A 137,254-nucleotide genomic window follows, 5' to 3' on the forward strand; every position below is an offset into this window, starting at 1 on the left:
GTGCTCTCTCCGAAGGCTCTCAGGGAGGACCCTTCCTTGCCTCTTCCAGCTTCTGGGGGTGGCCTGATGTCTGTGGTGTCCCCTGGCTTAGGGACGCACCACTCCAGCCTCTGCCTCTGTTTGTGCGTGGCTTTCTCCCTGAGTGTCTGTCTGTCTCTCACCTTTTCTTATGAGACACCAATCATATTGGATTTAGGGCCCACCCTACTCCAGTATGACCTCTTCCTAACTAAGCACATCTGTAAAGACCCTGTTTCCAAATAAGGTCCCATTCGGAGGCTCCGGGCCATGAACTTGGGTAACATCGTTCAGCCCAGGATAATGTTCGTTCCTTCCTTCCTTCCTTCCTTCCTTCCTTCCTTCCTTCCTTCCTTCCTTCCTTCCTTCCTTCCTTTCTTTCAAAAGATTTTATTTATGTATCTTTAGAGGGGAAGGGAAGGAGAGAGGGAGAGAAACATCACTGTAGGGTTGCCTCTCATATGTCCCCTGCTGGGAACCGGCATGCAACCAGGCATTTTACCCTGACTGGGAATTGAACCGGCGATGCTTTGGTTGGCAGGCTGGCACACAAGCCACGGAGCCCCACCAGCCAGGGCTACAGGGCTCCTTTCTGGTTTTCCTGTCACACCTGGCCACTCTCTCAGCCCCTCACATGGCTCCACACAGCTTTTTAAATGGGGGATCACAGCTCCGGGTCCCCAACCAGGCCCTTGCCGCTAGCCTTGGAGGGCCCGGGACTCTGAGCCTGCCTAGGGATGGCTGGCTTCACCAGGGAGTCACGTCAGGGGACAAGAGCCAGCCACAGGGCCCCCGGTACCTTGCCACCACCTCCCCCCTTTCTGACGGCGAGGCAGTCACAGGACCTGCTTCCTGCACACCTGGCCCCACGCCCGTCTGACCCTCCCCAAGCACAGAGTGTCCTCTCCCGGAGCAGCTCTATTAATATCCCTCATGTGGACGCTCTGGGACGGCCATTCATGATCTCATCCTCATTGTTTCCCCCTACTCCAAGCCATTCATGATTGTGACCCCCCAGGCTTGGCTGGCCGTCCTGCGCACTGGCTCTGCTCTCTGCTCCCTCCCACCCTCCCACCCCCTCTCCATTCCCCGTGTGTCTGCAGGATCCCAGCCAGTACCTGCTTGCTCTCCACAATGAACCCCACACGCGAGAGGCTGCCACATGTGTGCAGAGCCCTAGACAAGCCATGTCTGCATGGAGGTACACACTACCGGGGACTGCCACAGGAAAGATAGATAGCGCTACATATTAATAGATTTTCATAGCAGCATAATTTAAATTAACAAAACATCTAGGCGCTATCTATCAGGTGTGCACCCCTCAGGTGTGCGAGCAGCGGCGGGAAGCCGTTCTTCGCCCCGCAGGTAAGGAGTGTTGCTTCCTCACGGACAGCTGGCTCCAGCCTCCCGCCCCCCGTGACGAAGACCATGGAGAGTCTCCCGGTCACAGAGGCCTGTGAGCATGCTCATAGCCTGTAATTCAGTGCATTGCGCTCTCGGGCCTGTGTCTTGAGCAAACTTTCTAAAACAGAGGTTCTCCACCGAGGGCACTTTTATCCCTGCCAGAGCTCACTGGGCGCTGCCTGGGGTCCTTTCCGATCATCACAGTCTGGGTGAGGGGTCGACCAGGAATGCTGCCAGGTAGATGGGACAGCCCCGCCTCCCGCCCCCGGCAAAGATTTCTATGGTTTCTGATCTGAAAGGACAAACAGTCCTGGCTGGTGGAGCTCAGTGGACTGAGCACGGGCCCATGAACCAAAGGGCTGCTGGTTTGATGCCCAGTCAGGGCACATGCCTGGGTTGCAGGCCAGGTCCCCAGTAGGGGGCGTGTGAGAGGCAACTACACATTGATGTTTCTCTCCCTCTCTTTCTCCCTCCCTTCCCTTCTCTCTAAAAAGAAACAAAATAAAATGTTAAAAAAAAAAGAAAGGACAAAAACGCTACACATTAATAGATTTTCATAGCAGCATAATTTAAATTAACAAAACATGTAGGCGCTATCTATCAAATTCAAGGTAATTGTATTAGGAATATTGAATTCAGTATAAAAAGGCCATTTTGGGAGGAACATATGACAGCTTGTTAGCAATACGGAGAAGCATATTAAAGTGATACATAGGATTAACACACACACGTATATGAATTCCTCAAATGATTGAACATAGAGTTGCTATATGACCTACCAGTTCCACTCCCAGGTAAATACCCAGGAGGTGAAAATGTACATTCACACAAAACTTGTACGTAAGTGTTCATGGCGGCATTGCTCATCATCACCTGAAGGCAGAAACAACTCCAGTGCCCATCAATGGATGAACGGATAAACAAAATGCGGTTTGCCCACAGGATGGAATATTATTCGACGGTAAAAAGCAGCAAAATATTGATACGTAATGTTACAACCTTGACAACAGCATGCTGAGTGAAAGGAGCCAGGACACAAACGGTCACATCACACGTGATCCCGTTTATACGGAATATCTGAAACAGGCACAGTGAGAAACCACTAGGAATCTCGGCCAGGGGAAGGAGCAGCCGCCGTATGACCTTTCCTAAGCTGGGAGCATCCTGGGACGGAGGGGCTGGGGCAGAGACAGGTGCCACCGCCAAGTGACAGGGCAGGGCAGAGCTGGCAGAAAACTACCCAGACCTCCCTCTTTTCTCTTACTCCCCCTGAGCCTTGCCGCTCCCCTACCCCTGGCTGAGTCCCAGGGAAGCTGGAGAACACATTAGTCAGTCCATGTAGGCCATAAAATCAGCCTCTGGGGTCCTGAGCAGGGTGGAGAGGGTGAAGGGTGGACCTGGAGATTTCCAGCACAAAAGGCAACTATTAGGCCCTGGCCAGGTTGCTCAGTTAGATACAACGTCATCCCAGCATGCCAAGGTTGCAGGTTCGATCCCCAGTCAGGGTACATACAGGGTACATTCAACTGGTGAATGCATAAATAAGTGGAAAAATAAATTGATGTTTCTTTCTCTTTCTCTCTCTCTCTAAAATCAATCAAGAAAAAAATACTTCAAAAGGCAACTATCAATTATCAAGGAAATACGTCCATCAGATGGATTCACCGAGTTGATACTTCTAAACACACGAGGTCAACAAAGAATGCAAATGTCAAACCACGCGTGACTCGCACCTTCAACAGCGCTAAGAGCCAGAGCGCACAACAACCAATGCGTTACCCGTGGGCCTCAGACACCAGGTTCTGGCAGAACCACTTTGCCATTGACAGTCTGTGGGTGGGATCCACAGCCGGGGGAGGCTTAAAGGGTTCAGAGAGAAAAAACAAAAAGGAAGGAGGAGGAGGAAGGAGGAGGAAGAGAGGGAAGGCGGAGCAGGAGAAAAGAGAGCCCACCGGTGGGACCAGTCCCAGAAAGGCCAAGTCCCCCTAAGGGTCCAAACACTGAACACGGGTCCGGGACTTGGCAGCTCACAGCACCAGCTGCAGGGAAGGGGCTTCGAAAGGGGGCAGGCAGCCTCGACAAGGCGGTGCTTCTGGGAAGGATCCAGTCAACAGTTGTAATAGCCTATTACCAAGATGGTCGTGGGGGAGGGGGCCCCAGGCTGGCGGCACGTGCTGCCAGGTACAACCCTCTCGGTGGCCGAGGGCCACTCTGCTGCTCCCTGGGCTGCTGCAAGGGGGTCCAACGGGAGCCTCAGTGCCCTTGAAGGTGGGTGGCAGGACCTGTGCTGTATCAGCATCTACCTCATCTGGGGGAGGGGCTGTGACTGCGTCTGTTTTTTTTCTACACTGTGTGCTCCGCAAAGGCGGGATCCGTCTGGCCCAGCCTGGGCTCTCACCTCCAGAAGAAAGCTTCGTTTTCCCTGCAGGGTTCTATTTCTCCCTCACAGCAACCCTGTGAGGTGGGCATGGGGAAACTCGAGCCCTGGCTGGGTGGCTCAGATGGTTGGAGCGTTGTCCCAGTACACCGAAAGGTTGCAGGTTCGGTCCCCAGTCAGGGTGCATACAGGAGTCCGTAAATGGATGTTTCTCTCTGTCTCTCTCCCTTCCTCTCTCTAAAATCAATCAGTAAATATATACTCGGGTGAGGGTTTAAGAAACAAAGAAAGAAATTGGAGGAGAGAAGAAACAACTGCCAGAGCTCATGGCAGTAGTGACATTGGAGCCAGAGTCAGGTCTCCAGACTGTTGGGACCCCACGCCTTCAACTAATGAAGGGTCTTCTCCCTTCCTCTGCAGGCAGCACCCAGGCAGCACCCAGGGTTTGACACTGGCAAGAGCCAACGCTGTCACCACGGCCACCTTTGCTGCGAGCTATTATTCATCCTGCCACATGTATCCCTCATTTGCTCCTTGGGTGGTAACGCTGAGTCATAGATGGTCTGATCAGCTCCGTTTAACGGGTGGAAAGCTCATGGCATAGAGTAGGCACTCAGTAGGCACTTGTGGGGGTAACCTGGCGTGAGAGCTGATTGATGACGTATTGTTATTCCCTAGACAGAAGGCCCTGGAATGCTGCAGATTCAGTCTTTGTCTTCCCTCAAGCCCTCCCTCACACCTGCCCTCCCCCACACCTGCCCTCCCCCAACACCCTGGCAGGTGGTGGCTTTGTCACCGTGTTTAGCCCTTCATGGCTCCCCCCCACCCCTGCCCAGGGTGACTTCGTTTCTCCTTGGATACAAGGACAAACTCTCACATGCTTTCAAATTCTTTGGCTCTTTCCACACTGCCTTGGGCTTCTGCTGACATCCTTTCCTCCCTTGTGGTGCCTGCAAGAAGGGGACATCTGTCCAGTTTACGGAAGAGTGCGGTGTGGCTCAGGTTCAGTGTGGTCGCTCTTGACAGGTGCTGGCTGAAGAACCCCATCTTGCTCTTGACCCTCCGCCTTACGACACCCCACACACGGGACTCCCTGCAGCCTCGGCAGCAGCCCGCAGACTCAGCTCCGCACTTGGCTGGATTTTTTCTCTCTCGCTGCCATTTAACTGTTGCACATTCTTTCTGTGGTGTGTACAGAGCCCACACTGCCCCAGTGCCCAGAATTTCCCCGGGACTGGCCATCCTTGTGTGCCTCTACCCTCTCTCATCTCCGCCTGCAGAATGCAGACCTTTGCCTGAGTTCACAGACTTCCCCCCACACACACAGCCACTGAACCTACCCCGCCCTCGCAGCCCGGCTCCCTGTAACTTCAGAGAGGACGACACGCTCATCTGACTTTATTTTATTTTATTTTTCAGAGTAGAACACCTTTTGATCACCCTGGCAGTGATTAAGAGCTTCAGGTCCGAAGTCAGACTAGCTGGACTGGAATCCAGGCTTTACCGCTTGTCAACGGTGTGACCCAAAGAAAGTAAACCAATTCCTCTGAGCTCAGTCTCCTCATCTGAGAAATGAGGAACAGTAACAGTACTTTTTTGACTCCATAACTGGCAGGTGCTTTTTTTTTTAGGGCAAGATTTGCTTACAAGTCACCGCTTCTGCCCCTCAGCACCCCCTTTTCCATCTCTGTCGTCACCCGTCTCCCTCCCTGGGCAGTGCTGCTCCCTCGTCCTGCTGATGGCTAACACAAGCCGTCTGGACTGGGTGGCGGCACTGGCCACGCACACTGGCAGGGGATTCCGTCTGCTGGGTCTCTTCCCGGGGCCAGTTTCCTTGGAACCTCATTTCTAATCCCAGAGAACAGGTTCAGGTCGTCTGCTAGTGGGAACTAGATCAGAGATGACCAGATGAGGGGGACATTAGGGAGGACACTGCTCATACCTCTGGTATCCCCTCACCCCCCAAGAGATCCCATCTTGCAGTTGTCCCTGCTTTCCCCATAGGTGCTGGTCTGGTGAAGGAGAGGAAGTGTCGGCGCCTGGAGGGTTTGTGGCAGGAGGCATTTCGGGATGACTTCATCTCTAGGCCTCCCTCTCAAAATTCCAGCCAAATCAGCTCTGTCCTTTCGGGGTTGGAAGCAGGGTCCGCATTCCAGAAGTTCCTCGTCATATCCAGACGTTTAATCAGGTGACATTAGACAAGTCGCCTCTGAGGGAAGGGGCTCGTGGGAAGGTCAGGTGGAATCTTGTCTCCCACCCCACAGTGGCCTTTCTGGCTAGACCTGTGTTACTGGAGCAAGACCTCTTGCTTTGAATTTGCTCAGGGCGATCAGGACCACGGACAGCGTTCCAGGCCGAGGGGGGAGTCCCGAAGGCTGGCCAGCGAACTGGCACTGGGAGGGGAGGAGACAGACTGCATGGGTAGGGTGTTGGCTGGGGCTGTTCTCGGAGCCACTGGGTGCACCTTGCAGTTAAGCCATTGTCGCAGGGGCCTCTGGACCCTGGAGTCCCCCTTCCCTGTCCAGGAATGGCCCGGGGAGGGGAGGGGAGGGAAAAGCACATGTTAAGGCCCAGGATTTTTGCAGGAAAGGAGGAAGTGGGAGGCGAGGGACCTGTGGCTGTGACCCATGCGCACCCAGCCAAGCACCCTCCTATGCGAGGCCTGCTCTCCACAGCCCCCGCCTCCTGGCAAGTACTGGTGGCAGGCACTGAGGGCGGAAATGCAGACGATCGCTCAGAGATAACCCTGGAGAGCAGGCCAGGGCCAGGGATAAAAGGCCGTGGATGCCTCAGGACCCAGAGGAGCCCCTGTGGACCTGGAGGAGGTGAGAGCAGAACTGGAACACAGCAACTGAAGGGCAGCAACCTCGGCCCACCTCTCCGGCAACATGGACCCACAGACGGGGCTGTCCAGGGCACTCTGGCTGCTTCTGTTCCTTCACCTGTCACTGCTAAAAGGTTGTCCCACATTGGACCTGTCTCAAGATGACAACAGAAGTGAAAAGGTCTCTACCTACTGTTACAAGAGGTCCCTTTGAGAATCGGAGAGTGGTGAGATTGGGAGCCGGGACCCGGACCCACAGTGGTCGGTTCCCTCGGGTGCCACTGAGGAAGGTTGGGCTCAAGGGAGGGCCCCTGAGGCTCGGGTTATTCTCCCCCCCATTGCAGGAGCCACTGGCCTGTATTCCGGAGCCACGGAGGGCCCTGGAGCCCCTGCAGCACAGTTCTGAAGGACACAGTTCTGAAGAAGCCTGGAAGACCAAGGAGGCAGCTTCTGCTGGTGGCCTTGGGCCTGGTGACAACATCCTCCCCACCCCAAGGGAACCACAAAGCCCCAAGAAGATGCCCGACTCCAGCTGCTTCGGGGGGAGGAGGATGGATCGGATCGAGTTCAGTGGCTTGGGCTGCAAGAGTGAGCTTCCTACCTGTCAGCTGGCCACCCCACCCCCATTCCTGGGGGCTCCGCCCTGGAGTCACTTCTGGGTTTGTTGTCTCTGGGGACCACAGTCTGAGAATGGGACTCCTAGACACCACTCCCTGTCGCTGACAGTCCTCAGGGCCAAGGAATGCCTTTCTGGGAGTATTCGCTGTGGACACCATTCGATCCCAAGCCCACGAGACCCACCCATCTTGTTTGTACCCACCTGCTGCATCTGTGATCAAAAGGGCAGAATTGCTTTGGGGTGGGGTTCAGTGGAGTCTGGCAGCCCATCCTTGGGGTAGAAAGATCCCTAAACACTTTCCTCCTGGTTTCCCTCCAACTGTCCACAGCTGCAAAGACCGAGGCCCAGATCCCCAAGGCAGCTGCAGTCCTGCTTGCAGAGGAGGAAACTGGGCCACAGTGTGATGGAGGACACGCCAATGATCCAGACCAGCAGAGGACGAGCGTGGGGTGAGGCAGCGGCGGTAGCAGGGGTGGCACAGGGTGACGGGAAGCTCAGATCTTGCCTCAGTCCCCCCCCATGCCACCATCACCCTCTCTGTTCCCCACAAAGGACTGAGGAGCCAATTATAGGAAGTCCCAGCGATGGACCGATTTCCTGTCAACTGCCTGGTCCCCTTTGAAGCGCCTCCTATTTATTTACTATATTTTTAATTGGATTGCTCTATATAAGCCAGTTCTTACCTTTGAGCACAAGTTTGCCATGAGATAAAGTCAGCATTAAAGCTTGTTCTTTTGAAACTGATTTGTCTCATTGCATTCAAAATACTTCATCATTTCAAAAAAATTAAAAAGAAAACAGCAAACCACCTCCTCCCCCTGCAACTCTGTGTTTTCTTAGAGGTCCCAAAGGTGTCTTGATGGTGGGCTGTGGATATACACCTCCAGGGCTGGTCAGCTGTTGGGGGGCGGCTTTCTTTGAAGGGTTTTCAGGCTCTGAAATGTCCAGAAATACCTCGAGCAATTGAGATACTTCCTAGAAACTGCTTTTCAAAGCCTGGCAGGTGCTTCCTGGAAATAGGCCCTGAGGTTTCACTGCAACCTGCGGGAGGCTGTGTGTCCAAGCGCCTGCCATGCTGGCTGGTCTCTGCCCGCCTTTCTGTGCAAGGCACTGTCCCGGGAGTTTCTTGTTTCAGAAGGTGTGAGCGACACAGTCTCAGAGACGGGGCAGTGCGTACGTGTGCGTGTGTGTACATGCGGCTCATTTGCACTCATGAATAGGAGTGAGCCCTCTGTCCTGCCCCAAACCTCAGCCTTGGATTCCTGATGTCATCTGAAAGGAGCCTTCAAAGCCCTGAGGTTTAAAGTACTTCCATTTCCCAAACCCACAAGCTTGGAAGTGTGGGACAAGCGGTCCAGCATTTCAGGGCGCCCCTCGCCTGGGCTCTGCATCGTCACCTTCCGCCTGCCCCAGAGAGGGAAGCCCCTTATTTTCCGCCAGAAAAGGAGACAAGCACCAGCATTGCACCGTGTGGCCTCATCTGTGGGGAGAGTCCTGGTCGGGGCCACTGCTCTGTGTTCTGTGGGTCCCCTTCCCCTGTCACCTGCATTCCAGGCATCCAAGGCCACAGCACTGAACCTGACCCTGCTCTGCTGGTTTTGGGGGCCATTGTATGATCCAACTCAGTAAAGGAGACAGGACTGTTACCATGCCCATTTTATGGATGAGAAAAACGAGACCTAGACAAACAAAGCATCCTGCCTCTCAGCCGGCAGCTGCTCAAAGCCAGTGCTGGGATTTGAGCGCAGATCACGGTGGCCCGGAGCCTGCGCTCACTCCTGGAGCTGTGGGGCCTTGAACTGGGCCCACAGCCAGTCTGCTCGGCTCACTGGTGGTTCTTTGAGAGAGAGCGAACCCGAGGCTGTAGGTCTCTGTGTTGTTTCTCATTTGAACCCCTGTGTGTCAGAGATTATGGGCATCTAATGAGATCTCCTGAGATTCAAAAATGAGATTTTAGGCTCTGGCCAGGTGCCTCGGTCGGTTACTGAGCTAACGCCTCCCGATGCCATAAGGCGGCAGGTTCCATCCCCGGTCAGGGCACGTGCAAGAAGCAACCAGTGAGTGTACCAATAAGTGGGACACCAAATCAGTGTTTCTGTTTGTCTCTCTCTCAAGTCAGTCACTAAGTTAAATGCATTAAAAATAAAATTAGCCCTGGCTGGTGTAGCTCAGTGGATTGAGCACGGGCCTGCAAACCAAACAATCGCGGTTCGATTCCCAGTCAGGGCACATGCCTGGGTTGCAGACCAGTTCCTTGCAGACCAATTCCCAGCAGGGGACGCATGAAAGGCAACCATATATTGATGTTTCTCTCCCTCTCTCCTTCCCTTCCCCTCTAAAGATAAATAAATAAAATCTTTAAAATAAATAAATAAATAAATAAATAAATAAAATTAAAAACAGGGTTTTAGGAGCAACTTATTCACAATAAAACTGTGAGCCGTCTTTGCCTAGTGCTTCTGACAACAACTCTACAAAGTAAAAATTCTTATCAGCTCCCATTTTACAGGCGGGGAAACCGAGGCACAGACAGGCGATGTGATTTGCTCAGGGTCACGAAGTCGGTACGTGGCAGAGGCAGGATTCAAGCTCACCCAGCCCAGCCCTGGCACCGGGGCCCCTAACCACTGCACCACCTGGCCCCTCCCAAGTCAGGGAGTCAGGCTTGCTGGGGAGATGGCCGCTTCCCGTCCCGATCGCATCCCTCAGGTCAACCTTTGGTGCCATTGCAAACTTCCTCTCTGCTCAGGTGATGACGATAAACCCCTCCCAGAACACCCGCTCCCCAAACCCAGCCACCGGGCGAGTCTGCTCTCCCATAAGTAGGGCTCCGGCGGAGGAGTCTGCTTGCATCACACAGAAGCATCCTGTTATCGGGCCCTTCCAGGAAGGAGGACCCTAAAGCAACTGCGAAGGAGCCAAACGTGACTGCTGGAGGGGGACCGCAGGTGGCCTGAGGCACCTGCTGGAGCGACGTCTCCAGGAGCTCCCTTGGTGTCTGGTGTCCATGGGCAGCCTGGCGGCCCACACACCATCTGTGGTGTCCCTGAAAGCCAGCCTCGTACTCTGTGACCACGGCCCCTTCTAACACGTCCCTCCCCGGCTTCTGTTACTGACCTCGTCCTGCAGAGAGGCTGCCGGATGACACATGTCCAAGGGTGTCGGTCATTTGAGTCTTCCCAGAAAGACGGTGAACACAGGCCCTAGGAGGTCTAGCCTGTGCCTCCTTCGGTGCTGGAAGGAGGCTCGGTAGAGGGTAGACGGGCTTTGCTGTGTCCCAAACGTAAGGTTCAGAAGTGAGGACAAGCATGGGGCCCGAGCGCTGCATCTCGTCACTGAGTCTGCTCCTGCCACCTTCCCAAGCAATGCCAAGCCCTTCTCTGTCCCTCTGTGGCGCTTTGACCCTTCTGAGAATGATTGGAGGCAAGGGGGAAAAATGCATCTCTTTTCCTGCAGAACCAGGTCTAAATAAAATCTTGAACTTGGCCATGTGTCGGTTCCTGGTGTGGTCCTCAGCCTTTTGTCCCGGTGTCTGCAGGATTCCTCCTGTACTACCTGAGCTTTAATGGTCATGCTGGTTCCACGGAGTGACCCGTTTCTGCCATGGGGTCGGGAACCAGCCGCCTGGACGTCCTGGAGAATCTCTAAACCCACACTCCGTACCTCCCCTGGGACACCGGCTCCCAGTCTTGTTCCCAGAGCTCTCTCGTCGGCTACACACAGTCCCCGCCCTGCAGGCTGCAGGGCCCAGGCTGCCAGCCTGTAACTCCATCCGGCAGCACCGCACTGTCCTCTGGCAGCAGAGCCCACCGGGCTCCCCTGGGGCAGGCAGGAAGTGCTGGGGAGTTCACGGCCACGGTTCACAGGTGGGACGCATCTGACACTGGCTCCCAGAGTTCTTTGCGGGGAGGGAGGGGTAACCTCCGGCTGCCCCAGGTGGTCACTTCCCCACTCCGCTGATATTTCCTGGGATCCACTCCACAGTAAACTACTTTGGCCTGGATTCTTGTCTCAGGTTCAGGGGAGCCCAAACTAAGACACTCCTGAATGATTGAACCTCCACCTGGGGCCCCACACCTTTGATATTAGAGCCCCGGAATCTTCATTGGCTTCCTTCTCTGACTAAACTGCCCAGGTGGCACTGTGTCCGCCCCATGCTCTTCCTGTGTACTGTCCTTCACGCCCTGTCCTGGGTTAGATCCTCACCACTCATGGGACATTGGCACACCAGCTCCCTAACCAGCCTCTCCCCCTGGGTGCCCCATCTGACTCTTCCTGCCCCGGGGAGAGAGCAGAACCTTGCTGCTTCATCCAGAAGGAGACTCCCTGTCCCCGTGAGCCCCCTGGGGAGGGCAAGGTACAGACAGCATTGGGTGAGGGGGGTTGTAGACAGGCGCTGAAGGCAAACTCATCAATCCAGTCATTTAGGAAATATTTTCTGTGCTAGGCGCCTGGACATAGAGGGGCCTGCGGCTGATTCATACGCTGCCTCACACCTGCTCAGCCTCTGGCTTCCTGGCAAATGCAGCCCTGGCAATGGCTGACCTGCCATTCGACCTCCTGTCCACCCCCGGGTACCACTGCCTCGTCCTCCACGCAGGGAGAGACTGCCGAGCCAGTTCACGGATGGTCAGGAGGGGGGTCTGTTCCCCCCAGCCCCTCACCACGCCCCTGCCACTGCTGCCTGAGGGAATGGGGTATCACAGCCAGAAAGTGCAGGGGAGACAATGGCCTGGAGGGGGGTGGGGTGAGGGGGGGACCCCTTTGACCAGTGACAGACTGGAGAAGGAAAGAAGCCCACAGATAAAGCACCTGTGCGTGGGTGGAATTACATGTCCCCTCCCAAAAGACACATAGAGGCCCCAAAGCCCAAGAACCTCCAAACAGGGCCTCATGTAAAAAAGGGCCATCGCAGATGTGACTAGTTAGATGAGTCACACTGGAGTAGGGTGAGCCCCCAGTGCACTGTGCTGGGCGTCCTTACAAGTAGAGAGACACACAGACCGGAGACATGGCCCCATGGTGATGGAGGCAGGGACGGAGTGACACATATGTGAGTGAGGGGAGCTGGCAGCCGCCAGAGCTGGATGAGGCCAGGAAGGACCTGCCCTTGCAGGTTTCGGAGGGAGCGTGGCCCTGCCGACCCTTCATCTCAGACCTCTGGCGTGAGACAGGACTTTTCTGTTGCCAAGTGCCCCAGGCTGTGGCTCTTTCTCACAGCAGCAGCCAGGGGTCGGGTACGGGGCTCTCAGCCTTTGCTCCCCCACAGACGGCTCCAGGAAGCCCCCTGGAGATGCTCAGCCTGACCGACCAGCCACTAGGGTGGTTTTTCAAAACCGGCCAGGTGGTAACACATCGCCTTATATTTCCTCTTTGTGTGTCCTTCCCTGGGGCTGGCAGCCTCTGAAACAGGAGACTCGTGTCCTGGTGCCCATGCCCTCCATGTGGGCTGGACCTCGGGACCCACTTTTCAGGAAAAGCACCCATGACAAGCATGATGGGAGGCCACTCCTAAGATGAGGCTACAAAGAGGCGGTGGCTTGCTTTGTCGCTCTGTCTCTCTTTACCTGAAGAAAGTCAGGAGTGCCTCTGTGGCAAGGAACTCATACCTCCAGCCAACAGGCACAAGGACCAGAGGGCTGCAAGCAGATCCTGCAGCCAAGCCTTGAGATGACCAACATTTTTTACTTTTATTTTTATATTGATTGTAGAGAGCTAGAGACAGAGAGAAAGGTTGATTTGTTGTTCCACTTATTTATGTATGCATTGGTGGATTCTTGCATGTGCCCTGACTGGGGATCAAACTTGCAACCTTGGTGCATCAGGACGATGCCCTAACCGACTGGGCTCCCTGGCCAGGCTTTGGTCAGCCTCTTAATGGCAGCCTGTGAGAGCCTGAGCAAGAAGCACCCAGCTAAGCAGGGCTCCATCCCTGATCCTCAGAGACTGTCAGATGGTAGACAGGTGCTGTGTTGAGTTGCTGAGTTTTGGGGTAGTTTGTCACTTTGCAATAGTTAACTAATACACCCCCTCACTCCCACTGATCTGGAACCCCCATGCAGCTTTAGCAAATGAGTTTCTCCTTGGGCTTTGTGTTCTAGGGAACCTGCTCCTGTTTCCCATCCCTGGGGCCTTCATATTGTGCCAAAGAAGCAGAAGAGTGTTTTCAAAGTCAGGAGCAACCATCCCTAAACATGCAACAGTGTCCGACCCATTTCTCCCAACAGGGGCTTTTGCTTTAGCCCACCTGGGTCTGAAAGGCTCACACCATGCATGCGACGGGCTTCTCCTCCCAGTTAGGCACACGCTTGACATCGCTGGGCCTTGAGGCTCCCCAAAGCAGCCCACAGCATCCCCATAATCTCTCTGGAGGGTCGTGAAGCCAGACTCGGCCTGAGACTGGGGGTGCCCCCAGTCTGGGGCCTCCCACCACTTACGATGCCCATTCTGTGCATGACTAACAGGAATAAAGCCTTTTCCTTTTTCAGCCAGTGGGAGAGGAGGGGGCGGACCGGTCATCTGTGCCTTTCGCTTTTCTTCTGTCTCACTCGAACAGGCTGGCTCCTAACGCCCCCACCGAATGCTGCTTCTCCACACACGCAGCCCAGAGTTGAGCAGGAGGCTGGAAATGAAAAGAAACTTTACATCAAGCCAATTGTTTGTTTCAGGCTCAAGTCAAAGGCTCTACTGGGATTTGGGGTAGTGTGTGTATTTGGGAACTGTCTGCTTTCTCTGGGTCCAGTTAGCGCAGGAGGGGGTGTTAGTTCTATACCAAGTCCTCAGGGCAGCTAAAAGGAGTATTCTTTTTGTCGCCAACCCCTTCTGCAAACGAAAAGACAAAGCAAACCCTGGCGAACAAGAAACCCCACAGATGACGCCCATGTTCCACTCCAGTTTCGCTCTGGGAAAAGTAAAATGACTTCCATGAAACAAGCTGACGGGTTCTGGAATTCTCTTTCTAGAACCTTGGACAGGACTTCTGCTTCTCCTTGGGCTACCTGCAGACCCCAGACGCGGCTCAGGACCAGGCAGCAGCCGGCAGGCTTGGAGGCCACCTGCCATGATGCCCTTCCAGGGTCTTTGCCAGCATCAAAGGCTTGTCTTAAAGGGCATCTCCAGGAGACGGCCGTGTGACGCAGGCAGCTGGGAGCACCACTTCCTCCCAGCGTGGCTGCTCGCTGAATCCTCTTGGCTAATAATAACCCTGCCAACCAAGCAATTAAGCTCTGAGCACATGCCAGGGACTTGTCAGGATGCGATGGCCCTTTGCCGCCAGAGCTCCTACTCAGAACGGCAGCCGTTTCAATTTCAAGTTGAGTCTGCCTGACCCGAATCACTTCCTGAAGAGCCCTCCTTTTTCCTTCCGTCTTAGAATAAAACCACCCTGGACACCTCTCAGGAGATCTTGCCCCATCCGGCCCTGAAGTCCTGCCCTTGATATCCAATTAGCCAAAGAGTGAGCACTGCGGGGGGGAGGGGCCTGGCCGGCACGCACGGGCCATCAACACGCATTTCCTGAGCTCCTGTGTAGATTCGGTTGGGTGTGTCAACAGGTCGTGGAGGTTGGAGGTAGCACTTTTTTTGAGACAGTCACACACTCCGACTTGTCAAGCACACAGAGCTGCAGCCTCTGGGCGGGGGGGGGGGAGGCAGCCTGAGAGACAGGGACTAGGGGTATATTTCACCAGGGCCACTACCTAAGGGGCTTGTCAGGAACCGCCCTGCTAAGCAGCAGCATATCGGTGAAATGGGTTAAGGACCTGGGCGTTGGTGTCAGACCTGGGGTCCGTGTCCTAGTTCTGTGCTCATGACCTTGGGCAAGCGACATTTGTGCTTAGCCTCAGTTCTGCTCCTTCGTGAGTGGGAACACTACTCCCCACTTCCTGGGGACGTTACAAGCTTCCAACTCGAAGAATCTGAGCTCCTATGAGCGTGAGATGAAAACAGGCATTCTCTCAGGGCCCATCTCCCCTGACACCTCGGAGGGGCTGTGGGGCAGGAAGGGGGGGCAAGCTCTGCAGAGGAACCAACTGTGCTCCCCGCCCCCTAACTTTTCTTGGTGTTCGTGTTTGGGAGCTGAATTCTTGGGGCATTTTTCACATTCGGATCCAGCTGGCTTGGTACTCTCAAAAATAACTCGCTTTTCGCCTGATTACTGAGGGTGACAGCCAAGCTGGGGCAGCCCTGTCGGAGAGGTTCTGCCCTCGCAGCCGATGAGTCAGGTGTGAGGCCAGCTCGAGCATCTGGACTAATTTGTCCCCAGCATCCGGCTGCCTGCCATTTCCTCCTCTCCCACCCTTATTTGGGGGCCTGACAGCTGAGCCATAAACCAACTGGGTGACTGAGCCTTCACCCTCCTCCGCTTCCCGTCACCCTCCTCCGCTTCCCGGCATGGGTCCCGTTGCCCAGGAGAAAGAAGCCCGAGGCATCCCATCGAGATAACCAAGGACTCTTTTTTGCTCTTCTCACACCTTTGAAGTGGGGACCTCTTGAGGCAAATCAACAAGAATGTGGTTATTGCAGCCTAGGTTCCCGAGGCTTGCTGGGGCTGCTCAAGGTGGAGGGGCTGTGAAGGGCTCTGCTGGACTGATAACTTTAAAAGGGCATCTTCTGCTGGCTCCTCACTCGGCTGCTTTATCGCTGCAAGTGACAGAATGGGGAGGGTTCTGTCCCTCTTGCGCTCTTGGAGAGCCGGGGGGCTATAAAAAGAGGAGGCGCAGGGCAGCTGGGAGACGGAGACAGACAGAGACCAACCACAACTGTCGGCAGAGGGAAGCCGGAGAGGAGAGAAAAGGCGACAAGCGGCAGAGCACTCCTTGACCGACGCCAGCATGGGCTCCTTCTTCACCATCACGAGCCTCCTCCTCTTTCTGGCGTTTCAGCTCCCAGGGCTAAGCAGAGCCAGCCCTGTATACAGCTCCGTGTCCAATGCCGACCTGATGGATTTCAAGGTAGGGTCAGGAAGGGGGCATGGTCTGGGGCCAGGGGGCTCTGCGGCACCGCCCGTCGGTGAGACTTCTTTCTCTCCCCGTGTTTTCCTTCTGTAAAGAATTTGCTGGACCATTTGGAGGACAAGGTGCCTATAGAGGATGAGCTCATGCCCCCACAAGTGCTCAGTGAGCAGAATGAGGAAGCTGCGGCAGCTCTCGGCCCCCTCCCAGAGGTGCCTCCCTGGACTGGGGAGGTCAACCCAGTCCAGAGAGATGGGGGTGCCCTTGGGCGGGGCCCCTGGGACTCCTCCGAGAGATCTGCCCTCCTGAAAAACAAGCTGAGGGCACTGCTCGCCGCCCCTCGGAGCCTGCGGAGGTCCAGCTGCTTTGGGGGCAGGATGGACAGGATTGGAGCCCAGAGTGGACTGGGCTGCAACAGCTTCCGGGTAAGAGGAACTGGGGTTGGACATGGGGTGGGGAGGAAGGAAACTGTGGTTTTGTTGAGTCTCACAGCACATCACAGAACACCACCAGGGGATGCCTATGGCAGGAAAGGGCCCACGTAGAAGCTCACTCCCTTGCAAATTTCTGCCCTCACTTGGTGGGTGCCCCCAAAACATAGGGCTGATGGCATCGTCCTTAGCTTGCTGAGAAAATGCTGAGGAAAAAAAGTGACTCCCATGAGCATGGCCAGGACACCCTCATCCTGAGGATTGGCAGGTCACTCTCTTCCCCAGAACTGTCAGATCCCAAAGGTCAATGGAAATGGGCCAGCGCTGACCTTATAAGCTTCTTATGAGCAATTTGTTTATCAGTTCATGCAACTCAGAGGGTCGCCAGGCTCAGTGGGCCTGGTGGGACGTGAGCGCAATCCCATGAAGCTGTGAGGGGCATTTACTTCTTAGATGCCCGGTGCAGCCAGGACAGCAAGCCAAACGTGTCTGTGTTCCCTTTGTAGTACCGAAGATAACGGCCAGGCCCGGGCGGACTTCAGAGGCCTGCGTCCCCTGGGGTCTTCTGCTCCACCTTGTACCATCTCATTGCCGTCAAGTGGAATTGTGACGAGCACCCTGTCTGAGCTGCAGCTGCCTGTCCACATTTCTCACCTTTGATGCTAACTGTAGATGACGTGGCTTAGCTGTGGCTTCCCCGCCTCTCCCACCCCGTGCATTAACATTGTAGGGTAAACCCTCACCTGTGATTGAAAGAGGTTTGAAAACGAATAAACTTCAGCACCACGGACAGAAGCCAAGCCTGGGCGTGCTTTCTTTCAGTTTCCTTGGGGAAGAGAATTCAGTCCGCCGGTCCCCACCTCCTCACTTTTGTCCGAGAGAAGAACGCTCAGTACCTTTCTTCCTACCTTTAAAAGTGACCGAACAAACTCTGTTTTTAGAGCGATTCTGGGTGCAGAGCAAACGTGAGGGGGAAGTGCGGATTTCCCAGGCGCCCCTCCGCTCACACACTGAGCCTCCTCCCCTACCCGCATGCCCCTGGGGGGTTTGTGAGTTCATGTGCCAGCACAGACAGGACACGTCGTTCTCACCCCAGTGCCACAGTTCACACAGAGGTCGTTCTGGGTGGTGTGCGTTCTGTGGATTTGGACAAATCCTTCCTTCATTTATTTTTTTTGGGGGGTGGGCTGGGATTCAAACTGCCGTTTTCAACCTGCTCTCTCCCTCCGGCCTCATCACAGATCCTGAAGAAGCCCCCAGACACTGAAAGGACATTGTTTTTTTAGAGTTGCTCCTATTCGGGGCCCTTAATTATTAAAAAGAAAACTTTAAAACATCTAAGCTTTCTTCCCCCTGGTTACAACTAATGTAGCTGGTATGCAATAGACAATTTTTGCACACCTAGTACTTTTTGGTTATTTTTTTAAAGGAACATTTATATAATGAGGGTACTGAATTTTCTGATACATTTTGCTAGTTACCTGCTACAGTTGAGTGAATTGAACTTTTAGTTTTAAGAAGAGGCACCTGGCTAATGTAGCTCAGTGGATTGAGTGTAGGCCCGTGAACCAGATCATGGTTCGATTCCCAGTCAGGGCATATGCCTGGGTTGCAGGCCAGTTCCCAGCAGGGAACACATGAGAGGCAACCATACATTGATATTTCTCTCCCTCTCTCCTTCTCTTTCCCTCTAAAGATAAATAATTTTTTAAAAAAAGAAGTGGCAAAGAATTTGGGTTTAAAAGCTGAGCAAAGTGAAGGGAGAAATGTTTGCTATGCTGACACACTACACCACAAGTTTATGTGCCTTTTGGGTACTAACATATTTTTAAAAATTGGAATCGTCTTCTCCTAATTCAGGCCCAAAGTGCCTGGACTTGCAGATTTCACCGAGGTGGGAGCCCCTGGAGAAGACGGTGTCTTTGTATCGGTTTCTGAAAATGTATCCTCAGTAGAAACTGCCAGGCACTGGGGTCCACCTGCAACAGGGGGCGGCCCTCTGACCCGTTCCCCACCCCAACCTCCTGGGCCTCACTCTCTGTATCAGCTGCTGCGACCCTGCTCCTCCACCTAAGCCATCACTTCTCTGTGCCCTAGTTCATGCTGCCCCTTCCACCTGAAATATGCTTCATCTTGCACCCCCGAGAACAGCCCCTCGCTCTGCCTCAAGGCTCACTGTGAATGCCACCTACTCCCTGAAGCCTTTCCTGACACCACGTGCCCGGCACGAGCTCCACTCCCCACTGGCAGCGCTGATGGCGTAACTGTTGTAATGGGGCCAATGTCTTGGAAGGCACGTTCTTTGAGGGCCAATGCCCCTTTCAGCACCCTCCGTAAGTGTTGGTCAAACTGTCTTGGTCTCGTATGGAAATTGGGAAAAGAGGTAAGAAAGTGGCAACTTACTCCTTGTAGAAGGTGGGGAAGCCAGAACTGATGGTTAGGGAGGGGGAGGGAGGGGGGTGGGAAGAACTCTAACCTGATCACTTGCAGAAAGAATGTTCCTTATGTGGACTTCAAGCTCAGAAGGGTGGGAGACTGAGCAGCGGGGGACTCACAAGGACAAGGGTAAAGAAGTGGAAGAAGTGTCCAAACCTGGCTCTGGGGTCAGGCGCTGGAGGAATGAATGGCAGACGCTGGGAGGGAAGGGCGGAGAGCTGGGCGTCCCGTGACACAGTGGGTTGGCTGAAAGTGCCAAACACACAGAAAATGCCCCTGGAACTTGGGGACAGGCGGAGGGGACTGACCGACAGACCACTCCTACCACTGCTGCAATGGCAACTTGAAGCAAATCAGTCAGAGAGCAAGTCCCGCTTCTGGCAAAACCAGAAGCGAACGCCAGAAGCGAACATGGCGCTGACAGAAGCCGGCCACGAGGGCTGGCCACGTGCAGACTCAGCGTCGATGTCCTTGCTCCTGGCTGGCCCACGGGGATGGCGGTGGACCGGTTCCTCAACACAGTACTGCCGGGACCACGAATGGACTCTCCACCGGCTGCCGTGGGAAGCAGCTGCTGGAAGAACAGGCAGCGTTTGCAAAGGAGAAAAGGCCGGTGAATGCGACCTGACGGTGCCCACGTGAAGGGGAAACAGGGGCAGCTCCGCAGTGTCTGCCGGGATCCACAGGACTCAACTGCTTGTTAAGGGGGTGCGTGGACCCCGGGAATGGGGACGCCTGCTGGGAAAACTCTGCGGAGAGAGAGCTGAGACCACACAACTGCCTTCTAGCTGTGCAGCTCGTACACACCAGTGAGAGAGGGCGTAAGACCAAACCAAATGCTACTTTAAAGGAGCACCGCGGAGACCAAGGGCTAGAGACAGATGAAGACGTTTTACTCTGACGTGGTAAGGTTATAATGAGAACGTCCAAGTTCCAAACGTTCAAATAAAAATAGGATTTTACAAATTAAAAAAACGCCATTTACATACACAGTGGAATGAGCAAACATCACCATACAAACCAACGGTGCAAACAGAAACAAGGACGCCGCGGCCGTCACGACAGCCAAGCCCACGGGAGCCGAGGGGCAACGCTGCCGGCGCATCCCGTGGGCCAGGAAGGCTCGCCGGGTCTTCCTGGAGGCTTTCTGGTCACCAGGCCGTGTCAGTGTGCGATTTCACATCAGAAATGTCTATGGGCGGCTGGGTCAAGCAAGCATCCAGTCTGGCCAGCAGGCGCTAGTTAGACAAGGTCACGAGCCAATCACCTGGCATAATGCAAAGGACCCACAGCCATGTGGACGCTCCCCCCAACTTCCCCACCTACCTCAGCAGGGGAGCCACGAAGCACCAGGCTGGAGACAAAACACAACCACCTCCAGCCACCCCAGAGCCCTCTGTACAGCTTTACCTGTGGAGGGACCACATCCCCGGGAGGCCGTGGGGCTCGCGGGACCAGGTGCAAGCTGAAAATGCAGGCTCCTAACAGAAACCAAAGGCGCGAGGCTAACAGCTGCTTTGCTACAAGGCGGCAGCGGCTGTCTTTGGGCTTATCTGCAAAGGACAGCCTCCACGGAGGACAGGAAGTGTGTCCTTCCAGAGGGGCCTGGGTGTGGGTCCTCCCTGGCGGCTGTGCAGGGAGTTCGGGAGGAAGGTATTGCATTCTGCCGTCGATCTCTGGGCTGTGCTGACGGGAACAAGGTATCTTGGTGGCTTAAGAGCAATGCAGCGTGTGTGGGGGTAAATTCTGACATGCCCCTGGCGGCTCTGGGGAGCACCGGGTGGCCCAAGCCTGGAAGCCAGAGGCCCTCCCGCAGGACATCGGCCCGTCCAGTCTCCGTGAGGGCTGGGAAAGCGGGCTCTGCCCATGACCTGTGCGACCAGCTCCCTTCTTCATCAAAGGGATGGGTAAGGTGGCCAAGCTCTGAATGCTGCTTTAAAATAAAGTGGCAGCTAGTTCAACACTACCACATTTAGAAGGGCTTGCCTTTTTTGGTCCCTGTGATTTCCTGAACAATTTGTTGGGGGTTTCAGCCACATTTCACAAATCAATTGCATCCAGGGATGCTGAAAAACTTAGGCCTCAAAGTACTTTTGGTCAAAGTGATAAGAAAATAGCCCTGGCTGGTGTAGCTCAGTGGACTGAGCACAAGTCTGTGAACCAAAGGGTCGCCAATTCGATTCTCAGTCAGGACACATGCCTGGGTTGCGGGGCCAGGTACCCCATTAGGGGATGTGAGAGAGGCAACGCACACTAATGTTTCTCCCTCTCTGTAAAAAATAAATAAATAAAATCTTTTTAAAAAATAGCAAGGAGGCGGCCACAGTCAGAAAAGATCCTGAACCAACCCCTCACTGAAATGAAATTATGCATCAGAATGTGCTGAACACAAGACCTGAGCCCCTCACCCCACTCCCTCAGCTGAAGGCGTCTTGATGGAAGTCACCTTAAGGTGGAAGGCAAGACAGCGGTGTTGCCGGGGCCAGGCACCACAGTCTTTAAACTTCCACGATTAAAACTGAGCATTAGATGCCAATGGATGCCATCTTGAGTCCCAGAGCACATCTGCTATAGGGCTGCCTGACGGGCCCGCGATGCCGACAAACACTCGAAGGGAGCGGAAGGGAGAGGCCAGTGAGAGCCAACGCCTGGCACTCAGACGCCCAGCAGCCTAGGGAGAAACTGAGTCACCGAAAGCCTCGGGAGGCTTCCCATGCACGCTGCTGACCCCCTAGGGCACAGCCGGGCAGGAAGTGCCCGCCCCCCACTCCAGGCAGACCCCTCCTGGTGTTTCCATTTCTGAGCCCCTCGGGAGGCGGGGCTGTGGTGACAGCAGGGAGGTGACAGGTTCACGAAGGGCGGACAGCCTCGTCCTCAGATCCGGCCTCTGCTTTGTCAGCAACACCTGGGCTTCTCCAGCTGGAACACGCACCTTGCAGCGGCTATTGCCCCAGGGCTCACCGCTTTCTGCCTCAGAGGCCACTGCGCTGCTCTCCAGACCCAGGCAGTCCGTCTGGGGCCCTGCTGCGTTGGTGTGCTCGGGGCGGGGGGACACCGGGGTCCTCGGGGTGGGGCTGTGGCGGCTTTTCCAGGGAGATGCAGTCACAAACAAAGAGAGCTTTCTGGCCACCTGGCTTTCCACTCATAAACTGTTAGTGGGGAGCGCTTTATGCAGCTGGAGGCCACGGCTCCACGGAGACTGAGGCCACAGGGGCCAGACCAGAGCCCTGCAGCTCACACCCCAGAAGCAGAGCAGGTCCCCTCAGATTAACAGGTATTGAGCCGAGAGGCCCTGCGCAGGAAGGCCTCCGGACAAAAGGCTGTTTCCTCAATGCCCAGTTCCTGAATTTAGTAATTCACTTAATCTGCAACTGATTCCCCCCAGTATCTGCCTGGGCCACAGCCCCTCCCATCACAGTTTAAGGCAACAGCGGGGTTCCCCAGGAAAGCAGTAAGGGGCAGGAACAATGCTCTGGGGCCCCCCTCCAGCGAGGCTCGCCGCCCGCCTGCTCTGGCCCCGGCATTCGTGGGGTGGAAGGGCTGCAACCTGTGTGGACACTGGATGGGGGCCTCGGGGAGCGGGACCCGGGAAGGTACCGCTGAGCACAGCACACGAGGCCCACCCTGGGGGTTAACACCGTCCCTGGGATCTCCGACCACGACAGTGTTTGATGACTGCAGGCTTTCCGAGTGAGGGGGTGACTGGGGATGCGCTGAGCCCTGGAACGGCCCCCACCTGCTGCGGCGGGGGACAGAGCGGCTGTCTCCCCAGGGAGCCCCGGGAGCAGGAGGGCTGGCCCGAGGCGTGAGGCCGAGCCGGGCCCTCAGATGGTCTGGTAGTGCTGCCGCAGGCGGGCCTGCAGGAACTCGTACGTCAGGTTGTGTCGGGTGACGATGCCAACGATCTAGGACAAGGAGGGAGAGGCCGAGTCACCCAGGGCCACGAGCAAACAGGGCTCGCGCGGTCCGTCACGAGAGCCGGAGGAGGCAGAACTGGGCCCCGGGCGGTGCGGAACAGATACGGCCACAGAACGAGGACCCTCGCTTCAAAGGCCACCTGATTTCTAGACGGAACGGGACGCAGGTAACCAGGGCTCAGAAACCGGAGGCATAAACTTAGCTTCAAAACGCACTGTGGTTAGACCAGCTACAATCTGAACTCGCCCATCTTTTTAGGCAGGGCATGCACTATCTGGCTTTCTCAGCTACCCCAGCCTGCTTGCTCCCCGTACCGGTGCCGGAGGAAGGGCCTGGCCAAGGCTTCTGACAGGCCGTGACCCCACGGCTTGTAAATGCCATCTTCTGAGCCACCGTCATACTGACTCATAACAAGAAACACGAGTGCATATTTGTTCTTTGTCCAAGTTCCGGCAAAAAGCTCTTAAAAATTCTCAGAATTTCCTAAGTGGTAGGAGTTAATAAAGGCGTCTTTTATTTCTCTTAACAAGCCCTTCCAACCACACCTGATGATGTGACTTGTAGAAAGACCCTAAGGATGGAGGCTGGCTGCCTGGGGTGGGGGAGGCTGGGGTTGAATCCCTCCCCAACAGCCGATGATGTAATCATTTGCGAGTGCAACACAGCCTCCATGACAACCCCTGAACTGCAGGGTTCTGAGAACCTGCAGGCCGGTGAGCATGGCCGGTGCAGGGAGGCAGCGTGCCAGGAGGGCAGGAAGCCTGGCACACTTTCCACACGCGGCGCCCTGTGCGTCTCTTCTGTCAGGCTATGGCTGCGTCGTGTCCCTTAGTGATAAACCGGAACCTGTCAGCAGACTGCTTCCCTGAGTTCTGTGACCAGGGGCCACGGAAACCTTGTTTACAGCCAGGTCAGAAGCCCTGGGGACTACTGGGACTTCCGACCGCCGAGGGCAGTGGGGGGACTGAGCCCGCAGCCTGTGGCGCCTGGCAGCCTCGGCAGGCAGACAGTGCCAGCGGGCGTCCAGAGGGTCAGAGAAGTGCTCAGTGGGGGGAGCCCGCCCCTGGCAGCAGACGCACAGGAGAGTGTGGGGGGCAGAGGGGTGGGGTTTTTCCTGAAGGGCCACTGCTCACTGTCATCGCAGCGACACCCTGTCACTGAGGCAGGCGCCACACACTGTGAACTGGCAGCCCCGGTGGCAACAACTGCATCCGAAGGAGCTGTGCTGTGCACTTCGACCTCAGGGAGGAACCTGCCCCCTCTGGGGCGGGGGGTGACCTGGCAACACGTGTGGGGAGCCCCGAAAAGGGACCACTGCACTGACATCTAACCAACACTCCAGCACAGATGACGACTGAGTGGTGGCTGACAGCCACAGAGCAGGCGCTGCGCAGCCCCCGGACCTCACGTGTGAGCGGCTCCGAGGTGCAGTCATGCCCTGCAGGGTGCGCACCGGCACAACCCTGATGTCGTTCTCATTAAAACTCGGTACGTGAAGCCCCTTTCTAGGTGCAGAGAACAAAGATAAACTGAAAAATTAACACTGCCACCTCTGGAGAGATAGTGGTTGGTATTGCTTTTTGTTTTTTTGCTTATCTATGTCTTATTTTTCTACAATGAAACAATACTGTGTAACAGGAGAAATATGGAGTTCTAAGAAGAAAAAATGGTCAAATCTGTAGCAATACTTATTAAATACTGAGTGTTGTATCTTTTAAAACTGTCCAAGTGTCCTGCTTGAAATCCTCTCATTTAACGTCATCAATGCCCACAGCAGGCGGGGAACTGGCACCCCCCACCCCCACCCGCCTCCGAGCGCTGCCAGCCCAGGGGAAGAGAGCTGGCCCGAGAGTTTCTAGTCCACAGTGCCACTGGCGACATCTGCTGGCCATGCTGGAGACAGCATGTGAGAAATACAGAGGGCAAAGGGGAAAGTGGGTGAGGCCAGCTCAGGCCCCACCCACCCACTCCCTCATCACTTCCCGTGGGAGAGTTTCAGAGGCGGTTTTGGTCCGGAAGCCTCCCTGGCGGGTCCTCGCCTGTCGTCGGGGTTGAGAAGCCCTGACTCCCAAACAGCGCTGCGGTCAGAGAGTCCCTTCTAGAAGGCGGGTGGATGGACGGGGTTGGCCCAGTTGCACACTCACCTCTCCCACGGCATTCACCACCGGCAAGTGCCGCAGCCCCATCGTCCGGAACAGGTTGAAAACTTGGGAGACGCTGGTGTTAGGTGAAACAGTGAAGGGGGACGGGTTCATGTACGGGGTGACATCCTGCAGAGGCAAGACAACGCAAGTGAGTGGTGGCCAGTGCTGCCCTCACTGGGATGGGACGCCAACCAGCATGGACTGACCACGGGGGGGCCTGTCCCCGCCCCTCCCTGAGGGCCGCCCTCCTCACCACAATCATCCGGGGGTTCAGCAGGGTCAGGTCCAGGTCATGGATGTCAGGGTACCGGGGGTAGTCCTCGGCCATCTCGGCATAGGACAGGCGCGGCTGGCTGGCGCTCTGCAAACCCAACCAAGACACGTGCCTTGCACGGACTGCGGCACCAGGCAGGGCCACAGGTAGAGCCCCTCCCCCTCCTCGTCTGCATCTGCCCAGCCACAGCCCCCGAGAGCAAGGCGGCCAGAACAGGTGCTTTGGGGGAGACACTGATCCGAGGCCAGTTCTCAGCCTGTTCCCAGCTGTGCCACCTGGGCAAGCCTCCGAACTCCCCTGGACTCCCCTTTCTCCATCTGTAGAACGGACGCGTGCTACTCTGACGTTTAGAGGAGGACAGCACCAAGGCTGGCTGCGTGGGTTGGCTCGTGTGCTCCCAAAAGAGAAATCCGAGTCTTAACACCTGGAGCCTGGGAACGGGGCCTCACTGGAAGCCAGGCCTTTGCAGATGAGGTCCTCCTGGATTAGGGGGCCTTAAACCCAGTGACGGGTGCCCTCATAAAAAGAGGAGACGCATGGAGAAGACCGCGTGATGAGATGGCAGAGACGGGAGTGGCGCATCTACAGGGAGGGGACGCTGAGGAGGGCTGGCAGCCACCACTGACCCGGGAGGCGTGAGGAGCCTCCCCGGAGCCTTCGGCGCGTGAGGCGCTGCCAACCCAGAGGCTGCACTCTGGCCTCGGGAACTACGAGAGCGCCGACTGTGGAGAGAAGCCCCCGGTCAGCAGCAGCCGGGTACAGCAGCCACAGGAAACCCAGACACTGGCTCGGTTCCTGCCCCTCCACCCTGAGTGTCACTGTTGCTGTCACTGGGCCCCTGGGCTGCCACCACTGGCGACCACAGTGACCACCAGCACTGGCCGCTGCCCTGCTCGGTCCTCCTCCCTGAGTCCACGCTGCACGCGGCTCTCTCTGCCCTCCACGACTCCCAGCGCTGTGTCAGGCCAGCTCTGGCTGGGTGTGCAGGCAAGGCCTCTGCAATCCGGTCCACTTCACACCCCCAACTTCCTTGTCCCCTGTGTTCCACTCGTCCCCTCTCCCCCATTCTCAGCCAGGCTGGTCCTCCCCAGAGAACACCCCCTCAAGCCCCAATCTCTGCACCGGAGGCCCTCCCTGCCCTGCCCCGCCCCACCCTGGGTGTGCTGCTCTTCCATGAGCCAGCTGGACCGCACATGGCCTCAGCTGACGTGCAATGGACAAGACCTGAATCAGGAGAGTCCGTTGGAAAACAGGCCTCTAAGAAACTTTTTCAGGTCCTTTTCCGGCTCTCCCTGAAGGGATGCAGCTTGTGAGGGGGAGCGGGTCTCAGGTTGCTGGGGAACCACTGTGGACAATAACCCCCCCCGTGTAGCTCCACAAAATCCAATGAAAGAGAAAAAAGAAACTGCGGGGAAATTTACAGGAAGAACGATACTTCTTTGGTAACTTGAGCAAGTTCATGCATAGCAGAAACTAAAACACAGAAATGTGTTAAAAGCCTGCAGGCCGACAGGACACCTGAGGACAGGTGAGAGACTAAGTGCAGAGTGAGAGGGGCGGGGGGACTCACATGCCCTGCTCGGTGTCACCTGGAGCACAGCGACTGGCGCAGAGGGGCCGTGGGGCAGCACTTGCCCCTAGACAGCAGCCCCCGGTGCAGGACTCCCAGTGTCCCCTCCTCTCCGAGGCGGAGGCTGTGTTCCTGCCCTCGTGCCTTCCACCATCCCACTGGGGACGAGATAGACTTACCGACTGACTTTCGGAATAGCAAACTCCTCGGACGAGCAGGGTGACAAGCTGCGACCGGAGGATTAGGCCGTGGAAGGTCAGAGGGCGGAAGCGTTCCTCCATGGTCCAGTCTTCACTTGGGGACTGGTCAGGGTATAGGTTGGGGTAGGGAGTGTATCTGTTACGTAAAAACCAGACGCTGCCTAGTGCACCCTCACAGGATCGCATGTCTTCCACGACCGACGACCCCTCCCCAACGTCCCAGACAGCTCCGGAGCCAAGCGCTGACCCCTCCCGACCCCCGATAGGCCGATGGCCCTGCACTCGTGCGGTGGGAGGAGCTGCGCCCTCACCTGCGCTCCAGCATCTGCTGCAGCAGGTCCTCCTTCTCCGCTGGCTCCTCCGAGGTCACGTGCTCGTCACACATGTTCCGCAGCTCACTCGACGGGTAGGACTTCATGGACTGGCTGCGTCGGCGCTGCTCACCGGCTCGGGTGAGGATGCTGGATTTCTGGGGGTGGGGAGGGGTGACGATGGCAGAGGTTTCTGGCGGGGAGGCCGTGGATGGCCGCACGCAGGCGCACCAGCACAGCATCTGCTGTGACGCTACTAGCGTGACGCTTAGTGTGGGCCGCAGAGGGGGTCCAAAGCCCAGGCCGACAGGGATCACGAGGCATCCTTGCAGTGGCTCGGGGACTCACAGGAGCCTCTCGGGGCCCCAGGGCTTGTTGCAGACCCTCTGGTCTCAGCCGACATCCCTGCTCCTCTGATTTGGAAACCGCACCTCTGTTCTCCAGTGGGGAACAACCCTTCTCCCACGTCACGTCTTGGTGGCCTGCCAATCTCTGTGCCTCTCAGCCCCCAAAGCCAAGGGGTGGGCACATGACCCAGGTGTGGCGATGGGACTCTGCCTCTGCCTGGACTTCACACTGGGAGCCCCCACGGACGGCACAGCCAGCTCGGAGGCCTCCTGGCCCCCAAAGAGCCTCCACTGGCCGCCTGTACGCCCAGGGCACACACACCAGCCTGGCTCTCCTGCTTCCCTGTGGGTCCTGCGGCTGCCAGCTGCCTTTTCTTTCTGAAGCAGGCGCCGTCCGCTGCTGCAGCTGGCAGCTCTGAACCCTGACACGTCCTGCACACCGTGAGTAACGGAGCCCAGAGACTGCCGAGTAAACACCAATCTGTCCTCGTGCCGCCTGGGAGAATGGGCGCGTGTCTCGCTGGCCTGGACGAAGTTCACACTCGCTGTGCTCACTGTCGCACACAGTGAAGCGTGCTGACCCCTCGGAGGCGACCGGAGCCACCACATCGGCGGGGTGTGACCAGTGCTAGTCAGTGACAGTGCTACGGAACTACTTGTCATCTGTCACTCTCCTCTCCTCTCTGGCTGCTTCTCTCACCTTGAACTTGATGTTGTTGCTGATGAGCTGGTTGCCTTTCATGAACTCCTTCTCATTGCCCCGGTTCTCGGTGACCACAGGGAAGGCGTGGTGGACCGTGGTGCGCAGGATGCTGACCAGAGACTGGATGCGGGTGTGCGGGTACACGTAGGTCAGGTTGGGCTCCATGATGTCGCTGGCTCTCAGCCTGGGGAGGGAGGGAAGCCGTCCAGCCTCGGGTGAGGGCCCCTGGGAGCAGGCCGTGACGGGCTGTGCTGGGTCTCCTGCCACCCAGGCCGCCCGGGATGCCTCGCCCAAACCATGTCTGATGCACATGCCCGTCCCCATGCCCGGAACGCGCTCCCTGCTTCGTCAAACTGCCGGGCCTCTACCTGCCCCTCGGCTCAATATGCAAAGTCCCCTCGCGCAACCCCATCCGCTCGCCCAGGGGACTGACTGGCCGTCCCCTCTGAGTACTACATGGCACATTCCACATATCACCACAGACTTGCTAATTCTACTACTGAAAGTAAAGAAAAAACAAAAGGGTTTGGGTGCCCCTTCAACCAGGGATGGCAACCAGAGCCCACAGGTCAAGTTCCGGCCTGTGTCGTTCACACACTGTCCACGACTTCTTCCGCACTATAGGGCAGAGCTGGGTAACTGCGACAGAGACCACCTGGCCTGCGAAGCTGACACTTCACTCTCTGCCTCCGTACAGAACTCTGTGGGCCCCTCTGCTAGACTCCGAGGGCCTCGTGTGACAACCCAGACACAGGAGGCGCAGACATTTGTGCACCCAGGAAAATCACTGCTGACAGCACGAGACCCCGTCAGGTGCGCGAGGCAGGCCAGTTCTCAAACAGGGCTTGGCAGGCCCTTAAACGTTCGACCCTAACGCTGACTTCCTGCAGAGCGCTCACTTCCTGTTTAACCAGAATACCACAGGAACCAAACAAACCCATGACCGGCCAGCCCCTTTGCCCCTGCCCTGTCCCAGTGCCCAGTCACACCGAGCTGTCCCCAGTGTCCCCAAACATATTTGGGAACCAACGTGCCTGCTATTTTAACGACCTTCCTGTTCTTTAACGTTCCACTTAATTCCAACCCGAGTCTAAATAACCATTTCCTACCCTCAAACCAACCTTCCTCGGCCGCAGCGTGCCCAAGTTCTGAACACAGGACACACGGGGCATCGTGGCCTCACCTGTCCATCTCTGCCTCTGTCTCCCATTCCAGAAGCGGCACCCCTCGCAGGCCCACATGGATGTCATAGATGCCCTTATTGAAGAAGTCCCCTGTCCACTTGGCTACCTGCAACACACAGCAAAGACCTGAAAAGAGACTGCTGTGGGGTGAACTTGGCCCGGGACCTGAAAGGGGCCTAGCAGGGGAGTGCTCACCATCAGAGTGACCATGATGGGAAGCCCGTAAGTGATCTCGTTGGTAGATTCGATCAGGATGACCGTGAGACTGATGGTCATCCGGACGACCCCGCCCAAGAAAGCCGCGGCACCGATCAGGGCAAAGGTCCCCGAATAGATGTGGCCCAAGCCAATGTAGCTGGTGGAGGGGGAAAACGAGAACGTGGCTTAGAATCACACCTGGGGGAGGGGCAGGGGCCACAGTGCACACACGTGTGCATCTGTGCACACACGTGCGTGCTCAGGCACACACACACGGTACCTTTTGAGGACATTGGCAACCAAACGTCCAAAAGCAGCTCCACACAGCAGAGAAGGCACAAAGAGACCGCTTGGGACAGAAATGCCGTAAGTCCAACACGCAAGCAGGAAGTAGAGGACGAAGAACAGAGCCAGGGTGACGGGGCTGAAGGTGCCTGCAAGGCGAGGGCAGACCTGAGTCCTGCTGCCGGATGCCCCCCAAGGCCCACCAGGCCACCCTGGCTCCTGCCAGGCCCTTCCACACCCCGACCAGATCGCCACCACCACGGGGGACAGGAACACTGATCTGTCTGGGTTGGTGTGACAGCGGGAAAGCCCCGTCCTTGCCCAGAACTAAGGGCCAGCAGAGGGGCTGAGGAGTTACTGTTCTTCGTTCTCTGGAGAAAAAACCAGCCGCCCGGGACGCGTGGGCGCGCAGGGACGCACCGTCCTGGTGGAAGAGCTGCAGGATGGCAGACTCCTGGGGGTTGAAGAAGAGCGTGGCCATGTCATTGTAGGTCTCATTGGGACAAAAAAAGGTCTTGACGCTTGAATTCACATCTTCTGATGTGACCTAAGGAACACAAGTCAAGGTCAGTACACCCGACTGCAGTGCTCAATCTTCAAGTAGGAGGTCCCCAGCTAGGTCGAAAACTTCTGGCATTTAAGTTTTTCCCATAAATTAAGCAGGCATTAAAACACAGCTCTACACCCAAGAACAGACAACTGAGACTGTATTCCTTACATTTTGGGAATGATGAATCAGGATGGGGGCCCTTGTTCACCCACACTCATAAAAAAACATAACTATGATTAGGAGTCCCTGTGGATTTGGCCTTGCCTCTGCCCCCCGTGCTAGCTTTGTGAAGGACACTCCTGGAAGCCCACTTGAGACCCCGGCGACTAGGGGAAGATGAGGCAGGTGACAGACAAGTGGTGGGGGGTTGGCAGGTTTGCGAGGCTGTGTCCACGGTAGGGCTGACCTAATGCTCTAACGTGGGTTCCACCCTGAATTTGCTGCAGAAGCAAAGCCGCTCCCACACGAGGCCTGATGCACAGGAGGCGCGGCTGCTGCCCCTGCCAGGCTCCACCCGGCTGAACAAAACCCCGCCTGGGAAAACAGATTACTCCTTCGCATCTGAGACCTCTAGTTCTCGCCACCACTTTGTGCAGGAAGATGAAGTTCTGGCGCTGCCTAACTCCTCCAAGGGCAAGGGTGTCTGGACTACGGAAGTTCTCGCCTTCCGTCTGATGGTGTGTGACAACAAGGGGGTGCACTTCACCCCTGTCACTGGGCACCAGACAGAAAGGGTTCCTGCAAAACTCACTGAGCATGTGGACTTGTCCTGGGCTCAGTCCTGCTGATAACACTGTGGAGACAGCCTGTGTGGACACGCTAACAACACTAGGTGATGGGCTTGTCTAACCCTACGAGTTGAACCTGGCTGGGTTCAGCTGGAGGATCACTGCTGGGGGGGGCAGCGCCCCCTACTGGTGGAACGTGGCAGGGAAGAACTGGCAAGGGAGAAACATTGAGGACAGCAATGTGTGGAAGGACAAGCTGAGATGACAGTGCAACAGCCAACACACGCAGCGTTTCCCAAACCATGTCTGGAGGAACGCCAGTCCTGAAGGCTCCCTGGGAAGAGTTGCATGTGCTGAGAAGCACTTACCGGAAATCAGAGCATCCCCTAAAAGCACGGTGAGGGCTCACAGATCAGAGGGACTTGACCTTAGGAAAGGTAACGTATTTTGCCACGTATGATATGCACACTCTTTGCCCCAATTTTTGAGTGAAAAAGGAGGATGGCATTACATGTGGGCAGCACTAACTCCCACGTACAATGTGAATTATACACGGGAATTGTTGGGGACCGCTCTGCCTGGTTTCAGGAATTGTAACTCTACCCCCCTTGGCTAAGGATGAGCGAGTGACCTCCAGAATGTGAGCCACAGGAGACAAAGCTTGCCTCTGGTAGCAAATTCTGTCTCAGTTTCCTCTCCCTGTCCCCAAAGCTTGGTCTGTGTTATTGATGGGTAAGTCTCCTCACAGTGAGGGGAAACCTAAGCCAGACTCAATCACTTGGGAGAACATCATGGAAGGACTCAGAGGGCTGCAACAAAGAGCAAGCAACAGACCCCCCCATCCCCACTATGAGTCCACATGTCCTCCGAGAGAAGGACTTCCTGGCTCTAATCCACTTAAGCCTGAATACCTGATGGGGAGGGGTGCAGCTCCTCGCCTTGCTAGAGCGTGTCCTGGGGAAAAATCTGGCATCACAAAGACTTCCTGATAAACCTGTGAAATCTGCTCTGCTAAGAGTGCTTTCATTCATATGTTAAGGGTTCCAGCAAGAAACCCTGAAACTCTGTTCCTGACAGACTCTGACTCATACTAAGCCCTCAGATTTCTTTGAAATGTTATCTACTGTTTGATCCTTGCCACCCTGTATTCCTGTGTATTACAACCCAATAAAAGCTCCTGGCGGGGGGTGGGGGGGCTCAGGGCCCTTCCCTTTTGAGGGATCGGCCACCTCTCCTCCCCAAACAGATCACGTCTTATTTACTTTCATCCGTGGCGGACGGGGGGACCTGCAGGAAAGGTTGCCCCCATGGGGAATTAGCACTAAAACCATGTGCATTATACACAGCAAAATACGGTACTTCCTTTTGTGCTGCTTAAGTTTTCTCATCTATAAAATGGCTCGGCTCCTACCCCATGCTGCATATTGCTGAGTGATCTTGGTCAAGGCCTCGCTTGGCCCCTGTTTTCCCACCTGCAGAACAGGGATAACGACACGAGCCCAACACGGCCGTGGTGGGGATCATGTGAGACCATTCTGTAAAGCACCTTGTTGGAAATCGGGGACAGCGAACATTCCAAACGTTCATCACTCTTACTGGAACTTGAAAGGGCCTTATGAAGTCCAGCATTAAAGAAACTTATTTCATTCTGGTTAACCCATTTGAGCACAGAATCCATTTCCTTTTGCTTCTGAATCATGTAAATCAGTGTTCCTTGGAACACGTTTTAAGAGATACCAGTCTAGTAATGAGGCTGTGGCCTTGGGAATAACTGGTAGCGGGTCAGCAAAATTTGTCTGTAAAGAGCCAGACAGTACATATTTTAGCTTTTACAGACCATATACAGTTTGTCTCTTCTTTCTTAAATTTTATTTATTTTTAGAGAGGGGGGAAGGGAGAGAGAAAAACATTGATTTGCGAGAGAAACATCGATAGGGATTCCCGCCTCTTGCACGCCCCCAACTGGGGACCTGGCCTGTGTCCTGTGTCCTGATCAGGAATTGAACCAGTGACCCTTTGGTTTGCAGGCTGGCGTTCAACCCACTGAGGCACACCAGGCAGGGGTCACGTAGAACTTCTGTTACATAGTCTTCTTGGCCTCTTTCAGCTCTTTAGAAATGTGGAAGCCAGTCTTAGCTCGAGGGCTACACAGAAACAAGCAGTTGCCAAGGTCTGCGTCTGGCCCGTGGGCTGCAGTCTACCCACCCCCGCTCCACTGCCTGGGCCAGCCCGGGGACACTGAAGCAGCAGCCATCCAAGACAAAGGCCCCAGAGGGGCTCTGGGGCACTTGAGTGGCCACTTGGGACTACGAGACAGGTACTTAGCACTCCCCAGGCTCCAACCTACAGGCCAGAACCGCGCAGCTGACCAACCAAAGTCCAGCTCGCAGACTCACCTCCAGGCTGGCCCCGAAGCCACTGGTCAGAGTAAGCTCTGACTCCTGCCCCACGGACCCTGCCCTTTTGGGGAGAGATTCTGGAAACTACCACATGCTCCTAAGAACAGAAAAGGGGCGATGCAGACAGGACGGATGCCAGTAAGTGACCTCACCACCGTGAACAGCCCTGTCTCAGTGCGACCCACCATCACCAGTGGGGGAGGAGGTAAGGCTGGTGGCACATTTCAGGTGCGGACAGTCGGAAGACAGACGGGGGCCTGAAGAAGCAGCCGGCTGTCCACCTCCCCGGCTTCTGCTTCCAAATAGTGTTGTTCAAGAGAGAAAGAGAGAGGCCGGAGTTCACCTCTGGGATACCAGGGCCAGGACAGCGAGGGAGATGGAGGACACACGCTCATTTTCGTAAGAGGGCTGCTGCACGCCCCTCCCTCTCGGCAAACCGGGCAGGTGTGGAACACCGTGCCCACCACGCTCGGCAGCTCTAAACAGAGACACGTCCTGCATGTTTCTGGATCCTTCTTGTGGACGCGGCACAAAGGCTGCAGTTGCACGGGGGTTACCTGGAGCAGGGACGAGTCATTCCCGAGCTGACTGGAAGACGACATCTGCCGGCATTCCCCTAACACCATCGAGGCCACGAACACCACCGCGGTGGTCACCAGGGACACCAGGAGGCTCTCTAGGACTCTGGAAAGCACGGGAGGGCCGCGGTTACTCGATGACGGGACACTCCAGCCTTGGAAACTCAGCACACAACCCCACCGGCCCCCAGCTCCCGTCTCCCCAGAGACCATGCACACACAGTGGCCCCCAATCAGTCAGCACTTGGTCCAGCAACTTCTACGTAAAGAGTGGGCAGCCAGGGATGGGGCTGCTGCGTCCACACCAGCTCTCGCTGAGGAACAAGACGGCCTTTTGTATCAGGTCCTGGGGTGAGAGTCTCACTGGCCCTCCTGACTCATCAAGGGCCTAGTGGCAAGTCCGGAGAGACTGGGGGTCCACCCGCAACTCTGGTATCAGTTAAGCTCAGACTCGGCCTTCTGGCCTGACGGATACAGTAGGTGTATGACCCTGTCTACTGCCCCAGTCTCGGACGTGGAATCAGAGCTGGTGTGGAAGGCAGGGTCTGGTCCCGTGGTCACCCCCCTCAGGAGAGATGCCCCTGCCCACACAAAGCTTGGGGTGCCTCCACGGGTTGGGGAGGGGGCAGCTCAGGTACCTGACGAGCTTAGGTTTCGGGTGCACGTTCCGCATACGGTACTTTGCAAGCCTCTTGTTCAGACAGTTGAATGTGGCTCCCAGGAGGCCCCCAATGACCCCCATCACGATGAAGAAACCCAAATCCACAGCTGTCCAGAGGTGACATTTTTTATCAGAGTCAGAGCACTGAGAGAAGGGCAAGGGAGGGAGAGAGAAATACCACAGCGCCCCTGAGAACAGGCGGGGGCGGAAGCAGAGGCTGCCGGCTCTCCCGGGGAGCCATGTGGTGCTGCAGCCCGGCCCACCCCGGGCAGGAGGCAAGCCTGGGAGGCTGGTGGGGCAGAGACCCCCCCTCCAGAAGCTGCGCCTGCCCTTCTGATCACTTCTCTCTGGTACTTAGAGCAGCTGTCACGGGTCATGCAATAAATTCTGGGGGAAAAGGGCGAAACGTACCTTAAACTCGCCGAAGCTCAGCAGCCCGGGGAGATGGAAGGAGCCCCAGCTTCCAAACTGAATCCCAGAACGAAAGAAGTTGAGGGTGAAGGTGGCCGACATGGAGCAGAAGAGCTAGGGACAGGCGACAAAACAAGAACGTTCCACAGTGACAGCTCCTACTTCCCCCCGACGCTCCCTCCCCGTAAAGCCCCTGCTGTGCACAGAAACCTGTGAACCCCAGGTCTGATCCAGGGACCGCTGACCACTGCAGGGGAGGCACCCCCGGTGTGACCGACTGCGCTACGGGCCGGCCACCAGAGGCTTCCGTTTCAACAGCCTGTTGTTACAGCCTATTTGCTTACAGCCAGTTACGCACCGGCTCCTGAGCCAGAAAGGAACAGTAGATGCGAGAGGAAGAACGTACTACTCTGAGGTAGTGGACGGGGGTTCGGTGCAGGGGTGGCCCTGCCTGCCTGACGGCCACGCCAGCGCCGCCTCCTCCTGTCGGGCGGCTCACCGAGAGGGGATGAGGGCAGTGTGACGTGGGACGGTGCGGCACGAATACGAAAAGCACGGGCGAGTCCACGGCCTGGCAGTTATGGGCGCCTAAGGCAAAGGAGCCTCCGAGTAAGGGAGCCACGCTGATCATCGGGACCACAGGCACCGGGCGAGGTGTGCCCAGCCTAACCCTGCGCACGGAGCCCGGGAGAAGGCTCTTCCTGGAGGTCCCCCTCACCACTTTCCACGTGAGCCCTTGGTTCCAGAAGGACGAGCCCTCCTCCAGGCTGAACAAGGTGCCCCCGATGGGAGCCCCGAAAGCTGCGGCGACGCCCGCGGCTGCCCCTGCAGATACAAAGTCTCGCTTGTCTCTGAGGAGAGAAGAGACCGGCAGTTTATTGGAAAGAGCGCTCAGGCCGCAAAAGGCAGTTCTTCCCTTATCTGCCAACACTTTATCTCGGGACCCAGGGGGTCAGGGCTGGAGGGCAGGTCTCTGGGGAGGCCAGGCGCTCTCCCCAGCCTGAGTTCCACCAGGTGGAGGGGCCCCCTGAACACAGCTCCTCAGCCCCAGTGCAGCCCCCGCCGAGCCGTACTCTCCGCAGCTCTTCCTTCCAGGAAGCCACGGCTTCGTGAAAACGTCCAAGTGCAGGTTACGTGCAGAGGCGTGGGTGACAATGACTCACAGGAAGACTAAGACGGAAGGTGGACCGCAGCTCTGACCCAGGGCCCCCGACGCCACGGGCCTGGCGTGCTTGGCAGTTCCACACACACAAACCCCACAGGGCAAAAAAGCACAGAGAGAGCGCACACCTACACCTTCCAACCCAGAAAGGCAGCAGACCAAGTACACTGCTCTGGACTATGAAATTCACCCTGGGGGTGTGCCTGTGGACTGTCTCGGTCGTGGTTTTCATCTCCCTTGGTCACGATGCCTCCAGGCCTTAGTTCACGACAAAACAGAAACCACCGGACCAGCCGGGCCCTTGTCGCTTATTTCCAGGACAGAAGCTCAAGGCCCGCTCCTTTGTGGTGCCGGCTGTCGCCCACTGCCCGCCCAGCAGGGGAGACGAAGAGCCAGCCAGAGCGAGTACTGGGTCTGAGGGGCGGCAAACGTCGCCCCACTGAACTTAATTTAAAAACGAAGCAGCAGCCAAAAAAAGAAAGTCCAATTCCTAACCTTTCCATACCTGTCACTTCGGAAATAGGGGAAGTTCACCTGGATCTTCCGGAAGGAGATGCTCTGAAACTAAAACGAGAGGAAACCAAGTCAGGGCCAAGTCTGCAGGACCCGGGGGGTCCCCTCACACCCCCCCCCCCGCACACCTGGGCATAAGGGCTGCGGAACAGCGGCCCAGAGAAAGAGAAGTATCTCTGGGAGATACTTCCTCACCCTGCATTTCTAGGATCTTCGGAAACTGCACTTTGTACAGAGTCAGCTTGTCAGAGAGAAAATGGGGAGGGACGCAGCCGAGCGGAGGGCTGGGAGGACATGGAAGCTGCCGCAGAAGATAAAGCGGCCCTGCTCGGGGTGGCGGGAAGAAGGGCCCAGGCGCCACCTGCCAACCTGTCCGCCAAATGCTCATGCAGCCGCCCCACCCCCGCTCGCTCCCGGGAGGTGGGGGCGGCAGCAAGACAGAGAGAGAAGACGAACTGTGGACGAGACCGACTTTTCTCCTCTGCTTCGACCACTGTCGGTCACTCTGTCCCCTCAGAAGGGGACAGGGATGTGTCCACAAGTGACAGGTCATGAGGCACGGAGATGTCCCCCACCTGCAGACTAGCCCATAAGGACGGAGCGTCTGATTGCTAGGCCGGCTCCACACTGGGGGCTGCTGCTGGCCCTGCGCTACCTCAGGGGCAGTCCACGCAGCCCTGCGCCCGGAGCCACCTCGGACGGGCTTCCGGCCCCTTGGGATTCGGCGGCGCTGAGCCAGCCACCCACCGATCCACCTCCCGTGGAGGCACCGGGCAGTGGCTGTGGGGGCACCAGGGGGCTTCCGTCTGAACACACTTTCTCTGGGTCCCATTCTGGCCCTAGGACTTGGCAGGGCCTTGTTAAAACTTTGAGGTGTCATGCCTGGCCAGTGCGGCTCAGGTGGCTGGGTGTGTCATCCTGCAAACCCAAAGGTCGCTGGTTTGAATCCTGCTCAGGACACACACCTGGGGTTCGGGTTTGGTCCCTAGTTGGGGTGCACGCAAGAGGCAACTGATTACTGTTCCTGTCTCGCATCGATGTTTCTCTTTCTCCCTCCCTCCCGCTCTCTCTAGAATCAATGATCAGACTCTGAAGTTGTGTTCAGGTGGCCTCACAGAGTGCCCTGCCCAGGAAAGCGCTCCAAGGGCTTCCCCTCCCTGCCGCCCTTACCTGAGGGAGGCCAGCGCCCACCACTGCGCCGCTGTGGATCATGGGGCCTTCCTTTCCCACGAAAAGCCCTGGGACGGGGGAGAGGGGAGACCGTCAGTCAGCACTGAACCCACCCCAGCTCAGGAGGCCTGTCCTGTGTAAGTCTTCCTCTTGGTGACTTTGCAGCAGAGATGATTGTGTGACTATCTAACGGAAGGAGCGAGTCAAATTCCCATCAGGTGATAGGGGTTACTCTTTATTTGAAGTCTGAACTGGGCATCAGCAAACTACAGCCTGCAGGCTAAACAGGATCTCCGGGCTGTGTTTTGTACAGCTGGAGAGTGAAGGGTAAGTTTTACATTCTTATCTGGGTATGTTTTAAATGGTTACGTGTTGGGGACCACTTTGTGTGGCATCGGAGACTGCCGCGCTCCACAAGCAAGGCCTTGAGAGAGGCCCGTGGGCCTCGACTGCAACGCCGGGAGTGCTGGAGGCGGGCACCCAGGGTGCCCGCGGGAAATCGGGCCTAAAGAATACATCATACCCTTTGAAGCTTGCTTTACTTTTATGGCTCTGTCGAAATACACGGGATATTTAAGTTCAAGGCATAAAGAGCGAAGTCCTAATGTCATGAAACACGTCTTGCAGACCATCTGGCGTCAGCATGACTCACAGACCCTGACCTGAGGCAGACAGACCTGTGTTCCTTCAGCTGTTACCGAGATGACACCTGTGTTTGCATGACTATTGGCCTTTGACATTGACTGATGGGCTATGCACGCTGTGTACCCCTGCACACACCATTCCCAATAAAAACTGTTTCAGAGAAGGGCTGGGGTGTCCCCCACTAGAGGGAATCACCACCCCATCCCAAGGGAACAACAGCTCGTGTCCGGGACGACTTATTTCTCATCCTTAGCAGCCGGCAGAGATGGGACGGGGAAGCCCCCATCTTGGCACCCCAACAGTGACCCTTGATTCCGGACCTGCATCGGCCAAGAGGCTACAAGCCATCATCACAGAAGGCACACCAGACAGACAGGATTCGGGGCCTTCGTCCCACAGTAAGGGACGGCGGCACCGGGCGTCTGCTTACGCCGCTGGTGTGTCTGCGATGAGGGGAAGGGGGGTTTCTTTCAGCGCCACCCCTTGTGCCTGTTCAGAACTGTGCCAGGTCCTCTTCCCCGCCCTCTGCCCCCAGGTGTTTCAGGAAGGGAATCAGTAGCTGACATCCATCTCATTCCCCAGCAATTAGCCAGAGAGGTTTACAGAACTAGATAAGCAGAGCGAGGGTGGGGGAAGACAAAACCAAAAGGAAAAGTAGCCCAGCCCCTGATAGGGGCTCGGGGCTTTCCGAGGAGCAGGAGATTCGTTTTCCACTGCTTCAGCAGCTTCTTCAGACTGCGGGACACCAGGCTGAAGAACAGAACTTAATTCACTTATTACAGATAGTAAAGACCTACTGTCCTGGTTCCCAGATACAGGCTCTTCAGATTTCCAAGTGTGGGGAAAAGTGGAGCAGAAATTAAATGGTATCAGAAGAACGGGACCCCTATAGGACATTGGAATTTATTGCCCTGGAGCCTAGCTAGAGTGGCTCTGGCCCCTATTCATTCTAGAAACCCTGATATTCAGCAAAGCTCAGACACGACAGAGGGGACTCGCAGGGCTGTGGTGGGCGTGGTTGCTGAACCTAATAATAAACACCCACCACCACAAACGAAGGAGGGATGCTCCCTCCCCAGCCCTCCCCGGGTCCCACTCCAGGATAACTCGCTGGAGTAGCCACCTGCTCCCCACTCTCCTCGTCAGATTCATCTCCGGCCATGGCCAGACTACCACCGCCACGCAGCCATGTCTCCCAGAGGCTGCGCAAGCCAGAGACTGGAAAGCTGTCTGCATTCCCCACTGAATTCTGGCCAGGTCATCCCTGAGATGAGGGACAGCAGCCCCCGGGGTTTTCTCCAGATCCCTGAGCAGAGCAAAAGGGGGAAGATCACTCTAAGGATGGAACAAACTGCTTCTCGGGTCACTCCCAGGGAACAGGCCACTGTTTAACCCCTCAACTCCCCACTCAGGTTTCATTCCTAGGAGGAGAGTGACCTTTCTACTATCTTTCTGACATCTAACCGAGGTGGGAAGGGGGCTATCGAAGGAACAAGAAGTTTACATTCGATGGCTCTGGCAGCTGCTCCCAGGAGCTGGCTGCCAGGTCAAGGACCAGCACTTAGTCTTTTGCAAAAGCTGAAATATTATTGCTCTTGGTTACCAGACGAGAGATCGTTGGACCTCCCGGGCTGGGAGAAGGTAGGACAGAGGCTGAAGTGGCACCGACACATGGAGTAGAGGTAGGCTCGCAATGCCTCCTCGCTTGGAGCCCCGCACCGCACTGCTCTCTGCCCACTGCCTACCGGGCAGCCAAGGGTTAAGGGCTTAAAGCTGACAGAAGAGGAGACAGAAGAGGGGACAGGAACTAACATCACAGAGGGGTCTCTCCCCACTCCTGTGAGCAGAGCTAAGCCTTGTCGATCCAGCAATTCAAACCGGGCAGTTCACTCCAGTAGATCCCTCACACCCGGTGCTGTTATTTTGTTTTCCTACTCTTTGCACACCTACAGGAGTGTTAGGACAGTTAACCCCCAATCTGAAATCACTGAATGGCTCTTCCTCCCTGCCAGCCACACAGGACCCTCACGCCTACCTCACAGCCCTCGGTCAGCTTATCACCAAGGGCCGAGAGAGGGCGCGACAATTACCCCGGGGAAGAGGGCGCACCTGTGTCTCCCCCTCCTGAAGGAGCCCTGGAGCTGCCGGCATGGAAAAGGCTACCCTGCTCACGGCCTGCCTCTGTCCCCTGGATGCCCCCCCCACCCCCGGACCGGGAAGAAACAGAATAGATGACGAAGATGCTCTTGTCACTTGTCAGGAGCTCACTTGTGGTCCAGGCTGCTCTAAGCTATGGGTTACCGGTCTGAAGTGGGACTCCAGTCGGCGCTCTTGGGAGGAGGCCCACACGGACAGCAAGGGGCCTTTCCCACCGATCTCAAGCGACAAATCCATCAACTCCAGGACAATATACGGTTCACTGAACAGGGGCCTTTTGGGCCTTGCATGACAACTTACAATGGCTCAATCCAAGGGCTTGGTTTGAAGGACCAAATCTGCGTGTCTAGGTGACAGGGGCTACAGGATGCCTCCTGACCACTGTCATCTTTTGTGCCCTGAGATGCATGCACAAACTGTTTTCCAGAGGCCATGCAAGCAAAAAGCAAGTAGCAGGCTTCATCAGACTTACCACCGTGTCGGCCATAACAAACAAAAAGGGGGAGATGTAAGACAAGGACCTACATCCAAGATGACTGCATCCAGCAAAGCTTTCATTTACAATGGAAGGGCAGATAAAGTGCTTCCCAGATAAGGTCAAGTCAAAGGAGTGCATCATCACCAAGTCCTTATATGAAATGTTAAAGGGACTTATCTCAGAAAAATATAAAAAATATGAACAGTGAAATGAACACAAACTCACAACGATCAACAAAATGAACCTAAAAGAAGAGACAACCAATAGAAACAAAAACTAAGCAAACAACTAGAACCGGAACCTAGAATCAGAGAAATGGAGATCACACAGAGGGATTTCAGTGGGGAGGGGGAAGGTACGGGAAAGCATAACTGGTAGGAATAAAATAGACAGGGAGGGGTTAAGAATAGTACAGGAAAGAACTAAAGAAAAACCTGTATGTACAACCCACGGACATGAACTAAGGGCGGGAGGATGCTGGAGGGCTGGGGTGGGAGGGCGGAGGGGGGACATGGGGAAGATAATTGAGAAAATTGCAATAGTGTAATCAATAAAAAATACTTCAAAAAAGGGGGGGAGATGTTGGGGACCACTTTGTGTGGCATCGGAGACTGTAGCCCCCCACAAGCAAGGCCCTGAGAGAGCCGTGAGCCTCGACTGGAACGCCGGGAGTACTGGAGGCGGGCACCCAGGGTTCCCTCGGGAAATCGGGCCTAAAGAATACACCATCCCCTTTGAAGCTTGCTTTGCTTTTATGGCTCTGTTGATATACACCCAATGTTTACAGTCAAGGCACAAGGAGTGAACTCCTTCGTTTAGAAAAGGCTTCCCTGATGCAATCCACCTCCACCCATTGGACTCTCTCGACCCAGACTTCTCCAAGCTGTGTGTCATCCCCCTGAAGTGGAATTCCTGGAGTGGTATTCAACATCACCTAGGAGGGACTTTCTCTACCAACTAAAGGGACAAATTGATAAATTGCAGCTACAGCTACATCAGCAGCTCCAGGACATTCGATGCTTAATTGGCTAGATGAACACCCGCCCTCCGAAAATTGGTTTGATGGACTTAATCTGAGAATGTGGGTCTTTTGAGATGCTGGTTGTTTACTGATTCTAATAATGCTTTGTAACTTGTTCTTGCTAAATCTTTCTCACCCTGAAGCCCTTGCTACGTATCTTCACAGTAACTTCCCGAAATCTGTGCTAATTCTCCCAAAGTATGAATTGTAACCAGGGCTGTTACTCTTGTCATCTTCTTGCATTTGTAACATTCTTCAAGGCACTGAATTTACAAGTTTGGGTTATGGCAGCGCCTGGGCTCCTCCTTGTTTTAATCCTTATTTGTGCTTTATGATGTATATGGAAGTTGTTTTCTTGTGATTGCATTCGGGAACAGCAAATAATAGGTTTCGCAGGCCTAACAGCTTCAACTGACTTAAAAAACAGAAAAGGGAGAGATGTTGGGAACCACCCTGCCTGGTTTCAGGAACTGTAACTGCCCCCCATGGCTAAGTGAGTGACCTCCGGGATGTGGGCCACAGGAGACAAAGCTTGTCTCTGACAGCAAGCCCTGCTTCCCCTTCTTCCCCTACCCGCAAAGCATGGTCGATGTCCATGGCGGGTACGACCCCTCGGAGAGGGGCAACCTAGGCCAGGCACGATCACTTGGGAGGCCATCATGGAAGGACTCAGGGGCTGCAACAAGGAGGGAGCCATGGACCCTTGTCCCCCTGCTACTGTGACATAGCCCGAGTCCCCTTTTCTGTCTGGGAGAAGTGCTTCCTGGCTCTAATCCACTTAAGCCTAAAAGCCTATGATGGGGGAGGCAGCGCAGCTCCTTGCCTTGCTAGAGTGGTATCCGGGGTAAATCAGGCCTAAGAAAGAATATGTAAAAATCCGGTGAAACCTGCTTCTTTTAGAATGCTCTCATTTAAATGACAAGGGTCCAAGCAAGAAGTTGGTTCCTCAGAGTTTTATGGCTCTTTAGCTATCTGACCCTGGCTGAGAATAAGCCCTCATACTTCTTTGAATGCTATCCATTGTTTGATCCTTACCTGTGTTCTTGTACAATGAACTCAATAAAAGCCCCTTAAGGAAGAGTCTCTTGGCCCTTCCCCTTTGAGGGATTGGCCACCTCTCCTCCCCAAGCAGATCATGTGTTCGTAGTGTTTACTTTCATCCATGGTGGATGGGGGGACTTTGCGGGCAAAGTAGCCCCCACACTCCTTATCTTATGAAACACATCTTGGAGACCCTCTGGCGTCAGCATGACTCACAGACCCTGACCTGAGGCAGATAGACCTCTGTGTTCCTTCAACTGTTACCGATAGATGACACCTGTGTTTGTATGACTGCTGGCCTTTGACATTGACTGATGAGCTATGCACGCTGTGTACCCCTGCACACACCATTCCCGAAAAAAGCCGATTCAGAGAAGGGCTGGGGCGTCCCCCACTAGAGGGAATCGCCACCCTCTTTCCCGAGGGAACAGCAAGATTGTGTCCCGGACGACCTGTTCTCATCCATGGCAGCTGGTAGATCTCTGTGGGATGGGGAAGCGCACAGTTATGCATGTGTAAGTTCCTAAATAATATTTTCTATTTTGCCTCTTGGCCCACAAAGCCTAACGTGTTGATTACCTGGCTGTCTGCATAAAAAGCTGGGCGACTTTGCTGAAAGCCAACCCCACAGACCAACTAGATGGTCGGTCTGCTTCAAACCAAAGGGCCCCTTACCAGCAGTGTCTGCACGGAGAAGAGTAAGCCATCAGCAGGAACGCAGAGACCTGTTTGAGGGCGGGCCCCCCAACCCGAATCTGCTTCATTCACACACATAATGCCCCTTGCCATCCACCACCCCGCTGGAAGACATGCAGGTAAAGTCAGAGAGACCCTCCTTACCTCCAGCCACACTGAACAACACGCCGAAAGCTTTGCAGAGCAGGGTCCGCAGACGCACAATTCCGGGCACCTTCACACCATTCAGGTAGCATTTGATCTCGGGTATCCCGGAACCTGCTGCCACTGGCTGGCGGGAGAGTAGGCATACCCATGCACCCAAGCCCGTCAGCTCCGGCCCACCCTCACCAAATGCGACAGAGGGACACCCGACTCCTCCCTTAGCGCCAGCACCACCTGTGGGGCCTGGGAGGACACAGGTGCCTGGTCCCACCCCTGGTCTCTGACCCCAGAGGTCTGAGGGCAATGGGAGAACATGCATTTCTAACAAATTCCCGGAGACTTGGCATCACCTGCAGAGCCTTTCAATGATACATGCAGACACCCCACTTCCAGAAATTTTGATTACCCGAAACAACCGGGTACCAGTTGTTTTCAAAGTTCCCCAGGGGATCCTAATGTGCTTCCCAAGGTGGAGAACCCCCCTCCGCCCCAATCTAGACGTTTCCTCTTTAATCTCACCAGAGGCCACACTCCTTTCCTCTCGGACACATTTCTAAGTGAATGAGTGGCGTGCAGGGCCCCAAACCTCGACAACAGAACGGCAGCGCCCACACCCCTCACCTCAATTAGGACGAGCAGGCTCCCCAAGAAGACAAAGATCAAGTTGAAACCCAAGAGTTCGAGGAGGGACAGGGCGAGGCACCCTTTTCGGCTGCATTCTTCCACCGCTACAGAAGGCGGGTTAAGGAAACTGTGCTGGCCAACCGAGGGCTTCCCTGCAAACACCCGACGCGTGTGGCGTTGCTTCTGAAGCATGTTTACTGCTCCTCCTCCTGGTCTCCACGTACGAACAAAAACAACTAGAAACCGCTTTAACTATGGAATGCTTCAAATATTACACAAAGGAACCATCACCTGTACCCTCCTAGCCCTGGCTTTAATAAATCTCAATGTGATACCCTATTTGCTCCAGGTATTTTTAAATTTATTATTTATTTATTTTAAAAGATTTTATTTATATATCCTTAGAGAGAGGGGAAGGGAGGGAGAAAGTGAGAAACATCGGTGTGCAAGAGATACACTGACTGGCTGCTTCTCTCATGCCCCCAACTGGGGACCCTGCCTGCAACCCAGGCATGTGACCTGACTGGGCATTGAGCTCAGGACCTTTTGGTTTGCAGGCTGGAGCTCAATCCACTGAGCCACAGCAGCCAGGGCTATCTTTGTAAAGATAAAACATTAAGAGCCATTAAAAAAACAACAAAAATAAAGAAAACTTTGCCCTGACCAGCACGGCTCAGTTGGTTGCACGTCATTCCACAAAGTCAAGAATCGCGGGTTCAGTTCCCGATCCGGGCACCTGCCTGGGCCCAGTCCCCTGTTGGGGAGCATGGGAGGGGCAACGGATGGATGTTTCTCTCACATATCACTGTTTCTCTCCCTTTCTGTCTCCCTCCCTTCCCATCTCTGTAAAAATAACATTTAAAAACACAATGAAAAGAACAACCTTTACGTCTCTGTCCTCGGGAGGGACCGCTAACATGAAATCTCTGTGCGTCCTTCCCGCTGTGGAGCGTCACGGAAACCGGGCCTCTTGAAAGCGGAGCCGGAGCCGCTGACCCAGAGGGCCCGCCTCGCCTGCCCCACTCCGCAAACCCGTGGAACGTGGGGACTGGGCACGTAAGCAGCAGTTTTCAAATGGCGCGCAAACCCCGGAATACAGCAGACACCGTGACTAACGTCAGCCTGACTTACGTTAGCTTATCTGCACCTACAGGAACGCCTTCCTCAGCTTACTGACACCCCAAGTCTCTTCCCCCACTCGTGTAATTGCTCCCCTCATTAACTCCTCTCGCCTTCACCTCCTAATCCCAGCACCGTTTGAGCTCCGCCTGAATCAGGGCTTCCCAAAAGGCTGTTCTTTGAATCTCGAACGAATGCTTGTTGCCTCCGGCCTTATAGTTGCAGATCAGCACCTGAGTATTTTCAGATGTCTCCGTATAGTTCCTATGTTTCTAAAACTAAAAATAATGGCACTATGTTTTAGGCACATATTCCAACTTTCTTTTTCTTAGTCAATGCTACGTCTTTGGGAATTAGCTATGTCCCTACACACAATTCTGCTTCGTTCATTTTAACTTTGGCACAAAACCGTATTAGTGAACACTCTCTAATTTTCCCATTTGGTGTGATTCCAACTTTTTGCAGTCGCAAACCTGCAATAAACGTCTTTGGATGGGTCTCAGGTCCACAGTTGGGGGAGGAACTCACGAGTCCTGGGAAGGTGCAACTTCACACTTCCATTTCCCAATCAGCGCTGAGGGGGGCACGTTCCCATCGGGTTATTTATTGGCCATTCAATTTCCCTCCACTGAGAACTGCCTGTTCGCATCCTTTACTAGTTTTCGTACTGCGCTGTTTGGGCTTTGCTTCTTAGAGTTACAGTTCTTCCTGTGTTACGCAGACTGAATAACTTCCCTGAGGCTGTGGACTTGTTACTCACTTTGTTGATATTTGTTTTGGGGTTTGTTTGTATCAGTAGAACATTTACTTTGATGTGGTCAAATTTTTAAATGTTTTTCCTTTTCGCTGTGTGCCTTCTGGGATTTTAAGGAATGATTCCCTACTCTTGACATCATGTAGGTCTTACAGGTTTTGTTTTGCCCATTTACATTTTCAATCCACCTGGAGTGAATTCTAGTACAAAGTAGGAGTCTAGTTGTCTATTTTTCCAGCTGGAGAACCAACATTCCAGCACGTTTTATTAAACGGTCCATTCTGCCCTCACCGAGAGATCGCACTAACTCCGCCACTCACTGCACTTCCGGGGCAGGCCGGCTGCTGCTTCTCTATTGTTCCCCATGTCTAACTAGACGTCCTTGCACCCGTGTAACTGTTTCAATTACTGTCTCCTAAATGATGGAAGTCTTGACACCTGGTAGGGCAAATCTCCCTGCCTGTTGCTCAAAACTGAGCAGGACAGTAAGATGTCAGGAAAATTCCTGGACAAGTGGAATGCGGAAACTGAGACACGAACATCAAACAAGACCAAATAGTTTGAGCAACTCAGAGCCAGCTGGTGAATGGGAGACCTTATCTCGCCTAACCGAGGGCGAGGAAGCAAATGGTTTATACCTCTCCTCCCTAACCAGAGGATACTGTAGCCTCCCTGGCCATAAACCACAGGCCTCTGGGGAAGAAGCTGAGCAGCGCCCCCCCCCCCCCCCCCCCCCCCCCCGCTCTCAGGAGAAATAGCACTTCTGTCAGCACCTGTCTGCCCCACCCCTGGGAACTGCCACCTCCGAACCCCCACATTTCCCCCCATATAAACTTGCTTCTGAAAGCTCAGGGGGAGGTGGATATTGGCAGCCTTCTCAGACTGTGGACTCTGATATTAATGACAACGCAGCTATAATCCGGCCCAGCTCTACTTTCTGCCTGGACTCAGTGGCCCTCTGGTTTACTTCACACAAATTTAGGAAGGTAATTTTCAAGTTCCATGAAAAATTCTATTGGCATTTTCACTGGCACTACGTTGAATGTACAGATTGGGCAAAGTAGGCATCCTGGTAGTGCGTTTCTCACTAACCACAAATATGAGTATCTATCTTATCAAAGTGTTCTTTTCGTGTCCTTCGATGATACTTAAAAACCTTACAGCAGAAAATGGCTAATAAATAGCTCTTCACAGATCATGTCTACTGTTAAAGTCATTTCTAAACAAGAAAACAAAACCAGAAACTGCTGACATCCAGGAACGCCAAGGCCGGTGCAAAGGATACACGTCTGTACCACTCCAAACTTGAGCTGGGTGAAGAGGCGCACAAAGAAATCCACAAAGAGACCCACCTGTGAAGAGCAGAGGAGCCGTCAGCCACGCAGCTCTTCCCGGCGCCGGTGCAGGCGCTGGCACGGGCCTGCCCCACTGCCTTTGCGGCCCTGGGCACGCACAGGTGGGTTACAACCAGCGATGGGCGAACCGGCTTTCCTTAGTCACCCTGGCTCTCCAGAGGGCCCCACTCCAGCCTGGCCCCACTGCTCGCCAAAGAACAAAAGCACGAGGCACAGCTATGAGAGATGGAGAGTAAAACAAAGAAAGGAAAGGATGCAGAAGAAGAAGACGGGAGACGGGGAGGACGACTGAGTCTTCCGTGATGCATAGCAGGATGCGCACACAGCTTAGATGATCTGAATGCCAGCATGCCCTTGGATGTTTGTGGATTTGCACGTTGGTTATTACTGCAAAACTCACAAACACTGTGACTTCTATCGCTATCGGTATTTTATATATGTCATTACTTTGACTTATTCGTGTCTTACATAGTCAATGGTCACCCTTGCAAATAAGAAAAAAACAGTCATGCTTCCTATTCCACTCTCCTAGGTCCCCACTTAAAGGAGAACTGGACAGACTTCTGATTTTGGAGATTCAGGATCAGAGGCTTGAGGCCTTTAACTCCCGACTTCCCTCAAGCCAATACTGGAGGTCCTTAAATGTAAAAGTAATAAGTGGTGACAAGTCAAAGGCCAAGCCAAAGTACCACGAGATACATTTGGAGGCAGGCCTTCCTCCCCGTAACATGAGGGTGCCAGGTAAAGTTGCTGGTATTGATTAATGGCAGTTCAAAGGAGTTTGATAGGAAAGCAGGAAGACTAGCACGTAGACGGCTAATGGTTATGCTTATTACAGGGAAATTTGCAATCAGAACCATACACAGCAAAACTGACACTCTGAAATTTCAATAAAACAATGAAATCAACCCAACTCGCCCCATACTGGTATCCGCTAAAATACTACCAGAGAGACCTCTGAATGCCACTCGTCGTAACTAGTAAGATGTTCCTTGATGTCTGAATTTACTGTAGTGACAATCCGGCAAGTGCCAGGAAACAAAAACCGTGGCTGACCCTTGGGGCTCCATTCTACTGGACATGTGTTTACATTTCACGGGTATGTCATGTAGACTTAAGTGACACTGTGGTCAATTCTGGAGAAAGGGGATGAACAGACTGCTGCTTGGGAACGTGTGTGACCCCTACTGTGGGCTGAATGTCTGTGTTCGCCGCCATCCTGAATCACTGTTGAAATTCTAACCGCAATTTGACAGTAGTTGGAGGAGGGGCCTTCAGGAAGTGACAAGGTCAGGAGGGTGAGGGCCTCATGAATGGGGTTAGTGACCTCATAAGGAGACCCCAGGAGGGAAAGGGAATTAGGGGAGGGGAAAATAGGTGAAGGGGGTTAATTGTGTGGTGACCGACGGCAACTGCACTTACAGTAACGTACATTACATAGTACGTACAAATACTGAATTATAATGCAGTGTGCCTAATATACAGATGCTATACGAGTTCGACCAGGATTAAAAAGAGGGAGACCCCAGAGAGCTCTCTCGCTCCCTTCTGCCATGTGAAGACAGAGCAAAAAGGTGGCCGTCTTCAGGCCAGGAGGCGGGCCCTCACCAGACACTAATCTGCCGGCCCTGGACCTTGAACTTCCAGCCTCTGGAGCGGTGAGAAACAGACATTTGTTGTTTAAGCCACCCAGTCGGTGCTACTTCCGTCACAGAAGCCCGAATGGTCTAAAACGACCCCTGTTCAAACACAGTACTGATGGGAAATCAGATGGGATGAGTGTCGTTCTGACTGACCGCTGACTTTTCCAGCTTTTCTTCTCCGGGTGTAACCACAGTTAAGTCAGCAGTTACGGTCCCAGACCTTTGCGCTACTATAGTTTTAAGTAACATTTCATCATCTTTCATTGTCAGTGATGCATCTGGGAATGTGCTGACCCCGGAACTCTGAGCATTTGGGTGTAGTCCTTTGTCCTCTGCCAGCTCTCCCTTCTAGGAAAAAAATCAGCCATGTGCAGACAAGCAGCCCAGGACGGCACAAAAAATTCCCTGAGATCGACAGTGTTTACTGGCACGCTGTCCTGCAGGGCATGACGCTCATGGTTTCGGTCTCACTGCTTTGCTCTTTCCCTACAGAGTGACCTTGACATCCACAGAGTACTGTCCCTCCCAAGTCATCTACCTAATAAGACCATCCCTTATGTAAGGGACAGGGCTTGCTCAAACCTTTGAGTGCTTTACAGAACACCAGAGTTGTATGACTCACTTTCATTTCATAAAGGGAAAGCAAAAGAGAAATATGAAAAACAGGTTATTAATTTTTTTAAAAAAGGAAGACAGACAAGGCAGGCCCTGTTATGACAGACAACTTATTCATCGGGCCCAAGCTTGACCTCTGACCCCACCTCCGCCCCCCCCACCCCCACACCCCATCTGCTCACCAGACCCGTGCAGACGCCAATGGCGAACACCACCATCCACTTCACCGCCTCGTACCTGCGACTTTTCTGTGCACACAGAAAAGAATGACTCAGTCTGTTACTGGGTTCTGCTGGCGCCGGGGAAGGCCCACACCCTGGCCAACCAGTCTGAGAGTGAGTTTCACACGGGGAGCAAAGATGGCAAGGGCCGTGACGTCCGAGACGGAGGGCGCTCTACAGTGCGAGGACGGTGGGCTCTAAGAGGCTGGGCCAGCGGGTACTCTGGCTGGCGGGGCGGAGGGCTAAGGAATAAATGCCCGCACCCCATGCAAGAGGTTTAAAGAGCACAGGGACAAAGGTGAAGGGGCTGTCGCAAGACCCACTCAGTCCCGAGAGAGCGGTAACAGGCCCACCTTATGATCCACAGTCTCCAAGACTTCCAGGTAAGGGTCATTGATGCAGCGGTCATAATCCAAACTCTGAAAGAGGGCATGCGGGGGACAGTCACGGAACGGTGTGACAGGGCCCCATGCTGAGGAAACAGACAAAGGTCATCTGTGTGTCCGCATACGGAAAGCAGAAGCGTCTGGGGACACCGGTGAGAGTGGCCATCGCTGAGGTGGTACTTTAGCGGGTGTTCACATCTGTGTGTTGTTTGGAATTTTCACAGCCAGCATGGTACACTTTTTTTTTCATTTAAAACACTATTTTTTTCTGATTACACAACGAAAGGCCACAGTAAAAAATTCTGCTGGGAAACTAGATTCACCCATGAGTGATTAAATACACATATTTTAATCAAATGAGTGACATCCCATTCTAGGAATAGGAAAAGAAAATGTTGAAAGATATGACTATCCCTCATACCAAATATTTATAGAACTGACTGGCCAATGAACTATTTGCTTAATGGCTTTGTCGAATAATGCTATGAGTTCACAAACACTTGAAAGGCGTTCAGATGCCCTGAACAGGTGAATCTCCAGACAGAAAGTGAATCAGTGGTGGCCCAGGGTCAGCGACAAGGGGGATGGGCAGTGACTCTGGTGATGGGAGAGGGAGGTGATGGAATGTTCTACAACTGATTTGGTGATGACTGCACAACTCTGACTACCCTGAACACACCACTGAACTACACACTGTAAAGGGGTAAGTTGTGTGGTGTATGAATTATATACTAACCTAACCCTGAATCCAGCTGTTTACAGGGCAGCTAGAGACAAATGCAATGCCAGAACGACACCAGTCTTTTCTTTCTGTTTCAAATAAATCAGTGTAGAGCCTAACACTGTAAGTGCATACCAGTGACTATACGAGCTCTTATTACAATCAGTTACTTCTCCTTTGCCATGACTCACTTCCTTTTATCCCTGCTGTATATGTTGCTCTTTGGTTTGGGAGACTAGTAACTTTTTAGAAAGTTTTTTCTACAGGTGTCCAGTAGGGCTGCTGCTTGTGGTTATGAGCAAAACAGCACCTGGCCATGGAGGCAAGTGGGGGCTAAGACTCCGCCCAAATTCAACCAGGCGGGGGCACCTCGTGATCACCCAGAAAGCATCTTCGGTGGGACTTGACCTGGGAATGTGGTTATGGCCCAGAGGGGTGGGCCTTTTATTCTAAGTCCTCTGCTCTGAGGGGGGCCTTTTTCTAATTCAAAAGAGCCTGTGACCTGCAAGAAAACAGTACTGTTTGGAAACAGCACGGGACAGGTAGGAAGTTATTCTTCAACCCGCCTATGTGAACGGATGGCAAAAAGGAGACTCTGCCATCTCACAAGACCCCACCTCACCAAGAGTCAAGCCCTTGTGATGGACTCTTACGCAGGTGGGGAGCACGTTTTGGAAAGCTTTTCAACAGAAGGGTTTTCTAGGTGAGCGGTGGTTTCTAACACCGTGGGAGCGGGCTTTTCGGATGAAGTGCCTGGCTCAATGTGCTTCCACACAGCACACGCCCTCAAGGAGCTCCAACTCAAAAGACGGCTAATTGAGAAATATTAATGACTCACAGGAAAGAACATTAACTCCTAAAACTTACACAAGTATGCGTATCAACTGAATGTAACTGCATTACAAATGGAAGCGCAACTCAGTGAAAGGCGTGGAGGCTGCTTGGGACCAGTAGGGTCTATGGGGGGTGAGGGTGGGGGGCGGGCTTGTGGGAGCCCCCAGGCACAGGAAGAAGAAGACTGGGACGTCTGTCAGTCGTGGTAACAGGCAGGATGGTATCACCAGGTTTACTGAGGCGACAATACAATACAGAGCATCTTATACTAACTCTTGCAAACCTCTCAACCATATACAGCCAACAAGTATTTTAAAAGCATGAGAAAATACATCAGTGGACACTGTGCTTTCTGACTCAGTAAAAGAAGTCCCATCAGAGTGGCACATTAAACACAGTGGGGCAGGCAGACTCCCGAATCCTGAGTATTTTGTCAAGTAAATTTCAAGGGGAAAAAAAAGATGGAGGAACCTAAAGACAGAAGAGATTTAAGATCTCAAACAAGTGCAACGTGAGGACCTTATCTGGAATCTGATTCAAACAAACTATTGAAAAATACACATGACATTTGTAAGACAACTGGAAAACTGGACTTTTTAAAAAAAGTATTCTCTATGGCATTTAATGAACCTGCGGGATTTAAGGAATATTTCTCTGCAGAACAGAAAGATGCTTTGCCCTGGCTGGTGTGGCTCTGTGGACAGAATGAACCAAAAGGTCACCGGTTTCATTCCCCATCAGGGCAAATGCCTGGGCTGCAGTTGGGGGCCCTCAAGAGGCAGCTGAGCAATGTTCCCTCTTTAAAAAAAAACAACAAATAAATAAAATCTTAAAAAAAAAAGAATGCAGGACTGATTTTTCTCAAGAATGTACTTTTTACTTGTAAAAACTCTCCATTATTCTCTTTTCTTCAGAACACTACCTGAAGACCCTTGAATAAAACGCTGTCATTTAATTCTGGTGAAGGCCCCCGATTTACCCACCCACCCAGCAGACCAGGAAGTGGATGGGAGCAGAGGAGAAACAAGGTCAGGCCGAGCGGAGTGACTGCCGCAGCTGTGTGATGAGTACGGGGTTCCAACACACTCTTCTGTCCATATCCCATATCCTTTGGGATATGTTTAAAATTGTAAAAAGTTTTTTCTTTCTTTGTCTTTTTTTAAAGCAGGAGTGGAGATGCTATGTGTGGGCGACATAGTGCTCTCTGCTTACATGCCTCTGAGGGGCTTGGTACCACTTGAAACAGCTTGTGATTGCCTTGGATAGAGAGAAGAGGCAGGATATCGCCCAACCCCTCCATGCAAGCCCTTCCCCTGGCTGGGGAGGCCCTTCAAGGACTGTCCTCAGTGAAGCACTGCGCCTCCAGGCTCTCAGTGTGGTCTCTGGACCAGCGGCAGCAGCAGTGCCTCCTGGGAACTAGTTAGGAGTGCAAACTCAGTCCCGCCACAGACCCACTGAAGAGAAGCTGTGTCTTATAACAAGGCCTCCATAGGACCGTGATTCGTGATCAAGTTTGAGGACCACGGGAACAGAGACTGGATGAGAAAACGGAACTGAGATCCCCAAACCATTGCTTTGAGTTTGTCTCCTCCACCGGTGGAGTGAAGCTGGGAATTGTATTTTGGGGTCAGGGTACGGGAGGGTACAAGAGGGGAATGCTCTGTGGGCTATGTGCTCGCTAGCACAGAAGTGAGGGCTTTCTTTCTTTTTTTAAAGATTTTATCTATTTATGTTTAGAGAGATGAGGAGGGAGAAAGAAAGGGAGAGAAACATCAATGTGCAAGAGATATATCGACTGGTTGCCTCTCCCATGTCCCCCACTGGGGACCCGGCCTGCAACCCAGACATGTGCTCTGACTGGGAATCAAACTGGCGACCCTTTGGTTCGCAGGCTGGCGCTCAATCCACCGAGCTACACCAGCCAGGGCTGTGATAAAAGATTTTTAAAATTTTCATGCTACATGACAAATCATAATCGTTACACCAAATTCTGCAACAAAAGATGAAATATTAAGAAAATTAGTTTAGTACGTTATTGCCTTAGAGCACTGAATTTTTAAAGTCTACGTGACATTTTTTAAAAAAGTATTAAACGTACACATGATAAATTCCACTTCTTGGAATTAATCCTAAGCAATTAAGGATGAACAAAAAAGGATGGTCACCACCATGTAGTTTATCAAAGAGAAAAGTCAAATTAAATAAATTGTGGCACAATACAACAATATTCCCCTATTTAAAAAGACAGTGTAGAGAAGTATCTAGTGATACAAAAATTGCTGCCAAGTGGGGAGAAGAAGAGGTTAAAACATTCACTAGAATCTCACTTCCGTTGTTTAGAAGAAAGCACGTATGTCTGCGAACCAAAAGGTCGCTGGTTCAATTCCCCGTTGGGGCACATGCCTGGGTTGTGGGCCAGGTACCCAGTAGGAAGTGCTCAAGAGGCAACCACACATGGATGTTTCTCTCCCTCTCTTTCTCCTTTCTCCTCTCTCTAAAAATAAATAAAATATTTTTTTTAAAAAGCATGAATGTAAGCATAAAAAAGAATATTTAATAAGGCAGTAATAATCATCTTTCAATAAGCAGGATTATGGGTTTTTCTCTAGCTCCTTTTCATAAATAATCTCCATTACAACCATGGCTTTTTTGTGTTTTCAGAAGTCATCATGAAATGATTACCTTATGGCTCACCCCAGCAGTAGTAAACACACACGCACGCACGCACGCACGCACACACGCACACACACACGCACTCTATGAGTCCCACATGGAATCAGGAGCCACAGTCAAGAACACTTCAGAGAGAAGCTGCTTGAGCACGAAACAATCTTCTGAATACTAAGTTCTCCCAGAAGAGAAGCAAGGTCTACTGGTCCACACCTGCTATGAGCGTACATTGTCAGTGGCTTTGACTCTGGGTCTGTGGGCTGTAAAAGCAAGCAGTTTAATTGCAAACACATACTCTATCCAGGTTAAGATGCCACAGACCTATGAAAGCGTGGAGACACCCAGACCTTGTTTTGCAGTTGAGGTGAGAAAAGGGCTTGTTAAACAGCCCCTTCCCCAGCGGGAAATTACCTCTTACCCATTTACTCTCTGGGAGAGAAAGTCAAAGAGTGCCTCTGGTTGGAACCCTCATGCTTCAGTCTTAAGGGACCAGGTCATTCACTGCTTTTGTTTCTCAAGACAGCATCTAAGAATCTCACCTCATAGTCTTTCCTTGGAAGGATCTCATCCTCCTCCTCCTGGGTTTCTCCAAGGATGGTCTAGAAAAACAGATTCACAGAAGGAAGACCCTTTTAATGGTTAAAAGTGAAAGCAGGCAGGAGTGTCTACTGAAATTTCAAATCATCTGGAGCCATTAACACCACAAAACAAGACCTCACAAAAACAAAACAAACTTTTGGGATGGGGTGATTTGGGTGGGGGTCCAGCTGAGGTCTTCATTTTTACTGATACACTCTTTAAATAACCAGTGTTGTCTTCAGAACACGTCAGAGATGTCCACTGCGGACTTAAGGGGTGGGGGCGGGGGGGGGGCGGGAGGAGAATCAGATTCCATTTGATAATGTGCCGAATCTGAAAGTGGAAGGGACCTGTCAAATCTGAGGACACAGCAATACAGGTTTTCCCAGGGTGCTTTGCAGGGAAAAGCTGGATTGTTAATGACCCAGAAAGGGTTAGGAGTAGAGTGAGAAAGGGCTGGAGAAATTAAGCCAGGTGCATGACAAACACAAGGTCCAGTGAAAGGGCTTATGCCAAAAATACTTTTCATTCAAAACTCCTTTCAGATGGAAATAAGAGAAAATATGTATGGGATTAATTAGCGGTAGCCTGGATTCTCTCTTACATCCCAGGGATGAGTTATGAGAAAGACTACAGACTTAGGCACGCGAATTGGGGCAGATTCAGAGAGCCCAGGATGCGGTCCCCACCTGCGGGCTCAGCTCGACCCAGCCCCACCTCTGGCAACGCCTCTCACCGTCCCTTAGCAACCGCCCCCTCCCCAGCCTGGCTCCACCAGCTCCTTACCAGCTCCTCCGGGGTACGGGTCTCACGCTCACCGCAACAGCAGCACCACCTGCAGCAACAGCACAAGGACCCCCTGCACCCCGCCATCTTCCTCGTTTACTGCCACTCTGGACCCTTGGGCCAACCCCCTCCCACCCGAGATCTGCGCCTCACGTGACAGGCCCCCGGAGGGTCACGTGGCCCTCCCGAGCGTGGGGACCAGAAGTGGAATGGCTGCAGACGGGTGGGACGAGGGCTCGCGTCACATGACGGGCGGTGGATCTGCCACAAACGAGAACGCTGGGAGCGGCCATGTTAGGGGCGGAGCCTTTGGTCGGCCATAAGGGTAGTTTCGGCCCTCTGGTCCCGCCTCCCTTAGCAACAGACTCCAGCGCAACCTGACTCCTGCGCCACGCCCCTCCTCCCGGCATTCCTCCCACTCCGCTAGCAACTTCACAGCGGCCGAGCATCTGGGACTGGCGCGAGTGCTCTGAGACACCCGCGACAGCAGGGTGAGTGGCCTGGGGTTGTCGGGTAGAGAGACCTGGCATCCGGGGACCACCACGTGGGGCAGGGACTTATTTGTGCGCACAGAGCTATGGAGGCCGGGCTGCCCTCCGTGGATGGGCGCTCCGACCCGAGGATGAGGCGGCTTTGAGACAGAGGTGGTGGTGACCTAGGATCCCCCAGGACCCGACTCCCCGCTCCCTCCCATGGCCTAATGACCTGGCGACCCGATTCGAGGCCCTCGAGCCACCTGGGCGCGGGAGGTGTTTTTCCGGCTCCAGCCCTTTAAACCTGCCTGCTCGCTGAGCATCTGTAGAAGAGCCTTGGGCTGTTGGTACTGCTGCCCCTGGTGCCATTTGGGTCGGGCGCGCACAGTTGGAGGCTTCATATGCCTACATGCCCAGTGGCACCGATTAAGTAAGCGCTCAGTAAATGGCAGACGGTTATTTTGAGATCGGAGTGACAGCGCCTGGCCCCTTGGCGCGCATTGCTGGCTGTCACGTTACCTTGTGCCAGTCACTGGAATAGCAGGATACCTGTCAAAGGCAGGATAACGCCCTGGTCTTGGAGTGCTGAGACAAACCTGCGAACCCAGAGTGCTGTGCGAGTCCAGCTTAAGATGGATAAGTAACAGCATGAGAAAGCAGGGTGAAAGACGGCGTGTGCCTGGCCCGTACTGGGAAGGCAGTAACTCTTTGTTGAACAAATGAAAGAGCAGATAATTTGTCGCTGGTTCCATCTCCCCCCGCCCCCCCCCCACTCTTAATTTTGTTTCAGGAGACAATCAGTAGGCACTCTTGAATTCCTGAGAAGGGCCAGGGAGGCTGATCTTGACACTCACCCCTTTCTGACTCCCGATGATCATCCTCACTGAGAAGCTGGAGTTTTATGTCAGAATCAAAATGGGGGTCCCTAGAGAGAGAAAACGCTGGCACAAGTGTTCTGAGTCTGACCCTGGCTCCTTGACTTTGGATGTGTCGCTGTGTGCTATGAACACTTGTGTGTGTTTTGGGGGCAGAGGAGCACTGGATTTCGTCCGCTTCTCAAGACTCTGGGACCCCAAAGGGGTTAAGAACACCAGCTTGTCAGTGGATGTTCCTCGAAAGGAATGAACTTGGCCCGATTGCCCCTCTGATCTCCAGTGTTACTACTCCCCGGGCTTCCAGGACTGTGTGTTTGCACATAGCCAGGCATGAGTAGTGCTTTGTTTTGTTTTTAGGTATTAGTCTTACTTGTCCCACTGAACTGCCCCCTGGCACTGTGCCCACCCTCTGTTGGCCGGCCTGTGCTTGCCACCGCTCAGGACTTCGGGTGTTGTGGCTGAGCCGTCACTGTCGTTACTTTAACTGACCTCGATGGTGCGTGTAAGTGGTGGTGTGCCTGGAAGGCAGCCTGTGTTCCGAGTGGGACATAAATTCGTGGCTTTCTTGAATTGGGTCTGGCTACTTTTAGAACCTAGCCAGTGTCAACTTCTAACTCGTGACCTGGTCTTTTCAAAGAACTTGGGAGAAATCTGGCTGATTTGTCAAGCCGTCACTCTGTCCATCCTGCACACAAACTGTTCTGGGGAACAGGGGATGTTCCCTGCAGGACCACGCCCTTCCATGCCTTCTTTGGAGACAGACCCAGTGACTCTGAACGTCTCTAGGCCTCCTCCCACCAACACCCCCCCGCCCCGCCCCCGCAGTCTCTGGCCGAAGTTCCTCTCCTTCCCTTTGCCTGCGGCAGCCAGCGCCTCGGCCCTCCCTCTTGCCTGGAAGCCTTTCCCCCACCTCTCGCCCCGCCCCTGACGTGGGCCCCAGCTGCAGCTGTAAGCTTTTCCTCAGTCACTGCTCCACCCCTGAGGGAAACACAGGGCTGGCGAAGTTTCCTCCTCCTTCCTAGCCCATTCTGGGTCCAAGCTGGCTGGGATGGACCTTCCAAAACCTGAGGTCCTCCCAGCCGGGCACTGCTACCCCTCCCTAGGAATGCAGGCCTTGGAAGCTGGCATTGCGAGCCTATCAGTGCCCCCCTCCATCAGGTAGCTGTCACTGAGGATCCGAGGGCTGACAGAGCATATTTCTGTACGGGTGGGGGCTGTTGTACAGGGAACCAGGCTACAGCGGAAGGAAAAGCTTTGAGTTGTGGTGTGTGGAGCCAGCCTGTAGGGGCATCGGCACGCTCACCCTCAGCAGCCTTAATCCTGCGTGGAAATGCAGCGCCTCTCACCTGACCCTGCCTTTCAGGGGTTTGGCTGCCTGCCAGCTCCTGACACCCTCTGCCCCCACCCTGTGCAGCAGGGATTTGGCCATGGTGAACGAACCCAGAGGGAAAGGCGGCCCCAGCGCCCATCTGGAGGGCTCCAAGGACAGTTTGAGAGGTTCCCCACCAGGACTGGACCCTGAGCGGCGTGAGAGACTCTGGGAGAAAATGAAGCGGAGGATGGAATCTGGCGACAAGTGGTTCTCTCTAGAATTCTTCCCTCCACGGATGGCTCAGGGAGCTGTCAATCTCATCGCACTGTGAGTGTCTTGAAAGTTCAGGAGTGGGGCTGGACTAGAAGCGGGGGGAGTGGACACTTGGCCCCACAACACACAGGGCCACTGTGACCCAGCAGGAAAGGCAGCCAGAGGGGACAGGAAAGGGTAAATGCAGGCTCAGTCACCCAATCCAGAGCGTCTCAGTCGGCAGAAGTCCCTCCCAAGCAAGCATCTAGATTTTTAAACACACTCTTCAATGGGTTAGAAATTGATTTCTCAGCATTCAAGCTGGATCATGAGTATAGTGTAGGAAGTCACAAAGCAGCAGCTCGGAGGACATTTTCACCAAGTTAGGAATTTGGATTATGTGTCTTGAAATCTAGAAATGCCAACTGAAGTACATTAGCACTTTATGAATTGCAGTTCTTTTAAAGTGTATGCTTTTTTACCACTTGTGCATCTCATGTTTCACTCCCGGGGCTTGGAGTCGAAGGCACAGGATGTTTAAACGCACCGTAAAATGGCTTGCGAACCAGCGCGTGTGCACAGCCCTGCCACGGGGGTCTAGTTCTGCACCGTGGCCGTGTTCGGCAGCACTGGCAGCTGCAGCACAGGACTGGGGAGAAGGGAGCAGGGTAGAAACTTGTCTCTGCTGACCCCCTTTTTTCCTGCTCCTAGAGGGAGGCTCTGCTTGCTGCACTGAGGGTTCGCCAACCCTTGGCCCTTGAACTCTACTCAACCAAGATAAAAATACGCACGCACTTTGAAAAGTCTGCAGGTCTACTTTAACGCAAAATGGTCTCCACAACAGTAGTAATCATAATAATAGCATTTCAGCTGTAAGAGCTGAGAACTGTTCTAAGGGCTGTGGGGCCATCTGTCAGACTGTTCTCTGTTATGTTGTAGAAGTGAGGAAACTGAGGCTCAGAGAGTTGAAGCGATTTCCCGAAGGTCACCCAGCTAGTAAGTAGCAGAGCCAAGATAGGAACACACAGTAGTCTGATCCCACCTGCTGTGAGGCTTCTCTAACTTCCGGACCCCATGGGAAGGTGGTGATGGGTGGTGTACCCCCAGGAACCCCTTTTCAGAGAGAAATTCCCTACAGGTTTGATCAGATGGGGGCAGGAGGTCCCCTGTTCATAGATGTGACCTGGCGCCCCACGGAAGACCCTGGCTCAGACAAGGAGACCTCCTCCATGACCATTGCCAGCGCCGCTGTGAACTACTGTGGCCTGGAGACCATGCTGCACATGACCTGTTGCCACCAGAGCCGAGAGGCCATCACGGGCCACCTGCACAAGGCCAGGCGGCTGGGCCTGAAGAACATCTTGGCATTGAGAGGAGGTGTAGAGCCAACACTATTCTCTGGGTCTTGCTTTCCCGAGGACCTCTTCTGTCCCTGAAATGGCCCTTTGCTTTTCTCCGGGTCCCACGCTGAGCATGCTGAAGGTCCCATCCCTGCTGATAGCATCCATAGCCACGGCCCAGATGGAGTCACCTCTTGACCTCTTGACCCCCATGCTCAGTCAGGAATGCAGCTGGGGCCCGATAACGTGCTGCCCTGGCGGCACGGCTGCATCCTCCGCTGGCTGCTCCCCGCTCCCGGCCCCCTGAAGACGGCAGTTTTGGCCTTTGTCCCAGAAGTGCAGATGGCTGCTTGTGCCTGTGGCCACAAGTGTGGGCAGAGGGAGCCTGAGGGGTGGGGCACTGTGGCCTTGTGTTCGTCACCACAAGACCCTTTCTCACTTGAGATGAGTAGAAAATTCTCCTGGGAGGCAGGAGCTCCAGGACGGTGGGAGGGTGAGCAGTGGGGTTGGGTGACGGTGCCTGAACTCAGTCAGATTTGCATGGAGGGTGGGGGCTCAGATGCTCCAGGCTAAACTAAGCGCACTAGCTGTCCCCTGCTGTCCCCTGCCCACTGCTGCCAGCCCAGTGCCTGGCTCGGTAAACTCGAGGTGGGCTGGGCTCCACCTTCCTCCCTCATGGTTTACCAAGTGCTGTGCTAGGAAGAGGAGCTGCCCGTTTGAATACCACAAGGGCTCTGCCATTGAGGAGCTCACGGGTGTAGGGGTAGGAGGAGGAACAGAACAGCTCCCTGGAGGTCAGTGAGCCCCAGTGACCATGACCTTCACCACCCCCAGACCCCACAGGTGAGCAGTGGGAGGAGGAGGAAGGAGGTCTCTCCTACGCCGCAGACTTGGTGAAGCACATCCGCAGCGAGTTTGGTGACTACTTTGACATCTGTGTGGCAGGTGAGTGGCTGGAGTGTCCCAGTGGGTGGGGACAGAGGGGAAGGAAGGAAAACACCCAGAGAGGCACACCTGTTTGTGCTCAGTTCAGGGTCCGGTAACCCAGTGCCCCGTGGGCCTGAGCCTGGGCCAGATGAGGGCAGTACAGAACGAGGGAAACAAGGCCCTGACTCACGCTCAGGCCACTCCCACCTCTCCAGGGGTTTTTTTTTTTTTTTTTAGAGGAGAAGGAGAAAGACTGGGAGAGAAACATCAATGTGTGGTTGCCTCCCATGTGTCCCCTACTGGGGACCTAGCCTGTAACCTAGGCCTGTGCCCTGACTGGGAATCAAACCGGCAACCCTTTGCTTCACAGGCCCGTGCTCAATCCACTGAGCCACACCAGCCAGGGCCCCAGTTTTTGACTCTCAGCCTTTTCCTGCTCTTAGCCTGCTTCCCAGCCTGTTCTTTTTCTTTAGAAAGAAAGAGCAATATTTGTTAAGAAGGTAGAGTCTCTCAGAACCTAAGGTCAAGCCCTGACTGGTGTGGCTCATTTGGTTGGGTGTCACTCTGCAAAGCAAAATGTCACCAGTTCAATTCCTGATCAGGGTGCATGCCTGGGTTGCAGGTTCAGCCCCTGGTTGGGGAGCATGAACCCCCATCTCTTCCTCCTCCTGCACACATCTCATGCATCTGCTCCTGGTCAGTTCTAGCTCAGAGCCCAGACAGGTTGACAGCCCTCAATGTCCATTCCAGATTCTCAGGAGACAGAGTCAGATGAGCTCAACTCCAGCACCACGGGCTGCAGCTGCGGCAAGGTCTGCCTACTGGAAATGGGCGAGGCGGCCTTCCTTCCTCTGCCCACTACCCGGGCTGGGTCCCCGGCCTCTCGAATGGGGGCTGCGCATGGCGGGGCAGCCCTCCCTGGGAGCACTGGCACAGCATGTTGGCACAACTTTTTTAAAAAATAATCGAGGAGAAATTATATTTTTTATATTAAAACAGACTCAGCCATATTTTGGAGTAGAGTGTCAAAGCGATCTGAACTTTAAAAAATGAGCCATACAGCTTCGAGGAAATTGCTTGTCACAGGTGACCTTGGACTTAGTCCCAAGCCCCATGTACATTTCCACTCCGCTCAGTCAATAGGGGTGTTTGGGTGGACGAGTCTGGGCGGAGTTAGGGACAGGGCAGGCGTTTCTGAGTGCTCGAGTGGTCACTGCTCACACAGGCCGTCAGCTAGTTGGGGGTGTGTGCACGTGTGCAGTGGGCATCAGACGGTCACGAGTGGAAACCAGCGGAGTTGTGAGCATACAGTTGCTGTGTGCTTTTGTGCGTCACTCCCGCTTCAGTGGGTGAGAAAGGATCAGTGGATTGGAAAGCACCGAGCTGACCATGACAGGAAAAGAATTTAAGGAACCGAGCAAAATCCAACTGCAAGCAAATGCTGCGTTTGTTTGGTGGTATCAAGGTTTTATGGCCATCACATTTCAGGTATTAAAGCCTTTGTTTCTGAAATTCCTACTGGAAAAATGGCCTTGTGATTGAAAGTGTAATTCTGGTGCTTAATTGTCCCATACGTTAGCTCTTAAAACAATAGTTTTTATACCCACTTTTCATGACTCAGGGTTTCTTAAGAACGCAACTGCTTTGTCACAGAAAAGCAGCTTGGTTACCCACCAGCCAGGGTCCCAGGCCTCCCCGCCGTCTGGCTTGGGGTCCTGCCCTGGGTGCAGGCTGAGGAGGCCAGCATCCTGCCTGCAGCTTGTGGTCTCGTGCAGACTGGGCCGACAGTGAGTTCAGGAAGGGGTCCTAGAGTTCCTGGAGCTAGTGAGGAGTCCACGGCACGTCTGCTCCCGCCTCCCAGGCAATCCCAGAGTCCATCTCGGCTGCCCCAGTGTTCTCACGCCCCGGGAGCGCATTACTTTGTGGGGTGGCTTGGTCCGGAATCAGGCAGCCCCTGAAACTGGTCCTGGTTCTGCCATCAGAAGCCTCAGGCAACAGGGCTAATAAGGAACTTGACTAAGGCGAGCCCTTTATCCCCATGAGGGGCCTTTGGTCATTTAGAAATAGTAACCATATTCTCTGGATTCTTTTCTTTAAGTAAAGCATCACTTTCTTCAGTCCCTCCTCATGTAACACAGTGTCTAACTTCTCACTGTCTTGGAGCTCTGAGCAGTCTTCATGTTAAGTGAAAAGTGAAGCTGTGACCCAACGCCTGGAGCCCCGCACAGTGCGAGCGCTGCCCGACTGTGCCGAGCGTAGTAGTCTTTCCTCTGTTCCGTAGCCACGAAGGACAGGCCTGGTTTGCCTGGCTGGTGGCAGGGAACACAGGTAGGACAGTGCAGGGAGTTTGGAGCAGTCCGCCCCCACTCTTGGGAGGGTGGCTGTACGCCACCTGTCACCAAAGGTCATCTCCAGGCTGAGGGGGCACGTCAGTTGTGAGCCCAGCCACTCGCCGCGCCCACCTGTCCGTGCTGCGGTGTTGGGAAGCGTGAGTCCGGAACCATGGAGGTGGGGCACTCTGTTTCCAGCGCTCCGATTTCTTCGTTACTCACCTGCAGCAGGTGCAGCCAGCCTCTCCCTACTGTCACCCCTTTGACAGGTTACCCCAAAGGCCACCCTGATGCCGAGAGCTTCGAGGCCGACCTGGAGCACCTGAAGGAGAAGGTGTCCGCGGGAGCCGACTTCATCATCACCCAGCTCTTCTTTGAGGCTGACACGTTCTTCCTCTTTGTCAAGGCTTGTTCCGAGATGGGCATCACCTGCCCCATCCTCCCTGGGATCTTCCCTATTCAGGTGAGGGGCCCTGGAGGGCTGATGGACTCCTTCCACCCCCCACCCCGTCCTTAAACAGACCAGGGCCCAGGTGAGGTGCTCTGTTCGTGGTCAAGTTCTTTTGACACTCACTGGATTTCCTGTCAGGTGCTCCTTGCAAAATGTCTCACCACCCCATTTCGGTTACCTCTTATCCCCACCCCACCCCAAAACAGCAACAGCACCTGTTGGAGGGGCTTCTTGTACTTTGGCCTAAGTGTCAGTACAAGGGGTTGTTACAACTCTCACTCTAAACCTTGATTAAATCAGTGTCTCCCAGACTCTGCTGTCGTCAGAATCATTTGACAAGCTTTTTCAGAAGATGGACTTCCAGATCCCACGCCCAGAAGTTCTGACTTAGTAGATCTGAGGTGGGGCCTGGGAATTTGTATGTTACTTCTTAAGTTTTGCAGCTGATTCTGATGACCCCGGAGGCTTGGGAACCACTGGGGCCCGAGGGCTGGCTCAGGCCAATGGCTGGAACGCTCTGAGCCACTGCTGTCCTCTGCAGAGTAGAAAAAGCAGGACCAGGCAAGTGTCCTCGTACAGTATGGTCTGGCTTTCCTGGGTCACTCCATGTCACACTGCTGTTGGCCAGGAGTCCTGGTGGGTGCAGAAGGGGGATCAGTAGGGTGAGAGACAGGGTGGGACACAGCCCCACAGGCCCCCGGTGTCTCGGACAGAGCTACCACTCCCTGCGGCACCTCATGAGGCTGTCCAAGCTGGAGGTACCGCAGAACATCAAGGACGTGATCGAGCCCATCAAGGACAATGATGATGCCATCTGCAACTATGGCATCGAACAGGCCGTGAGCCTGTGCCAGAAGCTGCTGGCAAGTGGTTTGGTGCCGGGCCTGCACTTCTACACCCTCAACCGCTGGAAGGCTACCACCGAGGTGCTGAAGCGCCTGGGCATGTGGACCGAGGAACCCAGGTGAGGCCAGCGGCCCCAAATTCAGGCCCAGGAGCCACAGAGGAAAGGCAGTGGGCAGGAGGTCAGAGAGAATTCACAGAAAGCATGTGCCCTGGCAGTGCCGGCCGCCCGGGGGTGCAGGGGGCTGTCTGCCGGGGCTGTCGGCACACTCAGGGTTCCAGTCTCAGCACGAAGTTCATGTGCACCCCAGTGTTACTGAGTCAGATGGAAGAACCCAGGCTCAGAGGGTTCCTCCTCCCTGCTCCCTCCAGCCAGTCCCTTACCCTCTCTGTGCCCATCCTCACCCAGGCGTCCCCTGCCCTGGGCTCTCAGTGCCCACCCCAAGCGCCGGGAGGAAGATGTGCGTCCCATCTTCTGGGCCTCCAGACCGAAGAGTTACATCTACCGCACCCGGGACTGGGATGAGTTCCCCAATGGCCGCTGGTGAGGCCGGCACACAGTCCTTTGCACATGGGTCCGATTTCTTGGGAGGCAGGAGGAGCTTGCATGCTTATCTGATCCCTGAGGGACAGGAGTCCCAGGAGTGGTCCCCTCGGCAGTGTGTGGGACAACTGTCTGTGAGGAGTCCAAGGTCAGGAGTGTGCCTTGACCTGTGGGTGCATCCCCTGCCAGGGGCAACTCCTCCTCTCCCGCCTTCGGGGAGCTAAAGGACTACTACCTCTTCTACCTGAAGAGCAAGGCCCCACGGGAGGAGCTGCTGAAGATGTGGGGGGAGCAGCTGACCGGCGAGGAGAGTGTCTTTGACGTCTTCGTGCACTACCTCTCGGGGGAGCCGAACCACCACGGCCATCCAGTGAGTGGTGCTGGGGGGCACCCCCGGTCACACCCCCGGCCCTCCCTCCCTGTGGGCCTTCCCTCTCTGGCCTGGCCGTGGCACCTCAGCAAAGGGAATCCCCACCTGAGGGTCTGCAGGGGCTGACGGGGGCAGAGACAGGCGTGATCTCTGGTGGCCCGTGAGAGGGAGGGACCCAGGGTGCCAGGTCTGACTGTCGCCCAGCCCGGCCCCCCCTCTGCAGGTCACCTGCCTGCCCTGGAACGACGAGCCCTTGGCGGCTGAGACCAGCCTGATGAAGAAGGAGCTGCTGCGAGTGAACCAGCGGGGCATCCTCACCATCAACTCCCAGCCCCGAGTCAACGGGAAGCCTTCCTCCGACCCTGTCGTGGGCTGGGGCCCCAGCGGGGGCTACGTCTTCCAGAAGGTGAGCAGCAACGCACAGGGCGACCCTGCCTTGACTGGCACCCAGGGGCCCTTTGTGCTGCATGGCCGCGAACCAGCACGGACAGGGACATCCCCGCAGGCGGGCCCCATGGCCGCTCTGTGCCTCAGCCTTGTCAGAGGGGAGGTGTTGCGTTGCATTCTGGGAGAGTTCGGAGAGCTTAGCACGTGGGGAGAACGTGGGAAGCGTTCTCTCAGGGGAGCTGTTGCTGCTCCGCTCAGCTGACACCTCTGTCCTGGGGCTGCGGGAGTTGGACGGGCTCTGCTCTTTGTCACCGGTGCAGCGCAGCTGCTGAGCTCCCCTGAGCCTTCCCGTCTGCAACAGAGGGACAACAGGGCCCACCCTGCATATTGTGGGCCTCAGAGCAAATGAACTGAAATGCTCTAAGCTCAGCTCCGCTAGGCAGCTAATGAAGCCCTCAAAGCCACTGTCACCGCCCAGGGGGTGGGGTGGTTGGAATGTGGCAGGCCACGCTCACAAGCCTTTGCTGGCCAAACCGGGCCCCCTCTACAGCCTCTGAAGCAGCTTCTCCACGGCCTTCTCTAACTGGAAGAGGGCTGGCAGAGGTCTCTCCGACCTGCCCAGCTGAGAAATTCCACACACCTGCGCCCCTCCCGTTGGCTTATGTGTCTGCCAACTCCACAGTTGTGTTCAATCCATGTGGCCAGCACACATCCCAAGCCTTGTGTCCTGCCACACCTGTGCACGTGGGTCCCTCCCTGGGGACGGTGAGGGGCAGGCATCTGACTGGTGTCACTGAGCACGGAGGAAGCAGCCTGCAGGGACCTGGAGTGGTGTGACGGGTACCTGCCTCCCCCACAGGCCTACCTGGAGTTCTTCACTTCCCGGAAGACGGTGGAGGCGCTGCTGCAGGTGCTGAAGAAGTACGAGCTCCGAGTTAACTACCACATCGTGGACGTGAAGGTGGGCCAGCTCGGAGGGAGGGGCAGCTGGCGCCCATGGGGCGCTGCGCCAGCCCAGGGGCCTCCATGGGTCCACCCTGCCTCAGCAGGCATTGCGTCCTGGCCCTGGCCGAGTCTTGCACCGACGGACATGAGGACCGATGGACATGAGTTGTCCAGGCCCCAACTCAGAGCTCCCCATCTAGTGAGGGAGGCCTGTTGGTGGATAATTAGGACAATACAGTTCAGTATGGGTTGCTCGGGACCCTGGGAAGTCACAGAAAGCTCCCTGGAGAGTCCTGTGTGGCCTCAACATTTAGGACGAGGAGAAGGGCATTCCTGGCAAAGGCATCGTCTGCAGACCTGGGGGCGCACCACTGACTGGCATCAGAGTGAGACTGAAGGGAGCTGGGATTTCCGTGGTCCTGCTTGGAGTTTGGGTTTTCCCCGAGGGTGGGAGGGAGCCTTTCCCGGCAGTGGAGTGACTTGGCTCTGAGCCTGATTTTGGGCGGGTCACAGTGCACAGCTGATGACTAACAGGTCAGGAACTCGGGGGCCAGAGGCCCGTGCCGTAGTCTTGAGTAGCAGAAGGAGGCATGGCTGGGCTGGACACAATGGAACAGACTGGAGAGGAGGCAAGCAAAACTCCCAGGTGTGGAGTTGATGGAGGCGTAGAGAGGAAGGAGGAAATGTCCAAGATGGCCTTGAGGCTTCAGCTTACAGAGTAGGAGGGTGGGGATGTGCGGGGTGTGGAATGGGGGGCTCTCTGGGCAGTAAGAGGCTCCAGTTGTTTCTGTCACATCTGCGCTGACCTCCCCTCTCCCCCCACCCCCAGGGTGAAAACATCACCAATGCCCCTGAGCTGCAGCCCAACGCTGTCACTTGGGGCATCTTCCCTGGACGGGAGATTATCCAGCCCACCGTGGTGGATCCTGTCAGCTTCATGTTCTGGAAGGTGAGGGGGCTGGGAGCCAGCCTGCCCTGCCCATGTGGAAAGCCTTGGACAGGCAGTACGGCTGGGTCCCCAGGGTGTAGCTGGAAGCCACATCCCCACAGCTGGCAAACTGGGCCCTTCGGGCTGCGTCACAGTTTATTCCTGGGCAGGGTGGTGGGAGGTGGCACTAGCCGTGGGCCTTATTCTATTCTTGGGAGTGTGCTGTTGGGCTGCAGCAGAGGCTCTGTGGCTCAGGGCATGGAGCCCTGACCCAAGGGCAGTCCTGTTAACCTTGCCCGTGTGTCTGCACCCGTGTGCCTGTGTGTGTGACCGTGTCTGCGCTGGCACTCCTGTGCACGTGCAGGACGAAGCCTTTGCCCTGTGGGTCGAGCAGTGGGGCAAGCTGTACGACGAGAAGTCCCCATCCCGTCTGATCATCCAGCACATCCACGACAACTACTTCCTCGTCAACCTGGTGGACAATGAGTTTCCGCTGGAGAACTGCCTGTGGCAGGTGCTAGAAGACACACTTGAACTTCTCAACAGACCCACGTCGGAATGAGAGGGTTACTAGCTCCATGACCCCGCACCCTGACATCCTCAGCTTACACCCTAGCATCCTTAGAGAGGGTCCACCTTTCTCCTCCCTAGGACTGGTTCTTCTGGGGACCCCTATTTTTGTCCCTCACCAAGGCCGGGCTCCACTCCCCCACACAGAGTGGAAGCTAGACTGGTGTGGGGCTTGTGGGCTCTGGCTGGACCTGAGTCAGCCCCACGTGGGAATGTGGTGCTCCCTGCTCAGCCGGGAGAGTTTGCTCTTTCGTGGGGAGCACCCCCACCCTGCAGATGGCCACAGTGGATGGGACACCATCTCCCTGAGAAGGGAGGAGACTGGTTATTGCTGACTGAGCCCTCTGCTAGGAGCCTGCCTGAGACTGCCAGTGACCTTACACTTGGGGCCCAGGGAAGGTGGGCAAAGCGAACACGGGTAGCAGGCACTTGTGGCATTGCCAAAGAGCTGTGGCAAAATGAAGATGTCGCCCTTTCCCACCTCCAAGACATTTGCAGCCGGGCACTTCCTACTTGTGACTGAAGAGGCAGACACCGCGTGGCATCAGGCCCCTGGCCGGGTCTGGGGCTGAAACCTAATGACACAAGCATTTCTTGCCACCTTCTACCTGAGAGCCCGGCTGGGCTTTCTCCTCTCTGCAATGCTGCTTTTCGAAACGGTTGTCACTGCATTCTGGTGGCTCAAGAGATAGAGTACCTCTTAAGGCGTCTGAACCTTTGTGTGTGACGCGGCCCCCAGCCTCCCCTTTCCCCCTGCCCATCACCACCGGGGGCAGAGGTGAGGTTTGCTTGAGCAGGGCTTGTCTCTGCCCTCTGCGCACCCCACCCTGGAGACTGTCTGCCTGGCACTGCTCCCCAGGAAGTCGTGGTGTCATCAGAACTTCAGCACTCCTCTCTCCATCACCAGGCTGGGGGGCACGTGCCCTGTGGCCTGAGGGCCCGCACTCCTGGGACAGTGGGGCTCAGGGAGGCTGTGCTCGCTTGATCTTAGCCAAAAGGCCAGAAGCAATAGGCTCAGTTCTGATGTTCTTTCCGGGGAAATAAGTCACAACTGCAGCTGGTCCCGTCCTCTACCTTATGTCCCCCACACGCAGGGACTTGGGCGGCTGCCAGCCCATTCCTGGGCTCCAGATGCTCACCTCACTCGGGGGTTGCAGGCTGCTTGCTGTCGGCTCCTCTCCATAGACCACTGATTGCCAGGTTCTGGTGCCACTTCTCAAAGGCCTAGAATCAGGGAGGGGAGAGGAAGGGTTGCTCAGCTCCCTCCCAGGCCTGCGTGGTGTGTGCTAGGCTCCCACCTGTGCCAGCTCCTTCCGTCCCTTGAGGGAATAAGGTCCATCCTTCAGCCCCAGGCGGGTAGGCAGCCAACCCTGCCCCGGGTCAAATGCATAGGCTCAGACTAGACCCAACTGGTGATCTGGCAGGCCATGCTCAGAGCAGTCAGGGAAGGGACACTCAGGGACCGTACCCTGCATGGCTGGCTAGGCCACGTGTGCGGCAGCTGTGCCACAGGCCAAGCTTGTTCCCAGTCTGAGTGATGGTCAGGACATGGCTGGCCACATGGCCACCAGCCACATTAAGGGCTCCAGAATCCAAGCAGCTTTCCCCAGCCAAACTGACCCCCCCTCCCCGGTAAAAGAAGGGGTCCTGGGGTGGCGAGAGGAGAGCGCCTGAGCTCAGCAATGTCCAGGTGTGGCAGTGGTTCTAGAAGGGCCTTCTGAGGCTGAGGGTTACCCCACTGGTACCTGAGAAAGGACCCAGCCATTATCTCGTTGCTGGAGTTGCCGAGCCACCTGCATGACCCGCTGCCGCCATGTCCGCCAGGCCCCTGTCAGGTGCCCGTGCCTGAGCTGTGGGCATAGTGGGTGAAAAGGCCCCAAACTGGGCCTGCTGCTGCCTCCTGCCTCAGGCCTGTGCTCCCCGAGGCCCCCAGCACCTCTGTGGCACGGGGATGAAGGAACGTGACTGGGAGAGTGTCATCTGAGGTGTGTGAACAGTGCAGATTCCTGGGCCTGTCCCCAGGTTTCAGACTGAGCAGGCCAACGGCCATGCTTTGAAAGACTGCATTCTAGGGGTTAGGGCTGGGAGCACAGTGACAAGGGAAACCGGAGTGAGCCTGGGGCCTCCCCACTCACCAGTGAGCGCGCCAGCCCCTCCGGCCCCTGAGCAGGTGCCCAGCGCTGCCATGTTGCTGCCAGGCCCCTGGCCTGCTGGGACCCCTACAACCTGGCGGCTGGGGGGAGAGACCCTGTGTGTGTCCGGACAGTCATGGGCACCATGACCCCTTCCGAGAGGGCTGAGCGATGGGCCTGGGCCCTCTCCTCCAGGATCCTGCAGGGACGAACCCTGACCAGAAAGGCCCGGTGCTGTCCACGCTCAGGCAAGCCCCTCGGCCTAGGGACCCCCACCCCACCCTCCCCACACAGCCGCTTACCCCAGCCACCTCTTATCCCTCTGGCCTTTGCCTGTGAGGGTGCTGGCCTCAGGGCTGCAGTCCCCTCCTGGTCCTGCAGGGGGCTGGTCCTGGGCCCAGTGGGTCAGTCCAGGCCACCGCTTCCAGAGGTGGACGGCACTGTTGCCTGGAAAGGGGAATTGAGTTTGATGATGTTAACACATTTGTTGAGTAGGGCAAAATACCCCAGTCTGCTCCTGGAAGTTGAGTGCACGCAGCAGGGGGAAAAAAAGGGGCTGAGTCACGCATTGTGCCCTCTCTTCCATCACATCCGCTCAGCCCCCAGGTCCTCGACTGCTGTCCTCCAAGAACTAACAGGTGGGGTGGGACAGGATGTGTTGTTTTCTGAAACCAGCTGAGATCCTCCAGAAGAGGAAGCAGGTGGGGAAAATGCAGGAGATCCACAGGAGGAATCTGCCGAGGAGGGGCCCTCGCGACCTGGTGACTGCGGTTCAGAAGTCAACCTTCCCCAGGGCCCAGGCTACTCACTCCGAGCCCAGGGCATCTCTGCTCTCCCTCTGTTCGCCGAGGCCGTGATGCTGCGTGGGGCCCGTGGGGCCGGCAAGCCTTGGCTCCATGCCCTGTGGCCTGCGGCTGCGGCTCTGAGGGAACAGCCAGAGAGGAAAACCTGAACCCAATGGGCGTGGCCTTCCTGGGGCCCAGGTGACCCAGCGGGATTCCTTTCCTGCCCTGCCCCCACCCCTGGGAGCGGGGTCTCCTACTTGTGTGGGCACACGTGGGGTAGTTCATGTGACCGCATCTTTGCCCGTGAGCCCTGAGGGTCCCAGAGATGGAGAAGGTGCCCACCAGGAGTATGACTCTCCCCACGCCCTCCCGTGTGGCTGGGGACTCAAGTATTGGGGTCGATTATAGCTACCACCTGGTGACAGCATACCTGTGCCAGGTACAGCCTCTAAGGGGGTATGACTCTCCCACTGCAGCGTCACAAAAGTTCAGTCATTGCCTGAGGCCCCGCCTCTCAGGAGGGGTCTGACTCCAGAGCCCACGCCCCCTGCCACTGTTCACACAGGCGCTGGGCTCTCAGGGACTCGGTGCCACCACGAGTCGGAGTAATACCAGACGTGGGGCGAGGGCTGCCTGGGCACGTGTGATCACGTGGGAGGAAGGGGGGGCCTGGAACTCAGCACCCCAGTTCCCATTCCCAACACTGACCCAATTTCTACAAGCCTCAGTGTCTCCATCAAGTGGGAGCCCTGCCCGCCTTTGTCGAAAGGAATAGAGTGAAAGTGTTTATAAACACTCCGAAAGCAAAATCGTCCTGTGACACAGATCTAGAGATAAAATACCCCAAGGCCCCAGGATCTGCTGTTGCCACAGCCCCGCACTGACAATGTGGGTTCTGCAGATAACCAAAGCTGCTCCCCAACCATTCCACTTTAAAAATTTTTTCTTCTTAGACGCTCTGGAGTCCATTAGCTACTTCCTGGCATTCCGAAACAGGGCTCTTGACGATGCCAGTTCATCTTCAGGAACACGACGTGGCCTTGGCCAGGACGGGGGCTGTGAGTGCCGTGGTGACGTGTCCCTGGGCCACTGTGCACTGTCACACTGCCTGTGCCTGGCTGTCACTGTGGCCTCTTCCCTCCTGCGAGGCTGTCAACCTTCTGCCGCCAATTGCTAGTCTCAGAACCAACTGCTTCTGGTCTGCAGCATCCGGCAGTTATCTTCGGGTAGAGAATGTTGCCAAAGAAACTTTTTCATTTGTATTTTCTGGCTTTTCTGTGATGCGCATGCTTCATTTTTCCAATTAAAAAAATGGTGCTGCCCTCACACTCCTATCCTGATGCTAGACTGCACCATGACACATTGTGAGGTTCGGTGCCATTTGTCTGTGCAGCAGACTTGAGCTGGGTTGGCACTCAGTAGGTGCCCAGTAAATGTTTGCCAATGGACCATAGTCGTCTGTTCCAGAGCTAGGGGGCTGAGCACGAGGGAGGGGTGCTGTCTGCAAGGTGGCGGGGCCCCTGCAGAAGCTTCCAGCCATGCTGGCCACCATGGGTGGCAACAAGCTGATTCTGAGGCCACTGGCCCTCCACTCATTTTTGGACCTCCTACTGCACCTGGGCCCCACCTCACCTGCTTCCCTGGGGTTGCAGTGTCTATCAGCACCAGGAAGCATCCTCTGCCTGCCAGTCCGGGCCAGTGCCTGTGCTCAGCCCTGGGCCTGGGATGGGCTGTGCTGGTCTCCAGGGCCTCTATCTGCAGTTCTGGCCACATTCTGAGCAGTGCTGTCCGACACTGGGCCCAGTGGGTCCACAGGAGGTGCCTGTGCCCAACCTGCTGGGGCTGGGTGATGGTGACCCGCTGCACAGGACCCTTAGAGGCTGACCAGACCGAGGCCTCTAGGACCCTGGGGGAGAGGGAGGAGCCCACACCCAAGGCTGTCAGGGCCAGGGCTCTGTGGCAGCTGCAGGGAGCCCTTCCCAGCCCCAGGCTGTGCCCTGCGGTGAGAGGCCTGCAGGCAAAGCCCTGAGCCCTGCTCCTCCTCTCGCCCCAGCCCTCTGCTGGAGAAACAGGTTGAAATGGCATGGAGAGCAGCCCAGTCTCACACAACAGGGACAAGCATCCTGTTTAGAGAAAGGATGCCCTGCCAGGTACACTCTGCCTCTCCTTTCTTCACGGGAACTGGTTTATTGAGCACCTGCTGTCTCGGTGTCTGGCCCTGGCTCTGAGCTGAATGTTTACGTTCATTAATCTCTGGGCCACCCTGCAAAACAGGCTGTTATCTTCCTTTGATCTTTAAAGTCAGACTCGTCCAAGAGGCAAGTCACACAGCTGGGGAGTGCAGAGTTGGGATCTGGCCCCAACACTAACTACAATGACCAGGATGGCCTCTCCCTATCACCCTTAGTGTCCTGAGCCCTGGCACCAGCCACCAAATACCCTGCCCCAGACAAGCTCAAGGCCCAAGCTGGAAGCACAGTGAGGGGCTGCCCTCGGGCCACGGGAACCCATCTGGCATTCAGCTTCTGGGCAGCGTGGGCTTGGCTGAGCTGACGTAGGTGGGACTCAGGCACCCACAGTATCCAGCACAGGGCCACCCAGGCCTGGGCCCAAACTCTCTCTTCTGCCTGCTGGCCCAGGGCCGCTCTCCATGCTACAAAGGCCTGCTGGGCCCGGGGCCTCCTCAGCTGCCTCTCTGCCCAGCCGCCCAGCACGTGGCTCCTCCAGTGGGCAATGGAGGCCCAGACGGTGCTGCACTCTGTGTCCAGGCTGCGGCCACTCGGGCCTCCCACCACACGGTGAATGCGGCCCCCAGCGCCTTTCTCTGCAGTCCATCCTGGGAGGCCTGCCACTGGGCCCGGAGCATCCCGGCACTTCTTGCAGATCCACACCAGGCTTGCAGGTGGCTGCCAGATGAGCAGAGGAGGGGTCCGGGGGCTGTCACAATCAAAGCTCACGTTTATTCAGCCCTGGCCAGTGTGGCTTGGTTGGCTGGGCATAGTCCCGTGGGACTCCTGGTTATAGGTTCAGGACCCCATTAGGGGTGTGTGCGGGAGGCAGCCAATTAATGTTTCTCTCTCGAACCCATGGTTCTCTCCCTTTCTTTCTCCCTCTCTTCCTCCTCTCGCTCTCTCTTTTTTAAGATTTTATTTTTAGAGAGGGGAAGGGAAGCAGAAAGAGAGAGAAACATCAACTTGTGGTTGCCTCTCCCACACCCCCCACTGGGGACCTGGCCTGCAACCCAGGCATGTGCCCTGACTGGGAATCAAACTGGCTACACCTTGGTTCACAGGCTGATGCTCAGTCCACTGAGGCACACCAGCCAGGGCCCTTCCCCTCTCTCTTAAAAAAAAAGTCACATTTGTTCAAAATTACACCCATAGTCTCCACACAAAGTCTTATAAGTTACACACAGTTTCATATACAACCCTGAGCCTTAAAAATGTAGGGACCGATGAGTAAAGGGGAAAGCACCAGCTTTCATTTGAGGCCTTGGCGCAGGAAAGAGGGAAACCCAACAGGTGAGGGTTCAAGTCCCAGATCCTCTGGCGGACAGCCGCCCCTGCCTCCCCTCACAAGCCTGCTCTGAGGCAGGAGGTCAGTGAGGGGAAGAGGGTCTCCCGCTCCCCGAGGGGCTGGGAAATGTCCACAGCCTGTAGATGAGAAGCTCAGGGTCAGCTGCTCTGCGGTCAGTGGAGCTCGGGCTGTGGGGACGGTGTGAACATCTGCAAATCTGTCACTGAACAGCAGGAGGACACGTCACCTGTGGCCTCTGCTTTGTTTGTTTGAGAGTGAGAGAAACATCGATTTGTTATTCTACTTATTTATGTGTTCATTGGTTGATTCCTGAATGTGCCCTGACAGGGGATTGAACCCGCAACCTTGGTGTATTGGGACAACGCTCCAACCAAGTGAGCTGCCTGGCCAGAGCCTGTGTTCACTGCTTTTAACTGTGCACGAATGAACTACGTGCGTGTTTTACTAGAACGTCTCTATTTGAGATCTCATCCTCTTGGCCCCTGTAGACAGAACTCCCCTGAGCTGACCCTCAAACAGCACGTGGGTTGGGGCACAGGCGAGGGTGGACGTCTGAGGGGTTCGTGTCTTAACTGTGTCCTCTGAGACCGAGGGCCTGACCTGGCCAGGAGGGCGAGGTGAGGCAGGATGAGGGGCCTGCCCTCCTCACCTCCTGAACAAAGCAGATATTGGAAGGGGTGGTCGTGGCTCTATGGTTCCAGATGAGGTCTCCCCTCATGCTCCCCCCTGCCATTTTCCAGGTCCCAGGCCTCCAGCCTGGACTCCCCTAGAGCTGCAGATGCAACCCAGCCTCCCGTCCCCTGGGCTCTCTCCCTGCTTTTCGCAGGGGTGGGGATGACTCTGCATCCCCGCCCCCCCATCCTGAACTCACCCGCCCACTTCTGTAGCAGGAGCTGCTCTGGCCGGGCCACCCTGTATCTCTGCTGAGCTGCTGCCTGCAGCCAGCTCTGGAACACGGCTCTTTGCAGGCCCTGAACGTGAACCTGCACCCACCTCCGGTACTGTTCATGCAGGAACTGCTGCCCTGTGGCCAGAAAGATGCTGGGTGCTCATCCTGGCCTCACCCCTGGGCCCTGGGTGCCCGTGGGCCCCTGCTTAGCCAGCCCTTGGCCTTCTACCCAAGTGAAAACAGATGAGGCCACCCTAACTGTCTGGGACAGGGTGCTTTGGTACACAGGTGCCCTACAGGTGTCCAGGCCAACCCAACCCATAGTTTTCGGTTTTTAAAAATTGCTTGGTGATATTTGGGAATCTTGAGAATTTCGTAAAAATCTAGATTTCCAGCTTTTCTTTAAAAACGGGAGTTCTGGCAGCACTGGCCAGCCCTCCTGGGCAACTGGACAATTGGGTGGAGAAGCAGCTGTTTCCTGTGCAGAGCACGTGAGCCTTCCAGAGCAATGAGCCCCCTCCCCGGCCCATCGATATGAGGTCTCGGTATAATGGGACACCCCTAAAATGCCCCCCAGTACCCCCCATCTCCTGTGCTGGGCTCTGAGGATCCCATTATTCGGTGCTCAGACCTGTGACTCCTGAAAGCAATGTGAGGAGGACGAGGGGGCAGATGAACAAGAACCCTACTAGGAGCTGTGCTCTGAGTGAAACACGTGGGTGGATTGCTTCAGAGGATCCCACAATCCCCCTGTGAAACTAAGGTGGAGTAGTTTGTTTAAAGTCCACACAGCCAGGGAATGGAAGTGGGGTCATGAACCTGGGGACAAGTGTCCATGCCGGTCCTGGCCATGCCCTGTGGGGGCCCCGTCATTGTTGGACCTTGTGCTGGAGGATCGGGACCCCTGGGTCTCCCTGATGGGCCTGGCCCTCCTTCCCCCTTGGTGCCCCATTGCAGGCCCCCACTCACCCTGCCAACAGGACGGCCAGTGCTGCAGGGCATCTCACGTCCGTCTCTGACCCCACTCCCGCTCCCGCTGCTCTGCCTCCCACCACTGCTCCAGCTGCCACTGCCACAGGCCCAGTGCGGCCCTGCAGCTCCAATCCCAGGCCCAGCAGGCAACCAGCTCTCTCCCGGCCTCTGGGGCTGTGGCCCAGTGGTACCAGCTGAGGACAACTCTGGGGAAGAGAGTGTCCACCCTGAGGATGGTCACTGCCACCAGGGTTCAGACCAGCGGGAGGGGATTGGGGTGACTCTTCTCCCTGTTTCCATCTTGGGGGAGAATGGGGTGCTGGGGGCTGGAGGGCTGAAGCACTACTCTGAGGGGCACAATGGCAGGTGATGGGGATAAGATGGGACCCCGGACCTCCAATGCCAGGTCCTGTGCTCAACCTCTCGTGATAAACATCGCCATGAATGGACTGCTTGCTATGTGCCAGACACTTTGCTGGGGGATTATGTGCCCCACCTTGTTGATTCCCACTGAGGTGGGTGGTATTATCACCCCCCATACAAATGGGGAGATGCAAGCACAGAGAGGTTAAGCAACTTGTCCAAGATCACACAGCCAGTGAGGACCAAAGCTGCCATTAGAACCCACGTACTCTGACTTAAGCCCTGTGCTATGAATGAATAAATGAATGGACCACAGTTGTGAAATCTCTGAGAGGAGAGATCACCTTACCCTTTCCCTGGAGGAGCTGAGAGGATCTGAGTCTGGGGGCCAACTGACTGGGGCATGAGAGGGGAGCCCTCTGGGGTGCAGGCCCCAAGGGGATGCCGCTGTGAAGGTCAAGGATTGATGAGAAAGGGGCCTTCTGGAGACAGTAAACCCACAGAGTAGTGAGCAGCGTGGCTCACCAGTCCTGGGGTAGGGTCCCTACCGCCTCTGAAGCATGCGCTGGTGCCACCTTGCTGCACCTGGGACTGCTGGGCCTGCGCCTGCCAGAGAAGAAGGCACCGCCCCTACTGCCACCACCCGATTGCCCACAGAAAGCTCAGCGGAAGGGTCTCCAGGAGGGTGGGGGCACTGGAGTCCTGGGAAAGGGGGTGTGGAGTCCTGGGTGCCCGGCCCCTGCCCGGCCCATCCTCTCCTCCCACCTTTTCCCTACCCACCCTGGCCCAGCCCAGACTCTGCCCCTCACCTCCAGTGAGCTGCAGAGTGGGCTGCAGCCCAGCGAGGCCCCCCCTCTCGGTATGCCGCCAGTGGTTCTGGGGCCCAGGTGGTCCTGGCACTGTATGACAGAGTGCCAACCCCCCAGAATGCGTCTTACTTAGCATCTGCTGCTGTGCACCCTGGAAGAAGGAGCTGTAGGAGGGGACACAGGTGAGCCTCAGCATCATCCCCTGGCCAGAGCTCTGCACCACCGCCTCCGGAACCAGCTGCCTCCCAGGGCCCCTGGGAGCTCTGAGAAATACCAACGCCCACCAGGGCCCCACCCCGAGGTTCTGATTTAACAGTCCAGGTGTGGCCTGGGCTTCCTGACTTTTCCCAAGTCCCCAGGATGCCTCTCCTGAGCCGCTAAAACCAAGAACACAGCTCCACCTGTGCCAATCTCCTAGCTGCGGGGCTCCCAGGGTGGGTGGGGGCCCTGCAGCTGATGAGGAATGAAATGGGTCCCAGGTCCAGGAACCCCACACTCAAGAGGCCACAACCACACCAGCATTCTGCCTCCACTCAGTAGTAACAGTAGGGACGTGAGGTCTGGGGGAAGACATTTGCCCAAACTCCCAACAGCAGCGGACCCAGGGGCCAGACACTCACCGCAGGCCACTGGGCAGCACGGACACAGCACAGGGGGACATCGGCTGTGCCCTGGCACCCAGAGACCAGGGGAAGGACGGTGGGGGGGCTGCATCATGAGGGATCATGGTGAGCTGAGCCCCCCTGGAGTTCCAGGGGTGCACTAAAGGAGAGTGAGAGCCCAAGGGGACCAAATAGGCGCAGGGCTGACGGATGCCAGATGTACGGCTTCCAAGGACAGAACTCTTAACTCTGCCACCGCTGGCTTATGTCCTGCCCGCCATCCTGTCCGGGAAGCTGGCCCCTCCTGACTCCGCTGCTCCCCTCACAGAGAAGCATCAGCTGGGGCTCTGAGTCCCACCTTCTGGCCTCTGAATCGCAGTGTGATTTAAAGTGAGCAGCTCAGCCCCTCTGAGCTGCTGCTTCTCCAGCTGATGAGGCAGCTGGGGGCAGGGACCTAGAATAGAGGCTCCTTCACTTATTCATTTGCAAGTGTGTATTGCGTGTCTGCCACCGGCTGGGCACCTGCAAGGCGCTGGGAGACAATGGCCAGGAGACAAACACCAGGAGGCCCCTACCCCGCTGGGAGATGGGGAGAGACGGTCCTAGATGCCGGGAAGGGGAAGGACATTAAACCAAACTCCCTGTCGGGTTCCAGCCCCCTTGGTAGAACCCTGTGTCTATGCCCCCACCCACCACAGAGCCCTCACAACTCTCTGCTCAATCAGTGACTCAGTGTCCCTGGGCTGCCTCCCCTGGGCCCCACACCCACTGAGCACCACAGTGTACCAGGCCCCATCCTGGAGCCACTGGGAGGAGCAGGATGGGGCCTGTTCCCTATGGGACCCTCCTCTCAGGCTGAGCACTGCTCACGTGCCCACCCCTGTCCCCCCAGGCCCAACCTCAAGTCACAAGCCTATGGACACCTACTCGGCACGCTGGCGCTGGGGGAGCCTTGCCCTCCAGAGCAGCAGCACCTGGTAGAGGGCGGGTCTGAGGTGGGCTTCCCGCAGGGAGCCCCTGTCTCATTCCTGGGGCAGCTCCTGGGACAGCCCCTGGCCGGGGCCACCACCCCCAGGACATGGGATGCGGCCCCTCCAGGGGTGGAGCTGCACGGGGCCCCGTTCTCTGAGAAGCAATCAAAAGACAAATCAGCCTTGTCCTCAGGGATATCCCTCTGCCCCTTAGAACTTCGCCCCTCATGGGTGCTTCACCCTCCCATCACCCCGAAACCCACCCCTCCAGAACACCTCAAAGATCCCATCTTCCCCTGTCAGGCTTTGGTAGGGGGCCATGTGTCCCCTACACCTGGAGCTCCTCTGGAGCAGGGTCCATATCCCTTCCTGGTGGAAGATGAACCAAATCTCTTGCTTAGAGTAGCTTACGATGGGGACGAGGTCCAGCCAAGGCTGACCCATTCTGGGGACCCCTCCAGAACCCCCCCAGGCCCATCAGGCTGCTCCCCTGAGAAAGGTCCCACTCCCACCACTTCCCATTACAGCAATTCATATTCAGCATGCCCCGCCCCCCGCCGCCTCCTGCAGAAGGAGCAGAAGTGATGCTACTTGCTGGGGTGGGAGGGACTGCTATTTGCTCACCTGTCTTCTGCCAGGGGAGGGACAGCTGAGTCACCTTCGAACCACCTGAGGCCTGCAGCCCCTTCACCCTCATCCACTGTTTCAGGGACATCCTCAGGGCTCCCATCGGGTGGTCAGCCAGGTGATCCAGGTGCTGGGCTCCTCTCTTCACCACCCGCCACCAAAACACCTGGGAGAGACGAGAGGAAGCGCAGGCGCTCATCACGACGGCGGCAGCCACAGCCGCCTGCCCTGCGCCAGACTCACTACTGAGGAAGCCACTTCACCTCTGGGCCTCAGCTTCCTCATCTGTAAAACGGGGCTGCTGTGAGGACACGAGGCCAGCACCTCGGGGTGCCTAGATGGCCTCAGCAGCCTCCTACCCGGCTGCCCACATCCACTCTCGGCCCTTCCACTTGGTTCCTACGTGGGAACTGGGGTGAATTTCTCAAATCTCAAAGAAAACCGTTGTACTCCCCTGCTAAACTCCAGCGACAGTCCCCTTGCGTGGATGATAACAAGCCACTCCTCCCCAGGCTTGCAAGGTCCCCCGCACACCTTTCCAACTTCATCTCAAACCACCCCTGGCACCCCCACCCCGGACTAACAGGGCTGCAGCTCGACTGCCGTTCTTTCTGAGTTTTCTGCACTTGGCCATCACGGGCCTTTGCCCATCCTGTTCCCTCTCATCCTAGTCCACCTTTCATTCTTCACGCCTCCGCTGGACTCCGGTCAAGGTCAGCTCCCTCTGTTAAATGTTCTCATAGAAAACTACCACAGGGGTGCAATCAGCAAAATGCAGACAGCGGGAAACAATGGGACAAGCAATGTGGTTTCTTCAACAGGTAAATTGCAAGGAAAAAAATTTCAGGGGAGCCCATAGCTTACAAAGACTTCAGTGACTCGTCAACCAATTACAACATGTGGACTGTGTTAAACTCCTGATTCAAACCAACTGTAACAAGATACGTGCTTGCAAAACAATTGGGGATTTGAAGGCTGACCAGACAGTTGCTGGCATTAAGGAATTACTGTTCATTTTTAGGTGTGAGCATGGCCTTGTGGTCACGTTGTTTAAAAGAGATGGCTGGGCCCTGGCTGGTGTGGCTCAGCGGATTGAGCACCTGCCTACAAACCAAAAGGTTTGTCAGTTCGATTCCTGGCCAGGGCACATGCCTGGGTTGCGGGCTGTATCCCTGGTTGGGGGCATGTGAGAGGCAACCGATCCATGTTTTTCTTGTACATCGATGTGTGTGTCTCTCTCTCTCCCTCCCTTGCCTCTCTAAAAATAAATAAATAAATCTTTTTGAAAAAAAGAGATGGTTAGGATTTGCCTCAAAATAACACCGAGGGGGAAGTAGGTGGGGTGCCTTTGAAACAAGTTTTCCCAGGTGATTTTCTGGAAGCCACGTGCTTTACACAGGTGTGTTCTGCCACTTTCTTTATTTCCGTGTGAGGTAAAAATGCCCCATAATTAAAGAGTTAACAGAGGAAAACACTGTTACAGATCTGCGTTCCTGTCCTTCAAACACTAAACTCGGGGTGTTTGCACCCGCCCCTCCTGACCGCGGATTTGCTGTCTGTCCGCCAACCTGGCCATGCGTTCCACGTGAGGCAGGTGACAAGCAAGTGGCAGCATGCTTTCCTTAGAACTAACCCAGCTCCTGGGTGGTCTTAGGCTCTCAGTGCGTGGCAGCTGCCTTCACTTCTTCCTTTCATCTTTGCCTCTGAAGACTAGGAGTCCAGAACTCACGGGGCACCTCCCAGCTGCATCCCACCATCTGCCTCCGCCTCTGCCCCTGCCTCTGCCTTGGGGAGGGGGAGCCTGCTCCGCCCCCTCCCACTTCCGCCTACCTGCAGAGCCAGGCTCTCTAGTGCTGGGGGGCCAGTGCGGCCACCCAGGCTGTATCTGCAGCAGGAGAGCTCCAGGCCTGGGGGGGCCTTCCCATGCTCCAAGTGCTCGGCATGGCCCTGGAGGGTCTCTCTCTGGACCCCCTTCTGCTCCTGCCTGGCCCATTCCTTCCCGCGGCACCTCGGGAGGCAGGCTGTAAAGGGAGAGGATAGAGAGCCAGTGGAGGGAAGGATCCAGGCCAGGAGGGCCAGGGACACCTGGGACACCCAGCTGTGTGGCCTGCAGCCGTTTGGCCATTTCCTCCTCAGCTCTGAGCTGCAGTTTCCCATGAATGACATCTAAGGGCCGCTCCAGGTCTAACACTCAAGCTTCTGCTGGGCCCATGCCAGCGTCAATGGCACGTGAATCTCAGATCACACATACTGTGTGTCCTCAAACTGGGCACTTAATTTCTCTTTGCCTCAGTCTCTCCCCAGCCGTGAAATGGGCACGATACCTTGCCAAGGTCACCGAGAGCCTCAAATGAGATCGTGTCTGGGAAGTTGCCAGAGAGGATGCTCAATAAACACTCGTTCACTGAGGACCCCCGTCCAGTCCCTTGTGAGGGCTCAGCCCTGCCCGGCCCAGCTCTGCCTCCCCCCCCCCCCCGCCCATTTCCCAGGCCCCGCCTCTCACGAGCCAATTGCTGCAGGGCCTGCTGGATCCGAGCTCTCCTCCAGCAGGAGGTGCTAGGACTGGCCGGGCTCCCTCCTCCTCCTTCAGACTTCCTGGACTGAAAGGAAAGTTATGCAGAAAGAAACTGATGCCCAGGATCAGGGGAGGGCACATGACGCAACCTGCCCAACCCAGCCCGGGGTGATGCTGCCTGTCTGTGGGAGCAAAGGGGCGCCGAGCCGCCCCAGGTCTGCAGCTCACTTACCCCCGATTACATGAGGGATTTGGGGAGGGGGTTCTGTTTTTGCTTCCTTCTCTTCAATACTATTTGCATTTTTTGCAATGCACATGTAGTAAAATAGATATTACTTAAATAATTATTTTAAAGAGTTTTTAAAACAAAAAATAAGAACATTATATCACAGTAGTGGAAAACTGAAGAAATGAAGCAAATAGCCAACTTTAACCCCACTGTTCCAGAAATAGGCACTATTTGCACTGTGGGTTTTGGGGGGCTGAGGGATGAAATATTTTCTTATTCTTATATTTAAGAGTGATAAGAGACACATAACATAAATTGATCATTTTAACCATTTCCAGGTGAGCAACTCAATAGTGTTAAGTCCTTCACATTACTGTGGAACATTTTAGTATTTTTTCCTTCTGGTCTTTTTTTTTTAATGCACTGTTTGAGGTGCACAGAGAAAATATCTTGGGTACTACTTATTTATCCTTTTTTTTTCATTTTACAGTGTCATAACCATCATTCCTTGCCATCAAAAATTCTACACAAATGCCCATAAAAACACTTCTAGGAAGGAGGATACATAGGGAGGGGATACCATTTCCAACGATATTGGATTTTTCAATTGGATTTGTCAAATCAAGCATACACGACTGTCACGGGTAGAAGTAAAAATTAAAGGTATGGGAATGAAGATGAAGGAAAGGAGGGGGGGAATCTTCGTCTTCATAAACATCACACTGAACAGTTGCCAAGCAGCCACCGCACGTGTAAGCCATGGTTTCCTCGCCCACTGGGTGTGTAGGCTGTTTCACAGTTTTTACCAGGATAAACAGCGCTGCGATAGACAACTCTGCACAGATCTTTGCCCACAGCTGCTGTTTGCAACCTCATTCTCTTGTTGGGGAGGGGAAATGGGGGACAAGGAGGGAAGGCTACCAGCGCTCCCCAAGCTGCACTGAGCAACCTGAGGTGTCCCCAGCTACTTGCTTCACTGGGCAGGGTCCACCGCTGGCTTCCTTCCTGAGGGGCCTCCCCCAGAGGGTGGGGGTCCTGGCCCAGCCTGGATGTAGGGCTGCTCTCGTTTCTGCTGCCAAGTCAGCTTTCTCCACTGGGTCATGAGAGAAGGGGAAGAGGGAAGTCAGCTGTGGCCTCAAATGTGCACCAAGAGAGAGCCCCAGGGAGGGGCAGGCACAGGGCCAAACACATCCATCAGGCTCCAAAGCCTGCGGTCTTAGCCGTTAGGCTACCCTGCCACTCTGGAAATGCACGAATGAATGGAGAGATGGAGCCCAAGAGGCAGGGCTTTCCTTGGGAGGCCAAACCTGGAACTGGGTCCCCCCACAGCACCCCTTTCCCAAGAAAAGGGCCCTGGGGCCCCCTGTCATCCCCAGCAGGGACAGTGTGGAGGAAGTTCCTTCTCCTTAAAGCCTCTGTGGACCTGCCATCAGGGACTCCTCTCCGTCAGGCCCTAGTGTCCCTTCGCCCAGGCAAATGGGACAGGAGTTGTCCCAGCCCACAGCCAGGAACTCACCGGGCTGTCTCCCACTCCAGGCTCACAGTGTTTCAGGCTTTGTTCTTGGAAAACAAAAGGACAAGCAGCTCTCAGGCCAAGAAGCAAGCAGGACAGGACACTCTGTCCAGACCTGCCCGCTGGCCTTCCTTTCTGAGGGAGCAGGGTGTAACGGGGCGGTGAGAAGTTCCCCCATAATCCTGCTCCCAGACTCTGGCCTCTACCTGCAGGGCATTTCCAGCTGGGGCCGTGGCTGGAAGTCTCCCTGCTGACCTGCTCCCCGGGGGCCTCTGCCCCTCCTTCCTGCCCAGGGAGGACAACCCTGGCTGCTCTGGAGAAGGTGGAAGAGCAGAGTCTGGCCTCTCTGCTGCCCACTCCTTGAGGGAGCAGGGGGGACCCCCTCTACCTGCTGCTGCGTGCGGCCTCTCTCCTTGCCTTAGGGCACAGGCAGGAAGGACATCCTGCTCAGGGTTGAGGAAGTCCCCAGTCAGCACCTCCGAAGTGGTCCCTGGTGGTGGCGATGAGGGCTTGCTGCCTGCCTGAGAGTCTGAGGGCCCAAGCTGGGCCCCTAGGGTCCCTGGGAAATTCACAGCTCCCCTGAGACAGTGGGGGTACCTCTTCCTCTTGCTCCAGGAAGCAAGAACAGGACGGTAGGCCTGGGGGCAAGCAGGGAGGTCCTGGCCATCGCTGGTCCAAGGCTCTTGTTGCAAAGGGACTGGGGGTTCCTGGGTCCCCTGGCACCTGAGGCGGGCCACCTCGTGCTCCAGGCGTTGCAGGGAGGCCAGCAGCTGGGACATGGCAGCCTGGGACCGGGCCTGAGCCTGGCTCTTGGCAGGAACAGCCAGGTCCTCCAGGGTGAGGGGTTCTCCCATGAGCCCCGAGGTTTGGCTCCCCAGGCCACCCCAGAAGCTGGGGCCTGGTTGTGTGTGGCCATCGACCGGGGCATGGCACGCAGCGGGCCTGAAGTCCAGGCATGGGGCATCTGTGGGCAGCAGCCAGGACTGCTTTGGGGTAGAGGATGGCCCTCGGTGTAGGGGACTTCCTAGGGGCATCACGTGAGGCCAGAAGCTTTCTGGAGGCTCCGACCAGAGGTGGGGGCTGCTGCGAATTCCACACTCGGCCAAGCTGGCCTCCCCTATGCCCAGGTTACTCTGCTGGACGGCCAACGCTCGAGCTCCTCGCTGGGGGAGGTTGCGCAGGGGCTGCAGGTTGCTCTGCTGCTGGAAGCTTGAGTTGATGAGCCCATTAGGACCAGCTGTGGGCTTTAGGGCACGGCCCAGGCGGGGGCCAGGGCTGGCCAGGTTGGTCTGGACTCGGCAGGCATCCGGGAGAAGCACTGTGCCCAGGGAGGGTGCAGGGGCAGCAGGCCCTCCCCTCTCAGCCTGGCCCCTGGGCACCCACCGGCCCAGCACAACATCCAGGCTCTGTGTCGCCAGGAGTCTCCGTGGCTCTAAAGAGAGTGGAGACGGTCATGCCCTGAGGGTGGGGGAACTCAGTGTTCAGTGCTCAAGTGGGACAGTTGGGGCCTGGCAGGCCTCAGAGCCGGGGAGGGACAGGGCCCCAGGCAGCAGTGAGCTGGGACTTGGAGGTCTGCCTGGCTCTGCTGGCCAGTGGGCAGTGAGGGCCTGAGGGACTTGAGCAAGAGCAGTGACATGGTCTGACTGTGCCTGGCTGCTTGGAGCAGGGACAGGGCAGGGTCAGAGGCAAGGAGGCTGTGGAGGGTCCCAGACTAGAGGTGACGGGGCTGGGGTCAGGGGTGGCAGGGAGGGTGGAGAGGAGACAGACTCGGATCTGCCCTGGAGGTGGAGGCTTAGAAGAGGGTGAGGGAAAGGGACTCGTCAAGGACGAATCCCTGATTTCCAGCTTGAGCAAAGAGGCGACGGGAGTAGGCAGCAGCTGGAGATGAAAGCAAGACCCAGCCTATCACGCGGCTCCAAGCAAGCTACTCTAGGCACCAAGGGGTGGGCCTTGGAGCCCTCCCTGCGACTGCCCCAACCCCCAAGGCCATTCCATCGGAGCCTGGGCCTCCTGGGAGCTGGCGCCATGCCTGGGAAGGCCTGGCAAATACAGTGTGGGCCATGAAAGTTTGTAAGTAGGAACTAAAGCTCAGAGGGGTTAAACAACTTGCCCACAAGCACACAGCTAGAACACAAAGAAACTGGCATGAGAAGCACAATCTGAATTAGTTCTGGGCTGCTGCTACCCTTGGCTGCACCCCCCCTGAGCCTTCTTGAAGCTCCAGGCACCTGAGCTTAGAGGTTCTCCAGCCCACCATCCCTGGCATAGATGGGCCTGTGGGAGCCCCTCCTCACCCAGGGGCCCAAGCCGGGCCTGTTCCTGGTCCACCTTCTTCCTGACCTCCCTCCCTCACCTCCCCCTGGGCCCCAGGCTGAGAAGCCTTTGTCCTGGCCCAGCTGGCCCAATACAGCTAATCTCTGGAATCGGCAAGGGCCTGGGCTGGCCTGCCTGGGAAAGGGGCTCCGGGGGGGACCCTGTTCCTGCCCCCTCCAACCCAGACCCACTAAGCCTCTTGCCTGGCCTCAGGGGGGTCGCAGGCCTGGGGGGCACGTTCTCCTTGTGTCTGGCATCAGGCCTCAGCTCCATGGGCTTCAGGGCAAAGTCAGGAGGGCAGCAGTGTCCTTGGTCACCCCACAGCCAGCGGCCTGTTGGATCACATGAGATCTGAGGGGCGAGGACAGAGGGCCCTGGCTCCCGCCAGGCCACACCCCAGCCCTGGGCCACACCCCACCCTTCACCAGCACCCCTGGTTAACCCAGCCCCAGCTGTCCCGGTCAGGCCCCCTTGGAGCCTCCTCGCCCTGCACCCCTGAAGACCCTCTTTCCATCACGGTCATTTCCTCTTGTCTTGCAGTGTCCCTGCCCAGCCCCTAGAGGGGGTGAGGCTCTCTTTGTTCCCTGTCTCCAGTTCCTGAACATTCTCCCTCCTTCCTCTCTAAAACACTGGGCTCCAAGCTCCAGGTACTCGATGAAGGAAGCGCTGGTTGTGCCCCCTGCTTCCTTGAAGACTTCAGCTCCTGGCTCAGGGACACTTTCTTCACACGCACCTCTCTCCGTTCTGGGCGGTTTCACCATCCACACCAAGCATCCCGCCAGCTCCTGGCCTGTGGGGTCCTTGGCCTTCTCCTCTCCTACCATCCTGCCCTTCCCCCGACCTCAGACACCAGCTCCCGAGACCCTCCCAGACTTTGTCATCCAAAATAACTGCACCCCTCCACAATTTCCGTTTCAGAGCCCGCCCCTGATTTTTCCAGCCCATTCCCTTGAGTGCCCGATGCTAACAGTCTTCCCCTTCGGTGACCCCTCCTCTCGCCGCCACGCCACCCCCTTGGTCTCTTCTTGCCCACGGATGTCCCTCTCTGCTCCTGCACTTAACCACCCAGGATTATAATCACCGCTTTTGCACACGCTTGGCTCCCCCTCTCTGCCACATTCGCTCCGTGGAGTGACAACGCTGGTCAGAGTAGCTAAAGAAACTGCCCTGCGACCTCACTCCAGAGTCGCCGCCTTCAGTCCCAAAAGGCTGCTGGAGGATCAGATCTCCTCCCCTCCGTCCCACCAGTCCCTCCTCCCCACCCGTCTGGATACTAGTTCACATTTTCTCCTGTCCTTGAACCTCTGCCACCTCTTCTCCCCACACGCCCTTTGGCAGACCTTGCTGGCTATTGTACCCACAAAACAGGGCCATCAAAAAGAACCACCACCGGCTCCCTCACCAGCTTCATGCCCACTGCCTTTCCCACCCCTCCCCCATCCCATCTGGTCCCACCCCCAGCCAGACCCTCCCCTGAACTCTGGGTCCCCTGTGTCCCCTGCCGAAGGGCAGCACCCAGGGCCATCCCATCACCAGTCTCTGAGATGCCATTCTCTGAATCAGGAAAAGGACCCACGACAATGTGCACGCCACACAGCTGACTAAACCACACCAGGGCACAGAGCTTGGGGGCCAGGACACGGGCTACGCTGTGCCATAGCCCCACCCTGTTCTCAAAGTCCCCTCCCCCATCCTTACACTTCCCCCTTCCTTCCTGACTCATTCCCATCAGCACTCAAACAGAGGGGTATTTTTTCCATCTTTAAAAACAATGAGCAGCCCTGGCTGGTGTAGCTCAGTGGATTGAGTGCGGGCCTGCGAACCAAAGGGTCGCAGTTTGATTCCCAGTCAGGGCACGGGCCTGGGCCTGGGTTTCAGGCCCAGTCCCCAGTGGGGGCCGTGTGAGAGGCAATCACACATTGATGTTTCTCTCCCTCTCTTTCTCCTTCCCTTCCCCTCTCTCTAAAAATAAAAAAAAAGAAATAAAATATTTAAAAAAAACAAGGAGCAAAAACACCAAACTTCTTCCCTTCTCATCACACCCAAATCCTAATTCTTCTCCCACTGCTACCTCTGCTGACCTCATTGCGATCAACCGCCCCCGGACCCCAAAGCTGCTTTCCTCCAGGTGACCTCCGAGGTGCAGGTCCCTGGCCAGCTCCCAGGCTGCAGTAGGACAGTGGTCACCGGTCCTCCTTGGCGCCCTCCAGGACGCCACCTCTCAGCCCCCCTCCCTCCTGTCGGCATCTCTTTCCAGTCTCCACTGCAAAGGGACCACCTCCTCTTCTCCTTTCAGTGTTGGCGGTGCCAGGGCCTCCTCCCTTCCCTGACACACGCGTCCCAAGTGATGTCAGCATCAGGCCCTTCTAAGGCAGACTCCCATCGTCCCGTCTCTGAGGATGGCATCTTTAGCCTCCTGCTGGCCCAGGGGACAATCCTGGAGCCACCCTGACTTCCTGCTCCCGCACACCACCCGAAGTCCATCAGCTAATCCTACCTGTTCTGCCTTCCAAAGATATCTAGAATCCAGCCCCTGCTCACCGCCTCCATCCTCACCTCCTTAGGCCAAGCGATCACCACCTCCTGCCTCCTGACTGGTCTCCCACTCCGCCCTGTGCCCCTCACCCTGTGGCCTACTCCTCACGGTGGCAAGAGTGACCTTGAGAACTTAGGTCAGCGCATGTCCGGACTCAACTCGAACAGCTGCAAAGACTCCCCAACACGCTCGGTCCTCAGTGAAGCCTGCTGGTTATACAAAGGGACATGGGGACCCAGCCAGTCTAATGGCTGATGGCTTGTCTATGGCCACTTTCTCACCATGTGGCCGAATAGTTTCAACAGACACGTGGTGCCCCCAGAGCCTAACACATTTACTTTCTGGCTTTTAGGAAAGTTTGTTTAAGAAGGGAGGGGGCTGGGGAATGAGTGAAAAGGGAAAGGGGAATATAGTCAAAACATATTGTGATAAGTTTACACAGTGACAGATGGTTCCTAGAATTAGTGGGATGATCACACTGTGAGGGATAAAAAATGTCAAATCCCGACTTGGCTGGTGCGGCTCAGTGGATTGAGCATGGGCCTGGGAACCAAAGGGTTGTCACTTCACTTCCCAGTCAGGGCACGTGCCTGAGCTGTGGGCCAGGTCCCCAGTAGGGGACGTGTGAGAGGCAACCACACATTGATGTTTCTCTCCCTGTCTCCCTCCTTCCCCTCTGTCTAAAAATAAATTTAAAAAATCTTTTAAAAAAAGTTGAATCCCTACATTGTACACCTGACTAATGTAACCAATATAAGAATGTATATCAACTCTACTTAGCTTTTAAAACCTTTGCTGACCCCTGCCCCAGTCACCTAGCCCTGATTACCCTACCAACCTCATCCCTACTCCTGTTCGGCTCCAAAAACACCAGCCTCCCTGTTGTTCTCCCAAAATGCTGCCTGCGCTTCGGCCTCGAGGCCTTTGCGCTTGCTGTTTCCTCTGCCTGGAACTGTCTCTCCCTCTCGCTTCTCCTTCAAGTCCTGCCTCAAACATACCAGGGAGCCCCTCCCTGACCCCTGTCTCCACTACAGCTCTCTCCCCACCCCCTCCTCTCTTCACTCGGGGAGATTTAGCTCTTTGTCCATCACTTAGCACCGCCTAACAGGCGAGGAAGCCAGTGTTTGCCTCTCTCTCTCCAGTGGCCTGGGAGCCACTGTGTCTCTTTTCCATGCTGTGAATACAGCATATGGGATAGTACCTGGCACACACCCACTGTGCTAAGGGAATGCGCCATACTAAGCGCACGCCCCCTAGAGGACGCATCCTATCATTTCATCTGCAGCGCCGCTCAAAGAATTAGGGCTTTGCTCTAGGGAAGAGGAAACTGGAGCTTAAAAGGGCTCCCTGCTCCGCCCAGGTCAGTTGCAGAGCGGCCTTCGGGGCCCGACTCCACAGCCGGGCTTCCTCACCAGGGCAGCCCCACGCCCCACCTCTTTCCAAAAGAGACTTAAGACAGCTCAACCCACAGGTCCCTTTCTATCCCCCTCATTTTCTCTTCTCCCCACCCCACCGGGGCTCTCTGTCTGCTCTAACCGCCCCCCCCCCCCGCACTATGTGCCCCCTTTCCACTCCACTCCAATTAAGGACAGCGGCGCCTCCCTACTCTTCCCACCAAAAGAACTTGTGATCAGTTTCCCTGCCCTCCTGAACTTGCCCTCCAGTGTGTTTGTCTTCCTCCGGTCCTTTTTACTCAGTTGGATTTGAACCTGGAGGGGGACCTCGGGCAGGACCGGTAACGATCCCAGTACGCAAAGGGTGCGGGGGTGGCGGTCAACGTCAGAGAGCGAGCCCGCAGGGTCCCGCAGCTGCCTCGAGGGTGCGCAGTGTGCCCCTGAGCCCCTAGCTGTGGGCGGCCTCCGCTGTCGGAGCCTGTATGGGCCCGAGGCGGGGCCAGGGGGCGCCCGCGTTCCTGGACCTGGGGGGTTCTGGCCGCCCAGCCCTCCCCCTGGAGCTGTGTCTCCGCTGGAAAAGCACGTGGCCTTGTGCAAACTTCTTGCTCGCGCCAAACGAGTAAGACTGCCGGCCTCCAGGTCCCTCTGAAACTGGCTGAAATCCACCCTACAGGCATTTTCCACTTTCAAGTCCTTGTCCATGCCCTTCCCCACAGCACTCGGCTTTACCCTGCCCCCTGCCCACTCCGTCCTCTGTCTGAAATGCGTTTTTTCAAAAGAGCACCGACCCGAAGGGGCACTGGACCCGAAGTCGGAAGACCAAAGACCACGCGACCGGTTCCCCGGAACCTCAGGGTTCTTCTAAAGGGGAGTGGTAACACCCACTCTGTTACCCTGGCTTGATTTGACAGCGGTTTCACCAGTTCCAGTTCGTTTTTAGAGAGGGTGGTGGAGGGCGGGGGGAGAGAGAGAGAGAAACATTAATGCGTGGTTGCCTCTCATGTTGCCCCAGGCATGTGCCTGGAGCATGTGCCCTGACTGGGAACTGGGAATCGAACCTGCAATCCTTTGGTTCGCAGCCCATCCTCAATCCACTGAACTATGCCAACCAGGGCTGGCCTTCCAAATTCTAACGTAGTGCTTGAAGGAGCGGGTGATTATCACTTCCTGAGTCAGTCTAGGCCTCTAATACCTCCTCCTAAACCTGCTGGATTGAACTTAACTTTTTCAACCTTTTAGTTTCTTCAGCCTTGCTGTGTCCATATGTTTTAGGTGTGTGCTCTATGAACACAACATGCCTGGAATTTTTAAAAAATTATTTACAAGTATTATGATTATGACACACTTCTGCAAACCATCTTATTTTTGTGCTTGCTAATGGTCAAGTATCACATTTCTTTTTCTCTTTTTTGCAAATCTCCCCCCCCCCCAACTGGCTTGGGACTTACACGTTGTATTTCTATCATTCAGTTGTTATCCAAGACATTTTAATATGTGTATTTCATTTGACTAAGTCTAAAGTTAATCCAGTATTCACCTTCCTTCCAGACCCCCACCCCCTAAAAAAAAAGGCTTTATAATACTGTGTCTGGTCAGCTCCTCCTGAAATATATTATTATTGTCATGAACACTGAACCACATCTACTATTTCCTTTGTGCCTGTCAGATCTTCCTCATGGAAAAAATGTCCTTCCACAAAAACATTCCTTAGACGTTTCTTTCTCGAAGGTCTGTCAGTGATAAACCCCATTGTCATTTCTCCGAATGTCTTCATTTCACCCTCACCCCTGAGTGATAACTCACTAGCACAATTCGAGGTGGACAGTTATTTTTATCAGTACTTTCAAGATGACATTCCTGTCTTCTGACATTGATGGTGGCAGCTGTTATCAGTCACCACTGTGACTGTCATCCCCTCTAGGAAATCTATCTTTTCTACCTGGCTGCTTTGGGGATCTTAACGTGTGTCTGGTGTTCTGTAGTGTTCCTTCGTCCATTCATTTTACCCGTGTGGAATTGAAGCACTTACTGCAGGAGTCCCCAAGGCCCGGTGTGGACTGTGGCCTATTAGGAACGGAGCCTTCACAGAGGCTCGCCTGAGCTCCGCCTCCTGACCCACCCCCACCCCACCCGCCAGCTCCGCCCGTTGTCCAACTCTCTACTCCACCCCCCAGTGGCCAGTCCCTGTAAAACCGGTTCCTGGTGCAAAAAGTTGGGGACCGCTGACTTACTGGTGCAGGCACTGTTCCAGATTCTGAAAACACAGCGGTGAGTGAACCAAGTTCCATTGTGAGAACTGTGAGTGTGGATTTCTTCTTATTCTGTTTGGTGGTTATTTGGCTTCCAGATCTGAAATTTGGTGTCAGTCTATTTTAGAACATTCTCTGCCATTCTCCTTCTAAAGGTCACCCCTCTCTTATTATATTGATGTTGGACCTTCTCACTCTGTCCTTTATTTCTTAACGTCTCATAGTTTCTGCCTTTTTTCTGGTGCGTTCTGAGTAATTCCTTTAACTCTTTCTTCGAGACTAGTGATTCTTGCTGCGGTGTCCTCGACCGAGTCTCCTCCCTCTGGATCTGTGTTTCCAGCTGTGAAATGAGGATTTAGGGTTGTCATCAGTTGGTGTTCTAGGGCTCCTATGTCAGAATGACAGTGGTGGCAGGGGACATGCGCCATCCGCCTGGCTGTTTCACATATCGGGTGAGATTTCTTTTGAACAAAGGGTTTGAAATAAGACAGACTTTTCAAACCCCTGGCTAGGGAGGCACTAGGCTTCCTTCCAATTCCGATGTGTGATTCTGCACGTAGATCCCCGAGATGTAACCTGTCGTAACCACCTGGCGACTCTGCTGAGAGTCTCTGGAGCGACAGGTGTGCATACACGCCCTCAGGCACCTGGAGAACTGGGCCCTCGGAGTTCTGCTGTGGCCGGTGAGGAAGATCTCTGCTTTACTTCCTGACATTTTGTCCATCTTTTGAAAACTTGTAGAAAGCACTCAGTAAATGTTTGTGGAATTAATAATGAATGAGTGGGTGAATGGATGGCCAGACGGCCTGGCGCTGAGATTCGGGACATGCCACCCCAATACACGACACCGGGGCAGACTGGTGTCCGAGGCTGAAGGAGTTCAATGACAGAAGCAAGGTCACTCCAACATTCCCCCCCCCCCCACTTTCACTCTCCTTCCTGAAACAGGTCATAAATCTCTGACGAGACAGGCCCCTCTTCCAAGAGTTCTTACTGGAGGTAGGGGATTTCTGGCCCAGAACTCAGTACAAACCAGCCTTGGGAAACTAAGCCTTATCTTCCTAGTTGCTTCACCATTTACCACCCCCCCCCAAATCCTTTTGTCATTTTTTTTTTAAGATTTATTTTTAGAGAGAGAAGGGAGGGAGAGAAGGAGAAAAACATCAATGTGTGGTTGCTTCTTACATGGCCTCCACTGGGGACCTGGCCGGCAACCCAGGCATGTGCCCTGACTGGGAATTGAACCAGCAACCCTTTGGTTCACAGGCCCCACTCAATCCAGTGAGCTACACCAGCTAGGGGTGTCTTGTCATTTCTTAACAGGTTTGTTGTCTAAAAGTTATAAAAGCTTTCTGTTCTGGCCACTTCTTTGGATCTTCAGTCTCTTGTGAAGTCTTCCAGGTACACATAAAAGTTCTATTAAAATTTGTACTTTTCTCCTGTTTATCTTTGTCAGTTTCATTTTCAGACCCAGCTGGGGACCCCCCCCAAGAGGATTGAGAAAAACTCTTTCCTTCCCTCCCTGTCTCAGAATACAGATAATGAGAGCTAACATTTATTAAACATGTTGCTAATTTTCAATCCTCACTAATCCCAAGTTTGACACTATTATCCCCATTTTTCAGATGAGGAAACTGAGACACAGTGAAGAGACTGTCTTACACAGCCGGTGGTGGAGGGCAATTGGACTCAAACCAAGGCTTGCTGGCTCCAGAGCTGGTTTGGAGGGAGGCTGAAAGAGTTGGAATTTCCAGACCGTTCCAGAGACCCTGAGGGCTGTCCTGAGTGGGTGGAGGGGGGTGGGGTGGGGAATCTGTGGGTTCCGCTGCTTCTGGTCTGGTTTTGGTCAACAGGGACAGTGACCGCCCTGGGACAGTTATTCTGGCTTCCTCCTCTGGAAGCTCAGCTTTGTGAAAACAAGGAACACATTATTTGTGAGCTACACAAGCCATTTCAGCTCTCTCCAGCAGACCGGAGGCAAGAGGAATTTGCTTCCTGTGGTTAAGTTTCTAGAATGTCAGACACCACAATCTATAGACTATTTCCGAGTCCTTTTAGAAGCTGGCGTTTTTAAGAAAAACACAGCAGTGAGAAGGGCCGGCTGGAAGCCCCATGACCTCGTGTGGCCCACCTGAGACCAAGTTCCCGGCCTGGCCCTAACCCTGGCCTTCTTGCTGTCTGCCCCTACCCCGGGTTGGTGGCAGCTCTGACCCCAAACCTTGCGGTCATGAACTGCTCTTTCTCCCGCATCACTGAGCCCTATCCAGCAGCGGCCCTGTGGGGGAAGGCAGTCTTCTGCGAGTCTTCCAGCTCCACTCCGAGTTGCCACCGCGGGCCTTGGGCCTGGACGCTTCCTCACCAATAGAGGGAGCCCACAGAGCCCGTGCCCAGCCAGTCACCTTGTATGGCAATGTCTTTCTGTAGCTCAACGCATGCCCTTTTGTTCTGCTTAAGCCTGGGTGCCAGATGGCACCTGGCCAGCCCCACTGCTGTGTGTCTTCCTCGGGGAGGGGACAGGGTCCTTCCAACTCGGCATGAGAGTCAGCAGATGTTCCCCAGTCAGACGCCGGGGGAAGACCTGCCTGGGGGATGGATGCCCACTACCGAAGCTGATCTTGGCTGAGAGAAACACTGTCCATCAAGCGAGGCGTTTCCCCCTCGGCACCTCCAGGACCGGGGAACAAGGGGCGCTAGGATCCGAGTCGGCCCTGGGACTGAGAGCCGAACCTGGTGTTCTGCGCCCCATGACCGCTTGTCACCGCCCCACCTCCCAACCCAAGTCAGAAAGCACCTGTGCTTTCAGGACAAGTCAGACCACGACCAACTCTGCCTGTCTCACTCAGTAAACGCCCAAGTCCTCAAAATGACCCACTAATCCTGCACCATCTGGGCCCTGCCGCCTCCCTGACCTCATTCCCTCCCTGCCCTCTAGCTCCAGCCACACTGGTGTCTGGGTGGTACGGCCCGCACAAGCTGTTTCTGGGTGTCCACAGCTGTGGCTCAGTGTCCCTGGGCCCCAGTGCAAGCATCCCTTCCCAGAGGTCACATTCTCTTCCTTCAGGGCTCTTGCCTCCCGACAGCAGCCTCTAAAAGTCTGCTCCCCGAGAACAGGCCCCAGACTCAGCCCTCAGCACCAGCAGGCACTCGCTGCCCTAATGGATACAGACAGGAGGATGGTGGGGGCTGTGCTCAGGGCCTTGACCTCTCCATAGTGGGGACGAGCCAGGCTGAGCCAGACACCTGTGGCCAATGCTCAGTGCCCACCCCCACTGAAGTGGGGTGGGGTCCAGGGCAAGGGACCCTCAGAGCTTCTAGACAGGCAGCAGTTCCAGCCAGCTCCGCGGCCAAGACACAGGAAGAGGTTGCCCATCACCTTCAGACCCAACCTCGCCCCAGCTCGAGGAGCAACCCCACTACCAACTTGGCTGTCGTTTCAGGGCCCTTCTGCGGGCATCATCACGCTCGGGCAGGTGTTAGTTCTGAAAGGACACGGAGGTCAGAGAGGCTGCACTGCCCAAGGACACACAGCCAGCCAGTGGCGCAGCAAGACCCACCCATCAGCTGAGTCATCTGATCCAGAGAAACAGACCTCCCTGTGCCACGCTGACTGTCCTCCTCTGCAGGGGCCTCAGCACGATGGGCACCGCTGACCGGGAGCCCCTGCCTCCTTGGCCACGACTGGACAGGCTGCTCAGCCCGGCACCCTGGGCATTCACAGAACAAAGCCTCCCAGCAGTGGCAGGCCCGGCAGCTGGGATAGCGAACATGGCTACACACACACCCTGCTACCCAAATCCTCGAAATTTAATGCCATGGCTCTGAGAAGGGCAGGGGGATGCTGTGGCAGGTGGCAGGTGTAGCAGGCAGTTCCCACCTCCAACCCGGGGGTTCCTGGGACCAACCGACCAGGCAGTGAGAAGCACAAAGACCTCACCCCCCTCTGATGGACGGCTCCTGGGGCGAAGCACAACCGGAAGCCCACAGGCCTTCTGTGGGAGGGCTGGACAAACAGGGAGGCGGGGACAGGGGCGTCTCTGGCCCCTGGAGGCTGGGCTCTGCCAGCCTCAGGCGTGGCTTGGCCTGGAGCCTGCACGTAGGAGCCAAGGGTGGAGGTGAAGAAAGTGGCCACAGTTCCCCGCCTGGAACCAGTGGGGTACATGGAAGGGAGGGGAGGCCCTGGGGACCTGGGGACAGGCATGTGCGCAGGGGCGTTCAGGCAACACCTGAGATGGGGCACAGGAGGGCACATTCCACGGCAGGTCCAAGGAGGGGACCAGGTACAGCTCTAGAACGGCATCCAGGGCACGAGGAAGGCCAGCGGACCAGACTTCCCCTACAGTTCGTCATCCTGGCCCCCAAGCTGGGGCCCGGCGCAGCGGGGCTGGCCTCAGTACTCCTGCGGGCTGTGACCCTTGCCCTCCCGGCCTGCATAGAGGTCTGCTGGGGCCTCAGGCGAGTCGATCGTCTGGTAGGCGCTGTGCTCCTGTGAAGGCCCGAGGAAACCTGGGAGTGGGGGGCGGGGAGAAAGGAAACACAGGTGAGGGCTCAGGGCGGTTCATGGAATCCAAACCAAGGCCTGCTCCACCCCCCGCCAGGCAGGCCGGCAGGACAGCGATGGGGCCACGGGCTGGGCACCAAAGCCTTCCGCATGTATTCCATTCAGTACCCCCCCCACACACAGAGCAGGAGGTTTTACTGTCCCCACTTTACAGATAAAGAAACTGAGGGTCGAGGAGATGAACCGACTTGCCTGACATTTCACAGCTCAAAGCTGAGGACTAGGATTCAAACACAGACGGTGCGGCCCGAAGCCTGGGCTCTTCGCCGCTCTGCGTCAGTGCCTCACCGAGCGGCGTGGCACGCTCAGGAATCGGGGCCGAGGGGCGTCCACCCTGGGCCCGTGCTCCCCTCCGGCCCTGGCCCAGGCAGGATGGACACGGTCACTCTATCCAGTGATTTTCGCCCTTTTTCATTGCATGGTACATGTAAGCTAATTATTAAAATTTTGCAGCACAACGAAAAATATATTGTTGCAGACTGGACCAAAAAAACAGGTATGCTTAGGGTTCATTCACACCCAATTGCTATTGGGTTGGTTGTCGTCATCTCTTAACTTGATGATCTGAGGGAAAAGAGGTCGGTGCCCCGACTAAAGAGTCAGGTGTTGCGTATTGTAAAAACGCCTGTGGCTGAAAATGGGCTGAAAATCACCGCTCTGTCCAGAAGGCCAGAGCCTGGCCACTGCGGAGCCCAGAGAGCTGGGGCTGGGGGGCAAGGCGGGCAGTGGGGCTCTCAGTGCCCACCCTCCGCACGCCTATCTACTCGGTTCACTTGTCCTGTGATCCTGAACGAGTCCCAAGGGCTCTGGGACTCAGTTTCCCCATCTGTGTAATGGAAGGACGCTACCGGCTCCTCCCCATCCCCCCAGGGCAGGCCCAAGCAGTGCTGAGGTCAGCCAGGGCAGGTGCCCCAGGCCACTCCTGCCCTTGGCCCTGTTGCTCCCCCAGGTGGGTCACTATTGGTCACTCTAATCCTCTTCTCGGGAGTGAGAGGCAGCAGGCCACACCCACCCCTGTCTGGGGGGGGGGGGGAGGAAATGAGCACAGGTGTTGGAGCGAGCAGGACACTGGCACGGCCCCATGGGAAGGGGTGCGACTCAGGGAGGGCAGTGAGAGGCAGGGCCGAGGTGAGAGGGCCGGTCAGCCATGGCGGCACCATCGCTCCCTTGGCCACCCAGACCCCTGCAGGAGACTTCAGGCCTCAGGCTGTACACAGCCCTGAGCTGGGACTGGGGCACACCCCAGCTGCATCCCAGCTTGAGCTCAGAGTGGGCTCCTGGCCACCACTCAGCCTGGGATGGGGAAAGGTCATGACAGGCTGGGACAGCACGAGACCATGGAGCTCCTGTGGCAGAGACCAGGAGCCCGCTTCTGGCCTGGCACTCAGTGCTCACGTCCAGCCCCTCCCTGCGCCTTCCCCTGGGGTCAGCTCCCTGGTGTAGGGGCTGTGGGTGAGGCAAGGAGAACAAGGACACGTGGGAAGATGGCAGTGCCAACTCCCTGGGGGCTGGGAGCTGGCCGGAGGGGTGGCCTCACCAGTGTGCAGCGGGAGCATGCCTCCACGCTCCCTGTACATGTGGTAGACCAGGCAGCAGGAGAACGGCTTGAGGAGCAGGCTGAGGATGGCCATGCCGGCACCGAAGCGCACCGTGTCCGTGATGTTGTTGGACCTCGGGTAGAAGATACTTATGTGGACGATGTCCAGGAAGATGGTGGTCACCAGGCCACCCAGAAACTGCAAGACAGGACAGCACAGGGTCCAGGCATGACTGCGTGTCATCCGAGTTTATGAGCACAGTGACACCCTATCACACCCCTATCGTTCCCCCCACCTCCACCATGTACAGCCCAGAAGCTGCATCCGAGCCCTGTCCTCAGGGTTTGCTGGAAAGCAGCCTCCGTGAGCAGGCAGGACCCTGTGAATGAGGTGCCCAAGGGGCCTATACAGGGCTGGAGCAGGGACTTGGGGGTCCCTGAGGTCCCGAGCCAGCCTGCCAGCTCCACAACAGCCCCCGCCTGTCTCTCCTATCACTGCCCTGGAGGCCATGCAGAAGCACAAGATTTCATTTTAGAACCTCCAAGATGGAAGGTGCCTCGGAGTTCACCCATTGTCTCCTCCACTGAGGAAACCCCTCCTCTTCAAGGCACTAGCCACCACCCTCCAAGGGCTTTGCGGGTGTTGGCAGGGCTGTGTGCACTCTGACCTCACAGAGTAGTAGGGCTTCCTCTCCGTGGGTGCCCCACCCAAATCCCTCCCTCCTAAGAGGGTCCTCGGGGGCGATTTATGGGTTCGTGTTCCACCACCCTCCAGGCGTGGCCAGTCTGGGCCACTGGTGGGACCGGCCCCACACCTTTCTGGGGAGAGGCAGGGAGAGACTCCAGGCTAGTGAACACACATATACACATACACACACACACACACACACACACACACGTGGGCTGCACGGGCGGGATGATCTGCAAGGCTTTAGGAAATGGGCACAAGACAGAGGAGTGGGACAGGTGAGGGGAAGATGGAGCAGGTCCCCGCAGCGCTTCCCCAGCTCACCATGCTGATGGCGTCAATGGAATCCCGCTGAGCCACGGCCCACACGCCCACGGCCAGGATGGTGAAGTTGGCCCAGGCATACGAGCTGAAGAACACAAGGCAGCCCCTGCAGGAAGATGCACCTGAGTCAGGTTAGCAGGTGACTGCCCCCCCACCCCCAGACCTGTGCTCCCCCCTCCCACAGGTCACCTCCCTCAAGCTCCAGGGTCTGAGAAGAAGCCACCGTCTGCCAGGCCGCTTGTTCCCCAGCTGTGAGCCAGGAATGTCAGGAAATTCCATGGCTCTGCCTCCAAACAGGATCCCTTCAGACCCAAAACACCACCCACTCCAGAGGGATTTACCAGCCCCACCTCCCCACTGGTCTCACTTCCACTGCTGCCCCCTCCAGGCCATTCTCTGAATAGCAACTAGTAATGTTAATCCCAGGACATCAGTCCTCTGCTAAAAGTCCTCCGACGGCTTCCTGTCCCATTTGAAATAAAATACAGACTCTGCCCCATGCCCAAGGGGCCCTGTGGGCGCTACACAGCCCCCCTTTACATCCCTCTACCAGGAACACCTGGCCCCTTTTTGTCATTTCAGTTTCAGCTCAAATGTTAAGTCCAGGAGTCCATCCCTGAGTGACGCATTTTAAATGACACCTTGTCGCTTAAGAGTCTGCCCCAATGCCCACTCTATTTGATTTCTTAGGGGATGGTGAGTAACTGATATGTTTACTTATTTACTTATTCGTATGTGGTACATTCTCAATGCTTTGAATTAACTCACTCACATGCATCCGTGTTAACGGCTGGAGGAAGGAGGCATTATTATCCTTATTATATGAGACTGGGGCACAGAGAGGTCAGGTAACCCGCCCAAGAGCCCACAACTGCTAAGTGGTGGATCTGGCATTTGAACCCAGGTCATCGGGCTCAAGAGGCCATGCTCTTATTCAGCATTTTCACTGGGCCTCGACCGCCCAGCATCCCATGAGGCACTCCGTAAACTCAACGACATTCGTTAAAGTTTACCTACCATACAGAAAACACGTGCAAAGCAGCTGAGCGTAGAAGGCAGCCAGGCTCAATAGTCTTTGGGGGTTTTCAGAAAACAGGCGCCGGGGCTGTGGCCCAGACTCACTAACTCAGAAGCTAGGGGAGTGTGACTGAGAAATCTGTACTTGACCTTGCCACCCTGGATGAGAGAGCTCAAAGCTCCTAGGAGGTGGTGATGGCAAAGGCCTCTGGAAGGGAACTGCCTGCCCCTCCAAAATTCCTGGGATGTGGGGAGCTTGCTGATGATCTGCTTGACAAAAGTGCTGTTTAGTCTTGGAACTGGCTGGGAGATAGGTCGACACAGACACAGACACTGGGAGTCACTTACCAGGTCGTCAACAGCCAGTGAGCCAGGATGATCATCTGCAGCACAAAACGGGGGTGGGGGAGATATCGGTGAGTGTGACCGCCTTGGGGGCAAGGAGCTTTTACAGCCAGAAAACACCAGAGGCCCCTCCCCAGCCCCCAAGTAAGCGGGCTGTGCAGCTGTCCCGCTGTAAAACACCAGCAGTGGCGAACAAGCCTGAGGGGAGGGAGGCACAGCCAGGCCAGGGGACACTGCCACAGCAGACACCCACACTCTTCCTGTTCCCTCGGGCCAGAGGCTCCTTTGAGGAGTGGGAACCTGCCCTGGAAGGGGAGGAGACCTCGATTTGAGTTCACCAAAGCAAGTGAACCAAGAGGGGTCTGACTCCGCAGCCCCCAACACTCAGAAGACCAGGAAAATAATTCTGTAAGGACCAATGAGCCCAGCATTAGGGAGGTCCTGAGACTTTGAAAAGGTCGCGTCTGTACACCACAGGCCGGCTCTAGAAGGAAGCTGAGAGATCATCTACCTCTGTAGATGAAGCAGGGTTATGGAGCTGTGAGCACTACACAGGGCGCCTTCTAGGTTCTCCCTGTATAGGAACTCATTTCATTCCCACAACCCTTGGAGGTGCATTCTAGAGCTGAGAAAGCTGCGGCTCGGAGGCAAGTAACTTACTTGCTCACGGTCAGAGCCGGCCAGCAGCAGAGCCAGGATTCAACCATCAGCCTCCCTGGGCCTGTGTGAATGTGCTCACCCCATTACAAAGACGGGGAAACAGAGGCGGGGAAGGCTTTGTCTTCCATGGGTTTCTTCTCCCAGAGGCTTCAGAGAAGCGACCAGATGGTTCTCAGTTTCTCAGACATTTACTGGTTTAACCCGACACCCAAGAGCTGCTTGGTGGCTGCGCTGCCCCGAGGAGACGGCATGCAGAGCAGAGGTAGCACCGAACCGCCCTCCCTGGCTGGAGACACTCAGGAACGATAACCAGAGAACGAGGGATCCAGCGAGACCCCTGTCCTGAAGGGAAGTTACAACAAAGGGAGAGAAACCTCATTCTACAACAGGGCCACCAAGAAGACAATGGTGAGCAGGGGGTTAAGTAGGGGCAGAGAGAAAAGAACATTCCAAGCAGAAGGAACATCAACTGCTCTGTGAACATTCTGGAAACTGAGCAGAAGCCTGTGTGACTGGAGCAGAAGATAAGAGAGCGGGGAAGGGCCAGGAATCTGGGTGTGGGCAGGACTAGGCCTGAGTGGGGGGCGGGGCATAAGAATCCTGATCTTTATCTTAAGAGCAGACCACTGTCCCCTCTAACAGGCGGGAGGGGATCTGTCACGCCATGTGGCTGGCCAAGCCGTCCTGGGGTCTGGCTTGCAGACTAAGACGCGGAGGAAGGAGGCACAGGGGCGCAGTTTGCATCCCCATCTTGCACCTGGTCGTTCCCACTGCTGGCTTCCAGAACCAGGCCTCATCTGCCAGGGCTCTGGCCGCTCCGTCCAGGCTGTGCACACGGCAGCTGTTTCCCGTGGCCCTGCAGAGCTCGGCCCTGCTGTGGCAAGGTGAACGGCTGGGACACGGGAGGGCAGCAGATCGCAGGGGGGCCCCTGGGGAGGTCACTCACTACTACCCGTGAGATAAAGACGTTTCCGGGAGACGGAGCGAGAACCTGGCTAGGGTCTGAAATGATGCCATCCTTCCAGGAAAGGAAAGAGAATAACCTGGAAATAGTCCAGATCTCCAAAGGCAACCAGTCTGCTCCTCAGACATCCCTTTTGTTTTATAAATATTTGAGATGTAGCACTATTGGATCATTCTCTTAAGCCCCTGGGGAAAGAAGCCCACTGAAGACTAAGCCTCCTCTTCCTCAGTTTCCCCATCTTTGGAAGCAGGGGCACCCCCCCCCCCACGCGCTCCAGGCCTATATCCGGGTCAGCTCCAACAAGCAACCTGGCCAAACCAGCCCTGCCCTTACCCCAGCGCAAGAGAACAGTGACTCATCTCAACACAAAACAACTGTTTGCTGGCTCTGGGGGAGGCTTCCGGTCACCAAGGGGACACCTGGGATTCTCAGGCACTGCCCTAGAGAATGAGGGAGGGAGGGGAAGGGATCTGAGAATGTATCCAGGGAAAGAGGAAAGAAAGACCTGAGCTCCTGGACTCTTCACACAGTGCTCACCTAGGGGGGCAGCCCAGCTCTTTCCCAGATGGAGTCTACACTGTGTCGGCAGCCCGGAGGGGAGAGGGTCAAACAGCCAAGGAGGCTGGGGTCGTGGGATGCTGGATTAGGAACAGGAGCCCCGGGTTCTGGTCCAAGGACCAGGTCCCTTTGTGTCTGAGCCCCAGGTGCCTTCCTTCTCTGTGAAATGGAGGCTACGCCTGTCACCCACGTGTCCCATGGGAGTGCCTCAACTACAGACAGGCAGGCATCCGGATGGCCCCTCTATGTATCCACTTAACAAGCACACACATCTGTGCGGGGCGGGCATCCTGGGACAGCACCAGCAAGAGCAACTCCTGCTCCTGATGAGGGTCCGCCCACCACGAGTCTACACTGCCCTGAACACTTAGCCTCTGTCATTCACGCAACTCCGTGGGGGAGAGCATTAATTCTGTTTTACTTATGAGGAAACTGAGGCTGTGAGAGATCAGGTAAACTGGCCCAAACCGGAACACTCATAAATAACAGAGCGCAGATGCAAATCTCAGAACCTGCCTATCCAGGACAAGTCTTCACGCCAACAAACAGGTAACACCGCACCACCTCCTGGATGGACCCCTGGGTCCTCCTCTTATCACCCCAGAAGACAGGGGTTATTTTTATCCTCTTTTTACTGTGAGGAAACTGATACTCAGAGGGTTAAGAAACCTGCTGAAGGTCACAAGGCTAATAAGTAGCAAAGTCTGGCCTTGACTGCTGGTCTGGGCCCAAGGCCTGTGCAACTGTCAGGACCTGGGAAAGCAAGGGAAGGGCAGATGGAAATGAGGTTTGACCGGAGGAAGGGAAGGCTGAGGGGAAACCAAGGGGGCACGTGGATGGGGATTTAGGCCCTCGGTGTGCCACTAGAGGGCCCCGGTGGGTTAGGGTGGGGGCGGAGAACCTCAGATCGACACACAGATGGATGGGTGGAATATACTCCTACCAGCCCCTGCAAACACGACCTGCTCCGTGAGGCAGTGCGATCCCCCAGGGCGGCTGAGGGTAAGGGCCACCATCAGGGCTGCCTTGGTGGGGAGACAGAATCAGCCAAATATGTGGGTTGGATCCTGGACTCAAGACGAAGAAGCTGTGTGACCTTGGGCAAATCACCTGACCTCTCAGAACTGCTGCTGGCCCATCCGTCCGTGAGGGCCAGCAGGCCTGTTTCTCAGGGTTGCTGAGTGGATCTAGTGGTACAGGGGAGCGGGGGAGGCGTTGAAGAGGCGTCTGAGACACTGAGCAAAGTGCCTGCCAGGTGGCCGGCTCTTCACACCCAGCCGCCCTGAGCTCTTAACTCAGACTGCACTCCCCCCACCCCTTCCTGAGGGCTCTTCCAACAAGGCCTCCTGGATCCAAGTCTCGTCCTTTCTAAGCTTGTCACATTGTCACTCCTCCCACCCAGGACTTGCCCCAGGACAAGGGCTCGGTGTGAAACCGCCCTTCCAACAAAGGGCCTGGGGCAGCTGTTTCTCCTCATCTGGCACCACTGCCCACCATGGCTGGGCACAAGCAGGCATTCGGCCAATGCCCAAGGAATGTTGGAAACCAGGAGTGCGGAGGTGTGGGGGCTCGGGGCCCTGACCTCAGAACATCCCACCTCAGTGTCTACGAACAAGGAATCAACAGCTGCCTTCCACAGGGCGGCCAGACTTAACAACAAAAAGACAGAACACCTAGTTAACTTTTGACTTCAGATCATGAATATTTTGTTAGTATGTCCCAAATATTGCCTGGAATACACTCATGCTAAAAAAAATCACTCATTGTTGATCTGAAACTCAAATTCACTGGAGGTCCCGTATGTCACCTGGCAACCCCAGCCCCTCAGAAAATCCCAGCACTTCCTGGTCTCTGACTAGTGGCAGCAAAGACCCTCAGAGACAAGTGGAGGACCAGCCATTTCATTCTGGGCCCCCAAAGCCAGTGCAGCTCACCGGTGCGGTGGTACCTGGCTGCCAGGCCCGTAAAGCTGCTCCAAAAAAGCCCCAAACGGACTAAGTGCCCTTGACGGACATAAGCGGTCGAGGCAGAAGTCAGCCCTCACTACCAGGTCGTGGCCAGGAAGGGTCCCAGCTTTGAAGTCTGGCCCCGTAGGTTCAGGTCCTGACTCCGCCACTGAATCCCTAGGGGACCTGGGCAGGTTGTTTACCTGATCTGGGCTGCACTCTGTTCATCCGTAAAAAGATGACGGTATCAGCTTTCTTGGAAGGCTGCTGTGATTAACTAAATAACCTGGCATACCACAGATGCCCCTTCCATTCCGGCCCCCCGTCCATCACCTGATTTTCTCTTAGCATTATTTTAGGCGAATCCCTAATCAGAGAAAAGGCAGCTGGCGTTAACCTCACACCGCCTGAAACAGGATGAGTACCGCTGCCAACAAACCTCAGTTGCCCTCATGTCAGTTCTTCCCAGCTAACAGGCAGCCCAAGCCCCTTCCCTTGCTCCAGCCCTGAGCAGAAGCTCCAGGAGGTTTGCCCAAGGGAGTGTGCTTACAAAATCAGCCAGTGTGAAGTCAAGCATAGAACCCGTCTCCTGACCCAAACGCGGATGACGTGTTGTTTGTAGTCATTTACCACTTGGGTTCCTTCGGTGCCAGACACCACGGGCTGCTAAATGCTTGGTCACTTGTGAGTCTTCCTGGATATAGGTCTCAAAGGAGTCTGCACCAGTACCCAAAATGGCAGGTTTGGTGCAAGGTTCACAGCCTCCAGACCAAAGCTACAGGCTCTGCCCCTGTCACCCAAACCACGGCTGGGGGTGGGGGAGCCGGCTGGGGGCGCAGGGCAGGCAGAAAAAGAACAGTCGAGGGCGCCCCGAGGAGCTGGGGAGAAGGCTCCGGAAATGAAGACACCCCAGGACGCCCGGCAGTGTTTTCGTAGGTGCACACAGTTGGGGTTTTCTGCTTTTAAGCAATTTCTACTGAAGTTTGTGTTTCTTAGGAAATAACCACGCTGGGCTTACATATTTTGGAGAAACTACTTACTTGTCTGGGAAATCTAATTTTCTTAACCTGGCTTAGCAAGCAAAGGAGAGTACCAGGCGGTGCCGGGAGGCCAGGTGAAAGGTCTAGCCCCTCCCACCTCTGTCGGTGAGGAGGTGTCCCGCCTCCGAGCGCCCCCTCGGGCTCCCCGGGGCCCCTCCCCCGCGCCTTCCCCTTTCTCCAGGGGAATTCTGGGCGTGTAGGCCACAGCGATCCTCCGGGGCAGAACACTCCCAGCTGGAAGGGGCTGGCTCCGGGAAGGAGCGGCCCTTTCCCTCCCCCTACGGCCTCCGTCCCGTCTCGCTCTTCCCTGAAGACCTTTTCCTGAACCCCGCTCCCTGCCCTGGTCTGCCCACCTCCTTCTCACCTGGGGCTGGACATTCTCTTCCTCCCTACCTCTCCTCTTTCGCACATTGTCGGCCCTCTCACTTCTAACACCCCATTTAAAAAAGCAAACGCCCCCTACCCACTCCGGAGGCCCGCCCCGCGCCCGCCCACCTGCGGCGTGGCCACCCCCGCCCCGCCACGCCCGTCGCCACCTTCAGGTTCACGACGGGCAGCTCCATCCCGACCTAGGAGGAAGGCACCGGCGCGACAGCCGCGGAGGCTCGCGGCCTGCACACTCCGAATGAAAACTTGCCAGCCCCGCCCCTCCCGCAGCTCCAGCTCCAACCCCATCTCAACTCCCGCCCGCGTGAGTCGGGTCACGGGACCGCTGCCGAGTTGCTAGGAGACGGCGTCAGGCTGCCGCGCTTACTCCAAGCTCCCAGCTCCTGCCACTCACTGCTCAAACAGCTGCCCCGGGGCGCCCGGAGGCCAGCGGCGTTTCTGTCGGAAAGGGCGCAGTATCTTGCCTGGTTAATATTCCAGCAGGTAGACTGATGCGACCACCTGCTGCGGGGAGAACCTGGGGGAATGTCCAGGTGCAAACTGCGAATGTGGCAACAGCTGGTGTCTCATTTCTTAGGGCATCCTCTCTCCTCCCTACTTCCCAGAGTTAAGGAGGAGACGTTTACAGGACCTACCTCATAGGATCCTTGTGAGGATAAATGGCCGAATTCATGTTGTCAAAGAAAAATTATTTTGACACTTGTTAAAATGGTAAGGAAGGCTTTATTCCAGACTCTTGCAATAGGGATATTGCGAGAGGGGAGGGAAATCAAGCTTAATTATGAACACAGCAAGGACAAGTGGGGTTTCCTAGCCAAGCAGCAGAGTGAGGGGTCCGCGGGATGGAAAATTCCTAAGAGGAGTCAAGGGTGGGTGGGATTATGCTGAGCTGACCTGACCAGGTTCCTGCTAAAAGGCAGGCCAGGGACTGAGACATCCTAAGTGTGTGTGTGTGGTGGTGGTGGTGGTGGGGGAGCTTGATCAGATACTAAGGGGGATCTGATTCCAAGGTCAGGATTCTCTCTAAAACTGGGCTATGCAGGCCCAGCCAGAACAGGATGGACACAGAGGCCTAGTCAAGGAGAGGGCTCATAGGAGCCAAACTCAAGTTTGGTCAAGGACAGAGTTTCTGTCAAGGCAAAGTTCCTGGTTCTCAGTAAATGGACAGTACCTATATGATACTGTTATAATCCACCCACAAGGGGCCAGTGGCTGGCGCCCACTTGAGTTAAGACACTAAAAGCTCTAGAAAGACCTGGTGGCCCTGGCTGGTGTAGCTCAGTGGACTGAGCGTGGGCCTGAGAACCAAAGGGTCGCTAGTTCAATTCCCCGTCAGGGCACATGCCTGGGTTGTGGGCTGTAGCCTCAGTGGGGCACACGAGGGGCAACCACACACTGATGTTTCTCTCCTTCTCTTTCTCCTCCTCTTCCCTTCTCTCTAAAAATAGATAAATAAAATCTTATAAAGAAGAAAGACAGACAGACCTGGCGGGAAGGCCAGCAGAAAACTTATAGGATGCGTCTGTCTCTGGAAGGAAGAAGACTGGAGAAGACGGATCCGGTCAACATCCTGTTTGTCCCTTAACCGCGAGTGGAATAAGTTGAGGAGCGAAAAGTCTGTCTCACCAGGCATCTCAAAGACTGCTGACCACCCCAAACAGGAACATCAGTTCCTGCTGCCTCCACCTCCTCCCCACTCCCTCCTTCACCCATGACTGGAGAAGACCTTCACGAGCAAAACACCAGCTTTCATCAGCTTTCCTTTGGGGTCACCTGGGATGAGCGTCCCCCGGGCCCATCTGGGAACTTGCTCTTGTTTCCAGGAAGGGGGGGGATCCCTGTGGGAACCTGGGAAACTGCCTGGGTGGTCCTGAGGTCATAACAAGACGCAAGCTCTCTTCAGATACAAAGAGGGGATTTTCCCGGATGGGCCCGGGCACTTCTGCAGGGCCCGTGGGCCTAATCTAACGCCCCAAGTGGAGATGTAGTCTTCCCGCCTGGGGCAGAGCGGGGCAGAGCAGCGCAGCCCGTGCCCTTATAACCGAGGACGTTGAGCTGTAGAGAGCGGCCACATGGCTACAATGAACTGGACTTTTCAGGGTTTAGAGCACAGGGGAGCCGCTCTAGACCCGCAACAAGAGTACGAGTCCTGGCTTTGTCCACTGACTGTCTGGACTTGGGCAAACTGCTTTGCCTCTCTGTATCTAGTTTTCTCACCTTTAAGATGAGGACCATAACAGCATCTTCCCCAAAGTTAGGATTTCTGACGCATGAAAAACACGGTGAACAGTGCTTGGCAGGCTAAATCAGGGTTGGCTGTATTTTTACCATTCGTGATTACTTAATTATTGTGAGTTACTGTTGTCATCAGAGTGCCTAGAAAAGAGTAGCTCCTCAATAATCAATAAGGGGTGGGTATGATAACACTGTTATTAGACTATTATGGATCAGTTTCCTTCTAAGAAATATCCCCCAGGTACCCCAGATCCTAGAGGCGTTTAACCCAAGCCTGTAGGTCTGTAACAAGACCATGATCACCTTGTGAGGAGAAAATGCAAAACAAGCAGTTCCTACAATTAGAGTTGACATTTATTAAGTGCTCATTTGGTGGCAGAGGGTATGAGAAGCGCTCAGGGGAACTGCTCACCACCGCTCCATGCTGTGGTCTTACCCAGAGGTGCGGTAAGGTGGCTGAGGTTAAGAGGAGCCAAGAGGCATGTTCAAAGTCCCATCACTGACTGCATGAAACTGGGCTGGGACCCTAGGAGGTCTGGCTCCATGACCCTGACATTCAGCTGCTCGTGTCTGCTGCCCACATTCAAAGGAAGAAAAGATGGAGGCCAGGAGGAGAAGACAGACTGGAGCCGGATGAAAGACAAGGCTGCTCTGCGCAATATCTCTGCAGCCCACGAAGGGACACTGCATTCATCCTGACCAGCTGGGGCCAGAGGCGTCAGGGAGGCGAGGACAGACCCAGCTGGCTGGGGTGGGGAGGGAGCCCGGGGGGACCAAGGAAAGTGAAACTCTTCTCAACCAGCAAGAGTTCCTGCGATGACACAGTCATGACTAAGGAAGGACAAGTGGACCCCTCCCAAAAGCACATTGACCAACAACCACAGGGTTGTTTGGGGGCAGGTCATACATTTAGTGAGTACACTTTTGGAAGTCAAGTTTAAGTGTTTCATGTCCCTCATCAATCCTGTCTGCCTCAGCCACGTTTTATCTTAGTACTTTCAAAAAAGAAACTGGCCTGCAGGATAGGTTCATTTATTCAGACGACGGTCACTGAACACATCCTTAAGTGAATAACTAATTGAGGAGGGACTGGATCACATGGTGGGGGTGTATGTAGCCTTTTAAGAAATTGTCCAGTGGTTTTCCAGGTTGTTTGTACCATCCTATTTTATTTTTTAGTAGCACTTATCAATATTTGGAGGTATTGCCCTATCAATTCACTTGTTTCCTTGTTCATTGTCTGACCCCACCCCTCCCCAACTAGCCTGCAAGTCCTAAGAGGGTCTCGCCACCTCGATACTTGCCTGGCGCATAGTAGGTGTTCAGGGAATGGACAGACACCAACCAATGGAACGTGTGTGTGTGCCACCTCCTCTCTCACAGGCACCCGAAGACCTGCCACCCAACTCTCTGTGTGTCCTCAGGGTGCTGCTAATAGTCCAAGCTCTGGCCTGGAAGTCACTTGGTCAGGGCCACTGGTTACGAAAGTGGCTAATGAAGCAACCACAGCCATTTCCTTCTGACAGTTGCTTGTGTCCTTTAAGAGTATTTTTTTGACCCCCGCCTTGACCCCTCCAGGCAGAGTGATCTTGGGCAAGTTACTCAGCCTCAGGGTGATTTGGGGAAATCACGTGAGATAATTACACAGCCTGCCTGGCCAGCTCTTTGCACTTTATAAATGCTCACTGAGCAAGTAGCTGCCCAGCTGCGATGGGGGGAAAATGCAGCCTCTGTCAGCCTCTCCCAGCATCTCCTGGGCCCACCATAAACACCAGGATGGAAGCAGCAAAAATGTCCCCTTTGACGCAGAGAAGACCCCACCCAGATGGCTTTCCTAGGAGCAAAGCCTGAGAGCCTCCCCAGCCCTGACCCCCCCAGCTCTGCCACTTTGCACCTAGAAGATGGGGACAGTAACAGTCAACCTCGGGGCTGTGGCAGGCACAAAGGAGGCATTGAACATGAAAGGCTCTGACGATTTCCGACTGTCCTCCGGTCCTCAAAGTTCTGGGCAGCCAACAATTCTGACCTGGGCTGGCCATCTCCATTTCCCCAGCAGGTAAATCAAACTGGAACAGAGAAAATGACCACGATGCTGTCCACAGGCACATGCGCCTGTGAGAAAGCAGGGCCCTCCACATCACAGAAGGGTCTGGAGGGCAGAGTGTGGCTCTCGGTGGCCCGGGGAGCGTCACTGGGATTTGGCCTGGAGACCTGTCCTCCAGCCTTTCTGCTCAGCTTGTCACAAACGCCCCGGCTGGCTCTGAGCTCCCTGGCCTGGGTTCCAGCAGAGCTGGCGAAGGAAGTCCCGGCCTTACGTTGCTCCTGCTGTTCTCCACGTCTGTGGACATGCTCTTCTCACTCTGAAGCCAGCAGCTGGAGACGGACGGCGGGAAATGGGGCAGGAGAGAAGGAGCAGGAGGAACGGAACCCTGGGATGGGGGTCGGGGTGGCTCTTCTGGGCTCCCAGACTTCACCCCCTGTCCTTTGGCCCAGGTTCTGGCTGATGCCACGATTCTAAAAGTATCAAATGCCACTATGATTCATTAGTAAAATCAGTGTGTCCCTACAGCCATTCACTCAAAGCAGGAAGGGGGCGTGACCCTGGGGGAAGCTCATGGCCGGAGGGAGGCTTGGGGGGCCGAGTCTGCTGCTTCCCTCTTCCTGGGTTTTCTGGAGGGGGCTGGACATTGCTGGGAGGTGCGAGAGGCCCTTCCCCAGAGGAGACACTTGTTTCTTGGACGAACCAAAACGAAGGGGGGCTGATTCAGAACCATTTGTCGGGCCCAGCCAGGCTTCTTGAATGCTCCTCCTTGAGCCTTAAAATGCAGCCAGTAATCTCTGTGTTCCTATTGCTCCTGCGTCTCATCGGGGTCCTATGCAAATTACTGCCTAGCGAGCCCCATGCTGGCGAGTGCTCACCAAACCCTTAGTGATGTAGCTCTGGCCCTCCAGAGACACGGGCGCTCACGCTGGGCACCAGAGAACCCGTCGGAATGCTCTTGGACGCCTGGTGCGTGTGGGACAGGCAGGAAGGAGACGCCTGGGGCTTCTTGAATTCCACAGGACACCGTGGCTGTGTCAGACTCCAGCCGGAGAGAGCGGATTTCCGAGGCTGTTGCTCCAGACCGAGGCAGCCCATCTGCCCGGCGCTCGCTAACTCTGTCCTGTGGCCATTCTTCACTCCCCTCGTCCTGCTCCAGCAATGCTCTTCATGTCGTCATGTGGACGTGTGTGCCCACGTGTATGTGTGTGTGTGCACACGCGCACACACACGCCCGCACTGAATGTGTGCTGGCTGCCTCCTGCCTCGCCCTGCCTGTCCTGGTTCTGCCCTCTGGGCCACATCTGTCCGTCTGTCCGAGTTCAAGTTGCCACCTCCTTCTCTCTTCCAACCTCCCGTCTCTCCACGTGGATAGAATTCCAATGTCAAGGGAGGCCCTGGAGGTGGCTCAGACACGCAATCAAGGCCAGTTATGGCCACCACGCCCTGCAGCCCCTAAGATGCCCACCTGCCACGGGGCTTGTCGTGGTGGTATTGGCTTCCACTGTCTGTTGCTAAGCTGGCTCACAGGAAGCCCCAGATGGCTTCCTGTCTGGCTCTATGCAGGCTCCCCGCCAGGGGCTCCGGTGGGGGTTGGGGTGGGGCAGAGAGAAGAGGAGAATGAGGAAGCAGGTGGTAGGGCCGGGAGGGTGCTTCCACAGCTCCTGCCAGTTGGGGAGCCCCTGGGGGAAGACCTGAGGGGCCCTCCAGAAGGCAGCGTGAAGGTGAGGACGTGTCCTTCTGTTCTGGCAGCCCAGGGCTGGGGCCTGCCCCACGGAGCCCCTGTCCCCTGCAGGCCCTGACCGCAGCCTCGGAGATCCTGGCCGAGCTGCGGGGTGGGGAGGAGGGGCAGCGGGAGGACGGGTGACTGGCCACCAGCAGGTGCGCGGTAAACCCGAGGCATTCCGGCAGCAACATGGGGCCGGTGATCACAGTCAGGTTTGGGAGTTGGGGAGACTCGGGTGGAGCCCCTGTCGCTGTCACCACTGCACTACTTTGACGAGTGGCCTTTACTTCTCAGTGTCTTAGTTTCTCTCCTCTGCAAAATGGGGTCCAACAATTTCCATCTCTGCAAGAGTTTGGGGGACACAGCAGTGGACACAGCCCAGTGGACAAAGAGGCCTGGGTTGTACCTGGATGGATGTGTTTCTTCTCTAAACACGTACAGCCCCACCTTATCCATCCCTCTTAGATATCCCAAGACCCCCAGCGGATGTCTGAAACCGCGGTGGTACTGAACCCCACACAGACCAAGCCCTACGTAAACTACATTCTTTCCTAAACAAACATACAGAGGTTAGGCACAGGAAGAGGTGAACGGCAATGACTAATAAAAGTGGGACAAATATGACAAGTATGCTGTAATAAAAGTTATGGGAATGTGCTCTCTCCCGCAAACCATGGTGTCTGGTACCGGACGCCCCCGTCTCCTTGTGACACCGGAGAAGACTTGGTGCCTCTGTGGCCGGAGGACGTGGCTGGAGTGAGGCACTAAGGGAGATAAAGGTCCTGACACAACCGTGGCAACGGTCGGTCTGAGAACCAAGGCGGCCGCCAGCTGGGAGCGCAGCGCAGGGGAGCCCACGCCATGGGCATCTCTGGGCCACACTGGAAGAAGAGGAGCTGTCTTGGGCCACACATTAAGTGCACTGTGACACGTCATCACAAAATAACCTCATACTGTTTTAAGTAGATTTACGATTTTGTGTTGGGTCCCACTCATAACCATCCTGAGCCACACACGGCCTGAGGGCCGTAGGTTGGACACCCCGGTACAGCGTGGGGTGCACTGGACAAAGGGGTGATTTAGGTCCCGGGTGGGACACAGTGGGATGGTGGGAGACTTCACTATGCTACTCAGAACTGCACACAATTGAAAAAACGTATGAATCGTTTATTTCTGTAATTTTCCATTTAATAGTTTTGGACCGCGGGTAACTGAAACCATGAGAAGGTCATAAGAGCGTGGATAAGGGTCACAAAAGGTCAGTGAGCTGATGGGTGCTCGCTGCAGCGGCCACCGAGACTAGAGGTGTCCTTGGTGTTCAGCCAGGCCACCCCCTTGCCAGTTCCTGTCCTTTCCCTCGATGGCATCTGAGCCTGTCTAGGCCCAGCTTTGGGTGGTGTTACTTCGTTCTTCCCCATCCTGTCAAATGTGGCACCTGTGTTTCTCTGCACTTGGCCACCGGGGCCTGGAATGACATTGCTGGAGGCCAGCCTGCTGTGCCCAGCCTTGGGACCTTCGCTGCCCCAACCCTACAATGGGGAGGGGTGTAAAAATCTGAGGACCAGGGCAGGGCAGAGGCTCAGTCAAAGGGGTGCGTAAATGAATGAGACGCTGGGGAAATACTGGGCTTACAGTCCCCTCCAGACTCAGCTGCACGGGCAGGCCACCTCCTGGAGGGTCAGAGAGACACCGAGTCAGCTTAGTAAGAATCATCTCTTTATTCACAGCTCAGGAGGGCACATGCAACACAGGACTGAAGGGCCCAGCACCTCCCCCGCCCCTGCCGCCCCACACTCTAAAAAGGAACCACCGACCCCCCGGGGAGGTTCCAAAGAGTCAGAACGGCCAGCACGGAGGGCCCCAGGCCCAGGCGCCTGCCCCACTTGGTTTTCTCTAAAAATAAAGACCGGTTCCAGTCCTGGAGGCAGGGTCTCAGAACGTGCGACTTCACGCAGGTTATTAACTGGGCGAACTGGACCGGCCACTCACACCTGAATGGAAATGGCCCTGAACCATCCAAGTGCCCCTGTGTCCCAGACATGGGTTGCATAAAAAATGGCCTGGAGAACTTGTCAAAACTCACATGGCCGGACCCCACCCCAGAGATTCTGACTCAGCAGGTGGGGCCCCGGGGCCTGCATTTCTACCCAGTTCTCGGGTGGGGCACAGCGGGAGTCAGGAGGGGCGAGGAAGCCTCTCCCACCCAGAAGAGGCCACAGTCCTGAATCCCAGCACCTGTCCTGACACAGGACGCAGAATATACACTCATAGAAATGCAGGCAAACCCAATGGAGGTGAACCACTAGCGCCTGCCGCCCCTCCTAGGATCCACACTCCCTCAAACCCTCCTCACGGCCTCCTGTGAGAACAGGGGTCGTTGTCCAGGCGACGGTGCCCTCTCCGGCCTCTGAAACCCCAGGAGCCGATATAGTTTGCCTTTTGGCCCCTCTCTCCCGGCACCCGGTTTCCATTGCTGTCTCGTTTTACAAACGTGTTCCCTGCAGGTTACTTGGGTCTTCACCGTCTGTCCGGCTGCGAAGGGGACCCCACTCTGGGGGGCCACGTGCCCACCACCCAGCTTTCGATTTTACTGGGTGCGTTGGACTCAACGTGAAGGAAAGATCCACCTCCTCAGTGGAAGAGGTCGCAGCTTTGCGATCAGACCTGTAACTCAGTTACTCCCCAAAGGGTGAGTAAAGCTGTCACTTTCCCACGAGGCCAGGCTCCTGTGTCCTCTGACCTTCAGGATGCTCCCAGCAGCCTGACAGAGCTTCTCTCGGTGCCACCAGACGGGGCACGGAAAGGCAGCCCGCGGGAATAGTGACTATCTCTCGGGAACGCAGTAAGACTCCGCAGGAGGAATGCAGGAGGGCACAGGTGACTGTCCCAGCGGCTACTGGTGTCCACCTGGCCCCTGCCTGGCTCTCCCTGCCCCTGGAGTGTATTTTTAAAAACCCATGAGCCTGTTACCTCAAAGCCGCCCGCACCTCCAGCTCTGCCCATCTTGCGCTTGCTGCCTCAGTCCAGAGCAGTTCGCCAGACCTCTGTGACCACGGAATCTGCCCCTGCCCCTGCCCCCTCTTTTCTAATGGAGCATCTCAAGGCCCCGGCGTCCTGGGGGATACACTTTGGGGAAGGAGCCTGATGGTGACTTAGAAATGATCTTTGAATGTGCGATGAGATCATTTTGCAAAGGACAGAACCCCTATTAAAATGATCCTAGAAAATAAATTGGCTAACCCTAGGGACTTATTATGTGCCTGGCACTGTTCAAAACACGTTACAAGGATTTGGCAGTTCCCTCCCACAGCACCCCCATGAAGGAAGAGTTATTGTTTCCATTATACAGATGAAGAGATCAAGGCACAGGGACCTTAAGAAACTTTTCTAAGGTCACGATGGTGGTGAGGGGTGGCGCAGGCCTCTGGTCACCAGCTCCACCCCCACCCCTGCCCCCACCCAGTTGGTGGGACAAGAGCCGCCCCCGGGCCTAGCTCCAAATTAGTCACCTGCAGAACTTTGAAAACACAGGGAGTCCCACACACAACGAAGGCCAGTCAAGCCAGAATCTTTGCAGGTGGCCCCGCACGACAGTGCCTGTGAAAGTCCCCAGATCATTCTACTTCATGGATCAGGTTGAGCCTAGAGCGGGGATCCGCAAACTGCGGCCCGGGGGGCCCGTCCAACCCACTGCCTATTTTTGTGTCGGCCACAAGTTACATGAGGTTTTTATATTTTTTAAATGTGCCTTAGAAAACCAAGAGAAGAATAGCAGCTTGTGACATGTGAAGTTTATGCGACATTCAAATCTCTGTGTCAAAAAGTTTTAATGGAACCTAGCCTAACATATGTATCTGGTCCTTCATGGTCAAGTTTGCCAAACCCTGAATTTAGAAGTGGCTTCTGTACCAGCAGGAGGAATTCAAGATAGACCTAAGGAAGAACTAAGACCTAAGACAGACCTAAGGCAGAGGTTTGTTAAAATACTGAAGGGGCCTTGGGATCCCTAAGTCTGGAGACAAGAGGATTTCACCCCCACCCCACTTTGCAAACGCCACCTGGAGATAGCCAGGGCAAGTGAGATAACGAGGCCCCGAATTTCCAAGTGCCCTGGTGGGCAGGGAGAGTTCCTTGGGGTGGGGGTTTCAGCTTTGTCTTGACCTTCTGGGTTCCACTGCTGATGTCTGGAGCCACCTAACCGCTGTCCCCAGACTAGACGCTGGGTTTCCTGCCTGCAGCCACCCTCTGGGCTGTATCATAATGTCCAATCAGCCACCTCACGTGAGGCACACACAGCTCTCCAACAGACAAAACTGCCCACGGGTGGAGGATTCGATTTCCAAAGAGCTGGCTTTGATCTCTTTCAGTTCCCCTGCCCCACCCCACGAGAGTCCTGTGCCCATCGAACTTGAACAGGAGGGAGGAGCAAGCATATTTGGTTTCTGCTGGACGGGTCTGCTGTCATCGGTGCCAGACCCCTGACCCCAACCGATTTTCCCAGGGGAGTAAACAGCCCTGGCATCCTGGGGGTGTGGCCCCTCCCTCCCGCAGGTGTCCAGGACTGCAAAGAATTTCAATGGGTGGGACTTTTGTCATTTGAGACCTGGTTTGCCCTGGGCCGGAGGGTTGACCAGGAGTGAGATGCCAGGAGGGTCGGGGCGTCCAGGTTGCCCCTTAGAGCCAGCTCCACGTGGAGAGGTGTTCTGGGTGGGCATCACGGGTCTGGCCTGTGGGAGCAGTTAGCTTCGAGCACCTCAACCTCAGAGATGCCCCGACTCTTCCGTGCGCTCTGTGGCAGAAGTGTGGGGTGGTGGTCCTGGCGGGGCCTCTGGGAGGCCGGAGGACCACTAAGTAGCAAAGTGGAAGCATGTGGACAATGCGTGTGCTTTTGAGTCCACACCTGCCTCAGATTCTCGAAGGGCTCCGACTACAAACACTGAAGACCCCCTGGGGTGGAAGGTGATGGGGGGCAACCCCAACGCGCATGTCCCAGGCCTGGGTGAGCAGGACTGGAGGAATCTCAGGAACCGGTCGAATCTCCAAATGCCGGCCCCCAGAGGGCAGGGGCCCGTCTGCCCAAAGCATGCCTTGCGAACAAGCAGGTGCTTAGCACAGGTTTTCGGGAGGATGCCCTTTTGTCCAGGGAAGGAAGAGAGTGGTCAGTTACTGCAGCTGCCCCCCAGCGAAAGGACTACCAGGGAACACTCCTCTCGCTGTCAGCCCTGGAGAGCCCACAGCAAGTCCTCAGTGGTGGGAAAGCAAGACCCTGGGCCGTGGAGCCAGATGACCTGGGCCGTGTTCTGATCACAGCTCCTCATCTCTCCCCTAAGCAGGGGCCAGGATGGCTGGAATGCGGCCCAACACAAAATTGTACGTTTACTTAAAAACTTTTTCCTGCTCATCAGCTTTTTGTTAGTGTTTCTGTATTTAATGTGTGGCCGGAGACAACTCTTTTTCTTCCAGTGTGGTCCAGAGATGCCAAAAGTTTGGACGCCCCTGCAAGGCATGGGCGGGTGCTCTCAGGGGGGCTCGGGGAGGGCCAGCAGCGTGGGCAGGCCCCCAGAGCTTGCTGAGAAGGCAGAAAGGACTGAATAAACACCTGCGTTTTCACTAGACCGAGGGCGGCTGGTACACGGGTTAAGGTTTGAGGAGCATTGAGCTGGGACCCTGAACAGGTCGTAAGACTCAACTGTGCCTCAGTGTCCTCACCTGTGAAATGGTGATAATGCTTACTTTAGCAGGTCACGTGATAACTGCGTGGGATAATGTATGCCTCTTTCAGCACAGTGCCTGGTACAGCAGAGGTGCTGCTATTCATCTGCAGTGTTTGAGCTCCCTATCTCAGGGCGCTTCCGTTTCTTTTCCGTTCCAAATTAAACTCGAAGCTATTGCACTGCTGCGGTCGAACAGTAGAGGGCACTCTCGACATTGTCATCGCGGAGAACCAGGCACCCGGTTGCGGAGGTCCTGCGTGTGGGTCCCCCAGGGATGGGGATGGTGGGTGCAGATGTGCTGCTGCCCGGCTCCTGGGCAAAGGGAGGTCCCCAGAGCTCCCGTCCTGGGACTGCGGGTCCTGGGCCCGAGCCCGCAGCCTCAAACATCTGGTTCCCAACCCCCCCCCCCCCCCCCCATTTTGGCTTGTCTCCCGTTGCTAACTATACACAAATTGCCTGCCTCTCCAAACCTCCAGCGCTCAGTCCCCAGGCCTGTGGGGGTCACCTCGACCTGGGCCACTAGACGTTGATGAAGGATCCCTGGTCGCCATTGGCCGTCTCGGGCTCCACGCAGCGCCCCTTCCTCCGTGTGACCCTGCGGTTCCGGTGGAACTTGGCGTAGCAGCGCAGCCCTGAGTGAAGGGAGTCAAGAGGGTCAGGGGTGCCTCCCACCCCGGCCAGTCTCCTCCCCATCCTCCCACACACACCCTCCGTACCCTCCCCGCACCCCCTTCTTTATTCTGCCCTACAACCAGCCCATCCTCTACAGAATGCGGAGAAAGGGACTGGAGAGCAGCTGGAGCACTGGGGATGCGTGGAGCCGTGACACCGTTCCGTGTGATACTGTAGCGGTGGGTGCACGGCATTAGGCATTCACGAAAGCCCATAGAATGCGCAGCCCGAAGCCTGAACCCTTTGAACTTTAATTCATAATAATGTATCCAGACTGGTTCATCAGTTGTAGAAAGCGTACCACGCTAATGTCAGGTAACCATACGGGAACTGCAGTACTCTGTATTTTCCACACGATTATTCTGTGAACCTAAAACTGCTTGGAAAAAAAGCCTATTAAAGACTTTTGGAAGGGCCGCAGGTTCTGCCCTCCCTTACAAAACCTCCCAGGATCCCCACTGTACTCAAAAGGAAACCTAACTTCAGTCTTCTTGCTTCTCCTCGCATAGCCAGGCATTTCCTGCCCCGGGGCCTTTGTGCCTGCTGTTTTCTCAGCCAGAAATCCTTCCCCAAGTTCCTTGCATAGCTGGCTCCTTCAGGGCCTTCATGTCTCAGTGATCCCGCCCCCCCACACCCCCTCAAACTACAGTGGGCGTGGCCCTCCTGGTGCACCCGTGGGTTTTCTCACTGTGACTCCCTCCGCTGTGCCACAGCCACCCACTGAGGTCCATGGGTAGATATGCTTTTCATTTAAGGCCACACCCTCTGGACGGTGGGGAAAGAGATGTCAGCGCGGCCTGAGCAAATCCCAGTGTTTCTCATTAGGAGTGACCACAGACAGAGAGGACATTGTTAATTTTAGGTCCACTTATGTCACTGTCAAGTGAATAAGGGGACTGCTGTGAAGTTTGTGCTTAGTGGCCTAGAATTGACACCTGGGTCACTGGGCTTTTAGACCTGTGGCCACATAAGTGATACTCGAGAGTAAACAGGAGATTCATGAACAGGAGTGGTTGGTAGCCACTCCAGAAACCCTTCCAGAACCCTCCAGAACCCAGGCTGGCCCTGACGGCAGGACTTCAGCCCTGAGCCCCGTGCTCAATGTTTTGGGATATCTCGGGAGTCCTAAGGACTCCTGGTCCTCCCGAGGGCTCCTGGCACGCCCTGGGTCCCTCTGGGGTGGCATCTTGGTGAGAACTTCTTCCTGCACCACCTTGAAGGAGCTGCCCGAACTACCACTTACACTCTTCATTTTTTGGGGTTCACAAGCCTGCATTCAATCCACTCAGCTACACCAGCCAGGGCACACTCTTCTTTTTTTTTGAGCCTGAGTCTCCAAGAAGGAAGCAAGGGTTTGGATGGAACCGACCAGTGTGAGGGACCATTGGAAATGAACAGATGGGCTTTGTTTGTAGATATATCCTTTGGATGCCTGGAAAGTGACCCCTTCCCACTGGAGACCCAGGGAGGAAGGGAGGGAAGATGGGAGGAAGGAAGGAAGGAAGGAAGGAAGGAAGGAAGGAAGGAAGGAAGGAAGGAAGGAAGGAAGGAAGGAAAGAAGGGAGGAAGGATGGATTTTGATTCCTGGGCAGAGGGGCCACCACTGAGCATCCAGCCAGGCACCGACCAGGCACGAGCAGCTATCTCAGTAGGACTAAGTCCCCCTCACTCGGCTGGACCTGGACCTGGACCTGGAGGCCAAGGCTAAGGTTGGGCCCCAACGCGGTTCCGGGCTCTGTGGACTGGAGTGCCTCCTGCCCTCTCTGCACCTCAGTCTCCTCCTCAGTGAAATGGGGCCCTGACCCTGCACACGGGTACCAGAAAGCAGCTTCCATCATCCCCCCGCTCCCCACACCAGCTGCCCCCATCCCCTCTGACCTCCCAGCTGGTCCTTCCTCTCTCCATTCTTGCCCCCAGAGCCCTTCAGCCATACTGAGCTTTTAACCCTGAAGTCAGACCATGTTACTCCCCTGCTTAAAACCTGCCTGCAACTCCTGATTACAAGTCAAACAAGGGCCTGCGAGATCCTCCCGACCAGCTCTCGCCCTACCGGCCCCCAGGCCTTTACCACCTTCCCTGGGGCCTCTACGTGCCAGGCCCACTCTCCACACCGGCCTCAATCCTGCCCGAGGTCCTTGCCTTTTCTCTGCCTCTCGTCTGGGGCTCCCCTCCAGGAGCCCCAATATCTTCAGGTGGCTGACTCCACTGTCCCCTCCTGTCCATCCTTGCATGAGACCCCTGGACTATTTTCCTTACAGCCCTTCCTACTTTCTAAAGACATTTCATCTATTTACTTGCTTATTGTCTACTCCTCTCTCTAAAATGGACTCTGTGGGTGCAGAACTTGCTGGTTCTTTTGGTTGCTGAATCCCCAGTGTCCGGAACAGTGCCAGACACATAGTAGGTACTCAGTAAATATTTCCTGACTGAATGGATAATGAATAATTGGGCCTATGTAGTGTTATGGCTTTTACAGCAGATGGTTTTTAGGCCCCAGCGAACAGAACTGGGGCATGGATCTCAGGCTGGCTAACAGAGGAACTGGGCCTGAATCCCCCACTCAGGAGGTATGAATGCTAATTGGGTATTGAATGATATTGAGTGATTATTGTTTATTCTTGTTATTTTTTATTCCTCACCTGAGGATATGTTTTTATTGATTTGAGGCAGAGAGAGAGACAGAGAGAGAAACATCGATTGGTTGCCTCCTGCACATGGCCCGACCAGATCAAACCGGCAACCCAGGCACATGCCCTGCCTGGGAATGAAATCAACAATCTTTTGGTGCACAGAAGGACATTCCAACCAACTGAGCCACCGGGCCAGGGCTTTGATATTTTGTTTTCAAAAGAGTACTTATCTCTTAGAGATAGACTGAAATATTCTCAGATGCAATATCTCTACACTCCCAGGAATTGTTTCAAAGTCATTCTGGAACAAGGCAGACTGAGCAGGGGGACATGACACAGACTGGCAGTGAGCTGGCCATTGTGCAGCTGGGCCCTGGGAGACGGGAGCTCGTTATTCTGACTACTTGGTATATTGTTTGAAAAATTTCCGAATACCACACTAAAACTATTCCCCTACATTTCTGGCTGTGTGAGTTTGGGTGAGTCACTTAAACAGAACCTCTCTGTGGCTCCGTTTGCTGATGTGTAGGATGGGGATCATGATAGCCCCTTCCTGGATGGCTGTGAGGATTAAGGAGACATAAGGGCTATGGATGACGGAGGATAATGTGAGTAAAGTGCTTAGCACAGAACCTGGCACAGCTGGGCACACCTGGGCTCAGCTGGGCAGGAGCTCAGAGGAGTTAAAGAGGTAGCTGGCCAAGTGCATCCTTCCCTGGGACGTGCTGGGAAATCCACGCCCATCCCTGGTATCACACTTGGAAGGCTCTCCGGGGATAGAATTCTGTCCTTCTCAGGTTTGATCTTATTTAAAGAGATAGGCTCCTCTCTGCTCCCTTCTCCCGCTTCCAGATCATGGGAGATGACGCCAGCTTGTATTTCAGAGGTGAGAAAAGCAAATCACAAAAGCGATGCCAGGCACCGAGACTGAATGAGTTCACAGACTGGGAAGGCCTGGAGCAAAGCTGTCGTTGCTCTCGCGGCTGCAGCTCCCAAAGGATTCTCCCACCCCCTCCTCCGCCGCAGGGCCCTCGGCCCACCCTCTGCCAGGAAACCGTGTCCCCCACTCAGTGCCGAACCAGCTTCGAGGAGGGAGTTTTTGTGGTTCTGAGACTGAGGCCCCTCCCCAGGGGCCCAGGCTCACCTTCCACACACATGCAGTCGTCGAAGCATTTGTTGTTGAGGCCCCGGTTGTGGGGCGTGCAGAGGTGCTCCCGCAGGCCACAGCAGGTCCCTGCCGGCACAGCGAGCGCACACGGTCAGCCAAGCTGAGTGGGCCCGCCCCACCGGCCGGCATTCAGTCCCCCTGGACAGGAGATCCATCATCTCCGTGGCAGGGCCGTGCCCTGGTGGGGTGGGGCCATCTGGTGTGCAGGGCTCCCAGCCGGAACCACTGACGGATGTCATGGCCCAGGCCCCTGCGGGCGGGCGGCAGAGACCCCCCAGCTGCCCCAGATGGGCAATTGATTGACCGTGGGAGGGGTGGAGGCGGTGTGGGATCTCCTCCCTGGAAGAGTGGGTGGAACAGCTAGGGGCAAGGCCTCACGGCCCATCAGCACCAACGTCCTCTTTGGACAGATGGGGAAACCAAAGCCCCCCAGGAGACAGCGAGGTCTCCCAAGGCAGGCCTCGCCCACTGCAGGCCAGCTCTCAGAGCGACCGTCCAGTTGGCCCAAACTGCAGCCTTTTCTCTCTGCTCAGGGTGAAAACAATGGTTTAGAGAGAAAACAGCCCATCGGGGAGCCGGTGGCTGAGCTCACAGGTGGCCAAATGCTGGCCCGGCTGCTGTTTTGGAGACTATTCTGGCCACTGAGGAAACCATGGGGCACCAGGGAGGTGCACCATCTCCCCCTGGATGGCATTGCTGTCCGACAGTAAAGACAGCAGTTAGCACCTTCAGGACGTCACCCTGGGCCCATGTCACACTGGCCCTTGAGCAGTCCCAGCCAGAGACTTAAGGCAGCATGTGGGGCAGCGGTTCACCTGGCAGACTCAGGTGTGGGCCACTTCCTAGCTGTGCAACCTTGGCTGAGACACTTAGCCTCTCTGAGGTTCAGTTTCCTTGCCTGAAAACTGGGGGCGATGGGGTCTCCCTCTCTGGGTTGCTATGAGGATTAAATACAGTGTGACAGCAACTCTCAGGAAAGTGGAAGCTGGAGCTGTTCCCCCTTACGATGCCCAGAGGGTCATGAACCCAAAGGCCCCCTGCACGTGCCTGGGAAGGCCCACAGCACCCCCACCCAGGTCCCCCAGCAGCCCGTGGTGCTGGTTGGGTACCTGGCAGGCAGTCTTGGTGGTGGTCGCACGGTTCCCCTTCGGCCAGTGACGTTTCATTGCCATCGCCGGAGAGTTGACCCTGGTGTCTCTCTGGGGACGAGAACATTTGTGGTCAGAAGCTGAGGCCCAGCAGAGCAGAGATTAAGCAGCAGGCTGCTGGTGTCAGGGTGCTCGGCCCGTGCCACCCCCACCGTGTGGCTGGGACACTGCCTCGAGTTATCTCTTTTCCACAATGGGGTCAACGGCAGTACGGACCTAACATTTTTGTTTTTTCAGGCTATGTGGCAAGTTCTCGATAGTGGTATTTTCACCGGGGTTTCTGTTCCAGTGTGGACTGCATGCTCCACATCCTCCACTCTGGACGTCTGTAGGTCAGGCTGGGCTGACGAACAGACAGACGGTCCGGGAGGGGAGGTGGAGGAGGGGGGGCCCAGGTGCGGGGGTGGCAGGTAGGTGGACGTACCTTTCTTTTTTGCAGAGGGCCAGACCTCAGGTTTTAAGTCTTCATAATCGGTCCAGTCGAACAAAGCCATGTCCAGTGTGGGCATCACCTCCCCACCAGGCCTGGGCTGAACCTACAGAACGAGGGTGGAGAGGACAGAACATGGACCGCCCAACCGGGGGAAGCAGAAATGTGGGGCTCCAGGGCCAGAGGGCAAGGGAGGGGCTCCTCGCAGGCAAGCTCACCCTTTGCTGGAATACAGTCCCCTGTGGTCCCTGCCCCAGCAATCACCGATCACCAGGTGCCTGCCTCATCTGACATTCAAGCAGAAGGGTGCCTACAGGCAACCCATGCAGACGGCGGGGGGCTGGGGGTGGGGGGCTGGGAAGGCAATCATGCCTGCTCAGGGGCTCTACACCCATGTGGAGGGAGTTCGCCTCCCTGCCCCTTCTTGCCCCTGCAGAAGCTGTCAGCTCCCCACGGTGGCACTGTTGAGGCCTTGGCCATGGCTGCCTTCCACTCACAGCCCCGGGCCAGCCGTCTTGGGGATGGATCTGCTCGAAGCAGGACGTGGGCAACAAAGGCCCCTTCCGGGGCTGGGTGCTCAGTCGGTGGACTTCAGGGGGCCTGGGACAGCAGGAAGGGCCACATATCTATGGGGATGGTCCACGGCTTTGATCAGAATTTCAGGGGGGTGCAAGACCCCCAAAAAAGAGAATAAGAAAGATCTGCTAAAAAGTAAAAAGTTCTTCTTCTACATAGATGTTATTGCTCATTTTACATGATATGATTTTTGGAAACTATTTCAAAGCTACCGAAGAGGCGCCATAATGCACACCTCGCTAACTGCGAGAATGACGCGATGAACCCCGAGGTCCCTGCCTCTGGACTTGCCAGCGGCAGCAGCCTGGCCACACGTGCTTGCCCGCTCCCTCTCTGTACAGCTAAAGGTCTGAAGCAGGTGTTAGGTGTTGACCAACGTTTGTTAATTCTGGATTGTGGGGACCTGGGTTTTCACAGTATTGTCATTTCCTGTACTTTCTGGTACGTCAGAGTTCTCCCCAAGGGCGTTGCTCTTCTCAATGCAGAGGCCAGGGTGCTGAGCGGGCACTGGCTTACTGGGCTGTCCCTGGGGTGAACCCCCAGCACCACTTTCTGCTGGACAGCGGCAGCCCTTAGAGGACAGAGTACCCACCAGGCTGTAGCTGGGCTGGACCGGCACCAGGAGACCTGGTTTCCAGCTAGCCCCAGTGGCCTCCGTCCATCCTCTCCCACCCCTGTGCCGCAGGCTCCCTATGTGTCCTGGGGAGGGGTTTGCATGATGTAGCTGCAAGGACTCCTCTGGCTCCGAGGCCGGTCCAAGACCCCTTACCTGGGGCCACAGGGATGTGGCAGGCAGGATCAGGGACTCTTCTGTGGCCGGTGCTGCCTCCAAGGTGGACAGGTAGAGCACAGTCGGGGCCAGGCTGGTGGAGGACTCCTCTATTGCGGCGTCCGGCGCCTGGTCTTCAGGGAACTCCACCCTCTTCATTAGGGAGCTGGGGCCTTGGACCAAGGCTCGGCCTGAGACACGCGGTTGGAAACACAGGGCCTGTATCTGCTCGCCACCCCGTATCAGCCCAAAGCAGAACCCACATTTCCTGCTGCAGACAAGGGGCAGCAGGCACCATGTGACGACCTGACAAGCCCTTGCTCCGCAAGGCTCCGCAGACACCCCTGCTGCTCACTCTCCTGGGGAGGTGGAGACCGGGGATGGGGGGCGAGGGAAAATGTCTGGAGGAACTTGCAGTGTTGCCGGGGAGACCACCCAAGGATTCTCAGTCCGAGGCAACATTCCAGCAAGTCCAAGGTCAGGTTGGCTGGGTGCAGCCGAGGGTGTACGCACTGCAAATGGGAACGGACAGGGTTGCCCGGGGGAGGCTTGCCGGAGGAGGTGAAGTCTGAGTAGGGGAGAGGGGCGGTGAGGCCGAGCTGAAGCTTTTCACACACGGGGAGTGTGTGCCAGGCGGTGAAAGTCATCACCCCGTTTGCCGAGGCCCCGCTGCGTGTGAGAGCCCCACGGCATGTCTGATCCTGCTTCCCAAGCAGCACTGCATGACCCCGTGGCAATAATGCAGCAGTAGCAGCTGTGGGAGGCAGGAAGGTACTCTTTCAGCCTCATCCACGAGGGAGGAAACACAGCAGAAAGGTTAAGAGACTTGCCTGAGGGCACACAGCTGGTAAAAGTCTGAATTTGAACCTCATTATGCCTGAGAATAGAATCGGTACTTTTTACCACCAACGCCACCTTCTAAGGCACACGGGCATGAGGTAGGGTGAGTGAGACTAGGCAGGTTTGGGGTGGTTGGGACAAAGGGGCTTTGAGAGAAGCTGGAAGGGCCGGGCTCTTCCTGGCCTCTTTTCTCAGGCAAGATCTGACTTTAAGGTTGGTGGGGCAGTTGGGATCACTGCTCTCCAGAGATGAATCCCAGAGATCAGCAAGGCTGCTAAGGGACCCTGGAATCTGCTCCATTCACTCCCCAGGCTTCGCAGATGGTCAGCAGGGCAGGGCCTGGCCTCCAGACCTCTGTGGCCCCCTCTTCCTCTTGCCCACTCTCTTAGGAGGGCCCCACTGGCCCACCATGGAACTGGGGGCTGGAGCTGAACTGAGCTGAATCCACACACCATGTTCCTTTGGACTCAAGGATGCCAGCATCCAGGAGTGGGAGGCTGAGAGTCTAAGTTTACACCCCCCTGCACCCCCCACATTCACACACTTTTGGGGGGGCGGGTCTCAGGAGACCTGGCAGGGAAGCATGCCCCAGCTGTTTGCAGGGGAAGGTGGGGCTGAGGCTCCACCCCTTCCTCCTACCCAGCCCCTGCCCCATCTGTGTTTGCGGCACTAGGCCTGCCCCTAGGGGCAGTCTCGTCACATGAAGGGAAGCTGGTTTGGCAGTGGGCTGGAGGCCAGGTGAGGCTGGGGCTGGTCCAGCTGAGCAGAGCTGCTGCGAAATGTTTGTTCAGAGACTAAGTGGGCAAAGGGAGGGGGTGGCTGGGGCCAGTGGGCGGCTAGATGCTCACAGGGATTTGGAAACGTGGAGGAAATTTAAAGGAGGGCCAGGGGGACTGAAGGGGTGGGGAGCACGGCAGGAAACCAACAGGGCAGAGGCAGGAGGGATAAGGATGCGGTGCCTCATCCCCAGGTGCCCAGATGTCCAGGGACACCTGTGTCTAGGTTGGAGGACACTAATTTGGCATCAAGAGAAAGCTGAGAATGAACTAGTGACAACTGCTCATTGTCCCTGCTACCTGCCAGGCACCATTCTAAGCCCTCTACGTATCAAGTGGTCTCTGAATCTACACTGAGGGTACATAGGGACCATGGTCATCATTTTGCATAGGGGGAAACTGAGGCAAAGGCGAGTGACTTGCCCTGGGCCACAAAGCCAGTAAACAGCGGAGCCAAGATCTTCTAGACTTGGGCAGATCTGGCGCCAGAAAGGAAGCCCTCAGCTCCTGCTGTCTGCTTCAGAGCTGACTCGGTGGTGTTCTCAGAGGGCACTGAGCTGGCCCATCTCTACTCAGTAGGATAGATCTAGGTCAGAAAGCAGAACTTTCTGACTTAGAAGGATCATCTACTGATAAGAGCTTCCTCTATGGCCACAGGTCCCTCTCCTCCTCCCAGGCTCCAGCCCTAAAGTTCCCTTGGCCATTTGGGTCTGAGCCTTCTCCCCTCCCCCTCTCAGACGTGGAAGGACACCACCCAGTCCAGCTACCTCTGTGCGGTTTCAACCTCTCCCTGCGTCGCTTGTGTTCCCTGCCGCGCTTCTTCCCCGGAGACCGGTTCTCCTTCTTAGGGTAGGGCAGTGACGACCCCAGGAACAGATTCTTGTCCTGCAGCAGGCCAGCAGGACTTTGTCCAGGCAGTGGCCCCTCTGCCCCTGGCAGCCTGGAGGCCTGCCTGGTGGAGGTGCCCGCAGCTCCCTCCTGGGCCCGGCCTGGCATGCCCGGGCCCCGATCCTTCTTGCCCAGGCCCCGCCGGCGGTGGTGACTGGCCTGTGGTGTCCACCGTGCTGGTCCTGGGAGGTCGAGTCGATTCTCAGGAAGGTTTCGAGCAGGGGTTCCAGGTCCCAGGGAGCCCGCCAGACTCAGCTCCAGAAGCACCAGGAGGGCCAGGAAAAGCATGGGGGCAACACAGGTGGTGGGCCGGGCCATGGGCTCCTCCCTGCAAGAAAAGTGGCCTGTGAGGGGGCAGCCTTCCTCCTCCACTTCCCACTCCCAAACCCCCCTCACTTCCATCATTACGGCCTGGTATTTCTCAACAGGGATAGAAGGGGACTGTGCCCCCAAGGGGACACTTGGCAACATCTGGAGATGTTGGTTGTAAAAATCGGACAGTGCCACTGACTGCTGGCTGGAGGCCTGGACAGTCCTCTACAACAGACTCCTGGCCAGTAAGACCGCAGTGCGGGGCTGAGCACCGCCCCCACCCCTGGAAAACAGCTTGAGCAGCATCCAGGTTCCAGATTAGTCAAGCATTCCTTTCTCTGCACACACCTCTGCCCTTCGCCCAGGCCCCTGGAATAAGCTCAGAATTAGGTCTCTAGTCCCCGGGACTTGACTCAAAGCCTAAATCCAAACAAATGGAACAACAGCGTTTGGGCACGTGCCCCGGGCGGGAATCGCGTTCAGCGCCTGCCGTGGGTTTATATGGCTCGGTCCTCTCCACAGCGCTCTGAGGTGGCGCCTACTGTTTTCTGCAGTGGAGGTTAGGGCTCAGAGCGCTTCGGTCACGCCAGACGACCGTCACTTGTGCAATCTTATGCCTGTGCTAGGAGCTGTCACGTGGCGGTGCCTGGACGTCCTGGTTCTGTTAAGGCCTGTTTTCCACTCCAGGGTCCGGGCGGGCTCCCTGCTGGGCCGAGGGTTCTGGAGGCTTCCTAACCCTGCAGGGTGGAGTGAGCCGACAGCCCCCTGTTCTCCACTGGAAGCGGCGTCCCTTCAGGGACCCACGACTCTGCCCCACACTGGAGGAAGGATCAGACCCCTGGGCCGTCCAGAGGACCTTGGCGCTAAGGCCCACGAGGCCTGTGGCCGGGGGCGGGTGGAGTGGCAGCTGGACTCTGGAGAGCACCCCTGGGCCCTTCCACACAGCGCCCCCCACACCCATCTCACTGCATCCAAGTAAGTCTGGTGCCAGGTTAGCCGGGCTGATTGAATTTTGGGGACTCCCCGGGGCTCCCACCCTGGAGGATCTCATTAGGCTCACAAAGATGCTTCTACTCCATTTCCTTGTGATTTATGGCCATGGGATTGTCCAGGCTGAGGAAGGGCTGCCGGGCCTGGGAGGGCTCCCACATGCCCTCTGCCAGCCCTCTCGGTGCCTGACACCCCACACTGGCCTCCCCTCCACCCAGGTGCACCTTTAACCAACCCTGCCTGAGGGACCCTTGAAGTGGGTGGGCAGGGCAGGCGGGACCTGGAGGCTGAGGCCGCCGCAGGCTGACCCACTCTGAGAGGGCCCAGCCACCTGCTGCCCTTTACCCTGCTCCCCCTTCATCCTGGCCTCCAGTGTCCTGGTCCCTTGGGAGGCAGAGGCCTGGGCCTCCACTGCCCTCAGTTCTGCTCTTCTTAGAACCGTGGACCGAGGAAGAGGCTGTCCCCTCCCCTCTGCTGAGCCTGTCTCTGGAGCCGCCTGTGTATCCTGGGTGAGCCTTGGTGAGCTGCATGGGACCCTGGGATGGGCTTGTTGTGATAATCCCATCTCATCATACATCCTACCACCCCTGATGATTACCGGTAACTTGGCAGCCCTGGCCGGATGGCCTGTCCACCTGGCAGGCCCCAGGAGGCCTCTGTGCCCTCAGCCTCCCCTCCAGCCTTGCCATGTGAGGGTCCTGGAGGCAGGGGTGGCTGGGCAGGAGGAAGGGCCCATTTCAAAGGGCTGTTAGTTAAACATTGTTCCCCTCCCAGGGACTCCTTGAACCCTGTTTCCAGAACTGAGGCATGATGTCATCTTTGTTCCCTCCCACCCTTGTACCCCATGAATCACATGCAGCCTGCCTGGGGCAGGGGAGAGGGGATTTCAGTGTGTAGTCCTGGTGCCCCTGTGGCGGGGGGGTAGGTGGGAGGGTGGCATCCCTCTGCCCAGACCCAGCCTGTACTGCTGCCAGATTTCTTTGATCGTATCCCCTCCCCTGCTCAAAACTATCCGTGGCTCCCTATTGCCTTCCCTTTTAATCACAGACTCCTCACTTTGGCACTTAAGACCTTGTATAATATGGCCCCAACCTAACTTTGCAGCCCTGACTTCTACTTCCTCCCCTGCACAGCATATAGAGACTGCTCCCTGGGCCCCCAACACGCCCCATCTTTCCTGTTTCTATTCTCCCTTAGGCTGTTCCTTCTGCCTGGGACACGCTCCCCCCTCCACCCCCATCTCTCTCTGTCCAAACCCTGCCGTCTTCTGGCTCCATCCCACACATCCTCTCTCTCAGAAAGCCTTGGTCAGCCCTCCAATTGGCTGTGCTGCCTCCTCTGTGCTCCTACCAGCTCTTCGAGGCCTCTCGCCATTTCCTGCTGGGTGATCAGCTTTTCGTAGAGCCCCTCGGTAGAAGGGTAGATCCTCAGGGGCTCTGTCCCATTTTCCCCTCTGGTCCTATCGGATCTATAGAGCCCTGCAAATAATAGGCACTGAAGACGGTGGATCGGAATGGAAGCGGATCGGGCGCAATCAAACTGACACCTGAACACAGGATCATGACTATAGTCTAGGGGCGTGTGCATAGGGGGAGGGGTTGGAGTGAGCGCTCAGGGACCTGGCACCACTTTGCCCTGACAACTGCCTGGAACTCTCTCCCAGCCCACAGGGCTTGCACACAGATCTTGGCACGGCCCAGCAGCCAAGATGCCAGGCTGGCAGCGAGCCACGCTGGAAATGTGGGCTGCTACGGAACCCTGCAAAGGATCCACAGTGAGGAAGGGCTCCAGTCGTTTCTGTTGCTCTGGAAGGTGGTTGGAGGCTGAATCACAAAGCGTCAACCATCCGGGCAAAAAGGGGGTGGCAGGCACCCCTCCCCCACCTCCAGTCGGCCACAGTGGGTTCTGCCTGTGGCTTGCTCACAAAGCCTGCTCTTCTGGGGCTGGGTCTCATTTCCCTCACCTCCCAGATGGGGGACAATCAGTAGCATGGAGTTGTCCTGACAAGAGGTGTCAAGAGACCTCAGGACCACCCACAACCTAGAGACGGTGCTCTCACAACTCAGGGCTAATAGTGACTCATTAAAAGCAAAGCCAAACAAAAGCAATCGTGAGGACAGGAGCGCCACACCCTGAGCACTGGGGAAGCCCAAGCTGTTTCTTGTCTCTTTCTTATCACATCCTCTCAACTGCCCTGCAGGGCCGGTCGTTTCCCACGTTTTCAAAGCGAGGACTCTGAGGCACGGAGAGGGTAAGCCACAGATCCAAGGTGGCATGACTGGAGAGTGGCAAAGCCACGCAAGGCTGGGGATCTCTCTGCACAGGGGCAGCCCTTGCTCTCCATCACCCATGCATGGCACTGCCTCAAGGGTCACCTGCGTCCCCCGCATGTCCTGTCCTGGCCGAGAGTGCAGTTGGCACCCAGCAGGGGACCAGGACCAAGGAGGGAAAGGGGCTCCTCTCAGGCTCTTATCCTGTGCAGAGTGGGGCTGCAAAACTGTCTCCATCCAGAAGGCTGCCAGGAAGCAGCATCACATGCAAATGAAGGCAGTTAATCCAGCCTGGAGCCTGCTTTGATTCCTGAGCCCCTCCCCCGAACAGCCTTGCATTTGGGGGCCACGAGGTGGGGGGCGGCTCCCGCCTGGCAGCCAACTGCGGAGCTGGGCGACCACCAGGCAATCTATGCCTTGCCGATCAGCTCACCGGCTGCACAGTGGGCTGTCAGGAGAAGGAGGTGGTTTGGAGGAGGGGTGGGGGGAGCAGAGCTGGCCGAGGGGCATCTGATAAGAATACCCGGTCAGGGATCTCAGCGGCGCAGAAGGAGCGGTGCACCTTCCAGGCTGTGAGCCAGGCAGCCACCCACTGGGAGAGCTTGGCCCATCGACCCCCACCCTGACCCTTAGTCCCCTCCTCCTGCCTGAAAGGAACGCATTTGGTACAGATGTGTCAGGGGCTTTGTAAGCATTCAATTCTAACTTGACTTTTTAAAAACATATTTTCCACTATTACGTACATTAGAGTAAAAACCACAGACACTCTGAGGTGTTCTCCACAGTTTTCACACGGGCGCAGCCCTGTTGTGACTTGGGGTTCCCCTGAGTCACGGAAGAGTGTCCCGTGAACATGAGCTGAGCCCTGTAAAGATCCGCTCCCATTTGCAGCTACTTGTAAGCTTCAGGGTTTTCCGGGCACGAATGACCGGGGCCAGGTAGAGGCCGACGTCCCTTGCATCTTTCATGTCACTGAGGGACAGCTTCCTTTTTCTCAACTTACTTTGAAACAGGGCAAGGCTGTAAAGTGGGGGCATAGCAGGGGTCGAGCAGCCCCTTCAGGTACAAGAGGCCAAGGAGTCCGCCGGTGAGCGGGAAAGTTGCGTCTGCGGCCAGTGGGGAAACTCACGATGCAGGGAGGGGTCCCCGGCGGCGGAGGTGCTACCCCGCTCACTGGCGCTGCCTCTGTCGGCCTCATGTATTGGGATGACAGGTAAGATGCTCAGAACATTGGGGTGGGGGGAGCGTGGGGAGAAGACCACTGGATCGTAGGGTGAGAGGGTCTGCCAAGGGGGGTGGGAACTCAGGATCCACAGAGACAACACTCCTCCATCTGTCAGTCCAACTGGCAGCCCCCACCCCCGTGGGGAGGGACGACAGATAATTCTCCAGGATCTAGAGTGGGTCCCCAGGGACTAGGGACATGTTTTGAAGCAGTGTGAGTTCAGAGGACATATTCGTAAACGTTAAAAGATAAAGCAAGCCCTGGCCAGGTACTTTGGTTGGTTAAAGCACCGTCCTGATACACCAAGGTTGTGGGTTCGATTCCCGGTCAGGGCACATACAAGGCCCAGCCAATGAAAACATAAATAAGTAGAACAATAAATTGATGTTTCCCTCTCTCTCTATAAAAATCAATTTTAAAAAAAAGTGAAGCAAAACACAATACATAATAACAACCAACACATTCAGGGCCATCACCCCCGCTCACTTTTGGGGTTCCCCGCCTGCTCTGTCTGCCTTTCTAACCGTGCCTGACCCTGTGGCACAGGTGTGACCCTAACCTGCCAGGCTGCTCGATGGGCACCCCGAGACCAGCACAGGGAACCTTCAGGATGACTGGGGCCCTTCTGTCTTCGGTGGGAGCTTCAGAGGGAGGATGGGTGCTCAGTTCGGCATGGGGGACTGCACAGGGAAGGACCCTAATTCTTGGCATTGCTCTGGTCACAGTGCAGATCTTGAAATGACCCCCAACCCATGGAAACACCCTAAACCTCTTCTGCTCACGGGAAACCCGAAGGCAGTCACCTCAGCAAACTTTGGATGGGAAGGGACCTCTGACCCCCGAAAGGCCAGGAAACTTGTCCGGGGGCATCTGGCTCCACTGAGAGAACCCAGATGGGGAGGCACATGCTGAACTCGCCCCAAACACATCACCTTACTTGGACGCAGTCTGGGCCCAGGGGACGAGCCCTCCCGGCTCCTGGGGAAATGGGCCTGGGGTTTCTTGGCCTGCTGGGCATAGGTGGGCACCTCACACCTTCCCCTCTGGGGAGCCTGGACATTAAGGGCTGAATTCTGCCCTTCGAGCAGCAGCCTCAGGCAGAACTGGCCTCCGTGTGGGTGGCCCCTTCGAGACAAAACTCTCTCCAAGTTCTCTGCATATTGCAGGTAATGAACAGCCTCCTACATGGTTCTTCTGCCTCGTCCCTGCTTTTCACCAAAATGTCCTCCAGGTCGTGGTCAGAACAAACCTGACCACTAGTGCTCTGGTGGCATAAAACTCTTCAGTGGACAAAGCTGCAAGACACACAGCAGACAAGCCACTCCTTGACTCTCAGCCCCCTCTCAGTCCTGGGCACCGCCAGCCTGGGACCCCGGGGGGCCGCGACTGTCTGCCCAGAACTCCGACACAGCGCTGCTGAGGTCAGATCTTGTTAGAGGCAGGGATCTCTGATGGTGTGTTCCCAAGTGTCCCTGAAGATTTTAGGGGCGCTCTAACTTGGAACTGACTGGCCTGACTCTTCCCGGAACAGCTGGAACTGGAGAACGGAGGTGGCCGTCCTTCAGTCCGCACCCACTTAGACCAGTGGTGCTACCCTGCGGGCAGCTCCACAAACTTGGGGCTCCAGTTGGGGGGGGGTCTTAGAGCTCCTGGCCCCTGGGAGCAGACTGCTGTCTTCTTTAGGGGGAGCTGACCCCCCAGGGCTGCAAAGTGCACAGTTTTGCTTGTTCAATCAGAATATTTATATTCCCTGTGAGAGTCAGGGGTGGGGGCTGGATTCTGAATACACGGACTGGGCTACTCCCAAGGCAGTTTGGGACTAGATTTTGTCCCTCTAAACCCTCTCACCATCCCTCCCACCGTCGCGATTCACGAGTCACCATTTCACAGTCTGGGAAATGGGATCCTTCATCCACCATGAGATTTTGACTAGGAAGTCAGTCCTTCCATGCAGTGCGGGGGTGGTTCTGGGGAAGGATGGAAACAGGAAGGGGAAGTGGGGCAAAAGGCGGCGAGGAGGAGCTCACGCGGTGGGCGAGACTGGAAACAGTGCTCTGGGAGGTGCTTGCTGGCAGCTGGGGCGTGGACAGTCCTGAGCCAGCTCCTTACCCATCTCCTGCCTCCCTGCGGCTCTGAGCCCTCCCCTGTCCAATAGGAAGGGGCCTATCCGCTCCCTTTAGGCCACAAAACAGCCAGAGCCCCACCTACTCCGCCACACACAGAACTCCGCCCCCCAACCTGCGGAGCAGCAGGTGCTTCTTTGCCATGGAGACTGCTGGGCAGAGTGACGCCAGGTGGTCACCACTTGCTGAGCCTCTCTGGGAGCCATGCAAGGGGCCCTGCTCCAATCTGAAGGGGGACACAGGGTCCCTGCTCCTGGACATCACCCGTCTGACTGGGGATGATGAGCCCTGGCTCTGGAGGAGGGGTGCCAGTGTGACAGGGAGATCGAACTCTGGCCTTGGAGTACTCTCTGTCTAGGCAGGAAGAGTGGCCCTTGCCCCGGGAAGCCTGGGGTCTAAAGGTTGAGTTCCAGCTGCTGCCCTTAGGGACAGAATTCCCAGTCTGGCAGGAGACACAGCTCCGGCCTGGGAAGTCCCTGCAATGTTGGGAAAACAAACTCTTCGCTGGACGGAGCTGCTAACCTATAGGCAAAGACACAGTCGCGGCCCTCCAGGTGTCCGCTCTGACCCGGCAGGGGCCACAGGTCTAACGAAGGACTGAGGCACCGTCTTAACTCCCACTGATTCCAACACACAGACGTCAGCCCAAAGCCACGAAGCTGAGCCATGGGGGAGCCCCACCGAGCCAAGTAGAAAGAGCTGTGTGTCCCTGGGCAAGTCGTCAACCTCTCTGAGCCTCAGCGTCCCCTCCTGTAGAATGCCAGTGGGTGTGAGGATGAGGGAGGGGAAGGTAAATGACCTGTTACCCAGCAAGGACGCAATAGGCAGCAACTGCGGAGGGAAAAGAGTGGGAGGGCAT

The 137,254-nt window shown here is 55.8% G+C and overlaps 7 protein-coding genes and 1 long non-coding RNA gene across 13 annotated transcripts in view; 4 read left to right on the top strand and 4 right to left on the bottom strand.

Moving 5' to 3' along the window:
• The first annotated feature begins 6,636 nt into the window (after window positions 1–6,636).
• On the top strand, window positions 6,637–7,936 carry NPPB (natriuretic peptide B). The gene is made up of 4 exons (XM_053660712.1): window positions 6,637–6,804; window positions 6,968–7,211; window positions 7,571–7,691; window positions 7,795–7,936. Exons 1-4 carry the CDS (start codon window positions 6,688–6,690, stop codon window positions 7,862–7,864), a joined length of 552 nt encoding a protein of 183 aa, XP_053516687.1. The 5' UTR covers window positions 6,637–6,687; the 3' UTR covers window positions 7,865–7,936.
• An 8,020-nt stretch (window positions 7,937–15,956) lies between these two features.
• NPPA (natriuretic peptide A) lies at window positions 15,957–17,419 on the top strand. Its single transcript, XM_037165705.2, has 3 exons — window positions 15,957–16,193; window positions 16,292–16,618; window positions 17,131–17,419. The coding sequence occupies exons 1-3, from the start codon at window positions 16,074–16,076 to the stop codon at window positions 17,140–17,142; spliced, it is 459 nt and encodes a 152-aa protein (XP_037021600.1). The 5' UTR covers window positions 15,957–16,073; the 3' UTR covers window positions 17,143–17,419.
• A 2,519-nt stretch (window positions 17,420–19,938) lies between these two features.
• On the bottom strand, window positions 19,939–57,177 carry CLCN6 (chloride voltage-gated channel 6). 2 transcript variants are annotated; one of them, XM_037165680.2, is made up of 24 exons: window positions 57,009–57,174; window positions 56,856–56,928; window positions 56,030–56,089; window positions 51,233–51,298; window positions 50,841–50,906; window positions 48,331–48,397; window positions 45,170–45,276; window positions 44,549–44,675; window positions 38,367–38,434; window positions 37,189–37,247; window positions 36,240–36,372; window positions 35,522–35,635; window positions 35,088–35,254; window positions 34,429–34,555; window positions 30,615–30,741; window positions 30,190–30,343; window positions 29,907–30,066; window positions 29,711–29,817; window positions 28,525–28,711; window positions 27,478–27,635; window positions 27,146–27,302; window positions 25,376–25,483; window positions 25,123–25,248; window positions 19,939–22,965 (listed from the first exon to the last, which is right to left on the bottom strand). In XM_037165680.2, the coding sequence occupies exons 1-24, from the start codon at window positions 57,146–57,148 to the stop codon at window positions 22,885–22,887; spliced, it is 2,739 nt and encodes a 912-aa protein (XP_037021575.2). In that variant the 5' UTR covers window positions 57,149–57,174; the 3' UTR covers window positions 19,939–22,884. The 2 variants fall into 2 exon arrangements, 1 of the variants encoding a protein (XP_037021575.2); XR_008390671.1 differs by lacking the exons at window positions 19,939–22,965; window positions 25,123–25,248 and having other exon boundaries at window positions 25,394–25,483; window positions 27,146–27,268; window positions 57,009–57,177.
• MTHFR (methylenetetrahydrofolate reductase) lies at window positions 57,169–70,106 on the top strand. 3 transcript variants are annotated; one of them, XM_053660341.1, is made up of 12 exons: window positions 57,169–57,346; window positions 59,618–59,842; window positions 60,906–61,144; window positions 61,942–62,052; window positions 64,634–64,827; window positions 65,529–65,779; window positions 66,068–66,202; window positions 66,392–66,572; window positions 66,796–66,978; window positions 67,819–67,920; window positions 68,734–68,853; window positions 69,197–70,106. In XM_053660341.1, the coding sequence occupies exons 2-12, from the start codon at window positions 59,631–59,633 to the stop codon at window positions 69,392–69,394; spliced, it is 1,926 nt and encodes a 641-aa protein (XP_053516316.1). In that variant the 5' UTR covers window positions 57,169–57,346; window positions 59,618–59,630; the 3' UTR covers window positions 69,395–70,106. The 3 variants fall into 3 exon arrangements, with proteins under 3 accessions (XP_053516316.1, XP_053516317.1, XP_037021612.2); XM_053660342.1 differs by having other exon boundaries at window positions 59,621–59,842; XM_037165717.2 differs by lacking the exon at window positions 57,169–57,346 and adding an exon at window positions 59,187–59,361.
• A 1,515-nt stretch (window positions 70,107–71,621) lies between these two features.
• CUNH1orf167 (chromosome unknown C1orf167 homolog) lies at window positions 71,622–87,932 on the bottom strand. Its single transcript, XM_053660131.1, is given in 17 exon segments — window positions 71,622–71,733; window positions 72,344–72,456; window positions 74,153–74,225; window positions 74,699–74,946; window positions 75,099–75,225; window positions 76,736–76,880; window positions 77,715–77,923; window positions 78,629–78,671; window positions 78,674–78,782; window positions 78,861–79,053; window positions 80,419–80,491; window positions 81,087–81,255; window positions 81,449–81,488; window positions 82,920–83,110; window positions 83,593–83,689; window positions 85,764–86,778; window positions 87,851–87,932. Coding segments are annotated over 17 exon segments (3,039 nt in total).
• Window positions 87,933–93,787: 5,855 nt separating this feature from the next.
• On the top strand, window positions 93,788–95,550 carry LOC128626674 (uncharacterized). Its single transcript, XR_008390724.1, has 4 exons — window positions 93,788–93,857; window positions 94,122–94,290; window positions 94,399–94,521; window positions 95,464–95,550. It is a non-coding gene; the product is annotated as an uncharacterized LOC128626674 (long non-coding RNA).
• Window positions 95,551–97,624: 2,074 nt separating this feature from the next.
• Window positions 97,625–108,125, bottom strand: AGTRAP (angiotensin II receptor associated protein). Of its 3 annotated transcripts, none has more exons than XM_037165721.2 (5): window positions 108,012–108,125; window positions 102,311–102,345; window positions 100,946–101,051; window positions 99,934–100,132; window positions 97,625–98,341 (listed from the first exon to the last, which is right to left on the bottom strand). In XM_037165721.2, the coding sequence occupies exons 1-5, from the start codon at window positions 108,036–108,038 to the stop codon at window positions 98,226–98,228; spliced, it is 483 nt and encodes a 160-aa protein (XP_037021616.1). In that variant the 5' UTR covers window positions 108,039–108,125; the 3' UTR covers window positions 97,625–98,225. The 3 variants fall into 3 exon arrangements, with proteins under 3 accessions (XP_037021616.1, XP_037021617.1, XP_037021618.1); XM_037165722.2 differs by lacking the exon at window positions 108,012–108,125 and adding an exon at window positions 106,986–107,027; XM_037165723.2 differs by lacking the exon at window positions 108,012–108,125 and adding an exon at window positions 106,639–106,924.
• An 11,887-nt stretch (window positions 108,126–120,012) lies between these two features.
• The window catches only part of DRAXIN (dorsal inhibitory axon guidance protein), a 21,266-nt gene continuing 4,024 nt past the window's right edge, over window positions 120,013–137,254 (bottom strand). Inside the window, exons 2-7 of the mRNA XM_037165732.2 lie at window positions 129,355–129,803; window positions 126,972–127,162; window positions 125,621–125,732; window positions 125,158–125,247; window positions 124,025–124,114; window positions 120,013–120,210 (exon numbers count right to left, since the gene is read on the bottom strand). Of these exons, the coding sequence (XP_037021627.2) occupies window positions 120,098–120,210; window positions 124,025–124,114; window positions 125,158–125,247; window positions 125,621–125,732; window positions 126,972–127,162; window positions 129,355–129,793 (1,035 nt within the window). The 5' untranslated portion in view covers window positions 129,794–129,803 and the 3' untranslated portion in view covers window positions 120,013–120,097. The remainder of the gene's footprint in view (window positions 120,211–124,024; window positions 124,115–125,157; window positions 125,248–125,620; window positions 125,733–126,971; window positions 127,163–129,354; window positions 129,804–137,254) is intronic.

The sequence above is a fragment of the Artibeus jamaicensis genome, unplaced genomic scaffold (assembly GCF_021234435.1).
Source record: "Artibeus jamaicensis isolate MK-2021 breed Jamaican fruit bat unplaced genomic scaffold, CSHL_Jam_final scaffold_847, whole genome shotgun sequence".
Classification (NCBI taxonomy): domain Eukaryota; kingdom Metazoa; phylum Chordata; class Mammalia; order Chiroptera; family Phyllostomidae; genus Artibeus; species Artibeus jamaicensis.

Excerpts from the sequence above, each read along its gene's own strand:
- NPPB (XM_053660712.1), top strand. The coding sequence starts at position 6,688 with ATGGACCCACAGACGGGGCTGTCCAGGGCACTCTGGCTGCTTCTGTTC. Across the intron at positions 6,805-6,967 it reads ATGACAACAGAAGTGAAAAG|GAGCCACTGGCCTGTATTCC; the intron begins GTCTCTACCTAC and ends CCCCCATTGCAG. Across the intron at positions 7,212-7,570 it reads CAGTGGCTTGGGCTGCAAGA|CTGCAAAGACCGAGGCCCAG; the intron begins GTGAGCTTCCTA and ends AACTGTCCACAG.
- MTHFR (XM_037165717.2), top strand. The coding sequence starts at position 59,252 with ATGGACCTTCCAAAACCTGAGGTCCTCCCAGCCGGGCACTGCTACCCC. Across the intron at positions 62,053-64,633 it reads CTTTGACATCTGTGTGGCAG|GTTACCCCAAAGGCCACCCT; the intron begins GTGAGTGGCTGG and ends CCCCTTTGACAG. Across the intron at positions 66,203-66,391 it reads GAGTTCCCCAATGGCCGCTG|GGGCAACTCCTCCTCTCCCG; the intron begins GTGAGGCCGGCA and ends ATCCCCTGCCAG.
- AGTRAP (XM_037165721.2), bottom strand. The coding sequence starts at position 108,038 with ATGGAGCTGCCCGTCGTGAACCTGAAG. Across the intron at positions 102,346-108,011 it reads TGCCCGTCGTGAACCTGAAG|ATGATCATCCTGGCTCACTG; the intron begins GTGGCGACGGGC and ends TTTGTGCTGCAG. Across the intron at positions 100,133-100,945 it reads CCATTGACGCCATCAGCATG|TTTCTGGGTGGCCTGGTGAC; the intron begins GTGAGCTGGGGA and ends CCTGTCTTGCAG.
- NPPA (XM_037165705.2), top strand. The coding sequence starts at position 16,074 with ATGGGCTCCTTCTTCACCATCACGAGCCTCCTCCTCTTTCTGGCGTTT. Across the intron at positions 16,194-16,291 it reads CCGACCTGATGGATTTCAAG|AATTTGCTGGACCATTTGGA; the intron begins GTAGGGTCAGGA and ends CCTTCTGTAAAG.
- CLCN6 (XM_037165680.2), bottom strand. The coding sequence starts at position 57,148 with ATGGCCGCTCCCAGCGTTCTCGTTTGTGGCAGATCCACCGCCCGTCAT. Across the intron at positions 56,929-57,008 it reads ACCCTCCGGGGGCCTGTCAC|GGGGTCCTTGTGCTGTTGCT; the intron begins GTGAGGCGCAGA and ends GGCGGGGTGCAG. Across the intron at positions 29,818-29,906 it reads CCATCATGGTCACTCTGATG|GTAGCCAAGTGGACAGGGGA; the intron begins GTGAGCACTCCC and ends TGTGTGTTGCAG.